General features: G+C 27.4%; 3 protein-coding genes and 2 long non-coding RNA genes across 5 annotated transcripts; 3 read left to right on the top strand and 2 right to left on the bottom strand.

The window, feature by feature from the left end:
• The first annotated feature begins 5,803 nt into the window (after nt 1-5,803).
• LOC135924237 (uncharacterized) lies at nt 5,804-6,872 on the top strand. The gene is made up of 3 exons (XM_065459289.1): nt 5,804-6,118; nt 6,184-6,588; nt 6,786-6,872. Exons 1-3 carry the CDS (start codon nt 5,804-5,806, stop codon nt 6,870-6,872), a joined length of 807 nt encoding a protein of 268 aa, XP_065315361.1.
• A 10,075-nt stretch (nt 6,873-16,947) lies between these two features.
• Nucleotides 16,948-17,553, top strand: LOC135925043 (uncharacterized). The gene is made up of 4 exons (XR_010571503.1): nt 16,948-17,032; nt 17,072-17,093; nt 17,195-17,455; nt 17,503-17,553. It is a non-coding gene; the product is annotated as an uncharacterized LOC135925043 (long non-coding RNA).
• A 10,488-nt stretch (nt 17,554-28,041) lies between these two features.
• LOC135924236 (uncharacterized) lies at nt 28,042-126,550 on the bottom strand. The gene is made up of 17 exons (XM_065459288.1): nt 126,425-126,550; nt 103,132-103,240; nt 103,024-103,070; nt 98,725-101,974; nt 94,215-94,365; nt 93,481-93,767; nt 88,476-88,887; nt 78,785-78,930; nt 78,234-78,382; nt 77,844-78,027; nt 76,962-77,254; nt 65,670-66,312; nt 63,439-63,651; nt 49,604-49,798; nt 34,900-35,072; nt 33,409-33,588; nt 28,042-28,499 (listed from the first exon to the last, which is right to left on the bottom strand). The coding sequence occupies exons 2-17, from the start codon at nt 103,160-103,162 to the stop codon at nt 28,308-28,310; spliced, it is 6,546 nt and encodes a 2,181-aa protein (XP_065315360.1). The 5' UTR covers nt 103,163-103,240; nt 126,425-126,550; the 3' UTR covers nt 28,042-28,307.
• On the top strand, nt 35,550-37,147 carry LOC135923807 (uncharacterized). Its single transcript, XR_010571274.1, has 3 exons — nt 35,550-35,931; nt 36,614-36,878; nt 36,969-37,147. It is a non-coding gene; the product is annotated as an uncharacterized LOC135923807 (long non-coding RNA).
• On the bottom strand, nt 81,987-84,861 carry LOC135923806 (zinc finger BED domain-containing protein 4-like). The gene is made up of 3 exons (XM_065458753.1): nt 84,761-84,861; nt 84,652-84,716; nt 81,987-83,989 (listed from the first exon to the last, which is right to left on the bottom strand). Exon 3 carries the CDS (start codon nt 83,497-83,499, stop codon nt 82,012-82,014), a length of 1,488 nt encoding a protein of 495 aa, XP_065314825.1. The 5' UTR covers nt 83,500-83,989; nt 84,652-84,716; nt 84,761-84,861; the 3' UTR covers nt 81,987-82,011.
• Nucleotides 126,551-142,258: the final 15,708 nt, after the last annotated feature.

Here is a 142,258-nt window from a genome sequence, read left to right as displayed (position 1 = left end):
AGATACTTGGAATTGAAGAGGTTCTCCATTCCTATCTTCAAAAATAAAGGGGATCCACACAATTGTCAAAATTACAGGGGCATAAAACTAATGTCACACTGTCTAAAACTATACGAAAAAATAATAGAAAAAAGATTAAGAGATATAATCGAAATAGGAGAGACACAGTTTGGCTTTATGCCTGGAAGATCAACAACCGATGCTATCCATGCAATTAGGCAAATGAGTGAAAAATACAGAGAAAAGAACAAAAAGCTACACATGGTCTTTCTCGATCTAGAAAAGGCCTTCGATAGAATCCCAAGAAAACTTATCTGGTGGGCGCTACGCCACAAAAAAGTTCCCAAAAAATATATAAGAATAATACAGGATATGTATATGGGACATACAACAATGGTCAGTAGCACAACAGGTACTTCAGCAGGCTTCACAATAGCCGAAGGAGTTCATCAAGGGTCGGCTCTCAGCCCACTTCTCTTCATTACAGTAATAGATGTATTAGCACAGTCTATACCTCAAACAGTCCCGTGGAATATGATATTTGCAGATGATATTGTGATACTTGCCGAATCCAAGGATGAAATGAAAGAAAGGTTAGTGAATTGGATAAATATCCTAGAAACGCACGGATTAAAACTAAATAGAGAAAAGACGGAGTATATGGTGATAGGAGGAGATGAAACGGAGAGTATTGATATAAATGATTGGCAGATATCCGCAATTAAAACTGCAAATATTTGGGCTCCACTATACAAACAAACGGCACAATAGAAAAAGAGATAAAGAATAAGATTAATCTAGGGTGGTTAAAGTGGAGATCTTTATCTGGAGTGCAATTTGACAAAAGAATCCCACACAATTTAAAGGGAAAAGTCTACAGTTCCATAGTACAACCAACTATTCGATATAGTTCGGAAACATGGCCAACCAAAGAATCAGAGGAGAGAAGTCTACAAACTATGGAGATGAGAATGCTGAGGATGATTGCTGGGGTAACAAGAAAGGATAAGGTGCGCAGTACAAGAATACTAAATAGTTTAAAGGTAGTGCCCATTAAGACTAAGTTAATGGTAAACAGACTTAGGTGGTATGGGCACACAATGAGAAGGCCTATGAACTACATAGGAAATAAAGTTGAAAGTTTGGAAGTGATGGGCAAACGTTAAAGAGGAAGGCCAAAACTTCAATGGGGTCATAAAGTTAGAGCCAATATAAATAAGTATAAAATAGATAAAAGAGATTGTATGAATAACATAAAGTGGAGAGAGATGTTGAAGGAGCTTACCACCAGAAAAGGTGAAAGCTAAAGAGAAAAAAAAAGTAATATTTTATAGAGTGTGTGATTTTTTATATGAAAGGAGTCGGGGATTTTATTAAATGAGTTGTATATTTATGAATTGGAATTTGAATTATTTGATATCGATTTTTATGATTATACTATTGGAATTTATTAGATGAAAAATAAAGTGAAATATTGAAATTTAATAAATTTAGCAATAATATGAGAAATATTTTAAGAACAATTTCCAAAATCCTTTGATGAGCCCCATAGTAATTTTTTAACATATATATTTATATTATTGATTATTATTTTATTACTATTCCAATAACACTAACATCAAATGTTAGTCTCAAAAGAATCTTATATTCCTTTGGCATAATAAATTATAGATAATCTAACTTAGTATAATAATATCGGCTGTAAGCATAAACAGTAATCCTACCTTTAATTCTATTCATGGACACTGATTGCTTCGTATAAAACTATTCAGGATTTAATATAGTTATTGAAAAGTGGTTAAAATTAAATATTCAACAATAGTTGGTGGCGTAGGCAAAATTGATCCATTGGTAGGGGGGGGTGGGGGTTTAAATATTTTTGAAGTGGGGGACTTCGCCCCAAATCGCATTTTAAAAATTCAAAATTTTGTGCTTTACTAGTATCTAACCACTATAGTAGCCAGCATAAATGAAAATAATTAGTAACAAAATTTTGGCCAAATTTATGATTAATAGGTGACTGATAATAGCATTATTCTGAAAATTTTATCAATGTTTTGTCAATTGTAAATTAATTCAATCCATTCGGTGTAGAAAGAAGAAAAAAATCGCCTCCCAAACCTCCCATTTTTTATGATCACTCAATATATCTTATTCTATTTTAAAAATAATTATTTTAATTAAATTTTTACATAATATCATAAACATTTAACTAGATGTAAAAAAACATCTTAAAAATATTTCACAATTTTTTTCCTCGTGGAGTAAAATATAACAGCAGTGCCAATTTATTCCAAGGCCCAAAGGTTTAAGAACATCTTTCTAGTATCAAAAATTTTAACTAGGCTTAAGATAAATTTTCTTAAAAATTTTCACATTTATATTTTCCTCGTGGATTAAAATATAATGGCAGTTCCTATTTATTACTAGAACCAAAAATTTTTGAACATCTTTATAATATCAAAAACAATGAACCCGGATTAAAACAAACTAGTTTAATTTTCTATATATTTTGTTGACTAACAAATCGACCCAGTAAGCTGACCCAGCAGGTCGACCCAACCAATCAACCCAGCAAGTCGACTTAGCAAGCCAATCCAGCAGGCCGTACCAAGCCAGCCCAACAGGCCTACCCCAAGTCGACCCAGCAGTCCGACCTAGTAAGTCGACCCAGCAGGCCGACCCAGTAAGCCAACCCAGCAGGCCGACCAGTAAGCCAACCCGGGTTGACTCAACAAGCCCAATGGGTCTGGGTCCAGGGTCGTGGTCGATTTTTCGACCCTGGCTCAGGGTTCGGCCAATTTTTACGCCTTCGACTCGGGTTCTTGGTCGAAAAACCAACCATTTAACGACACTAGAACCAAGTAGCCGGTTACGAGTTTCTAGAAACCATATCCTCCAATAACCTTGATTTGTTGCTCTCCGCTGACAAACTAAGATTTGCTATTAGACTACGGCTCAATTGCGAAATTGTTCTACAGTACCAATGCAAACATTGCGAAACCAGTGTCGATAGCAAGGGTAGACATTATCTCCATTGTCGCTTTTGTCGAGGCCGTTTTTCACGGCACACCAAATGCAACGACAGCATACGACGCGCCCTCAAATCAGGAGGCATTCCATTTAGATTTGAACCAACCGGAATTTTTAGAACCGATGGAAAACGTCCTGATGGAATGTCCTTGATTCTTTGGTCAAGGGGTCAGCTCATGGTTTGGGATTTCACCTGCATTGACCCAAATGTATCATCTAACCATAACGTCGATGCCCTCGCCTTCGCAGAATCTCGAAAAACCATCAAGTACAGTTCCCTTAATGCTCCTTTCTTATTCATACACATCGCCTGCTCCGTACTCACCACCTTCGGTAGCAAAGCTCAAAGTTTTTTCAAAGAATTAGGCAAACGGATTGACGAAAAAACCTATCAGCCTAAGGAATCCCTCTTCTTACGCCAAAGACTTGCTACCGCCATTATTCGCTCTAACTATCTAAGTTTTATCTCTTCCATTGAATAACCTTCCATATTCCTAGCTTCCTTTTTTTATCCCCTATCCTTTCCCGTAAATTCTATTTCTACATTTTTCACCTTCATTTATTTTACCTTTTTAAAAAAAAATTAATTATTTGCTACTACATTTTGACAACATATCATATCAGTAAATATTAATAAATAACTTAATAATTATTATTCTTTACCTATTATCTTAATAATAATAATCGTATAATTTACAACAGATTTAATATACATTGCATATAATATATTTCTATTAGCAACACAAAATTGGTTTATATACTAAATAATTAAAATTTAGTCTTTTAATTGCGAAAAATCGGATAAGTGCGAAAATATTAATTATTTTAGTACTAATCTTTCGCAATTATCCGATTTTGACTGTATATATATCTATCATAGGTAGACATGCGCGCCGCCGGTCAAATGCGCCGCCGCCGATGATTTTGACCACGCCGACGCCGCGCGCCAAAAAATTGTCGGCGCTTAACACGCCACCGCCGATGTAAAAATTCGGCGGCGTGGCGGCGTGATACATATTTTTTATTATTTATTTTATAAATTATTTATGAATATAAGAAAAATATTAAATATTTTTTGAATTATTAAAAAATGCGATTATATTTTTTAAAATTAATAAATATTATTTGCTATAAATTTGATTTGTAACAATCCTTATTCGCTCACTTTGGGCAGGTTTGTGACCAACGTGCTAGATAAAATAAGATTAGGACATTAAATTTGAAAAGGTAAATCTATATTTTATTCTTTTATTTTGATTCAAATAATTTACAACTCGTTATATAAAATTTATTTTTTTATCATAATAGAAATTTTATTTAATGATTTTTATTTTGTTACCATTATAACATATATAAAAATACCAGGACTAAAACAATTATAATTGATGCAGCATTGCAATACCCTGTAACAAAATATAGTATATCCTTGCAAGCAAAACTTTCTTTTGCATGGAAACATTTTGGATCCTTAATATTAAAAACTGACACAAATAATAAGAGAACCAGTGTTGCTACAGATAAAGTCTTTTGTAATATATGCTTGCAAATAGCACTTGATAAAGATGGTGAGGATGAAAATAATTCTTCATTTTCAGAGTAAATTTTTTGATTATTTTATAAATATTAGTAAATTTTTTAATTAGTTATCCAATCAAATCTTTTTCAAAAAATATCAGCACATCAAATATAATAAAACATTTACTTGACAAACATGATTTATCATGTAAAGAAGAAATATCTAAACAAAATTTAAAGTTATTTTTCAAACCCAATGTAAAAGATACAACTGACCCTATAAAAGATAAAAAATGGATTCTGGTAAGGAATTATGTTCTCATGTGTTGCAAGGATTTAATGCCATTCTCTTCTATAAATAATACTGGAATGCAAGATTTTCTAAAGGTTATTTGTAAAATCATTATAATTTTTTATAGGGCAATCTTAATTTTTATTTGTTAAGATATTTAATTATTTTATAACATCCCACATTTAGAATTTTTTATGGCATAATATTTTATTATTAACTTTTTATTATGTAGAAATATGGCATTATTTCAGATGCCAAAGAATTACCTGACAGAACTACACTTAGCCGGAGTGGATTAGATGATGTTTATTTATCAATGAAAGCATACATATGCCAACAAATTAATGTAGGTCTTAAATTTTGTGCTATAACTTTTGATATGTGGACAGACAAATATAGACGGCGAAATTATATCACCTTTACTTTTCACGAAATAGATAATAATTTTAATATTGTATTTTATACATTGGCGACACATCATGTCACCCAAAAACATACCGCTGAAACTATTCTTTCCGAAATAGAAAAAGTTGAAAATGAATTTGATTTAGGGTCCAAGAAAATTCAAATGGTTACGGATGCAGGACCCAATGTAAAGAAAAGTGTTCGTCTAGGAGAAAATGACCATTATTTATGTTTGGGGCATGGATTACATAATCTAGTGACAGTCGATGGAATAAAAAAAGTTAATAAAATTGAAAATCTCATTAAAAAAGTTAGAGAAGTTATAGTTGCCTTAAGATTCAAAACAGCGGATTTTGAAAATATAAACGATATAGAAAATAGAAAATGTTTTGAATCGATATCATATACATCGGATATTTTAGATTTGGATGATAATGATCCTTTTTATGAAGATCTTTGGGGTATGATGATGATAATAGTGAAAATCAAAAATCATATGAGAAAAAACATAAAACCTTAAAATTAAATGTGCCTACACGTTGGCATAGTATTTTAATAATGCTGGAAAGTGTGACTGGCAATAACAAAAATCCTATAAATATTCTATTAAATAGAATGGAGAAACCGGATCTCAAATTATTTAACTCCGATTGGGACTTGGTGTATGAACTTTTAAATTTTCTTAAAACCTTCAAACAAACTGTTGAATTTCTATCTGTCCAAAAAGGAGTTAATATAAATTTAGACTTATTATTTCGTAGTGAAATTAAAAATCATTTAATTGTAAAAGAAAATGATAGTCCACCCATAGCATCCCTTAAACAAAATATGCTTACTAAATTTGATCATAGATTTCCAATAACCGATCTTCAGGTAGTATTTTAAAATACATAAATTATTTTTTATACATTATTCTTTCTTTTATTTTTTTTACTTAGGTGTTAGGAGCACTTTTGGATCCTCGTTTTCAATCAATAAACATAGTAAATGAATATTTAAAGGAAAAAAATATTACTCCGGTTGAATTTTTATGTCAACACGCTACCTCTCTACGGTCTTACACGGACGAATTAAACGAATGTAAAACGACGGAAGTTGCTTCAAAACTCGATTATCTTAAGTCATTGGCTACGAAGCATTCATCTATTCAAAACAATAACCTGGAACAACAACACTATTTAACTAGTTTAGAAAAAGAGTGTTATTCATTATTTTCGCCTTATAATTTGGAGATAAAAGATGTCTTAGATTTTTGGAAGATAAGAGCATTGGATCTTCCTAAACTTTCAATATTAGCTAGAAAGGTCCTGTGCGTTCCAGCTACAATCACACCCAGCGAGCGTGTATTTTCTATAGCTGGGCTCACTCTGAACTCTAAAAGATCATTATTATGTCCTTTAAATCTTAATAAAATAATATTTATTCATGATAATTATAACTTAATAAAATCATTAAATTATAGTTATAAACATAATAAAGTATAAATTTTATTTTAAAAGTGTTTCCAATGAATTTATAAATTTACTTAAAAAAATTTAAGTTAGAAAAATATTTGACGCCGCCGCCAGCCGATCATTTTAAAAAAAGAAACGCCGCCGCCGAAAATGCTGTCGGCGCACATGTCTAATCATAGCTCATTTTATAGCCCTAATTAAACTCTCCCACATATTTTAAATAAAATTAATTTTCAATTCATAAATATTTTTAAAATTCCGATAAAATATTTGTAATTAATTTTTTAAAATGTTATTATAAATATTTTTTCGAAATTTCAGATATTTGTAAAAGAATTGTTCATAATATAAAAAATTTCAGAGTGGTAAAACTTTAAGTAGGAAAAATTCTTAAGATAATATTACCACTAGATGGCGTTAATAAATTTAAATAACTTAAAACTTAATTTTTAAATATAAGTCAATCTCCTATTTTTTTATATTACATAATGTAATATTTGTTGAATAAAATTGCATTTTGACACAAAAATAAAATCTAGTACAAGTAATTATGATTTAAATCCCAATAAATTTATCAATTCCAGTTGCCAATTTTTACAAAAATTTATCAATTTTTAAAATTAATTAATACTTTTTAAATTTGATTATCATGATATGAAAAAAGCATTTATCAAAGAAGAGATTACGCAAAGTAAGTCGCTGGATGACTGAATTTGCAAAAATCAAAATTGGCGATTATATTTGTTGAATGCTGCTTAACTTTATATAGATATAAAAAGGACATTCCAGTATACGAGGAAAACAACACCGCTATAACTTCAAATGAAATCTTAAATTCACCAAGAAAATGATATTCCAATTAATAACGATGACGCACAACTCCCTACATCTTTCTCCGAATCCTAAAATTCAGCGTTATTAGATATTGGACAATCTCTTAAAAAAAAAGATTAGAGAAAAAGGATATCCTAAGTAAAAGCTTGCAAAAATTTCAAAGGGTATAGGTGATATCCTTCAACCAGCGATGGAGATAAATAATAGCAACAATTTTATGTTTCAAAATATGAAAAATAGTTATCCATTCATATCTAAAATACAGAAGTCTATTATTAACGACATTACATCCCAATTGGAGCATACAAAAATTAAAAAAGAACTTACGCTATATTTTACATAATCCATAATTCCAATGTCATTTTTCGTCATAAAGGAATTCTTTCGACTCTTAATGCTAAGGCGGGTAAAATAATAGATCAAAGCACAGTAGATGTTGCAAAAAGTCTTTATTTAAACGATGAATATTGTAGGCTACTGCCCGGAAAAAAATATTACATTTAAATAATAGAAAATGAAGAAAGAATTACTGTTCAAAAAGGATTACATCTAAATAATTTTAAAAAAATTTATTTACATTTTGAGGATGCCTATCATGATCTTAAGATAGGATTTTCACATTTGCTACTTTGCTCCCTAAAATTTTATCATGCCAGATTCAAGTAGCAGTTATTGCCACACATCAGAATGTTAATTAGCAACCTTAACAAAAAATAAGGATTACGAGATCAAAACTTAAAGAAACTTTATTTTAAATATGATTTGCAATCTTCCCTTGCCAGCCTTTTACTTTGGCGATTTCCGAGAATGTTCTGGAGACCAGCCATTACGGTGCTAATTAGTATCGATTTCATTCAAAAAATATTAAAATTGGGAATATAAAAATAGGTAGATTAACTTATATTTTCAAAAATTAAGTTTAAAGCTATTTAAATTTATTAACGCCATCTAGTGGTATTTTTATTTTAAGCATTTTTCCTATTTAAATTTTTATATGAACAGTTTTTGGTACTCTTTACAAATTTATATTAACATTTTAAAAAATTAATTACAAATTTTTAACCGCAATTTAAAAAAAAAATATTATTTAAAATATATGGAAGATTTTACTTAGGGCTATAAAATGAGCTATGATAGATATATATATAGTGCATCTAATATCAAAGTTATCCCAATTTTAAAAAATCATTTTTTTTGAAAAATGACGAAGTAGAGCCATTTTGAGACTCTAGATCTCCAGTTTTAGTAGAGTTAAGGGGCTAATATTTTGGATTCATTCCACTACAACCCTACATTAACTTATACAATTTTAGCAAAATCTGAGATTGTCGGGTTATAAAGTGATGGATTTTATATGGAATGACCCGGAACTCTTCATGTACTCTATCGCTACATGCATGGTATATCGATGGAATCTTTACTGATTCCCGCTGTGAAATTGACAAAGCAGTTAACATAATTCACGAAATGGGCAGTTATCGTACTCTCGCTCAACCCGAGTAAATCCGAATTCCAATTAAATACTCATGATTTCAAATTCACAGCACTTGATGAATTAACACATCTAGGATCTACTGTAGAAGAAAATGAGGCAATTTGCAATATCATTCTTAAACTGGGAAGACATCTTTAAAAAAGTTCTTTTTTATACGAAGGATTTTTTATGCACTCCGTTCAACACTGATTTTTAAACATCCTTTTCCACTCAAAACATACGAAAATGGAACAAAAGACAACCGAATCAGATTTAACGAAACCGCTTGAGCCCCTTCACTCCCAACCAAATTCGGTGGACTTGGCATTAGATCTCCCTACGACTTAGCAATAACCTTTTTCATATCGAGTAGCCTCTTGTCAAAGCAAATAATCGACGCCCATCATTCTAAAGAACACTCTTCCTTAATTGAGGCCATAAATATTTAGAAAGGAGTTGACTCTCACCTCCCACACCACAACTCATAGACAGGACTGGTAAGCTCCGGTAGTTGCTCGCTACGTTAAAACACTTTTATCTAGCATGAAATTTACTGACTGCACCATATTCTCTTCCCTGCTCAATGGTACTAAGCAGTGGCCCCTACACTTTCTGAGCGAATGAAGCAGAATACCCCCCTGAAAATCACCCCCTTAAAAAGTACCCCCCCCCTCGAAAAAATGATAATTATTTTATGACACCCATATAAATTTCAAAAATAATTTTTAAAGCATTAATTTTTAATATATAATATAAATAAAATGCAAAAAATATATACTTTATAAATATTATTTTTAATTAATAATTTAGATAAATTAGGGGAAGAGAAAGCGAATTTATAATTTCATCAATATTTAATTGTTTAAATAAATTTTTTTCCATTGAGCAATGAATCTTTCATGGTACTACGAAGTCTTGTTTTAATTAATTTAATTTTACTCATGACTCTTTCGGCAGTACATGAGGTTGTAGGAAGTGCAGCATAAAATACACCTATTTTAAAGCTAAAAAAAATTCTATATTGATCCTTTTCGGATTGTAATGTTTGAAGTCTAGAACTTTCAAAATCAAAAGGTAGATTTCCCTCCTTCATAAAATCTTGTGCCTTTGAAAAAACATCCAAAAATTCAGTGTTATTATCTATTAGATTAAAAAATAATTAAGACAATAATTTATATTATACTTCTCAAATTAATCAAGCAATCTTTTGCCAATTGAATTTGATTTATTGCAAACCCTATATCCTTCGAAATGGTTTGCAATTTTATACAAGCCAAACTTGTTATCGACAATATTTTATCCAAAACACAAAGTGATAAGATAAAATTTTTAAATTCTAAAGACTATAGCACTAGCCATAGTGGAAGTGGCAGGATCTTCAGAATCCTTTAAATTTGTTAAAGCAGCCCTCAAGGCAACATAAAGTAGAAAAAATTTACAATAGCTTTATATGACGATCGCCAGCTTTTAAATAAAAAAACATTTTAAATCTAAATAAATAAGGTACTATTACCGAGTGGTATTCTTGATGCGTAGAAATCGTTGCGATTTTTTCAGATCATTACACTGACATTTTTTGAGTAACCTCATATCTTTTTACACCATTAAAATATATATAAATCTCATCTAGTATTCCTAGAACATTTCGAAGTCTTTAATTGATTGGCGTAATTGAACAATGATTAAATTTAATCGATGACAATAACACCAAATAAAAGCTGCCTTTGGCGCCTCGGCTCTAATCAAGGCCTGCACACCATTGATTCTTCCACTCATGTCTGAGGCGGCATCATAACTTTGCCCAACTAGAAATTCAAGAGGTAAATTCATCGAGCCAAGTTTGGATATTATATTATGCTTAATATCGAGACCTGTGGTATTTCCCGTACAATATATGTTCAATCAGTCTTTCAACAGGCTTCGGCGTCTCACTATTTTCAACATATCTTACTATCAAAGCTATTGCTTCTGATTTTGAAACATCATATGTGCCATCAACTATGATTGAAAAGCACCCTTTAAATGTAATCTCATTTTGAATTATTTTTTATAACCAAATTTTTCATGGTTTCAATGAGAATATTTATGATATTATATGATAATAGATTTGAATATAATTTCGTTTTTAATCCCTTATATTTTTTATCCCTTTTTCTTTCTTCATTTTGTTGTATATACATTTTTAGTACAGGTTCAGAATCTGCAATAAGCTTAATAAGGGTTATCACATTGTCTTCTTGTTGCCTGTTCCCCCAGAAGGCTTGGTTACGAGATATTAAATAATCTAAACATCTTATTATAATTCTTCTGATAGAAAGGTTATTATCTACACATTCTTTCTGGGGTGTTATAAATTTTAATATCGAATTTTTATTGTGAGAAAGCCTTCCATAATCGGCCATCATATGTGCCTGTGAAGATTCATGCAGAATAATATCACGATTAATATTCTGCCATTTATCTAGACCTTCACATGTCCATTTTGAATTTGTGTGTGGGCCTCCAAATGAGAGACATGTTAAGCAAAAAACTTTCATTTTAATACTATAAGTAATGCAATTTCTAGCAATTTTGCTATTGTCAATATTAGTTTTTTCATAAAAGCTTTCATTAAAGGATCTGTTTTTATTATTATTATCTTTGGGGAATAAATAATGTGTAGGTTGAAGAGCTCCTAATTCTAGATATTTATCAATTATAAATTTGTCAATTCTTTTTCCAACAATATTGATGGGATCATTTGATTCCTAAGAAAAGGGAGGAGGGAAGATAAGATATTTAAATTAAAATATGAATACTACTATCTATTCATATTATGCTTAAAAAAATAAGTAGAAAAATTTTCGTCAATATATATTAAATTAAATACTAAGTTAAGGGGGGGGGGGGGTCTTATTATTACATTTATAAACCAGAAATCACTTGATCATGATGGATGTAACAAAACAGTAAAAGAATTAAATAATAAAGAAAATTTTAAAAGAAAATTAAAAAAAATTTTTTTTTTTTAAAAAAAAGGTACCCCCACTCAAATTTACTGAAGCAGTTGCTTCGGACCCCCCCCCCCCCCCCCGTTGTAGGAACCACTGGTATTAAGCATGCTCGATGCCATTCTGTCAATCTTAAACTTTCCAACAACGAACTTACTTACGCCATCGGTATTCGTCTAAACTGCACCATCACCCACCCTCACGTCTCTTCAGGTTGTAACTCGCCCGTTGACATGAATGGAAGACATGGTTTACATTGTTGCTCCTGCAATGGTGGATTCATCAAACATACGCAATATAATTCAATCATTCAATGCCTTGAAATCAGCTCAAATACCATCCATAATAGAATCCCAGGGTCTTTTTAGATCAGACGGTAAACGTCCTGACGGGATAACTAAAATGTGAAGGAGAGGCCAATTATTGGTGGGACTATTAATTTATAGACCCCCTGGCTCCACCTAACCAAGCCCTCAACATCATTGACCAGAAGGAATAAATTAAAATCTCTAAATACACAAAAATTTCAAATGACCATTTTCAACCACACTTGCCACCTTTGTCACTTTGCCCTAACATTCTTAAAAATTCAGGATAACAAATCAGCAAACTCTCAGATGAACCTCGAAAGGGGTTTTTTCTTCGACAAAGGTTGGTCATAGCTATAAAGCAAATTACATCATCTTCAACGGTAGTCTACTAGCCAAAGAGCTAGCCTAGATCCTTTCTGCTTCATATTTTTTTTCCCTTGCTTTATATATTTAATAGTATATTAACATATTAATAAATTAATATAGTTTAATTAATCGACATTATTTCTTTAGAAAAAGCATTATTACTATTTATTTTTTAAACATTTTTCTTATCCGATATAAAAATATACAGTTTATAATGAGTATTTTCAAATATAAAATTTGGCTTCCAATTTTTTTAAAGAGAGAAAATAATATTATCAGTTGTTTTAGTCCCATTAAAAAATGACTGCCAATGTTTTTGAAGCGAGAAATGAATATTAATCGCAATAATATTCAATTAAAATCCAATTATTTTCAAAAATCAATTTTATTAGAAAAAATGGCGCCCAATCTTTTTGAAGCGAGTAATTAATATATTTGGTCGTCATATTAATTTTGATTATTCTCAAACATGGATTTTCATAGAAAACATGGCCATATTGAAGCGAGAAATTTATGACAGCTTTTACCACGGCTACAACTGTTGCAAAATGACTGAGTAGTAGAAATTTAACAAAGTTAATTTACAACGGCACACCATAAACAACACCTTCGACCTGAACGTACATTAGGTCTACTCATACATCCCAAGGGCGGACTGGAAAGTAATAATGGGAAAATCTCCCATGGGGCCTTGAGATTTTACAAATATGGGAGCCTCCTTAGTAAAGAAAAAAGATTTTTTTAAAAAAATTTGACATAAAATCTAAATATGTTTTAATACAAATTTTTTTTAAAATATTATAAATTTAAATAATTATTAAATATTAATTTAATTATCTGGTGGAATTATAAGCACTATAAAAAAATTCATTTATTAATTCATTTAAAAATAAAACCATTTATTGTCTTAAAATAAATAGCCGTAAGTAAATATTAAAATTAATTTGTGCAATATTTATAGTTTATATATAGAAAATACAAAATTATTAATATTATATACGTTGTCATACGTCATAATAAGCGCAATCGCCCTTTATCGCTATATGAAACAGCAGAGCTACACTTGGACTATCTCGTCCCATCTAATTGGGTTAAGAAATTTGGGGGTAGCCTATGAGATGAGCCCATCCACAATTTTTGGGCAGGCTGCAGTTACTTGTGCGAGCAAGAGGCAAAACCACTTGCTTAAACGCCTACGGGAGATAAGAAGAGAGAAAAAAGCCCGTACCCGATTAAGTAAAATGTATATTATAGGGAGGGGTATTGGTAAATTTTAAGTTTATGGTTTATATTGAATTTGTTTATTTAATATAAATATGATATGTTTTTTAATAGACCTGCCTTACTACTTAAGAATATTAGATTAGAAGGTGATAGTATGAGAACATTTATTAATGGACCGAAATAATAAAAAACACAAACAAAACCAAACCCCATAAAAATAAATATATTAATATTAAATATAAATGTTTATGATGATTTATATAAGATAAAATGAATTTTTAATATAAAAAATGAAGTTCCTTTCATATTCATATTTATCTATCTTAAGTTAAAATGAAATTAACTATTATAACCCATAACGAAGTATAAGTATTAAAAAAAATTTTAATACCCCCCCCCCCTTCACAAACATAATCCAATGTAAATTTTAAGGATTTTTCTGATCCAATGTAAATTTTAAGGATTTTTCTGGGCTGGAATGGAATCTATACTTAAAATTTGATTATTAATGATCTTATCATTCAAATATAACATCAACATTTTATCTGACATAGATCATTAAATATAAAGAAAAAAATATATAGATAACCTTGATAGCTATTTTATTAAATATAAATTCTAATTTTAAATTATAATCATATTTTTTATATTATGCATACCATATCTAGTTTAAAAAAAAAGAAAATACAAAAGTGGAGCAGAAAAATTTTATGATAAATCTTGTAATAACTAAAAATAGCTGGTAAATCTAAAACGGCAAAAGTTGTCTATTTTCAATATAATAACTATAAATTTATCTAAAACATTTTAATTTCTTGAAACTTCTTCATTCTACTTTATACTCCAAAAAAGGTGATAATACAACGTTGCCTGGCATTCTAATTCATACCATAAAAGTCCATGGATCACATAAACATCCTCACCCATATAAGTTTTGTTTCTTGTGCTAATATAATATCTGATTTTTCTCATACTCAAATCACAAATTTAAAAAAAATTACATATTTAACAATAGATATAACCTCTACCACAATTGCATCAACAATATGCTTAGAGATTCCAGATTAGTGACCTGCATCGGGCCTAGGCCCGGCCCGAACCCAAAATTTTTTAAAAAAGTTTTGCCACCCGAACCCGAAATTTATTTTAAAAAAATTTACCGGCCCGGCCAGGCCCGAATTTATTTAAATATAGAAATTAATTTTTATAATTACTTAAAATAAAATATGTTATATAGCGTTTAGTTTCTATAAATTAAATCAAAAATTTTTATTTTACATAAAAAATTCAATATAAAATTGATAAATTTAGATATATTTAATAAAATTTCCAAGGTCCGACCCGACCCGAAATTTTTTTTAAAATATTAGGCCCGGCCCGAACCCGATTATTTTAAATAGAATTAGGCTCGAGCCCGGCCCGAAGCCCATTCGGGCCATACACGGGCCGGGCCTAACTTTGCAGATCTCTATTCCAGATTATTCTTTATCTTTACATAATAATACAATTTCACCAAATTTTCAATATCCTTTCCTTCAAATGAAAATAGCACTCCTATTCTATGCCTAACTTTAAAGGAAACTTCATCTTTATCTACATTACAAATACCTTCCATTTACATTACAAATACCTACATCTATGATCGAACTAGCTTTTCATGCACAGAAGCAGCAAATTTAAAGAAAAAGATCTCACCTATTAAGTCAAATTTATTTCATTTAAATTTAAATGCAACAATTCCACAAAATCCTGCCTTTTTACAGAAACATCTAATCCAACTCGTGAACCTGAGACTAAATACATTGCGTTTGTATTTTAGAGTATGGAAGATAAAGTACCACGAAATTGGTTTTAGTTGCTATAATTAATCATGAAATTAAAGCTATTTACTGTTATGGAAATTCATTTTCAAAAGAGTGCACCAATTTAAAACATAAATTCTGTTGTTGAAATTCGTGAAAATTTAATGTTCATATCCAAGCAGTGGAATAGTTTCTTAAGGCATCCAGTGACAACAGCATATAAGAATCAGTTAATAATAAACTTATAGCTGTAAAAGCAGAGCAGATTTCAAATAATACTCATATAAAACATATATTTGTTGTCAAGCTATTAGGGCGTCAAAATATGTCATAAAGAGATTCTAATTGTAATGAAACCTTATTAAATTTTGAAGATATAAATTTAAATCATGAAAATTTCCTCGAGCTGATACGTCACCTATCTAATTAGGATTTACTGAATGATAATTTAAATAAGGCCATTCAAAGAAGCAAACATAGGAAGGAAAAACTTGAGGCAAGTTTCATTCCAATTACCTTATTATCGAAAACTACCGTTGGAAAAGTTATTGATACAATTCTATACACGCTTAGAAAGCAAATTGAGGAAGAATTAGGAAATAAAAGGTTCAGCATATAGAAGGAAAGCACTCAGGATATAAGCATATATGATCAAGCTACTTATTTGTAGTATATTCATAATGGAGAAATTACTGAAAAACCTTCTGTAGTATTTAAAGTGATAGGACTTTTTGATTTATTAAGTTCTTGTTTCTCTAAACAAGGGCTACAATTAAATAATATAAGTGGTGAATTTTTTGATGGTCCAGATAACATGAGAAGTGAATGTGCCAGCTTACAAGCTCAAATTAAGCAAGACGTGCCAGACAGTATACATTTGGAGCTATAGACACTTAACTTATGTTTGTGACACATGTGGTAATCTCGAACCGAAAAATCTACTGGGATTACTAAATAATTGCTCCTCACTGTCAGCGTCTACATGGCCGAGGGGGGGGGGGTAGGAGACAAATGCCTCCAAAATATATTAGCATTTTTGGGGGTAGGTATCGATTTTAAGGGGTTGATATTAATTTTTTGGGGGTAGGCATTATTTTTTTGGGGGTAGGTATTGATTTTTGGTGGGTAATTTTTGATTTGAATTATAATCTTTTTTTAATCCATTAATTGATACGATTATGATGGTTATCGTTTGATTTTCTGAAAAATGTCAATTAAAGTAAAGATATTTGTCAATTAATAAATAATATAAATTTTCTTTGTCAACGATTTTCATTTAGCATTTTATCAAGTTAATATTTACACATTTCCTATTTGGTACTTTTCTTAGAGGTTAATATATTTATATTATGTTTTTTAATAAATTTATAGATTTTAGCAGGATAAATTTTAGGTAATTTTTTGAGTCATGCATAAAAACATATATCAGCAAGCAAAGAATAATAAAAAACATAATATGTAAAAAATTATATTATAATAATTATTTCTTTCTAGATGCCAAGTAACAAAACCATATTTAAAGTTAAGTGCAATATTAAAAATTGCAAAACTTCTAAAATAAGAAGTGACAAGATACATGAACATTATAAACATAAACATCCTCATGTCAAGCCAGCTGATATGAAATTTACAAAGGTAGCCATCAAAAGAGATAATAATAATTGGGTATCTTTAAATTGTGATATTCCATATAATATCACAAATGGAGTTGAAACCCAGTTGCAAAAAAAGACAATAACATCTTACTTCCAAAAAGTAATATTTTTATTTATTATTGTAACTATAAATTTGTGAATTACTAGAAACTGATTTAAAATTTTACCAGAATAATATTAATATTAAAGTAGTCAGGGTATAGAGAAAATAAATTATATATATTATTATTTAATGTTTTTTAACTGTTTATCACACTATTTTTATATCTATATATACTTTATAAAGTTCAATTTAACAATATGTTTAATAAGTTAATAATAATAATTTAAAACCAAAGTATTAAAAAAACTTATTAAGTTAATATAATGTAGTAAAATAAGGTAATGTTAATTTCTAGGAATTTTTAAATTTAAATCTTTTCATCTTTAATTGAATTAAGACTTCAAATTCTTTTACTTTTTTTAAATATAAATCTTATAAAATATGATTTGGAATCAACTATTTTCAAAATGTTATCTGTGTGAGTTTCATCCCCTTTATTTACATTATGTGTTATATTAGGTATGTTTATTATCATTGTTTTATTTAGCTATTAGAATTTCTTTAGATAATATACTTTCATCATGAATTTCACAATTTTATTTATACTTAATATTGTTTTTATTTTTATAGTCATTATAATATTGTTTTATGATTTCTTCATGTGATCGCAGTTTTATATTAATCTGCATCTATCATGCCTATGAATCTTTCAAGTATATTTTAAAAATGTTTTTACATGATCTAACAAAGTCATATTGATGTTTATGATTATTGCGTTCAAAATATGTGAATTCCCTTTGTATTCTACATTCACTTGTGCTTTACCTATTACTTGTATCATCTTTCCATTGTAACCTGATAACTTTATGTTGGACTTCATAATATTTTTAATACCTGTTTTCTCAATCATGTATTCATGTAGAATTAAAACATTTATTAAAAACTTAATTATAATGTAGTTAAAAAAAATTATCATTTGCCTAAAAATTTATTAAAAATATAGTTATCATAAGGAAAGAAATTAAACTCCTCTTTATTTATAGAAAATCTCAGTTATTGAAGATTCACAAATTGTATTATCTCCTCATCCAATCGCCAGTTCCAGTGAGGTGTTTACTTTGTATGATGAGGTATTTAATTTAAATACGAATTATATGATAACTTTTGAAAGAAATAAATTATGATTATGAGGTTAATTAAATATTTCCAACCTTTATTAAAAACTTAATTATAATGTAGTTAAGAATAAAATGACCATTTGACTAAAATTTTATTAAAAATATAGTTTTTCATAAGTAAACAAATTATACTCTTTATAGCAAATCTCCAATATTGAAGATTCATAAATTGTATTATCTTCTCATCCAATCCCAAGTTCCAATGAGGCGCTTACTTTGCATGATGAGGTATTTAATTTAAATACGAATTATATGATAACTTTTGAAGAAAATAAATTAGGACATTTAAATATTTCCAACATTTATTGATTAACTTAATTATAATGTAGCTAAGAATAAAATGACCATTTGGCTGAAATTATATTAAAAATAGATTTTCATAAGTAAACAAATTATACTCTTTATTTATAGCAAATCTCCAATATTGAAGATTCACAAATTGTATTATCTCCTCATCCAATCCCCGGTTCTAGTGAGGCACTTACTTTGCATGAGGCATTATATTTAAATAAAATTTATATAATGACTTTTGAAGGGAATAAATTATGAGGATATTCAAAGTCCAAGTCTTATTCAGCTATACAAAAAAAAGGAACCAAATGACCCTTTTCACTTTATATTATTTAGGATGACAAATATTTTGATAAATTTCATAATTGCTGTAGGCCCTTGTCACCCATGTACAAATAAATTTCAATATCCTGTTACTAACAAGAGGTTTTAAATAATATTTATCTTCATTAATTTTTACCCATCCATTATTTCTATACCATTATATTTTTTTTTACTTTTTAAACAGGAGCATGAATATAACCTATTATAGAAAGGTTAATATAGATGGTTCCCTCAACCCCAGAAATTGGCTATCTTATAGCACTACTTTAGACAAAGTCTTTTGTCTATATTGTATTATGTTTGGTGGCCCTAAGTCCAATACTTTTTGGACTCAACATGGGGTAAATAATTGATAAAACGTAAAGCGTGACTTAGAGAGACACGAAGCATCTTCTCTTCATAAAGATTGTGAATATGCAAACATGACTTGGCTTGCAAATAAACGCATTCAAGATCATTTGCTATCAAATAAGCTTGATATAATCATGGAAAATCGTAATATAGTTCATAATATTATCAATGCCATTATGTACCTTATAAAATGTAATATAGCCTTTTGGGGTTCTAATTCGAATGAAGGTAATTTTATGTGTCTCATAAAATTAATGGCAAAAACGGTTCCAACTTTACGTGCATACATGGATAACAACGAAAAATTGCGGAGAAAAAAATCAGATAAAATTTCGAGACCTTATATAAATTTACTGTCATATGGCCACGTGAAAAAAATAACTGAAATTATTAAGATAAAAATAACAAAAAGCATTATTCAAACAATTAAAGAGAATCGTGCCTATAGCATCATATTAGATGGAACATATGATGTGTCTAAAAAAGAATGCATAGCTTTGCTTGTACGGTATATAGAAGATGATCTGCATCCACATCCTGTAGAAAGGATCATACATGTTTTTACAACATCAGAAACCACTGGGGAAAATATAAAGAAACATGTTTTTTCTAAGTTTAATGATCTTGGTCTTCCTCTTGATTATTTGGTTGGACAAAGTATGGATGGTGCAGGGAATATGAGAGGAGTATACAAAGGAATGCAGGCTTTAATATTGAAAGAGGCTCCAAAAGCCATCTATATTTGGTGCCATGCACATCGGCTAAATTTAGTAGTTGCTCATATTTGTGGATGCAAAATTGAAATGAAAAAGGCAATGGGAATATTAGATGAGTTATATAATTTTATGAATGGAGTTAGACGTCAAGGTGTGTTTGTTAAATATCAATTGAGAAAGTCCAAGAAATCTCTTAAAAGAATTAAAAACACAACAAGGTAAATAAAATATTTTTAATGAAACTTGAAACTTATATATTTTCAGAAATTGGTCATCATCCTACAAATCTGTAGAAATCTTTTTAGATGTTTATGAACATATTTTAGCATCATTAGTTGAATTAAAAGATTCTAATGACCCAAGCACCTCTTCCATTGCCGATGGGTTATTATCAAGAATTAAAGATGAAAATTTTATATTAAGTCTTTTTATTTTGAAAGAAATATTGAAATGTACACATGAGGCTTGTATTGAAATGCAGGCAGTTGGTAATGATTTGGCTTTGGTAACCAAATTAATACAAAATACAAAAAATAAATTACAAAAACTAAAAGGTTAATATTAGTTACTATTTCTATAAATAATTTTAAAATATAGCTAATGGAGACAATATATTTTTAAAATTACATTCCTTATCTAATAGTTTTTTGAAAAAGAATAATGTAATAACTGATTTGTATAATATGAAATCAATATTCAAATTGGATCAAACAGAATTCAATAATTATGTTGAACAAAAAAAAACAAGTTGAATAAATTAAAAAAATTTAAATTATTATTTATTATTATAGATATAGAACGGAAATATTTTTCCCTGTTCTAAATGCAATAATTAATCACCTAAATGATCGATTTAATTATGATTGTTTAAATTTTTTATCACAGATATCCATTTTTACTCCCGCTGGAATTATGGATAATGAAAAAATAGAAGGATGGCAAATATCCGAAATTTGTAATACTTATCAATTGGATGTCCAAAGCATTGTTGATGAATATAATGATTTTCGCTCTTTATATTTGGAGTCTCAATCAATCATTTTTTGCGAAGATCTTTTAAAAGTTAAAAAGAATGACGCGTTATATAGATGAAAGTAATTTATTGATATTTTATTTGTAATTGTATATAATTAAAGGTATTGCAAACGATCAAATTACCAAAGAAAATATCAACAGCGAAATCATGACCAAAATAAAAAAATGGATAAAATTTTCTTTTATATTACCATACCGCCAAACATAATACAATATAGACAAAAGACTTTGTCTAAAGTAGTGCTATAAGATAGCCAATTTCTGGGGTTGAGGGAACCATCTATATTAACCTTTCTATAATAGGTTATATTCATGCTCCTGTTTAAAAAGTAAAAAAAAATATAATGGTATAGAAATAATGGATGGGTAAAAATTAATGAAGATAAATATTATTTAAAACCTCTTGTTAGTAACAGGATATTGAAATTTATTTGTACATGGGTGACAAGGGCCTACAGCAATTATGAAATTTATCAAAATATTTGTCATCCTAAATAATATAAAGTGAAAAGGGTCATTTGGTTCCTTTTTTTTGTATAGCTGAATAAGACTTGGACTTTGAATATCCTCATAATTTATTCCCTTCAAAAGTCATTATATAAATTTTATTTAAATATAATGCCTCATGCAAAGTAAGTGCCTCACTAGAACCGGGGATTGGATGAGGAGATAATACAATTTGTGAATCTTCAATATTGGAGATTTGCTATAAATAAAGAGTATAATTTGTTTACTTATGAAAATCTATTTTTAATATAATTTCAGCCAAATGGTCATTTTATTCTTAGCTACATTATAATTAAGTTAATCAATAAATGTTGGAAATATTTAAATGTCATTTATTTTCTTCAAAAGTTATCATATAATTCGTATTTAGAGTTGACAGTGAGTCACTGTCAACTCATCCTTACATTATCTCCTGCACTGGCAAGCACGTTACCCTTCCCAACCTATCATCCTCACCATTATGTTCCTACACTAACAAAGACTGCCCTATAGTTCTAATACCCCTACCAAAATATAAACACTCAATCATATCAACAATATAATCCCCGCACCCAGTACATTGTATAGCAAACATACTTCTTCATTTTAAAACTCTTCATAAACTATTAATTATATAAAATATTCCAATTATAATTAGTATATTTTAAATACTTCCTATAAAAATTTATTTTCAACTTAACTAAATATAAAACGCTATTAATAAAATCAAAACTGAAATCAATAAACCAGCCTTCATTATTTTTCCATTACTATTCCCAATGACCACGGTTCAACACATGGAAATAAAGAAATTATAAATAACCTTGTTTTTGGACGGCACCACACTATTGACTGACGGGTAATTGGATAATCAATGAACATGAATTTTATTCAAATAAATTGAAGAAAAATAATGAATTAAAAAAATACAATTTTCTCCCCTTTTATAAGGGGCTCCTAATAAAAAATAATAATATATTTCTTAAAAGTAAAAAATAGGAGAATCACCGTGATCTGCTGAAAAAAATAGGATTAATAATTAAAAAGATATTTCCAAAATTTAAAAAAAGATAATCAATCACAATGATTTCGCTAAAACAAAAATAATATTAACATATTAAAAATAGATCTTCAAAAATAAAATTATAGTGATTTGTCTAAAATAAAAATAAGATTCCCGTGATCATTCACGATAGACCTGATACGTAATATACTTTTGAGTTATGATAAAAGGCATCAAGAATAATAAAACCTATGTCATTATATTAGAGACCTGCTCAGCCCGGTTCAAAATTTTACCTGGAAACCAAAGCATCATCCAGAGGCCACATTGAGTGATAGGAAAAATAAGATAGAAACATTATTAATCATGAAAAAATACTTACTTTTAAAAACTAGTTTTCATCTATTTTACTGCTAAAGTCGTAAAGGCTCAAGGCCAATTTTTTGCAATCATACAATGGTTTTAATGTTTATAAAAATAACCCGTTTTTATTTTTCTTTTCTAAAAATATAAAGTATATGCATCAATATTAAATTTTTATTATTTACAATTGTGTAGTTTCTAATAATCATTAATTAAATTAAAACCGATACTAAAAAAAGATAAATTTTTATGGTTATACCTCTGATATATTCAAAAATATAAAAGTTGTGGGCTAAAATCTTGCCTAAACACAGGTCCTAATAAGCCTTAGATTGAATATAAAATTTCGTAAAAATCGAAATGAGGCGGGTGAAACATGTTCGATTTGACGTACTCCCACCCAGCGCCTCGAAAACTGGTAGCCTTTGTATAACAAATATTATTTTTTCCAAAAATTATTCAATTATTACATTTCAGTAACTATAACTAGTTATATTTCCAATTATAATATGTAACAAATTACGTTTTGGATATAGTAGCTTATTTAATTGATTCATTTGAAGAGTAACACTAACAAAACTAATAATGCGCACAAATTGAACGTTTCAACGCAGCGTTTCAAAAGGCAAATAAAAAAATGTAAACGTAAATTGAACCGTTAATTTTTATTCTTTTAATATGAAACGTCTAAATATAAAACAAAAAAAATACTGTCCAATTTAAACGAATGCATTTAAAATGCATTATTTGCGTTTTGAAAAGCTGCCTTGAAACGTTGAATTTGTGCGCGCTATAATGCTTACTTATTTTAAAAAAAACCAATTAAGTTGAAAGCGATCTTGTCCTAGTGTGTGACCTGAGTTGTTAAAGGATCGAATCAAAAGATCGCCGATCCTGGATTCGATCCTAAATTTGTCAATTTTCTCGGATTTAGAATCCTGACCTTAAATTGAGGATCGTGATCGAGATCATTTTTTTAAATATTCGATCCCGATCCTTTTAAAAATTAATTTTTTACTTAAAAACAATAAATAAAATAAAAATTTTGAAAATTAAATTAAAATATTATTTTTAAAAAAATATCTATCTACATCATATTTTACCAACCACCTTTCCACCGGATTTTATATTTTAACAATTTCCCAAATTTTTTGTAAGAACAAGTTATATTTATTAATTATATTATAATATAATAAATTCTAGGTTTTAATAATGTCCTCCATTATAGATTTAGAAGTATACATCTACTTCCATTGATGTGACAGCAGATATAAGTGAGAATGTGAATCTTTTACCATTCCATAATTTATGTAAGTATTTTACTTTATGTGAAACGGATGAAAGTAACCATACAATGATCTATGCAAAATGCTCTTTATGCAAAAACAAAATATCTTCTTCAAAGATTAGCAGTTCAGACCTAAAAAGACATTTACAAGGAATTAATTCTTTTAAAAATACAATTTTTATTATTTATGAAGAGCATAACAATATGCATATAATATGAATTATTTACAATAATTAATAAAATATTTACAATAAATAATAAAATATTTATTGATGTGTTAATCTTAATTATAATAATCAGGAATTTTAATAGTATTATTAATATTAGCCCATTCTTATAATGGATATGAAAGAGAGACAAGTATTTTTAATGGAGTTGAAATTAATTAATATTTAAAATCTTTTAACCACATATAAATAATATTAATATATTTAACAAAAATTGTGTTGAACCCTTTATTGATAAGTTTTTAAATGCTAAAAAAACCTCATTATATTCATCATAGGTAAATATTTTCTCCATATCATCTTGGACAGCTTTTAATAGACAATTGTAAACTTGAATTTTTAAGATAACCTATATGACCCTTTTAACAACATATAAATAATATACTTTATTATGTATAACAAAATTTGTGTTGAACCATTAATTCATAAGTTCTTAAATACCTAAAAAGCCTCAGTATTATTCATATCATAGGAAAATATTTCACAGCTTTTAATAATGGTAGAAGAAAATATTGTAAACTTAGATTTTTAAGATAACTTATATGACCTTTTTAACCACATATAAATAATATACTTTATCAAATATAACAAAATTTGTTTTGAACCCTTTATCATTTTTTTGTTTATACAGGTTTAAATTCAGTCTGTACATTGTTTTTTTTAACTTATATTTTAAAAAAATTTCCATCTAAAATTTTAAAATTTGATTCAGAGGAAGTTATTTTCATCCAACTCTGTTACATAATATATTTTTCTTTTATAAAGAGAAAGCACAGTGAATTCAAAAATGGAATTGCCAAACACTTAAATGAATTCTCTACACAAACAAATAAATCTTTACAAAAGCAAAGTGGTCCTGGTTGCAGATCCAAACAAACCAAATTAAATTTTTATAATCTTAACATGCCATCAATATCGCAAAAAAAGCAGACAAAGTTATAATGGAGATTTTTATTGACACCTTTCAACCACTTTCACTGGTTGATGTTCCTTCATTCCAGAAAATGATTAAAACATTTTCTCCAAAGACAAAAGTTATATGTCGTCAAACTCTGAGCAATAAAATATCTACTGCCTTTACAGATATGACAACAAATCTTATAAGAGATTTCTCTGAAGTCTCCTATGTATGCACCACTGCTAATTGTTGAAGTGGTCATCGAAGGTATATTACATTTATATGAATTTTATAATATTTTATTTTAGGGCTTTTATTGGAGTTACTGTCCATTGGCTGGACCCATTAACCCTCAAGAGAAGATTAGCAGCTTTAGCACTGAGGCGTATAATTGGAAAGTAAACATATGATGTTTTGGCTAAGGAGATTATGGATATCCACAAGACTTATAAAATTCATAATAAGGTGATGAAGATGGTGACCGATAATGGAAACAACTTTGTAAAGGCATTCAAGTAATATTTATATTTAACAAAAAATTATTCAAAATAAATTTTTTATTTTTTTTAGAATTTTTGGAGAAAGTGAAGAAGAATGTGAGGATATGGAATTAATAATAGATGATATATTATCTGTTGATGACTCAAATAATCCTACTATAAGCCTACCAAAACATCAAAGTTGTTGTTGCCATAATCTTAACCTTATTGCAACCAAAGATGCTGAGAAGGCAAAAAATGAAATTAATTATAAGCGAATATCAAGAACATTTGCTAAATGTTTTGCTTTAATTAACAAACAAAATATGTCCCGAAAAATGGCTGATATGCAGAAATTGGGAAGATATCTAATAGCTCCCAACAAGATCAGATGGCTCCTATTTTCAGTAATTAAAATTAATGGACAAGATGCTCTCTAAAAAGTTTTCAGAAATAGAAGAAGTTTGTGATCAAATAGGATTCACAATGTTTCTTTGTCAAAGAATATGCATCAGTAATACAATGATATTTTTATAATAACTAAATTTTAATATTAAAGGTTATACCATTAAAGATCTTTGAACGGGAAGATAACATGGAGCTGGGATATCTAACCCCAGTTCTAACCATACTTATAGATAAATTAAAGAAATTTAACTGCCTGCGATATTGTCAGCCCCTTGTAGAGTGTGTACTTAGAGGTATTGATAAAAGGTAATAAATTTTTATGCAATTATTTTATATTAATAGATATCAGATAATGATCTTGCAAATTTAGTAAAATATTTTTCAGGCCTGGTCTACTAAGCCTCTGATATCTGGTAAAATTTTAATGGGCCATCATAGGCATTAAAAGTTAATAAATTTAATCAATATTATACAGATAATTGGTCAGGCCTGACCGTAAAATTTGAAAGGGCTAACTTTTGCAGATACCTGATTAATATGAATGAACACTAATAAATTAATTATCATTTATTAATATAGATTTCCTTCGCTATATGATGACAATAATTTATTGGCATCAATAATTCACCCAAAATTTAAGCTAAATTGGCCTTATATTAATTAATCTGCCACAAAATCTGATGCTAAAAGAAAGGTTAATTGCCCATTTAGAAAATATACAATGTCAACCACGTGCATATGCTTCAAATGAATGCATGGATGAAATCGATACCTTTTTTGGGGAAAATTCGTCATAAAATGCTCTTTCATTAATAATTTTTTTTATTCTAATGATGATTCAGTGAATATTTTTTTTATTCTAATGATGATTAAGTGAATATTTTTAATAATTATGTTAATTTAAAAAAAATTTTTATTACCTTTGCCATCAAGCGCTCCTGTGGAGCGCTAGTTTAGTAAAGCTAAACATGTACTTAATGAAAAACTTAGTTGTTTAAATGATGATAATTTAGAAAATTTTTTATTATTAAAGGCTAATTTTAATTATATATAAATATATTCTAATTGTTATACTTGTATTATATTATTCAATTACAATAAATTTATACCATATTTAATTAATTTTTATATTAGTTAATTTTGCATCGATCAGAAATTTAAATAAGAAAAAGGATCGTGATCGCGATCCTTTTTTAAAAAAAGGTCGATCCTTGATTTCGATCCTCTTTTTTTCAAAAGATCGTGATTCGATCTTTTTAAAAGGATCGATTAACAAGCCTGTGTGTGACATTTGGGGTAATAAATTTGCAAAAAATATAATTAAAAACAATATAGATTAATGGTAGGCATATGATTCTATTTAATTTTTTAAGATATAAGAAGGAATTTTTTTTAAATTATCAATTTTTTTGCAACTGGCGTATAAGGTTACATGTAAGCTGTTCAAATATTAAATATATGAAATCTTAGGAACCCCGAATTAAAATTTTGCGAATCCGTAAGATAAAAGACTTATTGGAGAAGATGATAAAACATAACAACCCATATATGAAATGACTGTAAAAAATATTCATTTTCTTTAAACAAAAATAATGGGTTAATTTTAACTAATAAGCGTTTCTTTTATTTTTTAAAATAATATAAATATCAAAATATAAGAGCAAAAATTTTATAAATACAAAATAAATTAAGTTTGAACGAAAGTGTGTTGAGATTTTACATTTAGCTATTGATACCAATTTTAAACATACATAGCAGGAAGGGAAGGTTATCATTTTGTGACTGGTTGTATTTAAAGGAGGTCACATATCTCTTTGACGAGAAACAAAATACATCAAGTGTTAGAATTCATCATAAAATATCTATTGATTCAATATGGAGCAAACATCTTTGATAGTGTGATATATAATATTTTTGATTTGCAATTTGTCCTCATGATTAGAATGGTTATCGGAAAGCTTCCTAAACTCATCTGTTAAATTTAAACAGCTTGTCAAATGTTCGGGTGAAACAAAATCTTCAGCTATTTTGATGCAAGAATATAAATTCCTAACCTTTATTAAAAATATGAATAAAATTATATATCATGTATTAAATCAAATGATAATTTTATGTTTCTTTATTTGAGTAAATATAACTAATATAATCTTCTTTTTAATAAACGATCTAATTTCAGTGGAAATCTTTAGGTTAAAAATTCATTTTAATCAATATAACATAAATTAATTAAAAATAATTGTGAACTCTGTATAATTCCAATTTCCAAATTTTTAAAAATATATTTAGTCCAAATTTTATAAATATATTTATTGAAACATTTCCCAACTTTTAAATTGAAAATATTTTAAGTTACACAAGTAATAGTAGAAATCAGCCCTGCACACTAAGATTTTTGAAAAGGTTTAATGACCCGGCCCAGCGTCTACATGGCAGAAAATTTTATGTAGGCAAACCTCCCTACCAGCCAGGATGTTCTCATAAAGGGGGGGGGGGTAAAAAAATTTTTGGGGGAAGGGGCTTCGCCCTCCAAATCTTTCATTTTTATGAACACTGAATTGCTTATATTAGGTTATGTTAAAATTATTTTAAATATTTGCATATAACAAAATTTTAGTTTTTTTATTATAGATTTTATTTATTAAAATTCTTTACCAGAGAGAAGAGGTATCATTTGCACGGCCCGGTTTAAAATATATTATATTTAATTTTATAGCTAATAATGGCGATTTCAAATATTTGGTCTTACCCGGAATTTATTTTAAAAAAATTTTATGCCCCCCGTGTATATTTAAAAAATTAAAATATGGCCCCGCCCGCCCTAAACCCGTGCAGTCTCTGCTTTACCATAAATAAAATCCCTTTATTTAATCATGTATTTATTTTTTAGTGTTTAAAATAAATAAAAATGTAGATATTATACAGATTATAATATTAAAAATTTTATTGTATAAAAATTATATTTATTTAAAAAAATGTAATTTAACAATTACATAAAACATAAGTAATTCTTATGCAAATAATGATATTTAAAAAAATATGACGATATTATCAAAATATAAATAATACACAGTACTTTGATTAATAATAGTAATAATTGCATGAATTTTAAGAGTTAATACAAAAATTATATAAATGTTCTAACTAAGAATTCATTTTACGAAAAAAATTGATTACAAATATTATATATTAAAACTAGTATAATCATATTGCAAATTTTTATTTAAATAGGGATGTCTACTTTTCTCTGAGATTTAGCTAATTCATCTAGAATTTTATCTAGAATAATTTTATTATTTAATAGGGTTAATCCATAAACGTTTTTAACCTTTTTAAAGTTGAAAAAAGACCTTTTATTAGTGCAGGTACTAATTAAGTTAGCTAAAATAATTAATAATGTTTTAATATTGTGTAGGAAATCTAAAGGTGGAAGGAGCCTGAATAGTATTTTTTGTTCTCAAAAATGATCTATTCTGTCAAGATTTTTATACTAAAATCCGACATCAAAAATAACTTATAATATGAGCCTACTTCATCTCTTAATATCCTCTCGCGTTTCAAGTGTAATCAACACTTTAGACTCAATAGGCAAAAGAAAATAAAAGCCTTTAAAAATAAAATTATGAAAAAAATTTCAATCCCAATAGTAATCTCTTGTAATTTCTCATTATTTCATGAAATTTTTCATCCACATTCTCTCTGATATTTGTTAATATTTCAACAAAATCCTTTGCTCTATTCATAATCTCCCTTAAATACAAATCAATTTTTTGTAGCATTTTGCTAAAATCATATGTATAATTAAATAAAAAATAAACACATTGAATTGATATTAAAAATTGTGGCTATATAATAGTCTGCAAAAGATTCTCTGCATCTGCTGAATCTTTTAACTTGCTTGATATATAAAATTCCAGTGCTGCAAATACAAAGAAATATAATTTATTTAAAAAAATATAAAAATTTACAAATACTGATATATTAAAAAATTGGAATTTTAAGATCTTTTTAATTTTTTTTATTAATTCTCTGTAATAAGTTGCGGTTTTAAAATTTTATTATATTAATTTTTAAATTAAAATTTTGATTAAATTATATTTCGTTATGATTTTATATGAATACAATTTTAATAAAATGGTAAGTTTTTAAGTTTTTTTTCAAAACTAAATTGAGTGTATAAAGATATTGTAAGTACTGGATTATGAAGTAATTAACAAATATAAATTAAATGATTTTTTTTAAGTTTACGGTTCGAAAAATATTTTTTGTCGCGGAAACATTCAAAAAAAAAATGATAACATTTTAAATGTAATTTCAAATATTTTTATATCATTGAACTCAGAATTAAATTTCTTATCCAAAAATGCTTAGATGTATTTTTTTACGTTTTCCGTTCGAAGATATTTTTTTTGTCGCGAAAACATTCAAAGGGAAAAGGCTAACATTTTAAAAGTAATTTCAAATATCTATCATTGAACTCAGAATAAAATTTCCTATCTAAAAATGCTTAAATGTATTTTTTTACGTTTTTGGTTCGAAAAATATTTTTTTTGTCGCGAAAACATGGAAAAGGTTAACATTTTAAACCTAATTTCAAATATTTTTATATCATTGAACTCAGAATTAAAGTAAAAAAACACATCTAAGCATTTTTAGATTGGAAATTTAATTCTGAGTTCAATGATATAAAAATATTAAAATTGCGTTTAAAATGTAAACCTTTTCCCTAGGAACGCAACAAAAAAATTTTTTTCTAACCTGAAAGTATACATCTATGAATAGATATTTTAATTCTGAGTACAATGATATAAATATTTGAAATTACGTTTAAAATGTTAGCCTTCCTTTTCCATAGGAAAGTTTTCGCAACAAAAAAATATTTTTCAAACCGGAAACGTAAAAATACATCTAAGCATTTTTGAATAGAGATTTTAATTCTGAGTACAATGATATAAAAAATTTGATATTACGTTTAAAATTCTTTCCCCTTTGAATGTTTTCTCGACAAAAAATATATTTTTCGAACTGAAAACGTAAAAAAATACATCTAGGCATTTTTAGATAGGAAATTTTATTCTCAGTTCAATGATAGATATTTTAAATTACTTTTAAAATGTTAGCCTTTTCCCTTTGAGTGTTTTCGCGACAAAAATATCTTCGAACCGAAAACGTAAAAACATCTAAGCATTTTTGGATTGGAAATTTAATTCTGAGTTCAATGATATATAAATATTTGAAATTACATTTAAAATGTTAGCATTTTCCCTTTGAATGTTTTCACGATAAAAAAAAATTTTTCGAACCGAAAACTTAAAAAAAATTTTATCATATAATTTATATTTGTTAATTACTTCGTAATCCAGTACTTATAATATCTTTATACTTACTATCAATTTAGTTTTGAAAAAAAAAACTTAAAAATTCAAAAATTCCATTTTTTAAAATTGTATTTAATAAAATCTTAACGAAATATAATTTAATTTATAAATTAATATAATTAAATTAAAACTGCAAATTATTACAAAAAATTAATAAAAAAATTGAAAAGATCTTAAAATTTCCAATTTTTTAATATATTATAATGTAGTAATGAATGTTATTTATATTTTTCTCGTAAAAAAGCAATAAATCAATCAAAATTCTCATTAATCATTTTCTTTGTTATTTTTTAGCCTTTCGTATCATGCAGCCTTTCTACTAATAGGCCTTGCGTAAATCAATTATTATTTATAATAAATTAATAACATGTTTTTAGAATTACAAGCATTTATAGTCAATTTAGTAAATTAAAATAAAAAAATAATTTTTTTAAAAAAAATTTTCATGGGGCATGCCTACGCCACCATGAATAAGAAAGTTAACAGTTCATTGCCGTGCTTATCAGCTTTTGTATTATTTACAGTATAGAGGATGATGTCCTTTGTCTTCTAAATTATATATCCACAAGTGTATGTGTTATAGTTTAAAATTTATATTCTATTGATTATGAAGTTATCAAATTTGTTAAAGGATCGACGATACTCGATTCAATCCTAATTTTGGCAGATAGGCCGAATCTCCTATTTTAAAATGAGGATCGTGATCAAGATCCTTTTATAAAAGAACAAGATCCTTTTATTAATGAACGATCCTTCGATCCTTTTAAACCCTAAAAAAAATTCCGCGGCCTGCGGCTTCGCCAAACCACGATGCTATAGTGATATTAATAAAAAATCTTATAATAAGCTACCATTTATAATTTCACAACAAAATCCTTTCAGGCCTATTTAAGTTAGAAAAAACAATTAAATCTCTAATTCTTGCTAATAATCAATCGACAATTGAAGAGATGTTTGGGCTACTCCATTGTGATTCATTGAATGAGAAGAAAATATAATCCGGGAATCTTCAATAACTTCGGATGTTTGCTAATTATTAAATAAAGAATATAGTTAAAATTTGTTTACCTATCGAAAATCTTATTTTTAATAATAATATTTAAAGTATATTGCTAAAATTTTAAATGATTTATTATATTCTTACTGAAATTTATTATTAAAATTAATCATATATGTTTACCCTCCATACTTTTAGATAATTAATAAATAAGAATAATATTAATATTTTAAGTGTGAAATTGTAAAATATTATGGTAAAAAAATTAATAAAAAGGCTTAAAATTTAAAAAGAAAAATTTTATAGTTTTTTTAATTATTTGTTAATAGAGAGATCCAATCGTATCAATTATTGAATTTAAAAAGGGTATAATTAAAGTCAAAAACTACCCCCCAAAAGTTAATGCCTACTCCCCCCCCCCAAAGCCAATATATTTTGGAGATATTTGTCTCCTACCCACCCCGGCCATGTAGACACTGACCCGGCCTGTAAATAAATATGTACAAATAAAAAATTTCGGATCATGCTATCCAGCCCGAATTTTTTGTCTATCCTGCGAGCTGTACAGATCTTTATTATATATTATAAAACTTGATGAGGGGCTCCAGCAGGAATAAAAATGGCATCGCCCAAACACTGAATCAACACCATTCCATGAACTCCGTATTCAAGTTTCAGCCTTTTATTGCATTCATCATTTAAATAGGCTTCTTGATCGTGTATAGGATCGTGGTGAGGCAAGAACTCGGCATTGCCATTCTCTCTTGATAACTGTTGATATATTAAATTGCTTAACAAAATCAAATAATGATCTTTATTTAAATAAATTAAAATCTTATATTAATAACGATCATTATTTCAATGTTATATTTTTCGCGAAACATACTCAAGTAACTCTAAATATTTTTAGTTATTTTGTTATATTTATCGTTTAATATAATTATCTTAACTTTATATTTTATTTATACCACTACCAATCTAAGGTGCATTTAAAAAAATATACCAAATATTTTTAACATTTTTTTTTCGGTAATTTAGATTTTATATATATCACAATTTTATAAAGTTTTTAAACGTTTATAATTTATTTATTGCTCAATTTATAGAATAAATTATTAATAAATTACAAGCACGTACGCAGCAGAAGGGGGGGGGTAGACAAACCCCCCCCCCCCCTCTAAAGCCAAAAAATGCAGACGGCGGATATATTTTAGAAAAATATTATTGTTTATATTAATTTATATTTTACAATTTCCTATTTCTTTCTTTTTAAATATATATTTAATTAAATGTCAATTCCATGTCAAATCGACCAAAAAATGAACATTTTCGGCCGACCCCTTTTAAAATTGTTAAAAATTTCTGGAATTATTTAGATAGGTATATAAATGAGAAAGCCGTTTATTTTAGCTCGCTAGCACACTTGGTTCCCGAGATATAAGGGTTTAAAAGTGCAAAAAAGAGCCACTTTGGAATCTGTAAAATTTTTAAAATGCTTATATCTCAAAAACTATTTATAGTAAAATAATGTATAATATATCATATTGTAGGTAAAAAAAATCTCTAAAGGGCTATCAAAAAATAATAAAAATTGGCGCCAATTTGAGTCTTTAATTTCCAGTCTACCTATCTTGCTTCACTTGTATTTTTTAAGCAAAAAAGGGGTTTATTTTCGAAATTATCGTTTTTTACACATTTTACTTATTATAAAAAGATTAAAACTTTAAGTATAGTCCAATTATTGGTAGAGTCAGCTCTGCATTCAAGATTTTTTTGATTGACCATTTTTACAATAACTTTTATTGGAATGTTGTATGCTGGCTTTTTGAAAATGGCCGGATTAAATTTTTTTTAAAATAATTTTAATTTAACTTCTATAGTCAGTATTACTTTCTTTTTATTTATAAAAAATACTTTACTAATTTACAAAAGCTGACAAATATTCCAGAGAAATTTCACGCTCCCCTGGCCCGTTGTAACGCCAATGCAAACCTCAATAATCACATTATTATCACTTCAAAAACTGAAAATCCCAACCAAATTAAAAATAAGAGCGGATTTAATTTAATAAATAAAATGAACCTTTTTGAGAAACTCTCTAATTCTGGGGACATCTTTTGGTTCGTAAACATGCCATATAGCACCAGGAATAAATTTTCCACTTTTTAATCTTTCAAGTGTCGCTTCATCCGTTCCAGCATCTTTGATAGCTCGCCACACAGAACGGGAAAATAATTTTTTGTTTTTCCTTTTATCTAATTAATATTTATAAATATTTGTAGCATTCGATTTATAAATGGTTTTATTTACAATGAAGCACATATAATTTGAGCATCACTATAAAAATTTTAAATAAAATGACTAGTTGTCATTTTCAAGGTTATAATAATGAAGAAAATATTTATGACTCTATATTGAGTTATAATAAGAAAAATTCAACTTTATCATAATTTAAACGAACGAAAATAATAAAGCCTAGAGTTTTAATATTTACATGCAAGATTCATTACCACATAATATAAAGAATTATATCCAAGCATAATGTACATTAGAGGTCATCAATCAACGAGGTTTTAACCCTTATCTTGCCTGCCCATTGTTAAAAAATTTTTTAACCTGCCACATTATAGTTTTTTTTTCAATTTTTTAGCCTTTCTATCCATGGTTTTGGAAAAACATTATCAGTCAACCTAAAATGTTTTTGAAAAAAAAATCACTCCCACCCTATAAAATACATTTTTGCCTAACAGTTAAGTATTTTATTCAATGAAAGATATAAGTGATGGATTTAAATTTATTTCATCAAATCAATATTGGTTTCATGTCAATTCAGTGAAACTTTTATCGCGAATTCATTATGACACAACTCAAATCACGGATATAGCGAAACGATTTCGCGACATATATCGCGAAGATATTATAGCGCAATATCGCGCTAATTGCTAATAGTTACTATTTTATTTTGAAACATTTATCTATATGATCCTATTAATTGAATCAATGATTAATGAACTTAGATTTAGTTTATAAAAAATTTTATTGGAATAAAATTTTCCTGATATCCTGTCCTATTTTTCTTCGAAGTTTTATTAAGAAGAGCGACAAGGAGTCCAGGTTTTATTAATATATTATTGATCATTGAGTTCATTAATTAAATATTACTGGCGAAATTGTTATCTGGTTTGCGCCAATATTTATTGTCTGATGAGTACTTAATATTTTTAACATCAATTTGATGGTCAGAAATAAATAAGAGTTATAAGCTAAATAAAAAATATAACATTACTCATTAGTCTTCATCGATTTTGCATGGCGATTCAAAAATAAATTACATATAAGTGAAATAAAGGATTTCCCCAATTTCAAATATTTTTGAATCTTATGATTTTACGATCTTTATAGAGATTTTTTTATCTTTTCTGTTTACTTAGAATATAATATATTAGATATATTTTCAAAAAATTTAGAAGGAATCTGAATCAAATATTAAGAGGTAACATTAAGCACAAAGTTTGTAAAACTTTGGCAAGCATTAATTTTGACGCATGTAATGCTAAATTACAGTATTTTTTCCCCCTTAATTACTGAGAATTAAAACTACTAATAATTTTCACTAAATTCCCAAATGATGATTTTGCTAAATAAAAATTTTAATTCTTTCCAGAATTGAATTTCTTAGAAAATATAATATATTGCTCAAAAAATTTTACTATTTATTTTTATTTTTAAGTGTACAAGCAAGCATAATTTTTTAAAATTAATCATTAATCTATGTTTTCTGGTTTATATCATGAAGGGGTGGAGGTTAAACATTATTCCAAAAAAATATCTAGACAAGAGTATCAAATGAAGACAATAAAATGATTTTGAGTATTTCAAAATTATACATCCCTCTATCTTGGCCTCGCATCAAGGGTTGGAGAGATTTAATTCTTTTACAAGAAATATCTAACAAGGACATATGAAAGCGAATAAAAATATCTTTTCAATGCTATTATCCCTCTGGGTTCTAATGACAAAATATTTAAATTTTAAAGTAACGAAATATAGGAAGATTCTAGGTAATTTAGTTTAGTTTACAATTTATAAACATTTAATTTAAATTTTAAATTAATTTTTTTTATTTAAATGGTTTCATTATTTATTTAAAGATTTCACTTGAGGAATAGAATATACATCAAACCGATATCCTACTTTAGTGGAACAACAAGAAAAAAGTCTTCCAATTTAGCTAGAAAAATATTGGCCAGCAACAAGTGCTCTTATGAACGAGGATTTAGTATTGCTGAAATTAGAAAAAGAAGATTGTGTTTGAATCCAAAAAATGAAGATGCATTATTATTTTTGCATTATAATTACATAATATCAATAAATATGATCAAAATTCTTAATCCTTAATTTAAATCGAATATGTTTTATCCTTAATATAATAATTTCATAATTTTTTAATAATATTTATACATTTTTTTTTAAAATAATTTATTTAAAAAACAGTTTCAATTATTTTATAAAATTAAATTTATGACATATTTTAAATAAAAATACAAACAATATTAAATTAAAAATAAATTAAAAAAAAAAGAAATAAGATTATATTAAAAATTATATACAAAAAAATATATATTTTTTAAAGACATTAAAAAGATTTTAAAATAGGTACAAATCACCCTAAAGAGTGATAAAATTGGACAGGCAAATTTCAAGAGAAATCTGCTGATGAAGGTAAAATCCTTCATTGGGGTCACAGAGATTATTTTATTTTTTCCCTATGTTTCTAATGAAATTGAGTGTCTCACTTCCGAACATGCCTAAGGTATTGGTAACGTTTGGTATAAACACAGTCAGAGTTGGGCAGGTCCTCCGGAAAAAGAATCTAGATAAAGATTCATTGTGAAAGAATGAATCTTAGATACAGATGCTAGTATCTTTTACAAAATAAGATAAAAGATACTTGTATCGTTTGCCTAATTAGAGTATCTTAAATATAAGATACTTTTAAATTCAAATTACAATAGTTTATAAAATACAGTTTTTATTCTTTATTTTTGAAGAACATAACACACACATATAATAAGAATGAATATTAACAATAATTAATAAAATATTTAATGATGAGTTATTTATAATAATCAGATATTTTATTATTAGTAATAGCCCATTCTTAGCATAGATAGGGAAGGTAGACTAGTATTTTTAATAAGAGTTGATATATTAATTTGCAAAAGAGTATTTAAGATTCATTATTTTATAAAATAATCAAATTTTTCAAATAATCTATCATCAGTCCTTTTTGCCGTTTCGGCGTACTTAATATTGTGCCAAAACTAAATAACCTTTCAATTGAAGCTGATATAGGTATTATTTATAAAATATTTCCTAAATGGAAGGATAATAATTAAGCATTTATAATGTATTTCGAACTTCCTATAATATAATTTGAACTTCCAGTTCAATGTTATTTGTATTATTGAACTCAGCAACATTTGTTTCACAAAAGAAAAATAATCATCATTTTTTATTAGATGTTAAATCTATTGGTGTTATAGGAGCTTGTTTATAACCTGGTACTATATTTAGGGCTTCTTTTATTAATATATTTTGAAAGTATTTTTTTTTATCATCTGACTCAATCCATAAGTTTTTAATATTGATGTCAAAAAAGCCTCATTATATTCATATCACAGGAAAATTCTTTCTTTCACATCTTGGGCAGCTTTTAATAAAGGTAGAAAATATTTTAAAATTGAATTTTTAAGATAACTCATGCTACTTTAAACCACACATTAATAATATACATTAATATGTTAAACAAAATTTGGTTTAAACCTTTATCATTTTTTTGTATATAAAGGTTTATACATTTAGCCTGTACATTGTCTTTTTTAACTTTTATTTTTAAAAAATTTCCATATAAAATTTTAATATTGGGATTTGATTCACGGGAACTTAATTTCTTAATTTTTTCACTACTTGCTTCTTCACTACCATGAGTGTTAATCATCCTACAAATTAAAAAATATTACATAAAATAGTAATGATATCTATCGAGTAACATTTATATATATATATATAAAATATAATCTTAGCTTTTGATAATACTTTTATTTTACATAAAAAATTTAACATAAAATTGATAATTTTAGACATATTTAAAAAAATTTCTAAGGCCCGACCCGACCCAGCAGGAATTTTCTTAAAAAATATTAAGCCCGACCCAGCACCTGATTTATTTTTTAAAATAGGCACGGCCGAAGCCCGTTCGGACCAAGCCGGTTTCGGGGCGGGCCTACTTTTGCAGATCTCTAATATGAGTCGTAAATTTTCCAGCTATTTTTGATTGTCATATTTAAAATATGGTGAAAAAAAATAAAATTAATACAAAATTCTCGAGGAAAATAAAATATAAACTGTGATGTGTAAAGTTTTTCTTTTCAGAATAAAAGATCTTAGATACAGATACTAGTATCTTATTAAAAATGTCAAAAAGATACTGAGTTTTTCTTCTTCTCCGTTTTATGGCGATTTCCAGGTTTACCCGGGTAGGCCAGTTTTCCCTCTGATTTTTCTTTTCCATTTTTGACGGTCCTGAGCATCAATACTTGTAAGATTCAAGCTTCTCATATCCGCCGCTATCACATTTGTCCACGTCATCTTGGGTCTTCCTCTAGGTCTTGATCCTCCTACTTCCATCATTGTGCATCTCTTTACCCAGTCATCTCTTGTCATACGTTCCACATGCCCAAACCATCTTAGTCTATTTCGTCGCATTACCATACCAATCATTTCTATACCTAATCTTGCTCGCAATTCCTTGCTAGTTTTTCTCTCTCTCAGAGATACCCCACACATCCATCTAACCATCCTCATCTCTGTTCTTTCTAATTTGGCTTCGTGAATTGCTTTCATTGCCCATGTTTCACCGCCATAAACTAAACAACTCCTCACGCAGCTTACGTAAACTTTCCCCTTTAACTTCAGAGAAACTTTTTTATTTGTAAGAATAGATGACATCTCTCTGAACTTCTTCCAAGCTTGTCTGATCCTTGCAACAACAGCAGAATCTACACCACCATCTGCGTTTAGCATATCACCTAAATAACAAAACTTATCCACTTTTTCTAGGGTTAACCCATTGCCAATATCCAGACCACCATTTTTTAGGTTATCATTATTATGTATCCCTTTCATGCATGTTTTACAAATAAAGGTCATTCTTTCTAACATCAAACTGCCTTTTTTCCCACTACATCTTTTATGTACCCATTTCTGGCATCTGGTGCATTGGATAGAATTTCTAGCAACTCCTTTCCCACATACACCACAAGGCCACTTACCTGATTCTTCTATCTTTAGATTTTCTCCACCAATCATCACCTTTGTTTTTGATGCATTCATTTTCAGGCCCTTTGCTTCCATAGTCATCTTCCATTTACTAACTTTATCCCTCAATTCTCCCTCACTGTTTGCCATTAATACAAGGTCATCTGCATATAATATCTCCCAGGGAAGTCCTTCACGCATTTCTCTAGCCACCACATCCATTACTAAGATAAATAATAATGGACTCAGCACGGATCCTTGATGAAGTCCTACCTTCACCTCAAAGCTGTCACTATCACCATGATCCGTCCGTGCTGCTGTTTGTGCTCCAACATACATTGCCATCACTGCGGTAACTAACCATTCCTCCACACCGGATTTTCTCAAGGCCCATCTTGTAATCTCACGCGGCACCCTATCAAATGCTTTCTCCAAATCAACAAAAGCATAATAGAGTTTCTTTTCCTTCGCAAGATACTTCTCCTGAATTTGTCTCACCACAAAAATTGCATCTGTCGTGCCTTTTCCCGATGTAAAACCAAACTGCATTTCATCAATTTTGATTTGTTCCCTTATCCGCTTTTCTAACACTCTCTCAAATACTTTCATTGCATGTTCCAAGAGTTTAATAGCTCTGTAAGACCCACAATCTAAAGGATCACCTTTCCCCTTGTATACTGGGATAATTATACTTCTTCGCCAGTCCTCGGGAATAGTACCTTCTGTGACAATCTGATTTGCTAAATTCATTAACCATTGAGTACAAGATACAAAAGAATCTTGTATCTTAGATACAAGTATTTGCGGTACTGTCCAACTCTGAACACAGTGTTGATGACATCAGCATTTGTTTTTTTTAAGACTTTGCTGCAAAATCGAAAACAAGTATAGTCCCAAGTCAGCGGGAGCCGTTAGTGTAGAGGGATATACCATCAGGACGAATGGCGTTTTCATTTGAAAGGCCCACTGGTTCGAGGGTGGATGGGATATTAACTTTTTTGAGGGCAGCTATGAGAATGTTGTTGATGGATATATGACGGGGTTGTCGTCACGGGATAAATTGCAGTGCAAGGGATGGCGGGCTTTCGATTCGATTGGCCACAATAGAAGCAAATGGAGGTTACTACAGCATTACAGGCAAAGCGAAGGGCTATTGATATGTGTAGCTGTTCACCAATCATGAAGCAGGCCAATATAGGAAATGGGGATGGCGTCTAGCCATTCATAGCCTGAGTTAGCATTTAGAATTTTGATATTGGGATTTTCCATAAAGGGCCTGTTCAAAATAAGATATTCAGGTGAAAGGGCGATCAAAGGAGCATCCCAGTCTTTTTGAATGCTGGAGGCAGGACGATAGAGGGTAGATAAGCTGTTGCCTTCCTAAAAGGTAAGAACCTGGGATAGGTCAGGATCAATAGGAGTGGATACATTATTGATAACAATTTGAGAAGCTAGGCGAGGGAGGTAATTAAATAATATGTTTAATTTAGACAAATTGTTAAGGGATTTGTTTAAAAAAGTTTCGATGGCCTTTTCACCCCTTATCGGTGATCCGTCATCTCATCTCTGTTAATGACATGTATGTGTTGTCTGAATGGATGTAGGATTTAGGGAGTAAATCTCACATTTGAGGAGATTAAGTGATACTGTAATAATATGTGAGAGATCCACGATGATGGGTGGGATGGACAGGATAAAACTTTTTGGAGGGTGCAGCGCTGAAACAAAATTATTTTTTTAGATACTTAAAAAAATTAAAAGTTGGGCATATTTAAATTTTTTATGGGTAGGTCTGGGTAAAAATTTTTAGACTACTAGGCGGGCGGAAATAATTTTAGATTAAGGGGAGGGCGGGTATATATTTATTTAAAGATTGGGCGAGTGGAATGGGCTAAAAATCCGTCCATTGCCAACTTCTAGGTTGTATTGTATTTAATAAATAAAAATTTTAATTGAGGAAATTTATAAAATAAATATTTAAAGAATGATCTTTATTTTCAAAAATACTTATTTGATCATCCTCACAAGAATATTCATTCATACCTCATTAATCATTTTTATTATGATTTTATTATTTTTACCTTCATGTTTTTTTTTGGATTTGAGCTGCTAAACATTGATGTTAAAATAAAATTAAGGCACAATCCACATTTACAAAGTTTAGACTTCGTACCCTTGATTTTCTTTATTAGTTTAAAAAATGCTTCATACTGGGGGCAGGGCAGAGTTAAATCATCTTCATATGAAGAAATAACCACTATTGACAAATATTTTTTATAAAATAAATTAAAATATTAGATAATATCAACATACCATGATTGATTCAATATTGATTATATTAACAATCTCAGCTCATTAGTGTCTATTTTTAATCGTAAATGTCTTTAAATTTCAAATTTTAACATATTTTCTTCTTCGTCCTTCTTCTCAAGCAACAATTTCATAACTAAAATTCAGGATAAATTCAAAATATAGATAAAATTTTAAATATTGAATTATCCATTCAACTGGTCACTCACCTAATTACCTGCTAAATCAAGGTGGTTTAGACTTTGTTTCACTTAACTTTCTAGCTTTATAATCATTTATCATTCAGATAAACAACTCTATGATCTCAGGCTTAATTACACCCATTCTACTATTTCTTGGATGACCGATGACGCAATAAATAAATGGGAGGACAACACACCCTCAAACACTTCTTTCCCGATAATTATCACCCATAAAAAGCTTTTTACTTCGTTAATACACAACTTCCAATCAATGATATCAGAACTGTATTCAATTTAGTGTTGTTAAATGGCTCGTTTTAAGCCTATTTTTAAAAACGGCCACTCAATATTTCATCCAGAAAGATCTTATGCAAGCCTGAAGATTTTGCTCATAGAAGGAACTATGGTCTAGGCACACATTAACGAAATCTCGAGGCTTGGGCAATATTTTTCTGGTTAAAATATCGAGTTAGCCGTTTTAAAAAATCGGCTGAAAATGAACCGTTTAACAACACTAATCCAACTTCTCCAATCAGAACATATTGGTGGTCACGAATAGTTAGAAGCGCTTAGTTGTAACCTTGGTTATATTTTATCAGATAAACAATTGAGTCCCGAATTGATTATGCCTAGGTTTAATATCGTCCCGCCTCACACACTATCAAATTTAATACTCCAGTGGATTCGAAGGGCATACACAGCCTGAATTGTTTGTATAGACAAGGTAGGCATCAACGCCATACTTCAATAAATGTTAAACAGCTGCTATATACCTAACTATCTTGAGCTCACCAGCCTATCCCCAGGTGGCGAAATAAGATCTGACGGAATGACTGCAATTCCTCGAGTCCTGGGTAAATTTTCAATATGGAATTTTACTTATACTCATCATTTCCTTCCAACACAAATTTATTAACCAATGCCAAATCAAAAAAAATTAAAAAATACAAGATTTCAACAATTGCATATTTACCCCAATAGCCAACAAATGGTTATTTTTCCTAAAACTCTAAGAATCCTAGGTAAATCAAGGCATTTCACAAACGAGGATAGGGAATTTCTTTTTATTTGAGAAAAAATTTAACTTGAAATATTTTGACATAACTACGACTCGGGGAACGCAAATAGTCAAAATTTTTAATTAATTATATATTTTTATTTTTATAACTTTTTAAATAATTTTAGATTTGCCTAACTATGATCGTAAAGTCACTTGTTCGTAAATTCGTCCACTTTTCTGATTGGTCCATTTAATAGTTATAAATTAAGATTATATCTTAAATATTGTTAAAATATAACTTATCTGATATATTAAATAAAAGCATTAATACAATAATTACCGGCATAAAAATTCGTATTAATAATGATGTCGATTTTGACCTAAATGGACGAAAATACGATCAAAGTAGAACCTCTAATTTTTTTATAAATAAAGATAGATTATAAAAAAAATAAAATAGTAATATGGAAAAAAAACAACAACAAAAATGTAATAAATAAAATAAAGATACAATTGATGGGGTAAAAAAAATATAATATATGATAAAACATATTTTCCATCTTTTTTAAGAAAAAATTTGAAGTAACGAGTAACGTTTTTGCGTTACCGTTACTTAAAAAAGAACGCGTTATTCGTTACCTTTAAAAACAATGAATAGCGTTTCTTTTCCTCAAAAGGTAATGCTGTTACTTTACAGCACTAGTTTTTTCACATTTTTCTTTTTCGTTTTTTCCTATTTTTCTTGATGTTTTTTAAAATATTTTTTTCTTGCTTTTTGTTGAAAAAAAAACATGCCTTTTTAATATTATTTTTTTCCATCCCTATGCATGACAGGCTAGATTAATAAACCCTTTAAAATCGCCGTCCTATCAATTGTCTCTCAAAATACCCTGTATCTTGTCTTCCGAAAGCAATATCCAGCATGCCATTGGGTTTCTCCTTACGGCAGCCAGAGTCGTTGTTTCCACGTGATTTTCCTCAATCGTATGGTTTCCCTTGGATTTCAATTACTTTCAACTAACAGATGCGTATCCATGTTCTGCACATAGTCTCATAGGGGCTACATATTATTCCATACATGTTGAAAGGCATTCTGAACTACCTTAATTGCGGGAACAACCTGTGAACTCTGAAAAAATGAGAAAACCCGATAAGAACGTGTTATTTATGTCAGCCGATGAATCATTTGCAGAATTGGTCCCAATGTGGGTCGAGAGAACAATTGGTGAATAGTGTAGCCCATATAGACAGCACAAGGAGGGAACCCAATAACATGCCAGATATCGGTTTCACAGACGACGAGATAGAGGGCATTTTGTGAAACGATTGTAAATGTTTAGTAAATAGGGGCAGGGGTTGCATTCATGATAGATGATCTTCCCCTTCCCCCCAGGTTGTATTTTTCAAGTTTACGGATCTATATTTTTTGTCATTAATTAACTGTTAATTTGCATTTTTTTTAAAGTTATTTTGAGAACGCTTATCTTTTTATTGTCTTTTATATCTTCTTTTCAAGGACGATCATCTATTGTAAATAATGTTGAAATAAAAAGTATCTCGATAAGCTTTCTTAAAATAAATAAAGATAAACTTGTATATAGATTGGAGTTCAACTTTTTGATAAACTTTTACACAAATATAATAAAAAGTAAGAGATTAAAAGAATATATATTGAATGAAATTTAAGGGTTCAATAAGGGTTATGAAACATCTATTCTGGTAATTTATGTTGGGCCACATTTCATAATATTGCAAATTTACAATCATCATTCAATGTAAGATATAAAGAAGACTTAAAAACTGAATCAACCAGGGGCATCGCTAGCCTTTACTATCGCACCCCACATACCCCCTAATTTGCGGGTCTTCGGCCGGGTTTTATATTAATATATTATACTTTTTAAAAATTTGCTAACTCTAAACAATTATTCTGAATTTCATATTTTGTCATTTATTATAATATGCATACAAAATAAACTAGTATATAAATAATTAAAACAATACAAGACATTTCTAAAAATAATATATTTTAATACAAAATCTATTTATTATAGTATAAAATATTATTGCTTGCTGATATTAAAAATTTTGCTTCTAAAGAATTACAAGTGATAAAAAAGGTTAAATAATTCATACATATGCCTTAATTTATAATGGTATTTAAAAACCAAATGATAAAATCTTATTCTTATCAACTTACATTGACAAAAGGTCATGAAACTAATATAAGTACTCTCTGTTACCTTTTTAGACAATGTTTTATAGAATGGACTAATAAGGAAAAATTTATAGGCCTAACCAAATCAACAATTCTTGAAGAAGAGATTATAAACGACGAATCCAAATCATAAAACTATATGGTGGTTAGAGCTTCCTCTTAGATGATATGATGGTAGATAAGTAATCGAGAAAATTATTGTGAGATATTAAATTTCTAAAAGATTATCCATTTTTAATTATATATAAACGACTACACAGTTGACCATTATTGCTTATCTAAATGCAATCATATGCTCTCAGAGTAGTAATAATCTTAACTTACATTGCCACACAAATTAGATGCTGGTTAATTTGCAATCATAGCTATTACACTCATGATGTTAACTCATATCAAAATTTATTATGTTAGATAAATTGATAAAACAAAAACACTAAAAATCTTTAGAAGATATTATGTAAATATATTGAAGCCTTAAGTTATTTACACAAAAAGGATGCCATATTAGAAATGAAACATTTTAACCATGATATGATGAAAGCAATTAAGATTTTATATATTATTGTGGCACCACCTCGAGTTTGTATATTATATATATATAATAGTAGTTTATAATAAGATCAAAAATATATTCGTATTAAAAAATTAACTCGAAACTGTTTTTCAAATAATAAAAAAATAGCTTTGCTAGAAACATGTAAAAAAAAGAGAAGAAAAGATATCTAATTTATTACACACATTGTGAGATAAATAATAAGATGTTTAATTTTAATAATATTTTTAAATAAATAGATAGCGTTAAAGATTTGAATGCAAATTGTTACTTATATTTATTAACATTATTAATAAAATTTATTAAAATATTAACTGTAATATATTATATAACTGTCAAATATGTCTATAAAAGTGGTATTTTACTCAATATTTTATAACCTATTATATATAATAAGGGATTATAAACTATATGTCTACTTATTTATAAAGAAATTTCCTATACTTAATTGGACCTTGAATATATTTTTAGGAACAGGCATGGTAATTAAATTTTAAAATGAATAATATAGTTGATTAGTGATTTTAAACTTGGCTTACAATATTAAATTTGTTAATTTTAAATTAATAAATGATTGTATTTATTTAAGGGTTATATAATGCTAAATTAATATTTAGTGAGTGATATTGATATTCAAATTTTAACGCAGAATTTGATTGCAAGCTGACATAGTGAAATAATTTATATATATTATAATAATTAAAATAGTAATCATTTAATAAAAATTGATAGTCTTATTAATTTTTAAATAATAAAATTAAATCTATATATTACGCAACAGAATTAAAAAAGAAATCCTTAAGGGGGCAATCAAAACAATTTAATTTTAGTTCAAGGGGATATTAAGGAGCCATTTAAAAAAATTATGCTTCAGGGGGCTATTAAAATTTTTTTAGGGGGCTAGAGCCCCTGCGCGCCCTTCCCTAGTGACGCCACTGAAATCAACTAATAAAGAATATATTTAAATTCTATGCATTTAAGGAACACAAATGGTAATAATCATTCTCACTTTAATAAAATTTTTTAATTAATCTACTCAGCCAATTTTTCATTATCAATTCGAAATATTCAAACAAAGTCGAAAACATCTCTTTGTATAATAAAAATTCCATCCAATTATTATTATTTTTCACAAATGCTGATTTAAAAATAAGCAACTATATTTTAAAAAAAAATAACAATCCAAAAAGATGACTATTTTTTATAACAAAAATACACTAAAAATCCATATTATATTCACTGCCTACAGCCGCTCCATCCTTCAAAAATAATTTTCTTTCTCCTGCTCCGCCTCCGACAGAATACAATCCAAGAAATCTCCAAATGTTCCTGGCCACTCTGCGCCGTTTGCCGCGTCATCCAGTGTTCCAAGTTCCTCGGAACCAATTGTCCAGTCTTCATCCAATACATTCCATCCCTCCTGTCCTTTTAGACACTCCTCCGGTAGTAGCCCTCCCTCCGCCAATTCCCTTAATGCCTCTGTCTCACTTATTTCCTCTTGTTCTCGCTCCAATGGTCCCCCAGGCTCGCTCCTCTCTGGATCGATTTCCGCCACTTCCCCCGCTTCTACGCTGCATTCCACCATCGCTTGAGATCCGGATTCCCCCAATTCAGCCGCATTCCAATCCTCCCCTCCTTGCTCCGAACGACAGGCTTCGGGTACTCCCATCATCATTCGCTCCATCATTCCAATATCTGTCTGCCTCCGCCTTGGATACGACCGACAAATATGCCCCCACTCCCCACATCCGTATCACTGACGCACATCCCTGCAAGCCTCCCTAGGATCATCTAATATAATTCTCCGCACATTTCTTAATTCTCCCGGCCGGTGAGAATCCAAGCAACGTCGTCTGCCGAGGCGTTACTATGAAATGGACTTCAAAATCTTTGAAAACCCAATTTCTCCGCATGTTGGTTAGCTATGTTTACCAGAAATCTCTTACTGACCCCTTATATTCCGCAACATGCCCCTTAATTTTTCCTGCTCTATTCGTCTGCATAGCTATCCCGGTGCCTCACGCCTTCCCTCCCGTTAGCCAGTTCCACCTTAGCGACCATACTTCCCATATTTTCCACAACCACCCTAGGCTGCTGAATCTCAAGCGATAGTGGAATGCAGCGTAGGGGCAGGGGAAGTGGAAATTGATCCCGAAAGGAGCGAGAACAAGAGGAAATAAGTGAGACAGAGGCATTAAGGGAATTGGCGGAGGGAGGGTTACTACCGGAGGAGCGCCTAAGAGAACAGGAGGGATGGAATGTATTGGATGAAGACTGGACAATTGATTCCGAGGAACTTGGAACACTGGATGACGCGGCAAACGGCGCAGAGTGGCCAGGAACATTTGGAGATTTCTTGGATTATATTCTGTCGGAGGCGGAGAGGGAGGAAGAGAATTACTTTTGAAGGGTGAAGCTGCTGTAGGCAGTGAATATAATATGGATTTTTAGTGTATTTTTGTTATAAAAAATAGTCATCTTTTTGGATTGTTTTTTTTTTAAATAGAGTTGTTTATTTTTAAATCAGCATTTGTGAAAAATAATAAATAATAATAATTTACATTGTAATAATTGGAATATATATAGCATTATAAAAAATAAATTATTATTATTTTTATTCGTTTTATTTTTTTTAATATATTGAAAATTATTCGGCTTTTGTAAAAAAAAAGAAATATATTTAATCAATTTTGTTTGTGTTCTCAAAAATAGAAATAAAGAAATTTAGTTTTAAAAAAATGTAATATTGCGTAATATTTAAGGTATAAGAAATAAATTAAGAAAGAATCGATTAAAAAAAACCTCTTAACAAAGTTATAAAAAAAAGGGAAAATAAAAACTTTGAACTGATTTCATTAAAACTACCGATCCCTCATCTACTCTTTACGTTAAATTTGTCAGACTGTCATATCCCAATAAATGATAAAATAAAAAAATTAATTCTATGAAGACTACTCTTGAATAGGAATAATAAACAATGAATCCCCACTTTCAGTTTTCCAGCTGACTAGATCAGCTCACAAATAGAGGAACTGACTAAACAGCTCAAAAATGGAATTTATCAAATAATAATAAAATAATCTATTTATATATAATTGGGAATAAATTTTAAAAAATTAATATTATTTTATAGTTTTTTAAATCCTGATTAAATCATAATGAGATTGATGCTATAGTGGAAAATTTGTGAAAATATAACATACCAATAACTCTGCCATAATCGGGGTCGGAATCGGAAATTTCATTTGAAAAATCGAAAAAATAGTCATTCAATTCAGATTCCGGAATTTGATTATTTAAGGAATCATTTGGGACCCCAACGTAAGCCATGACGTTAGTGGCATCGCTAATATCCATGTGTAGATTGGTGGTGCCCTCTTTAGGATACTTTGTTGTACCTACATATTTAAAAAAAAATTATTTTTTTTATATCAACAAAATATTCAATTGGCCAATATTATAAAATGATTTAGATAGTATTTAATATATTTAATTATTTTGGTGTTAAATTTTTTTAATTGGTATAAAAAAAATCATGCAATAAATTTAGCAAATATTTCTTTATTAACGAGGGATTACCTGGGCCAGCAAATTTCCCTTTTGCTCTTCTATTAACATATATATTTTTTTAATTTTTCTAAGTTTTAATATTATTTTTTAAATATATATTTTTAAATTAGGCAATAAAGCAACTTACGAATAAAAAATGCATTATATTATATCAGGTAATTTTAAAATTAACTAATTTCAGATATAAATTCAAGCAATTGAGTTTATCTATAATGAAAAATTTTTAGAGCTATTGTTCAGATTTATTGATGACTTTAAAGAACAAGGATGAGAATTAAAAAAACATTTAAAAATATTATAAAATCGAACAATATTTAACAACGCTCCTGGTCCTGATGCTAAATTTTATAACGACGGTGCAGTTACCACCCAGTTGCTAATCATGACGGTTCGGTTTTATTCAAACAATTTATGATCAAAGTCAACTGAATTTAAATTAGAGCGAGCAAATATTAAAATATTATAAAATTAAAAAAAGGTATTGTATTTAGCTTTGATTTTCGTAATTCGTTGATTATTTCTTTTATAGTATAAGGAGTTTTATTTTATCTTGAGTAATCACAATCGGTCAATATATAATTGATTCTTTGTTTGTGAAAAAAAATAATAACAATTTGATTTTTTTTACTGTTAATTATTGTGGGAATAATTTGTAAATTTAAGGAAAATCATAAAAAGTAGTAACAGGGATGAGAACCCAAACCCTCGATATTTCGCTGAACCCAAACCCTTTTTTAAAATTTAGGGTTGTTCAGGGTTGAAGCTTTTTTTTTCATTTTAAACTTTCATTTAATTTATTTTAAATTATATATTTAAAAATAATATAATATAATATAAAAAAACGTAATGATTTTCATTTATAAAAGATTTCCTATTTGAAACAATTGTTTTTTTATTCAAAAACAATAATAATTTAAAATAAACATTTTTTGATCGTGGACTCATTTTTGTTATATTTAAGAGTAGGCAATTTTTCGTGATAAATTTTACCTAGCAAAGCAATTTAAAATTTTCTTTATAAATGATGATAATATATAATAATATCTATTTTTGAATATTTTTGTTGTGGATTATTAAATTATAGTAAGACAAAGGAAAGTACAAAATCACGTGGTAAAACATTTTTAAAAAAGGTAAGTTGCAAATTATCAAATATAATTTAGATTAAATAAGTGAAATTAAAAAATATATTGGCGTCAATGTGTCCAGCAATATTATTTTTTCAACTTTAAACCATTTTTTGACGGCGTTTTAAAAAATTTAATCAGATTTTACAGGAAATGTATTCCATCATGTTCGGAGTACCTACCCTATGAATTTCAGACAATTTTTTCTTAAACTTTTAAACTAAATATAATTTTATATTCATTTTCTCATAGATTTTTTACATATAAGTTATAAATGACTCAAAGGATAACGGCAAAATTTTCTATAATTCATAAGATAGGTATTCCAAACATGATAAATATATTTCTGGTAAAATCCGATTTTTAAATTTATTAAAATGAGCTCAAAAATGATTTAAAGTTGTAAAAATAATACATTGTCGGATAAAAATGGTGATTATTTATTAATAAAGAAAATTTAATAATCAAATATTTTACTTTCTAGAATATGTCATATGTAAATTAATATCAGGCAACATCTGAGTTATTTTGTAATTGCAAACTTAGTTTAGTTTTATTTAAATATTCTTTAAGAAATATTTAAAAAATTATTCTATAAAAACGGAGGTGGGACCACAAGTTCTCAAAAAACATGAATCATTATATTCTAAATAGTAATTTAAATTAAATTTGAATATTTCAAATTTAATGATAAGGGAGGTTCTGAATGTAGAATATGTGATGTAGTGTTGGCAGGGAGTCATGATAGCAATTTAGAGAGACATATTAAGAGGAATCACTTATTATCAATAATTGAAGACTCAGGGTTTAAAAAATTATTGACCCTATTACTAAAGCCCTGGGTATGTCCACTAATCGTTATAAAATTAGAGACTAAATAAATTAGTTAGTTTAACAATTGATTCTGCTAAACGATTAGATAGAAGCATTCTGGGAATAAATATTCAATATGTTCGAGGTAATATTATCGTATTAAGAAATTTGGCGATAAAAGAAATATCTAAAGGAGATAATATTAAAAAAAAGATTATGGGACCCTAAAATAAATTTGGCATTCCATTAAACAACATAATGGTGCAAATTTAATCAAGTCTATAAGATAATTATATGAATCTGTGGAAGGATAAAATTGGGATGAAGATGATATAATAAATGAAGAAATAGCAGATCTGGACCAGATGTTGAAAGATTCAACCCCAAAGGGTTATAGCATTAGATGTGCGGCACACAAATTACAGTTAGCCATTAATGATTTTTTAAAGACAAGTTATGTGTCGATTAATGACCGAGCAAGGCAAGTGGTAAAATTTTTTAAAACTCCAACGATCGTTAGAATCATGAAAAAACCTATAGCAATAATTGATTTTAACAAGATGGGGATCGATTGTTAAAATTGAAAAATTTTTGTATGGACATTGTTACAACATCGGAAGTTATTCTAGACGAAACAGAATGGGTTTCAATAGCTAACATAAGTGTAGTTTTGAAACCCTTAAGGCGATAACCTTGAGGCTACAATCGGAGCTAATGTGCCTCTCCGATTTTTATGGCATTTGGATAAAATGCCGTTTAGAATTGGATAAGACAATAATGTTTCCAATGAGATATTAGGGCATATGAGATTTAGAAAGGATACTTATTTAAATAATAATATTATTTATGCATCACAATATTTAGACCCCAGATATCAAATCCTATTAACCATTGATCAGGAAGAGGTTGCTAGAGCATTTAACGGAATTATGGGAAAAACATAAATCATTCAATTTTATCATCAAAGTGAATGGATTCCAATTAGTTCATTATTATAATTTTTTTACACATTAAAAGAATTAATAAGGATGCAAATATTTTAGACTTCTGGAAAGAAATATAAAAATAATCAAATGTAGATCAATTATTATTTATAATAAATTAAAAATAGTTGTTTTTTAAATTTCAAGCATTTATTATCATTAGTGAATTAAAATAAAAAATAATTATTAAAAAAAATTGGAAGGGGAGGGGGGTTAGGAATAGTTTGCATTTGAGGGGAGTAGAGTTATAGGCTCCTTTAAGGAGAGTAGGATAAATTTATTGGGGGGTTATCTATTAATTTTTAGATAAAATGGGAGAAAATATATTATTGTAAAAATTAATACTTTAATATTAACCTTATTATAATACATTGATAACCAAAACGATATATTGCATACAATCATAAACATTATTTTTCAAATAAAATTTTCTGCTATTAAAAAGGGTTAGATTCTCAGCAAACTCATATTCATGCCAAACAATATACTATAATAGTGCATTCATTGTAAATGTGTGGGTTTTTAATGGAATTCATGTTCCAAAAAATAACTTTTATATTCATAAATATTTTGATAAGAGTTAAAATAGTTTTAGTTATTCTTTTTAAAATTATGAAGGGAGTACGATTGTAATAAAAAAAGGTGTAATTAATAATGTGGTAATAAAAAATTTTTAGGGGGGTAGGCATAGGTTTTTGAGGGATGTTTGCATCCAGTGAAAATCCTGTCATGTAGATGCGTTATTAGAATAAAGAGATAGTGAATATCGATAAAAAAATATTACTTGCTTGATTCATTCTTTATGCAGTTGATCGTCCCGTACCCTCCCCCTAGATTAATTACAAATGAAAGCTGCACTAATTCGGCGGTGCGGAGCAATCAGTTCCTTCGTTTTTATTTAATTTCGTGAATTTCGTTCCCTTATTTTTTACTTACTTATTGAATAAAATCCGCTCGAATCCTCGGAGTAATTCGCTCATTCACCATGTTAAATTAGGATGAAATCCACACTAAAACTGCGGGGCGGCGTTTGCCGCCACGGTTATAAAAACATATGGGACTTTGGCTGCCATATAAAGAATTACGGATAGTTCTTTGCTTTTTTTTTGTTTTTGTAGATTCTAGTACGATAACCAAAATCCACTGATTTTTGATATAAATTTTAAAGAAAACATTTAGATTCGATGAATGCTAAAAACGAATTCGAAATATCGCTTGTCAGCATAAAAATAATCTTTAATTAATAGCTGTCGCAACCGTACGAATAATTTTAAGAAAATTTTTATTAAAATAATCAAGATTTTTAACATTTATATAAATAATATATTTTTCTTCAAGCTTCCAAATAAATTAACTAGACTAAAGGTATATTTATTTTTTATGAATGTAAAGGTAATAAAATTAGGGGTGTACCGACACCACTTTTTGGAGGCCGATTACCGATCCGATATCATATCTAATTTTGTATTCTAAAGATACCAATGGTTTTAATTTTTAATATACTTTTTATTAGTATAACATCTATAATTTAACTATACCATAACATATGTCATTTAAATATATTATAATGATCGGTCATGGTTTATATTCAACTCAATTGCAATTCTAAAAGTATATAAAATATTTTTATTGATAAATCATTTATGTATATAATAAGTAATAACATAATTATTTACATAATAAGTGATAACATAATTATTTACATAATAAGTAATAAACAAATATATTATGAAATTTGAAATAAATATTTAAATAAATATATCGAAGATTTCTTTTTAGAAATACCAAAATTTCCAATTTATCAGAGGTCAGCCTGCGTTGATAGGTCAATTAGTGATCGGCATCTGGCCTAATTTCTCAAGCTCGGCCCGAAATTTTTTTAAAAAGTTTTGCCCGTCCCGAATTTATTAAAATATAGAAATTAATTTTTATAATTATTCAAAAATGATATATGTTATATGGCGTCTAGTTTATATAAATAAAATAAAATATTTTTATTTTACATTAAAATTGATAAATTTAAATATTTTTAAAAAATTTCCAAAGCTCGACCGGCACGAATTTTGTAAAAAAAATATCAGGCCAGGCCCAGGCCGAACCTGTTTTCTTGTTAAAAAAATAGGGTCTACTTTTGCAGATCTCTACTGTCAAAATCACCAGCCTCACTAAAAGATTAAGATTATCGTACACTTTTATAAACAAAATGCGCAAAAAAAATAACAATGGCTGAATGTTTATTAATTAATTATTATTAAAAAATAAACAAAAATTTCGATTTTATTAATAAAAAATAAATGGTTTTTTAGATATAACTTTTAAAAAAAATTATAACATTATATTTTTGTTAAAAAAGCCATTTTTTATAGGATCGGAAAATTTTATAATATTGGCCCATAACCGATATTTTAAAATGTGTGAAATATCGGCCCGATCCGATAAAAAATAGAGTGCAATGTTGACCCCTGCATCGGACCTATATTTTTAGTATGCCCCAATTCAAAAAAGAATTTTGTCCATCGATCCAAGATTTTAATTTATCGGATATGATTTGATTTTTTTTATAAAGTACTGTAGAAAAGATAAAAAAAATGAGGTCCGAATCTAATCCGGTCTATTTAAAAATCGGGGTCATAATCTGACCGAGTCAGAAAAATGCCAGTCCAAATCCAATCCACTCAAATTCGATCGGATCGGTTCATGCAGTGCTCTATTTATTCTTATTACATAAATTATTTTTGATTTCAAACTCCGCCATGGCAGGTTCAATGCCCGGTTGAGAAAGGAAAAAAGTTTGCGTCAGGCTATTAGCTGGCAGTAAAAATCGTCACCGCCAAAAATGGCAAGTCCTATATATTTTTCAAACAAGAAAGTTAGGGCGTCCCCCATGAAAGACGCACAGTGTATTCGCCCATGCAAAGTAAATAATTTTCTTAGGGCTGGAGAGTAAACTGTAGGAAAATGCGAAAAATTATGAGTTTAGTTGGAACAATGATGGGTAAGAAAATTGAGTTGGTGAACCTGAACGCAATAAAGAAAACGTTTGATGTCGTAAGCTTGCAAGATACGAAATGGTCGGGAGCCAAGATGAAAGAGCTCGGAGAAGGGTATAAGATGTAGGACGGTGGTAAAAAGGAATAGGGTGGGTAATATCTAGAATAAAAAGCTCAAAAAAAAAAGTTCTCAGATCGTTAATGTGGTGAAGCTCGTTGATGATGGAGGCCCGGTTTACTTCCTAAGGGCCCTGGAGTGTGATGACCGGAAATTTAGAAGGGCGCTTTTAAATCGGCATCGCAGCGGTTTGGTAGACAAACTACAGGGTCTAAAATAAGGAAGGGTGGAAACTGTTGCAACTAGTCTAAGTGTAAGAAATGGCAGGGATCAACACGTTTGTCAAAAAAAGACGAAACACTTGATAACATATAAAAAGGGCCTCCACTGATAGAAAATATGGGGAGATAAAAGCTGTATATGGGGTTCATTGTTTTGGAAAAGGAATGATACCATACCCAGAAATCTGATATGATGGTGTATGCATTTAAGCTAGAAGTGAGACAAGCCTTGGAAAATAATCATTCATAAACTTATACCAAACCATTAGGTGTGCTTAATTAGTACATTTTATTGCTTTAATCAGTGAGATTAAAAGGGGGGAAATTGCCAAAATTAGACTCATACCAAAAAGAAGAAATCAGAAATCCTAAAAATCTGGATTCCGTTAATATTTAATACCTTATTTATTAATTAAGTAATATTATAAGCTAAATAAAAACTATGATATCACGCTTTAAGCGTTAAGTCAGCCAAACTTCCAAAAACATGAACTCTAAAATTAGTATCAATAATTAGAGCGTATATTGTGCATTTAAATGCTTCAACCCGTGGTAGACAATTAGAAAAAAGAATTATTGATAAAATAAAAAAAATTGCCAAGATAGGAATGGTGCTATAACGAAAATTACAGAAGCACTGAATATCTGGGTGCATCAATAATATCTAATTAGCACCTTCTAATTCATTAAACAGTTTTCCCAGTCAATAACAGAAATTGATAGAAGAAAATAGATAATATGGATTTTAAATTGCGATTAAAAAATCAATCAAGTCTAAATTACATAGAAATATATTTTTCCCAGATTCAACATATTTTTAAATCATATGATTTTACGATCTTTATAAATCCTATTTGTTCTTTCTGATTTAATTAATAAATATAAAAAAAAATAATTAAAATCTCATTATATTAATCGAGTTATATTTTCAAAATTTTGATATGAATACGAATCTCATATTAAGGTGCAGTTCTAAGGGTAAGTTTGCCAGAATTTTGAAGGACTAATTCCAAAATACGTGTCGACTTCGGGGGCAGTGGAGTCTTGCCCCAAAAATGAAACAAAGAGAAAGAAACTTATTATTTATTTTATTTCTACGTTGCGATGCACTTTCGCCTTACTTTCTTACTGGGCTCACATAAAAAATAAATCAATTATTATGTCTCATCTAGAAATGAATCAGAGAAAAACTTATCAATTATTATATTACTTTTATATCCTATTCTCTATGTCTCTCCTCAAAAATAGATGAATTTTTTCTCAAAAAGAATTATGCCAGTGTATGCGAGTAATACGCCAAAATCAAAGAACGTAATTATGAAATAATAAAACTATTTGAAATTATAAATTCATTTCGCAATGAGGTTGCTACAAGAGCAGCCAAATAGAAAAAATTTAAAATTTTGCATTTCTTAAAATGAAGATAACAATATTTGAGGAACATAAATTTTAAGTGCTTAAATCCAAAGTTCTTCATTACATTTCCAAAATGCCTAATAAGATTCGAAGAAGGCTCGAATTTATCATGCATCATTTCGGGTGAGATAATCAACATTACAGAAAAACTTATTAAGAAGACAAACCAGTAATGGATCCTTTAGTTAATATGGAACAATTTGCGATTCAAAAACTTAATTAAAATTATGTTTGAGTATTCCATTTAGATGATTTTAATATGGATCGTCTAATTCTTTATATAGATTTATTTTTGGACTACTCAAAGTTGGAAAAGTATACATAAATATATTAAAAAAATAAAATGAGAAATAAGTTATTTCGATTTTTTCAAAGTATGGAAAATTTATTCAAATGATATTAATAATTCCCATAAGTGCTTGTTCTGGAGAATGATTGTTTTCAAGACTAGCTGTCTTAAATCTTATTCACGTTCTACATGAAACAGCAACGACTAAAACATATCCCAATTAAATGTTAATATAGAAGAAACAAAAGAACTTGATTTAAATGTGATCATTAATAATTTTATAAATAAAAATGAAATAAGAAAAATCACATTTGGCAAGATTATAATTTGTGAGCCATAATTACCATTGGCTATCTTGTTTTTATTTATCTGTCATTAAAATTTTCTTAATAGTGAGAATAGGTATTTAAAATATTTATTTGAAAATAATATTTTTTTGTCTCAAAATAAAATAAAGATTTTTTTACCTAATTTGCCCTTCCAATTTTATCCTGTCCATTTCATTTTTATTTATCTTTTTACAAAAAAATGGCTAAATAATTTTCTATAATAATAAATATCATTTAAAAAAAATAAATAAAATTCAACCAATCATATGACAGATAAATAAATAAAAGATAACCAATGGTAATTATGGTTCACAATCTTACCTCAAAATATATAAACATTTATTTATAATATCATTCACAAAATAAAAACATAATAAATATTATTTGGCCATTTATATTATAAAAAACTTTAAGGGAAATTAAAAATAAAATTTTCCATATAAAATTAAATTACAAGCTATTTTTAAAAATAAATGAAAATTTGATTAAGTATTTTTTTCAAGTTTTGAACATATCTTTAAAAAAATTTCCACTCCCATGGACATTTTTATAAGTCACGCCTCTGTTTATAAGGCTTAATTAATATACATTTAGTTTAACTTTTCGATCAGTTTATTGGTATCAAGAGCAAGATAGAACGCATAGATGCACTAAAACAATTATACAAATAAAACAAAAATCAATATATGAAAAAAATTATTATCTATAATAAATATTCAATTTTTAGTATCTAAAATATGAGACTCAATGTCCCTAACTGCAGCTTTGATATTATTCACATTTATAATTGTAGCAGTAGCATAAAAAAAAGTAGTCAAATGGACTTGTGATATCTTTAGAAAATGTGATATCAAAATAAGATGGATGAATTGGTTACCGTAAAATTAAAAACGATTACTATAGATGCTTTACCCTAAAGATCCAGGGAACTTTAACACTTGGAAATAAAGAGGGTCAGATGTCGATTTCATACAGGGAAGCATCCCGTTTTCAAATTTTTAAATATAATTTATAGTAGTGTTGTAAATAAACGCGTTCATTTTGAACGCGTTCGTGAACGAAGTTTGTTTTTTTTTGAAATAAATGATGAATGGCGTTCCTTTTATTTTTGACGAACTTTGGTGAACGCGTTTTTATGAAGAACGCGTTCGAATATAACGTTCGTTCAATTTTAAAAACACTGTTTATTTTTATTTATTTGAAGAATTTAATATTAATCCGAATTTTTAAAGAAAAAAGTCTTATATTTTATAATCAACTGTTTTTCCTTTTCATATTTCAATTTTTTTTAAGATACCATTATTATATTTTACTTATTAGAATATTATTGTTTATATTTTAATAGATTAGCATAAACATGGATATTATTATTTCATAATCATTATCTGATTCTGAAAATTCAAGATAAATTAACATTACCATGGCCCAAATTTATAAATATTTTACAGTGACATACTATATTGACTAATTCAATACTTATCAAATGTAAAATGTGGGCAAAACAAAAGTATTATATCAGTTTCAAAATCTTTAAGTTACAATTTAAAACGACATTTGATTGTAATATTAATTATTTTATATAATATAAACTAAAAAAATCATTTAATTTGAAGAAAAAATGCATTTGGGCCATTTTACTCCAACAATAACGATAGTTATTAAAAAATTTAAAAAAATAGTGACCTAAAATATGGTCAACGATTGATAGACACAGTATTAAATAGAATTAATAAAAGGTATCTATCACTATCAAATTACTTACATATATTTTATTTTTTTTGAAGATTTGAACATATATAAGAGATCAATATATTCTTTTTACAATTATACATCTAGAACAAGAACTGTTAATTTTCTAGATATCCTTTTTTTTGGAAGATGAAGTAGAGGATGGATTGGAGGAGGATAACTTATCTCAGTAAAAGACAAAACAATAAATCATTTTAATAAATTCTCCACGTTAAAAGAGTTGTTTATTAAGTATAATACAGCAAATCCCACCATCTGCCCCTGTACGTTTTAAGTATAGCTAATGCCGTATTAACTGTCAAGCGTTCCTGTCTATCAGATGAAAATTTTGAAAAACAATTGTTATTTAAAATTAATAAGAAAAATTTTTTATAAATAAAAATATTATTTGCTATATTATATTGTATTTATAATTATATTATCAAAATAAAACTATATTATTTTTTAACATGGCTAATATATTGTGTTAAATTTATTTATATTAAATTAAATTTAAAAAAAAAATTTATTATAAAATTTTGAACGAAGGTGAACGCGTCATGAACTTGAACGCGTTCCTTTTTTTGAAAGTGAACGTGTTGGATTTTTGTCAATGAACGTTAAACGCGTTCGATTTTTTTAGAGATGTTTACAGCACTCATTTATAGTAATTTTTTATATGTAAATGTGATTATAAAATTAAAATTCGTAAATTTTTAGTGAGGAAATTTTTGAGAAGATTTTATATAACTAAAAAAGGATATCAATTTAAACTAAATGATAATACTAGCGCAAAATCTTTAGTCTAGAGAATTATATTTGTTTCATTTCTAGATATTCTAAGAGAGTGTATTTGCCTATAAACTTTGCAGGTCGGTGTCAAGAAACTATTCAAGTTGCTTTATCTCGAAAATTAAAAAATTTAGCTAACTTGGGTCTATAATACATCAAGACGGAGGTTATCAGGAAAAGGTCAACGCTAGGATATAGAAGGGTTGGATGAAATGGAGAACTATCATAGATGCTTTGTAAAGATGTTGTGGATTAAAGGTAAGGTTTATTGAGCTATCGTCAGATCATGGGGCGAAACTTAGGCATTGCGAGTTGCCAAGATGTTGGATGTAACTGAAATGCGAATGATCTAATGGAGCCTAGGTTATACCAAGTTAGATCGTATAATGATAGATTAAGAAAGAAGATGGGTGTAGCTCCCTTGTCTGAAAATATAAAGGAGAGCATATTGAGATGGTATGAACATGTACAAAGAACTGACTCAACTAACGTGAATCGGAAATTTCTCGATCTTGGCCATCGAACTGGAGGCACCTCACAGCTAGCTTGGATTTCTCACATCCACAAGGACACGTTTAATAAGAAAATTGTTGTTGATATGGCCCAAATCAGAACCATATGGAAGGATAGGATGCGTTTTATCGTATTTTATATTTCTTATAGAGTTTGCATTACCTTTTATAAGAAAATATAAAACAGCATCACAATTGACAAATTAATATGTTGAAAGCACACGAGGAACAAATGAACGTAATTCCACACACATAAATAAATTTACACATAAATTTAACATCCAGAACATTACTTCTAGTCAATAATATAGAGGTCATATTATTTCTTATATGTTGTGAGATATGTTTTCATAATTCGTATTATTCAAATCCGTGCATTTCATTTCATTTTACCTTTATATTTTATATTCTTTTACATGACGGCCTGAATTGCATTTCTAAAAAGACTACTCGATACATTTTACTATTTTTAGTTTATATTATATTATTCAAATGATTATCTTAGGACCAGACCTTCTCTTTTGAGATGTCTAAAAATATTTACGGCAAAATTTTACTTAAATAGGTCTTTTGTTTTTGAAAATTTCATGTTTTTAAAAATTTATCCTACCAAAATTATATTAATATAATATTATCAAAAATAATTCGACTGTTAAAAATATAAGTTGATACCTTTGAAGGAAAATAATTATGTATTGAAATGTTAAATCATCTAAAATCATTGAAACAATAGTTAACAGGAATAAGAATAATAATATGTTTCGCTTATAGTAAAAGCAATATTCGAACTAAAAATTAGAATATGATATAGAATTCAACAGTTGCAATAAAAGATAACTTATAAATGTCTTATTGGAATATTTAATTCATGAAAATTTTAAATTTGAAAAATCCGCCGATTTGACCGGAAATGTATTCCAACATGCATAAAGTACTAAACAACCCTATGAGTATTAAACAATTTCTTAGTAAATCTTTGTGTATATTTTAGTCTTACAAAATTTACTATAAGTTTTTGTAATTTATAAGATAACGGTGATTTTCTGTGAATACTCTCCATGCTGGAATATATATTTCTGGTAAAATTTCATAGTCCTAAATGATTTATATTTGAGAAATTCTAAATATCTAAAAATTCCAAATTCCATATCCCAAAGAGACATGTTACATTGATTATTTTGATCAAAAACGCTCCTAAATTGTTAGACATAGAATAATCTATAAAATTCTATGATTTTTTAATTTTATTTATTCGTGACCTACTAAAATACATAAAAATTGTCTTCTTTTCTATTAGTAAAATCGGGTTTCCCAACTTAACTAAATTTAACATGATTTTTATTCATAATAGACTCATGTTTTATAAATTATATAAAGAGAAAAAAAATTTAAGCTTGTATTATATTAAATGTTTTCATAAGAATTATATAATTTTAAATCAATGTAAATATTGATTATATATTTAAGAATAAGAATAATTTGGATATTAATGAATTATATGAATAACTAATTTATTTGACAAATTATTCAAATAATTCATTTAATTTAAATAGAATTATTCAAATAATTTTATCAAATATTCGAAATATTCGGAATATTTTAAAGTTTTTTTAATTAAAATTTAATCATTTGGGTGGAGAAAAAATTTTGCCAATCTATTTTCGTATATTATTTAATAATATTTATTAAATGAATTATTCTAATAATTCAAATTTAATGCAAGCAGTAAATATTCGTACGAATAGGAATAATAAATTATTCTATTCATTTAAATAAGTCAAATGTGGATAATGCATTATTCGGTTCATATTGGTTTTTATGAGACACATGACTTCAAAAATGGCCAAAACGTAAAAGAAGTTAAACCGATTAAGATCTATATCTTAAACTGCATTTAAATCCTTTGATCTAAACCAGATTATTCAACTTAAATATTGTTATTTCTCTCCTTATTTTTTTGTTAGCTAAATTATGTTTTCTTTTTATGAGCTTTTTGTAAAAGTTGTCGTTATCATTTTTATATGTATATTTTTAGATAGTAAATATTTAATTCCTTTTTAAACTTTAAATATATAACAAGATATTACTTTTAAAATAAAGATAATTTGTATAATGTATGAGAAAATGTATATTTATAAATATTTCTATACCGTAAGCAGTGTACATTTTAGGACCCAAGTCGGGTTTGACAAAAACCTTGGGCAAGCAAGCAGCCATATTAAAAATGGCATCACGAGTGGTATATTCCGGTAATGGAAGGGAAGATGTCAGATCAGCATAATGGCGTGGAAGGATTTCAGCAAAATCATCTGTCCCAGGCCAATCCTTCAATTTTAGCATGATATCATCATCAGGTAAGCGTTCTTAATGTAGCAAAATGAATGATAGAATAGAATGTTTAAAATTTTTTTATTATTTCTTAATTAATAAAATGTAACGAGGAGTCGGGTAAAAAAAAGGTATTGTTAATTAAGCATTAGATTAAATAAATGTATAAAAAAATAAAATATCAATATTTGAATGGAGTCTATCAAAATAAAATTAAATAAAAATTTTGATAAGTATATTTGACTAAGCAATCATAGTCAAAACTTTATGTCCTGTCCATTTATAAAATTTAAAGTTATTGGTCACCAGTAACGTGGAACAAAACTTGGAGAAAAAGACAGAATACGAGATCCTAAAATTTCATGGAATGTTCCAAAAAATAATTATGTGAGATAGGACAAAATCAAATAATAATTTTATAAAATTAAAAATCATATCATATTCACCTTTTTATATTTTAGTAATGTACAGACCTTTTTTATAAATGAATCGTCAGTCTATATTAGTTTTAATGTAATTGCTTTAACCTTTAATATTTGATATTCAAATTATTTTAATGAAAAGTATATATAAATTATAAAAAAGCGTAAGTTTGACAAATATAGAGTAGATTGATAAATCAATTACAGAGATTTTCAGATAAAACAAGTCGTTGATAGATATATTGCATGATTAGTGTTAATTAAAAATAATATTATATGTATATATATGAGTTTATGTTATGGAACCTGTTGCTACGGCTCTTTCTATTTTAGACATTTGGGATATCTCACTCTTACGATAACTAATTTAAATAATTTCAGATTTAGTAAACCACTTATTTACAATCCTGCAAGACATAGATAAAAGGTATACACTTTGAAATATTGTTTACAATTTATATTTTGATTATATTTATCTTCATTAGATTCAAACACATCTATAAAGATGAATATATATTATCAGCAATAATTCACCTGCTAATTAAATTGGATTTGTCCTGAAAAAATTATAGGTAAAAGTTGATAAAAGGCTTGAATTTATTTCCAGTTTGAGGAATAATCTTGACAAAGAAAAAGCATTTTTCCTTCAAAAAACAACACACAAACCAAATTATTTTCTGATAAATATAATTTTCTTGAAGATCTGAATGAAGATTCATTTGAAGATGATCTATTAAAACTTTTTATAAGGATTATTCTTTATTTTTAATAAATTCCCCCCAATTAAAATTTTTATTTATTAAATATAATATAACCCTACCATCCTCTGCGCCAGTGATGGTGTGTTTAGCACGGTGATAGATGTGTTGAGCACTCCCTTTTTTATCTGATCAAAATTTTAAAAATCAATTTTTGTTAAAATTAAATAAAAATTTATTATAAAAATATCTTATCTCATGATATATTATCTTTGTATAATTTTATTATTATTATAAAATAGGAAAATAAAATTGTTACATCTTATAATATATTATTTTTGTATAATTTTATTTTTATTATATATAGGAAATTTTTGTATAATATTTAATTTTTCAAGCAACGAATAACGCGTTACTTTCTGAATAGCCAGTAACGCGCGTCACTTTTTTCACAAGGTAAGGAATAACGGCAACGTGTTCCTTTTTTTTGACGTAAAGAGTTTCTTTTTTGAAGTAACGTTAACAGCACTAATGTTTATTCATCTATTATTGTTAATGTGATTAAGATTATTAAAACTTTTATAAATCTTTAAAATGCTTTGTTTAAAATAAATTATAAAGTATTAAATTTCTAAGAACAATTTTGTTACTGAGTTCGAGTTAGTGATAAAAGACGTTAATGCTTTGATGAAAATATATAGATTTATAAATATTTTTAATTGAAAAGTAAAATATTTATAAGGAAAGGAAATGTCATTGTTCCGGGTCCGTTTTAAAAATGAAGTATGTCATACAGAAGGGAAGAGTTTAAAAATTGGAAAGCTAGGCCCACATGAAGGGTAGTAAATTTTTAAATAAAGCAATAACCGCCAAAACATATTTAGACATTGAAACACTTTTAATATAAATTTAATTTTCAAAAATTAAATAAACTTAGCGGATTGATGAATCCTTCCCAAAAGACTCGCGCGGGCAAATTCTTGATAAGGCTATTCTTTCTGCAATCCACGATATCGTTGTAGCAATGACCAAATGCCGAAAGAAACCATTTAGGATTCCATAAGGATGGGTCTAATGAAGTGTGTATACCAGAAACTAATACAGGCTTATTGGCCTTCCAAGCTATCCTAAACAGCTCTAGCAATCTATATCTATTGCAATGATCACTTTTAAGCTTGTCTTCACCTTTTATAGAGTTATTTGAACTATCCATGTTGTGTTCTTTATTTTCACGGAATTTAGTTGTGTCTATCAACCTTGTTGATTTAGATGTAGTAAGATCAGTCCTCTTATCGTTTTTATTAAAACAAGAAACGATTAACTGATAATCGTTTATTTCGTGAATTTGGTCCTTTTCATTTTTGTCATTGTCGAAATTCAATCTAGCTGGCTTTATGAGAGTATTATAATCACTGCATCTATTTTGGTGTTTCTCGTTATTTTTAGTTTTGACGCGTGTATTGGTGTTGATAGGGGAGTGCCTATGTTTCAAGTGCAGGACGGATCCATGGCAAAGCCAAGAGTGGGAGACATCAGGGTAAAATATATGCGAGGATTTTACAAAATTAGGGAATTCCTATATTATTTCGAATAAAAATTACTTTCTTTGCACATTATAATAAATATTTGTACTATTTAATAATTAATTTATTTGAAATTAAATATAATATAATCTAAAGCTATAAAGATCTAAGAAATTTAAGATTATATGTCAATATTAAGAATTAGGGATGGCATGATTAAATCAAATTAATTTAATAGGTGATTAAAATAGATGATTTTTTAAAATAAAATTATGATATTTTCAAATAAAAACATTTTATAACGTAAATTTACTTTTTGCAAATAAGATTTAATTCATTGCTAAATTTTATTATTTTAAATGATTTTATGTGATACGATGTTAATCGTGAAAATATTATTTTTAGTATAATAAATTTTTATAATCATTTTAGTTGTTAAAATTAAAGGAGATATTAAGAATATCGAAGGCATTTCTGTTCCTGTATATTATATCTATTTAGTTAATACTAAGATTAATTGAGATGCAATACATAAAAATATATATAATTAAAATAATCTAGCATTGTTAACATTACAATTTAATAGTTTGCTCAACATAATACAGGATCATAGCCAGGAATTTTCAGCTAGGGGGGCAAGCTGCTTATTTGAGGGGGGCCACTATTTTTTTAAAATAAAACAATTAGGCATTCATAGAAATTTTTTGCTATTTTTATTTAAAATTTATTAATGTAATATGAATACAAAATAATACTATAATATAATACGACGATTTTTATTTTTAAATTTTAACATAAATGAATTAAAGGATAAATTTTTTTTTTCATAAGCCATCAATACTAAATTTTCCTTACGTTGATCTTTCATCGACTTTCTAGTGCTCGATAGAATTCTCTTTATTGTAGAAAAAGAGGTCCAAGAAGCCGTTTGTACCCTTATGATGATGGCTGCTGAGTAGCATTTATACAATTCTTTAAATGCATGATGATATTTATTTTATACATAATATTTAGGATATTTTCAAAATTATGTGTTTCTTTAACTTCTGCAGCTAATAATCCTTTAACTATTTTCATCTCATGATGTAACGTTTCCATATTTAAGTTTAATAATGATTCTAATAGGGCCATTTTATCCGATATAAAATAATCAGGGTCAAAGGGGGAAAATGTATTAAAACATGATAGAAGATTATAATCATCTTGTGTAAATCTATCTAAAAACGATCAACACAAAGTAATCAATGATTTCTTAATAATTCCTCTTTGAAGAACTTCAATTGTAGTCTTTTTCACATTCAAATTGTAATTTGGTCTAGACTAAAAAATATTGAAAATTTATATTCATTTTACGTACCCTTGATGAATTGTGGGGAGTGAGATTAAGTTTTGCTAAAAGTTTTTCAGCCTTAATATTAATCAAATCAAAAGAATTATAGCTTCTTTTATTTTTAATATATTGATAGTAGAATCAATATAATTTTTAGCATCCACTAGATTAGTACCTACTGACTGTAGCTATTCAGTGGATCTATTAATTATAATGGCTAATATAACGTAATTTATATAAAAGACCAGAGGCTTGGAGTGTATCATGAGTGGAAACCTTCGAATTAAAAGTTGTATTAGAAAAAAAAAATAATACTTCACCAATAGCGTCAAAATTTTCATAAACGATGCAAGATGCTTCTAAATGACCAGCCCACCTCTGGTCTAAAAGTCTCTTAAGAGTATGGCCTGCATATTTATAGGATACGTTAAAGCTCCTAAAAAAATTATACAACACATTGTATAAATTTAAAAAATTAGAAATGATACCAATATTATCATACCAATTTTGAACCAAAATGCAACACGTGGTTGTAGATGTATAAAAGAAACAATTTTATTAATTTTTTTTGAGTTAGGATTTGCTCTCCTTCATTTCGGCCAGACATAACGTTCACCACATCATATGCCTGGTTCATTATATTCGTTGAATTAATATTTAACTCATTAATTTGGTTTAAAATGTAATTAGTAATGCTTTCAGAAGATAGACACTGTAAATTAATAATTCCTATCAAATTTTCTGGGACTTCAGGTTTTCCCGACCTTATGTATCTTTTATCTCATCAGTCTGAAGACAAATAAAAGGCATCTCTTTTGTTATATTTATCTGAAATATATTCAAGCAACATATGTACCATAATAGATATTACATCGTTTTGAATATGGGGTGATGTATATTGGGCATTTTTGGGTATAAATTTCATAATTTTATTTAATTCAGGATCTTTTTGGATGGTGCATGAAAACATTGCCATAAATAATCCAGAAGAATAAATTATGTTTTCATCAGTTGTATCATCCATAATTTCTGTTGACCAATCGCACGAAAGGCAGCTCATGTGTGCTAGGAAATAGCATCATATCTCAAATATTGATTTAAGATAGTAAAGATTACGGTTAATTTGTTGGCTTGCCAAAATTGTTGTTTTCTCAGTATTTCACCGCTGTTTTAAATAACTAATTATATTATAATAATAATATTGTGATTGAACCATAATAAATAAAATAATTATCATTGAAATAAATACAATTTAAACGTGATTAAGAGCCTATATAATGTAATACACAAACACACATGAAAATGATAAAATATGAATGATGATTTATTATTGGATAAAAATAAAACAGGATCGAAAGAAATTTACAAACTATACATATTTTTTGAATAAATATTTAAATTTTATTTTAAAAATATAAAAAGAATATATTACAAAAAAAATTTTTAAATTTGGGAGACCGGAAAAATTTATGGAGGCGATTTTTTGTGGCTAAAGATTTTTTCTAGGGGCCAGGTTTAGGAGTCAGAAAATCCCCCTCCCCCGTGGCTACGGCCCTGACGTAATAAATATCATACTTGGACAAATATTAAATAGATAACATTATGCTAAAATACGTTTAGTCAATCTAATATTGCTACTTTAACAATGATATGAAAAAGAAGTAATGTAATAAATGGAATGAATGTTCCATTAATAACTTCGCTCCAGGCAAGGGATATTTTTCAAATTAGCTTTATTATAAAATTTAATTTAAATCAAAAAAAAACAATTTCATTAAATAAATTGATATCTTAGATTTTTTTTAAAAAATACACGATTTTTATATTTAAAAATCACGAATTTTCCCAAACCCACTAAGAGTGCATTACCGTGAATGCATTTCTGCCAACATATTACAGCAAATCCATACTCAAAATTCATTTCCGCCGATACATTTAGTTATTTAGGAAAAGTCGCGTCCCAAAGACGTTCCGAAATGAGCCCTAAGGAAGTTATACACTAGACAAGACGCGTCCGCGTACAATGTTTCGATCCCAAAAATTATTTTAAATTATAGATAATTTCTTATATATGGATTCGAAAAAAAAATCGACATATTAATAAATCACAATGTTATATTTCAAACATAATTTCAACTAAATATAAGAATTATTTTCAAACATAATATCAGCTAAATATAAGAATAAATTTGTATTAATTATTTTCCACATTAATTGTTGTTAATAGCAAATTAAATATTTTGGTATAAAAACATATTTTGTCTAGAAATCCATAAAGTATTTCATATTTTAATACCCTCTTTTTTGAAAAACAAAGGACAGTCTACTTGAGTAAAACGAGTACCAAAAAAATTCTACTTGGAAATTTGCCACATTCAGACTGCGTCCATCCCATGGGCATTTGTACTTTAATAGATATATCACCCTAAAAATATTATCATCAATGTCTTACAGCGAAAACATAATCACAAATTAGACTGCATGGGACACATTTCTTGAGGGCCCTGAGAAAAAAATATTGTCATGACCCGAAATTTTTTATTACAAATTGTAGTCCAATCAAAAATATATTATATAGATCAGAGTCCAATCGGAATTATTTTTTGGACTGTTGAAAAAGCACAATAAACAAAATCGGGAAAAATTATTATCACTGAAAGATAATTAACAATTTTGTGATCATTTTGGAAACCGAGGTCCAAGTCCGATCCAAAATAAATGATAAAATTAAGATCCGAATTCGACCAAGTCCAATAAAATCTTTCTCAGTCCGATCTACCCGAGTTCAGTATAAGACTAAATTTGGTAGGAGTTAGCTCTACCGAGAACATAATTTAGCTAATATATTTTAGCAGACATATCGCCGGGGTGGCCTAATGGGTTACGATGTATGCTTGGAAACAGAAGGACGAAGAAGATGCAGGTTCAATCCTGGTAAGAAGCATAAAAATTTTCAGGTTTTTCTTCAATGACTGATGTGTAAAGACATATGGTAAGATGAATTTCGGAGCTTAAAGATGACACCCCGGTCACCGACAGGCCTGGACAGCCGGGTGCTAAGGATACTTGTCCAAAAAACAAAATGAAGGAAACAAATGAAAATATGAAAATGAAAGCTAGGGTGTTCCCTCCAAGCGACGCGAAGGGTGTAGACCTCCATCCTGTGAAAAGTAAAATAAATGTCAAAGCAAAGAAGACAAGATTAGCAAGTTTGAATATTGGTACACTCAAAGGTAAGACGAGAGAATTGGCATCAATGTTGGACAAGAGAAAAGTTGATATAGCGTGCTGAGACGAAATGGAAAGGACAAAAGACTTTAATGATTGGAGATGTGTAAAAATTGTACTATAATGGAATTGTTAGCAATAGGAACGGTATCGGCATCATCCTCAGTCAAGATCTAACCTCGTCAATAGATTCTCTGATAGACTAATGAAGATAAAACTCTGCATTGGTCAATCAATACTACACATCCTTTAAATATATGCTCCTCAAATGGGTTGCAAGGAAAAAGAGAAATATGACTTTAGAGCTATCCTTGAGAAAGTTGTAATGGAAATCCCTAAGGATGACTTAGTCATAATTGGTGACTTAAATGCGCATGTGGGAAAAGCAAGAGATAGCTACAAAAGGCATCATGGTGGTTTTGGATATGGAGAAAGAAATGATGTTAGAGAGCATTTACTGAAATTTGTGCAAGCCTTCGGCCTTGCCTTAACCAACATCTACTATAGGAAAAAAGCAGTCATTTATAACATATGAAAGTGGTACAAGGAAAACACTGATAGATTACATGCTAATCTCTCGCAAAAGATTAAAAGATGTAATAGACTGCAAAGTCATCCCAGGAGAAGATATCGCCGCGCAACACAAGCTACTAGTGATGGATTTACACATCTTAAATATATCCACTCAAAATAAGATAAAACTTGAACCATGCATCAAATGGGGTAAATTAAAAACAATGACAAATGCCTTTGCAATCAATGCAAACATTGATACAATAGATTCCTCACAAGTCAGTGAAAAAATGTGGACCGACCTTTCAGTTAGATTATTAGACACTGCCAAGTCGACACTAGGCTTGACAAGGGGATGTAACAAATCATACAAAGAACTATGGTGGTGGAATGAAGAGGTAAAAACCACTATACATGAGAAACAATCCCTTTGTAAAATATGGTACAAATCCAAAAACCCAAGATGACAAGACAAATTACAAAATCCAAGAGATTAGCTACAAAGGCGGTGGCTAGGGCCAAATCTATGGCATACGATGACATGTATGAAGAACTACATACCAAAGAAGGGCAAAATAAAATATATAGATTAGCCAAACAGCGAGAAAAGAATTCTAGGGATATAAACGGAGCTCCGAAAGTAATCAAAAATAAAGATGGGAAATTGATAATAAAGGAAAAAGAAATAATGAATTTCAGGAGCTCAATTTTAATCCCCACATACTACATCTAGGCGAACATTCCCCATGTCAAAACTTGTACAACCTATAACAGAACAAGAAATAATCACATGCCTCAAGCATATGAAAAACAACAAAGCTAGGGGTCCAGACGATATTCCAATAGAAAGCATTAAAGCACTAGGAGATGATGGAATACATTTCCTCACAAATCTGTACAAAAAAATATTTGGAAATGAAGAGGTTCCCCAAAAATGGAGGCAGAGCTATCTAGTTCCTATCTTCAAAAATAAAGGGGATCCACACAATTATCAAAATTACAGGGGCATAAAACTAATGTCACACTGTCTAAAACATACGAAAAAATAATAGAAATGACATAATCGAAATAGGAGAGACTCAGTTTTACTTTATGCCTGGAAGATCAACAACTGATGCTATCCACGCAATTAGGCAAATGAGTGAAAAATACAGGGAAAAGAACAAAAAGCTACACATAGTCTTTCTCGATCTAGAAAAGGCCTTCGATAGAATCCCAAGAAAACTTATCTGGTGGGCGCTACGCCACAAATAGGTTCCCGAAAAATATATAAGAATAATATAGGATATGTATATGGGCTATACAACAATGGTCCGTAGCACAACAGGTACTTCAGCAGGCTTCACAATAGCCGAAGGAGTTCATCAAGGGTCGGATCTCAGCCCACTTCTCTTCATTACAGTAATAGATGTATTAGCACAGTATACCTCCCGTGGAATATGATATTTGCAGATGATAGTGATACTTGCCGAATTTAAGGATGAAATGAAAGAAAGATTAGTGATCTGGATAAATATCCTTGGAAAGCACGGACTAAAAGTACATAGAGAAAAGACGAAGTATATGGTGATAGGAGGAGATGAAACAGAGAGTATTGATATAAATGAATGGCAGATATCCGGCAATTGAAAGCTGCAAATATTTTGGCTCCACTATACAAACCAGGGTTGGCATGTCGGTCAATTGACTGGTCAATTGACCGGAGGAATATTTGACCGGTCAAATACAGTCAAATACTCTAAAATATTAATGGCGAATAAATATTTTGATATAATTAACTAGTATGCATTAAAAGCATGTTTATCAATCTTATGAGGTTACAATTATTTAAAAAATTATTTGTATCATGAATTGTTAAAAACAAAAGAATTTTTTTATTGTTAAAATATAAATATGTAATTTTCCTAAATATAGTAATATTTTTAGTTATTTTTTTGCCTAATCATTGCCGTTTCTCGCCTTCTTCATTTTTTTCAATTCATTTTTCTTAAAAAAAATAAAAATACCCGATTTATTATAATCATAATATAATTTTTTCATTCTTATTTTTTAATAAATTTAAATTTTATTTAATATTTAGCCGAGTATAAATTATATTAATTCTCATTGGTTTTACTTACACTTGCTATATTTGGTTTTTAAAATTAATTTTCATTTTAATTGTTCTGGTCAGATTTACGGAATATTATTCAATTCTGGTAAAAAGTTATATATATTATATTATATTTATAATATTAAGAAATTATTGGAATAATTGGTCGATAATTATAAAATAGTTAAGATTGATTAACTTTACAATAATCAAAATCATTTTTTGTTAAATTTTAATATATTAGGGATTATGGTCAAACCAAAGCATCATGTTTGGAAACATTTTCAAGAAGTACGCGATGGTAAATCAGTTAAAGCGGTGTGCAAGTTTTGCAAGATGTCCTATATCACCCACGTTGATAGAATGGTCAAACATTTATTAGGCAGCTGTACTATGTGCCCTGTTATAATTAAGGAAAAATTTTATTCAAATTCCAAAATATCAACCTCTACAAAAAATATCACAAATGTAATTTGTAATACTTCTAAGTCTAACTCTAATGAAGAATTGGGTGAAATTAGTGAGAATGATTATCAAATGAACAATATTTTGTCTTGTGACTCAGGAGAATTTGATTCCATTATTTCTAATCAATCTACAAGCAAGGCGATTAAATATAAATCTCAATCTTGTATAACCGGTTTCATAGATAGAATTAATCCCAAAGAAAAAAATGAGCTGGATCAATTGTTTGCAAAGGCTGTATATGCGAGCAATTTACCTTTCCACATCACTGAAAATCCCTACATCCAAGAATTTTTTAAAAAAATACGTCCTATTTACACATTACCCAGGAGAAGGCAGCTGGCTGGATATCTTTTAGACAAAGCGTCAGGTGATATGGAGGTGAGAGTTGCAGATATAATAGATAAAGCTCCTTACTTATCAATTGTATCAGATGGCTGGAGCAACATTAGAAACGAGAGTATTATTAATTTTATGGTGATGACGCCTGTTCCAGTGTTCTACAAATTTCTAAATACTGAGGAAAATCGCCATACGGCAGATTATATTGCCCAGGAATTTAAAAATGTAATTCATGAATTGAATCCGGTAAAAGTATATTCTTTAGTTACTGATAATGCCGCTAACATGAAAGCAGCCTGGAGAATTCTAAAATCTGAATCTATTTATAATCATATAAAATGTTATGGTTGTGCAGCGCATACATTGCAGTTATTCTTTCACGATTTTGAACGATTGAACGCCTTCAGTGACCATATTTTAATAATTAAAAAAATTGTTAAATTTTTCAAGAATAAACACATACCAGCTGCAGTATTTTCCCGTAATAAGAATCTTCATGGCATACCATCTACATTAAGTACAATTAGCCAAACAAGATGGGCATCGTCAATAAAATGTATGGAACAAATTCAAATATGCAAGAAAGCTCTAAAAGCATCAGTTGTTGAAGAAGCTGTTTGTGATATTTGTCCCATAGAAATTACCAATAATATATTAAACGAAGAATTTTGGACGCCTTTAGCTACCTCATTGTTGAAAGTGCAAGGGGATAAATGTACTTTGGCCCAAGTAAAAAACGAGATGCTTAATTTGGAAAAACACATAATACAATCATGCTATGATTCTATATTTTCTCCATCTCAAGAAAAAAAAATTAAGGTTATGTTTGAAAAGAGAAAAACTGATCTAAATACATGTGCTCACAATGCTGCTTATTTATTGGACCCCCAATATCAAGGGGAGCATCTTACTATTACTGAATTTGATGAAGCATGTAATATAATACAAGAATTGGGTATTTTACAAGGTGGTGATAATCAAAATATTTTGAGTAATATAGTAAATTTCAGAAGCAAAAGCGGTATATTTAATAGCCATAATATGTGGAAAGTTGTAACTTCCATAAGAAACAATCAAATTTCGGCCTCAAGTTGGTGGAATGCATTTTGCCCACCTTGCCCATTAAGAGAAGTCGCTAATATTTTACTAACATTTCCTAGTTCGACTTCTTCTTCTGAAAGAAATTGGTCGGTTTAGGGCAATATTCACACGAAAAACAGAAATAGATTAAAGGCTTCTACAGCAGGAAAATTAGTAAGAGTGTATCATATAAGATTGATTAAAAATATTAAAGAAAATAATGATATTGAATATGAATCGGAACAAGACTCTGCCACGGAGGGTGAAACATTGACTATAGAATGAATTAAAAAATATTATATTTATTATTATACATAGATTTATTATAATATTATATAAATGCAAAATAAAGTTAATATTGGTGTAAAAAACATTTATTTGAATTTGACCATATTTGACCGGTCAAATATCGGTCAATTGACCGAATTGTATTTGACCGGTCAAATGCACAACCCTGATACAAACAAATGGCACAATAGAAAAAGAGATAAAGAGTAAAATTAATCAAGGGTGGTTAAAATGGAGATCTTTATCTGGAGTGCTATTTGACAAAAGAATCCCACACAAATTAAAGGGAAAAATTTACAGTTCCATAGTACAACCAACTATTCTATATAGTTCGGAAACATGGCCAACCAAGGAATCAGAAGAGAGAAGTCTAACAAACTATGGAGATGAGAATGCTGAGGATAATGCTGGGGTAACAAGATAGGATAAAGTGTGCAGTACAAGAATACTAAGTAGTTTAAAGGTAGTGCCCATTAAGACTAAATTAATGGTAAACAGACTTAGGTGGTATGGGCACACATTGAGAAGGCCTATGAACTACATAGGAAATAAGGTTGAGAGTTTGGAAGTGATGGGCAAACGTAAAAGAGGAAGGCTAAAACATCAATGGGACCATAATGTTAGAGTCAATATAAAGAAGTATAAATTAGATAAAAGAGATTGTATAAATAACATAAAGTGGAGAGATGTTGAAGTACCACCAGAAAAGGTGAAAGCTAAAGAGAAAAAAAATATATTTTAGCAGACATATTAAAAAGTAGCCTAAAGTATGAAGAGTTTGGCGTGGGAATTTTCGAAAGTTTTTTTGTCCATGAGTTTTTTGTGGAGTCTAGTCCGAAAAATAATTTACTACAAGTTAGTTTAGGTGCAATTGTGCAAAATATTTATATTTATTAAATTAGTCTCTAATTATACTAGCCCCAGTAAGAAACTCAGGCTCCCACAAATAATTTTGGTAAAATTAAAAGACAAACACTTTCCTATATTAATTAATTAAAATTTTTCTAATTCTAGCCCAGCTTTGAATGAATTCGCTGATTTATTGTCAAGCATTAACGATAATATATTCAGGCGTAAGCAGTAATGTTTTCGCTATAATATATACGCGTTAAAGCATTTGTGGCAATGATTTTATGGTAATACATTCGCTGTAATATTTTCGCGGTAATTCATTTGCAATGTTTTAGTGGGAATACATTTGCATAAATATCTTTTAAGCAGTAATGAAAAGGTATTGCCGTAATGACGTGATACGGGAATTTATGCATCGTAGTATAAATTATAACGAATTAACATAATAATTTTCTCGCATTTCTTAATCCTGTCTAGGCCCTCACTAAATTTATAAAATAAACATAACAAACTGTATCTCTATCACTCCCAACATCTACAAGATTTGAGGAAATGGAAAATTCTTTTGATCCATTATGAGTAATATCCTTATTCTTTTCTAATTTCGTGATATTTTTATGGCCTTCAGTCTGTTCTAGGATATAGTGTTGAGTTTGCATTTCGAAAGGATCATGAGAAATATTGTGTTCGATGACAGCCGTTATTACGTCATCCAAGGTATTACTAGGGCTCAAATGTTGAAAATAATTTACAGCGCTTTTCTTTTTGCTATCAATATTCGAGTCGCTAAAATCAATATGTTCATCTTAAATTTTATATTTTTATAAAAAAAAACTTTTAAATTTCTTATGTTTTCAATAAAGTTAAAATGATTTCGATGATTTGCGGTCCTAACTATGTGAATTTGGGTTAATGATAGGTATTCCTTTATATTTGTTTATTTTTCATTTGAATAGATACTGCCAAATTTATTTATGAAAAATGAAAAGCGCCTAGACCTAACCGGCAAGAGCGTCGCTTGGAAATCCGAAGGTTCTGGGTTCGAATCTTAGCAAAGATCATGTGTTTTTCTAAAAACAAGTTGGTAGTTCAGTATGATATATAAGAGATCCGATTCAACCAAGTGATTCCATTAATGTATATTAAATAATAAGAGGACCTTATTAAAATTTAATAAATTTTGGTCGGTATTTAGCAAATTAGGTTGTTATTTAGAGAATTGCTATAAGTTGAGTTGGCAGTATCCATCGTTAACCGTGAATTTAAAGGTTATATTAAAGTGAATTTGCTCATTGTTAAATACCTTCATAATAGGACCATTTTTTAAAAAATAACCCATTAAGCCCGAAAGTAATGTGAACTAAAATATATCAAAATTTTAGTCTCTATAAGACCTGAAGGTATTTTTTCAGAAATATCGTAAGAAGTGTTTTTCAACGCTACATCGGCCAAAACTCTGAGTGAAGAATTGCTATTGGTTGAATTATTTTTAGCATAATCGATATTGGTATCATTTTTCTCCGTGGTATTGTGGAAGTTTTGTTGAAAAAATAACTTGGAAAAATCGAAAAATGATTTCTAAACAAATTAACAAATTAAATATCCTTAATCGTATTATTTAGTATAAATATTCTATATGAAATCCATAAATGTTTGGTTTGAACAACTTCACATATTTGAATTATTCATATGAAATAAAATTACATTGTATTTTATTGAGGAAAGGACTAATTCTAATAAAAGGCATATTTTAAGTCATCATCTTATTGTATAAAAAATTAAACCTTGCAAAACCCGTTAATAAATTTGGATTGCGGTTGTGAAATTTTACCATTGATGGAAGTTTTTCTAAAGCAATTTTCATCACTAAGTGACCGTTTTAAATTATATTTGACTGATAGCTTTTCACAAGTTTGGATTATTTCGGTTAACGCTTTAAAAAAAATTTAATTTTTGGCATAATGTAGTTGTGCTTTATCTTTAAATTTTGCATTCTGGTATAATTAAGTTAATTCAAACTTATTAGAATAAAATAATAATATAGCGAAGGCGAGAGATTTAGAGGGGGCAAAAGTTAACAAGAATATATTCAAAGCTTGATAAAGGATTATAAAATAATATTATAAAGATGGCCTGACTTGTAGGAAAAGAAGGGTATGAAATAAGGAAATGCAAACAGAGAGTTTTAATGAAAGTTGCAAGATCGTAAAAGATAAAGAAACATTGCTATAATTTTTTATACCAACAAGCAACAAGCATCGATTTTATGGATAATTCAAAATAAATTCTGACCAAAAAATTAATATAAGAGTTAAGTATTATAAATAAATTAAACCTATGTTAGGTATAATATGTGTTGGCATTAATTTCCAAGTTTCGTGGCTTTGCTTATTGGTACATGCGGGCCAAGGAAATATTTCGTGCATCTTATCAACACTCATTATATCCGGTTTAAAATCGATTGACGTTATATCTTTATCTCTGTATATGATAGTTTTGTAAATCAATTTTCAAATGAAAATCATTTTATTTACCAAAACCTTTCCAACGCATTTAAATAAAAAATATTGTAAGATAAGTCGATATTTTATTTATGCTCAGAGGTATATCATAGTATTTCTATTTATGTATTTTTAAAGATTAAGCCATTTAGCTAGAGTATTTAAATAATAGTATATATTAATTTTTAATTCTATAATTATTATATTCTCTTAATGAATCTGGCATACATAATGGGAAGGGGGGGGGGGTAAAAACGAATTTTTTTAAACATAAAAATGAAACAGAGAAAGCAAGTCTAAATATATTTATAACATTTATAAACAAATGCATTCAAAATGAAATTCGTGGGTAATATTCTTTTTGAAAAAATTATGGTGAACGGCGTTCTTTTTATTTTAGACAAATTTAGAACGTAAACGTATTTATTTTTTTATCTTTTACGTTCATTAAATTTTTATTTTTAAAAATAATCTTGTATAGGGTTTTATTTTCTTAATCACCTGCCTCCTTCAAATTAGCACGTTTTCCTTTCTGATACCTTGTCCTAGCTTGAGTAAATTAGTTACGGATTTAGTCAACAAATTTTATATTAATGTTATTTAGCATAAGTCTCCAGGTTGCATAACTAAAATTATTATAACTAATTTTCATGAACTAAATTTCTAAATCAAGTCAACTATTTTAAATGAATAAGAATTTATTAATGATATCAAAGTACCAAATTTATCATGAAGCCCAAAAAAATGCACTGTAATAATATTAAGAACAGATTTTTTTTAATATATTCATGAATAATAATAATTTTTCAATTAAAACTTTTATTTTCTATAATTATATTAATAAGTATTCATATTAGAGGTCTGCAGTTCGGTCCGCTTCAGCCTTTTAAGTAGGGATGATTCGATATTTTATATCGGATCGGGCTTATATTTCACCCATTTTGAAATATCGGTTATAGGCAAATTTTATGAAATTTGATCCGATATAAAATGGCGTCGTTAACAAAAATAAAATGTTATAAAATTTTTTAAAAAGTTATATTTAAAATCATATATTTTTATAAATAAAATCGAAATCCATTTTTATGTATATTTTATTTTTTTTAATAATAATAAATTAATAAACATTCTGCCATATTGTTATTTTTTTGTGCATTCTGTTTAAAAAAGTGTGAGATAATCCCTTCAGAATATGTTTTTAGTGATGCTGGTGATATTGATAGTTACCATCGCTGCAGGCTGACTTCTGATAAATTTGAAATTTTGATATTTATAAAAAGAAATCTTCGAGGTTCGGGTGCGCTCTATATACTCTTAAAAATATCAAAAAGGCAAATAAGCTAAAATGGCTGTCAAAATGGCCCCTATTAGTTTGAAGTGAAAGATTTAAAAAAATATTAAAAATATAACTTTTACAGATTCGATAGATTTTACTATTTAAGTATTTAATATTAAATTAATATTATATAAAGAAAAATTTATTAATTGTATTAATATAAATTTTAGTAAATACCTTTATTTAATATAATTACATAATTAAAATTAAAATCAAATTCAATATAAATGGTATTAATATAAATTTTAATAAATATATAATTGTAATATTTAACATAATATAATTTTAATATAATATTTAAATTAATTAATATATTTAATTTAAATTAATAAAGAAAAATATATAAATTGTATTAATATAAATTTTAGTAATTTATAATTGTAATGTTAAATATTTTTTAAATTTTTATTTAAAATTTCATAATATATTTGTTTATTACTTATTATGTATATAGATTAATGTTATATAAAAGTGATTTAACAATAAAATATTTTATATACTTTTAGAATTGCAATTAAATTGAATATAAAATATAACTGATTATTATAATATATTTAAATGACATAAGTTATGGTATAGTTAAATATAGATGTTATACAAATAAAAAGTATATTAGAAATTAAAACCATTGGTATACAGGATACAAAATTAGTAGGATCGGATCGGTTGTACTTGATATCTGTATAATTTGAAATTGGAACATGTTATAAATAATTTGTTTAATTTTTGTGTATTTAATATTATCTATATATTTATTATTTTATTTAGACAGCTCCTGAAATACAAAAAAATAAGCATATTGTAATATATTTTCAAGTAGTTTCATTCAAAATATTAGCTTGATATTCAATAAAATACATAAGTATTTATGCCGAGCTAGCCTATTAAAATTTTACTGAAAATCAGAGATTTGCGAGACGCCTGCATTTATATATAATTGTCCGGCCCAGTCAGAAAAATTTTTATACATGGATTGCCTGGACCATTATAATTTTCTGTTTAATTTCCCTGCGGGCTTTCCAGATCTGCACAAGTCATTACAATATTTTACAATAATAACTATGTATATATATTTATTATGTAAAATATTTTAAAATTTTATAAACAGATAAAAAAAAAATAGTAATTGTATTTACACTGTATATTATGGCAAAATAACTTTCCAAAATTTCAAATTAAAAATGATATAGTTAATTAATTCTTAAAGTTCAGCCTATATGATATAACATCTTTTAATAAATTATGCAAAACTATTATTTCCTCCCAAAATTAAAATTTTTATTTATTAATTATAATACAACCATCCCATCCTCTGGGCCAGTTGAACGCAGGGTTTCGAACCGTTTAGTATAACGGTTCGGTTCGTTCCGGTTTTTAGTTTAAAATTTTATAAAGGTTTTGTTCCATTTCGGTTTTTAAAAAAAAAAATCATATCGGTTCGGTTCGGTTTATAATTTATAACGGTTCTTTTCGGTTTGTTCCGGTTTTTATAAATTTAATTTTAAAAAAAATTAATCATTAACCATGTATATATTAATTTTAGAGAAAAATCTTTTTATAATTTCTTATTTAAAACCATGAATGATAATCTAATAGATATTTTTATTAAACTTAGTAAATATAAATTAGACAAATCAATTCTTTTTATTTCATAAATAAGATAAACACAAACATGCGCAAATACAATCAGGAATAAAATAACACATAAATATAATGAAATTTATATTATTTATTTTTAAAAAGAGAATTGGAACGGATAACTAAAATATTTTCTAATATTTCAGGATTTAATTTAGTTCTTTGGGCAGAGAGTATAAACTTAAGGCTAGAAAATGCTCTTTCTACGGATACCTGCGTAGCTGGAACTGCTAGCACAACCATAGCTAACTTATAAAGTTCTGGCATACTATTCTTTACATTTCCCCAATAATTCAAAAGATTTGCATCTTTTTCTAATCTCTCTATATTATCAAATGACCGAATTATATACTCTATTTCTACACATTTATTATAATTTTCTATGCCCTGAGAACTATTCTTATTAAGGCTTTCATGAGACATTAATAAATCTTCAAAATCATCATCTAAGTTATCTTTCGAATGTGAACACGTAGGAATAGTATCTAGATTTTCAATATTCTGATTATTTAAATTTTGGATTAAGTTCCAAGTTTTATAGAGATGTTTTTTGGCGATATCTTTTTCTTCAAATGATAAAAATACATTATATCTTGGGTCGAGATATATAGCTGAGCAAAAAACTTCATTTTTCAAATTAATCTCTCGTGCTTTGATTGTACAAACTAAAAGTTTGGCAAATGAAGTGTCTATTTTGCTAGTTTGCATGATACATTTGATCCATGCTGCATAAAAATCGCCCATGGTCATTTGTTCACTTTGTATATATTTTGTCAAAATATAAGATGGATATAAAGCTTTTAATATATCACTAATTATTTTCCATTCATTCTCTGACAAACATTTTTCACGATCATTACTTTGGGCCGATATTTCTTGGCAAAAGTTTTTTAACTCTAATAATCTTTCCAACATTAAATAGATTGAATTCCATCTTGTGCAACAATCTATTAGTGGCTTTTTTAAATTTAATTTGGACAAAATAGACATTGTAGTCTGATTTCTTATTTTTTTGCAAATGTTTCTTGCTTTATTAATAATAACAATTTCATTTGAATTTTTTATGCAATCATTAATTGCTAATTGAAATGTGTGGGAGGCACATCTAATGCCCATTAACATGGATCTCGTATGAGGTACAAGATTAATATTTTCAATATTAAAAAAAGGTTCTTCATTTTCATTAACAATTATATCATCATTGTTATTTAAATTATCATTATCTAAATAATCATTAAGGATATCATCTTCATCATCTTCTTCATCATGATGTATTAACAGCTTAATTAATTTAATCATGTTAGCTGCATTGTCTGTGGTTATCGTATAAATTTGATCAATTCTTATTTCATGTTCGTTTAGAACATCTAGAATAATTTTTTTTAGATATTCTGATGTATGTCTTTCTTTTATCTCTTTCATGCATAACGTTCTTAATTTTATTTCTCCATTATCTATAAATTGAATATTGATCCCCAGTATGGACCTATCATATCGAGTTGCAATATCTAATTTTAACGATATAAGTTTTTGGTATATTTCTTTTTTTAAATTTTGCGAAAAATCAAATGCCATTTTTTTAATATTATTGCGTATATTTTCAGAATTGATGGTTAAATTACCACCCAATCCTACAATTATCGGATCTATAATATTTCTAAATGCTTTGTCATCAATTGATTTTATTGGTCTCCCATGAACTGTGATTAACTCAGTGCAGGAGCGGATTAAAGTGTCTTTATTAATATTAATTTGTATTGTATTAGTTTTGGTAAAAGCATTTTGAATTGTATTATGATTATTTGCATTTTTTGTTATTGTTTTTTTAATAGTCAAATTATCTTTTTTTTTTTTAATAATTTTAATTCCTTATCGTGGAATCTTTCTATATGTCGTTCAAGATTTGCTGCATGGTCCCCGGTTAAAACTTTACCACAGTTTTCTAGTTTACAAGTAGATTGATTTTTTACAATATCTAATTTAAAATATGATCGCACAGGATTTGACTTTTCCCGAACCATTTAATAGATACTAATATGCTATATGATGATGAATAGATCAGAATCTTTTATTATAAAAATAGAATAAATAAATTTCTTAATAGAATCAGTATAATTTTTATTTATCTTATCTGACAAGATCTCCCTCAAAAATGTGAATTATATGCAGGCCTACCCTTCATATAATTATGCCGATTTTTTCCTCAAAAATACTAACAAAACAAACTTGTACACAGATGAAACTAAATAAGTGAATGGAGCTTACTAATACCATTTTAATAAATAATTTGATTTAATAGAGAAAAGAAAGAAGCAAAAAGATAAGATATAAAATAAGAAGAAAAGAAATAGAAAAGCTGTTTAAAATTCCAAAAACAACTGTCTTTTATTAAAAAATTAAAGTTAATTAAATTAAAACTTTAATGGATACTTTATATTTTATAATTATCCAATTGAATTTCATGTGTTTAAATTTTATTTGGTACTATAAGATTTAGAAGGTTAATCAGTAAGTAGTTATTATTTCAAGAAATTATCCACTAAAGTGTAAATGGAAATAAATAAATAAATTAACCATAAAATATAGGAATATTAATTAACAATCATATGTTTTTTTTTAATTTCAGAATTCTAATATTCATTTAAGTAATTATAAATCATTCATTATGAAAATATTAATTAATAAGAAATTAATATAAAACGGTATTTTATTAAAAGTAATCAGTACCTGATTTTCTTTATATGTTAGTTAGAATTATGATTTTTCCCAAATTATTAGCAAGTATTAATAAGCTAATTAATAACTAATATACATATATATATATATAAGAATAAACTTGTTAATTTAAAGAATAGTCTTGTTTGATTTTAAGATTCTTATCTAATTAACTGGTAATTCGCTTAATCTCTATTAAATTGAGTATTTATTAAAGTGAAAAGAAAAAACAATAAACATGGTGGTATTAATTGACATGTAAAAAAAATTCAATTTGAAAAGAAATAAAGAGTTTAAAAATTTCCCCAAGGAAAATTCAAATTTCAAATTTAGGTTAATAATGTTTAAATTTAATTATTTTTAAAAACCGTTTTGAACCGGTTTAAAATATTTATAACGGTTCGGTTCGCTCTTTTTATAGTTTCTTTATAACGGTTCGGTTACGGTTACGGTTCAGAAAATTATAACGGTTCATTCCGGTTTGGCGGTTCGGTTCGGTTCGAAACCCTGGTTGAACGTGTGTTTAGTACGGCGAAAGCTGCGTTGAGCACTAAGCGCTCTTGTTTATCTGATCAAACATTTAAAATTAATTGTTATTAATAAACTAAAAAATGATACAAAAATATATCTTATAATATATTATATTATTTTTGTATTATTTCATTTAATAATTATATATTGAAAAAAAATTATTATAGGATTTTATCTTATAATATATTATTTTTGTATTATTTCATTTAATAATTATATATTGAAAAAAAATTATAAGATTTTATCATATAATATATTATTTTTCGCATAATTTTTATACTATATATAAGGGGGAAAAAAATTTCTTGTATATAATATTTAATTTTTTAACAAGTTACTTTTTGAAAAGCCAGTAAAGCGCGTTTCCTTTTACACAAGGTAAGGAGTAAGTAACGCGTTCCTTTTTTTATACATAACGAATAACGCGTTTCTTTTTTGAAGTATCGTTTACAACTTTAGTTCAAAATTTGTTTTATTGGAATCTGCTTATTTCATAAAAAAATAATATTCCTCAAAATTTTAATATCAATTCCAAACAGGAATTACTTCAGGAACTAATATAGTAAAATTAGAACGAGTATTACTAGTTTCCATTTTACTATAATTTGGCATATATATATTTTATTATATCTAAGTTTATATATTATTTTAAAAATATATCTAAAAGTTTGTCCTCAGGTTATATATATCTAGTGATAGAAGCCTACGCGGGATGTCTGAAGCTCAACCTGAGGGATAGGTTCTAAATCGCTAAAACAAAAATCGCTAAAAATTGGGAACCTGGCTTATATCTCCTAGAAAATTTTTAAAGTAAATTTGAAATTAATATTAATGGATACTAGGGGACTAAACACTTGTATTTAAATTGAAAATTTAAAAAAAAATCGCTAAAATGGAAGAAATAAAAAATCGCTAAAATGGAAGAAATATCGATATTTCTTCCATTTTAGCGATTTTTTTTAAATTTTCAATTTAAATACAAGTGTTTAGTCCCCTAGTATCCATTAATATTAATTTCAAATTTACTTTAAAAAATTTCTAGGAGATATAAGCCAGGTTCCCAATATTTAGCGATTTAGAACGGTAACCCAAACTGAGGCTCGGGTTCGGACATAGGATATTATTCCTCGTGCTTGGGTCGTAAGAGGTGTTCGACCCGAAGCCCGACCAGATAAATAAATATTAAAAATACAAATATTCTCAATACATATTTATTTTGTTTCATAAAAATGTCAATAATAATAATAACATATTGATTCTTTTTAATATGTACCTTATTATATTTTTTTAGATATTATTTTCTCTATAAAAACAATTAAATCATATTTTTTCGATATCAATCATGTAAATTATTTTATATAACCACAATAATTTTTAATTTGATTGTATTTTAATTACTTTTTTTATTAGACTGAATAAAATTTATATTGTACATATTAAATAAAATACAAATTTATATGAATATTGCAAGGACTCGGAATGAACCGGAATAAACCTGTAAATATTAGAACCGTAACCGAAACCGATATAATAATTTTTTTGAAGGAATTAAAATAAGCTTTACAAATGAAATTAAACCTAGTTCAAACCAAAATATGATAAATAATTTTACATTTCTTTCGTTTACATTCTTTTCCTTGTTTACTATATTCGCATCGTTATAAGGTATCAATCCATTTTACAATTATCAAAATGATTGTTTAATATCCATAAGAAGTATGTATTAATTTTTCCAATATGACTTAAATCGATACACAATCTTTACTGCTTCTTATAATATTAGAGCCATATTCCTATTTTCTCTATTTTAGTATGCAAAATATCTAAATACCCAAATTATTGGGAGTGTACCGATATTACTTTTTAGAGAACGATACGATTCGATATTAAATTGATATCGGCCAATTACCGATCCTGTATCATATCTGATTTTGTATTCAAACATACTAATCGTTTTAATTTTTAATGCATATAAATCTAATCATCTCATATACTTTTTAATAGTATAACAACTAGAATTAAACTATACCATATAAGTCATTTAAATTTATTATAATGATCAGTTATGGTTTATATTCATGAACAACAAGTATATAAAATATTTTTATTGATAAATCACTTATTTATATAATAACATTTATCTATTTAAATAGATATATTTTAATAAATTTGAAATTTTTTTAAATTTAGACGCCATTTTATTGGATCGGATAGGTAAATTTTAGGTTAATGATGCTTGGTACCTTAAGGTACCATCTATCAAATTTGAATTTTGTTCATTTTTCATTTGGATAGGCACTACCAAATATATTTATAGTATATATTTGAAAAATCGTGATTCTTAGAAAGCTTCTATGGCCTAGTAGGCAAGAGCTTGGTTTACTTATCCCATACTCCCGGGTTCGAATCCCGGGAATGATCATGTTTTTTTTCTTATTCTAACTTGGTGGTTCCATCCTTGGGGGGATAATATATAGGAGGCCGGACTCGACCACGTGGTATTAATATATTAAATAATAAGGATCTTATTACATTTTAATAAATTTTGGTCGGTAGCAAATTAGGTTGGTATTTAGAATATTTCCATACATTCACTTGGTAGTAAGCATCATTAACCTAAATTTTATAATGCCGATAACAGATATCTTAAAAAAGAAGAAATATCAGCTCGATCCTATCTGATAAAAAATATCAGTGCATCTCATTATAGATTTTTGATTAAGTTGAATTTATTTAATTAATGAAATTATATCACCATCTACCCATGAGTAGAAATATTTAATTTTTAAAAAATAGTCTTAAAATTTACCAGAGAAATTCAAGCTATAATAATGACGGCTAGAAAAAAGGTAGCGTTTGAAATGATTAAATTCTTAGAAGTAAAGAATGTAGATATAAAAAAAATATTTAGCAACTTTAGGTAAATTAATGAGAATTTAATAATATCAAATTAAATTATTATTCAGAAATAAGGCAAATTTTGTTTTTGTTTTTATGTTCTAAAATATTTTTTGTTTTTGAATGTGATCTTTAGGTTTTGAAATATTCAAAAAAATAATTATTTTTGCTTTTTAAAATTTTCGTAATTTAATTATATGGTGTTATTTATATTGTCTCAATGCTATTGTTTAAAAGAAATAAGTTCTTCGGGTACATCTTTGCAACCTTAATTATATAATTTTGCAATATCCAAATATTTCTATAAGGCTGACGCATTATATAATTTTAAAAAATTATATAAAATATTCCAGTAAAATATATTCGCCAAGAATTATAATTAAAAGTATAATAATAAATTAAGCTACCTTTCAATGCTGGTCCCATTATCAAAGTTGAGTATTTTATCATCCCTCAGTAAATTTTCATCGTTAATAGAGCAAGTATAATCAATGGTAACATTATCAACACTAAATATATTATTATAATTATTGATATCGGTAAGACTAGAGCTAGGACTTGACAAATTTTGACGATGATTATTTTCGTAAGTTTTTTTGGCTAAGAAACAATCCAAACAAGCCGAAAAGCCGCACCTAGGGCACACTAAATGCCTGTTAAACAAGGTGGTCTGGCATACATCGCACATTTCTCTCACAAATTCAACGGGGTTTTTCCACGCACTCTTAATGGCCCCTGATCCTTTAGGATTGAGCGGCAAATCGTAAACAAGATTGTTCAATAAGGGTACAGGACATGGAGTAAGGGTTGATGGAAGAACTACAATAAAAGAAATCGTGATTATAATTATGTAAAAAATAGGGATTGTATTGATAATTTAATATATCGGCCGATTTATTAATTTTTTTTTAATTAAGTAATGGGTTGATCGTTATACATCTATCAATCCGAAATAATGTGGATAAAAGAATTCGCGTACCTTATTAAAAGATTGAATTAATTTTTTTCAATTGCAAATCAAACTGTATCTAGAAACCTAATAAAATATCATTTGAAAACTTACTGCAAATTGATGTTTAGAATTAGTAACTGTAATTAAATACAATTTAAAAAAAAGGAATTCATCATTTCAATTACATTTATGATTATAATTTTCTTGAAATTAATTACATTTTATGAAAAATTAATAATTGCAATCATAGTTTATTTTATAATATTTGGCCTAATTTACTGAGATTTAAACAAAATGATATAGGATCATTAATAATATCTAAAGCTGCTATTATAAACAATCCTAAATGCAAAAATTTGTCTAAAACAATCATTATTTTTTTAAATGTGAGAGTTTGAGATCTTCCACAAATCTAATTAATGATATTTAACTTGAGCTTACCTATAAAAGATGAATGAGATATTAATATGCTAGAAAATTTTCCAATTAAAAGTGGCTTTGAAATATAACATATTGTTGATTTCATCACTCTGTAACCATACTTAATAAGTATAATAATAACACGTTTAAATAAATACCTATATAAAAAATTGATACTTTAAAAAAATATTCAATATCAATTCAAAAAAATTAATATCAGTTGTTGATTATGGTGGAAATACAGTTTAAAATATCAATGTCTAATATTAATGATGTTCCATTTTGTAACACAGAATTTGATAACATATCTAATGTGTAAATATAATCTTTATAATTTATATGAAAATTCTTATCTTGGTATTACATATTTAACGAGTTTTATATATTTTTTTTAAACATAAAAATACAAATTATATGGTTATTATATTATGACATTCGTTACTTTGAATTCATAGTGGCAGCCGCGATAAATACAAAATACAGTAAATATCATATCGTTTATAGTTACCGATCGTGCGACTTGAGTCGCTAAAACTAATCTCAGCGATTTTTTTTAAATACATATCAATTTGTGTTTGATTTTGAAATATTGATTCGTTATATACTGCCTTTAGTGAATGTAGCAAATTATTCTACCTTTAGCGGTAATGAATTTAATGACTACCTTTTTTGAAGATATCAAACCTATGAATCAAGATAAAATGATCATTTAAATTATAATATTTTTTGAGAAAATAGATAAAACAGCATTTATATATTTGTGCAAGAGCATAAATGATTATATAATAAATAAAATATTTAACTGACCTCATTGATAGTGTCAAAAAGTTTGATGAGAGTGATAATACATTTGAAGATGTAATTATTCTCAATAGTCTTGCATTCATTAAACTTGGCATTCAGAATGGTGATTTATAATATCTAAAAAAGTATATTATTTACATGTAAGATATCCTCTGTTGAATCTCGTAGTTCTTATAAATATCCTAAGAGAAAAGGAATGCCATTGGTAATTTAAATTTATTATTTGCTTTATAAAAAAAATTAAAAATAGATGTTTAAAAATCTACAAGAAAAAATTAAAATGGAGAGAATTAAAAATCAAAACAATGAATATGATGGCATATGTATTATGCTGAAGGAAGAATTGTATAAATATTTAACTAATCAAAGTTTTAATGTTATTTACAATTAACTCATTAATTTCATTAATTATATATAAATTAAATTATTTTGCATATATATATATTATTTGTAATATAATTATTTTGTATATATTTTTATGATTTCTATCTAATAAAATTCTTAAATTTATATACCTTATTTTCTATATTTTTATGATTTCTAATAAAATTCATAAATTTAAATACCTTATTTGCTATATTTTTATATAAAATTATATACTATAGCTTTTTTAGTGACATATTCCTACATATATATTTTTTAATGAGTTTAGACTATATTAAAGGTGAATTTATTTAAAATATCACTACATATAACAATTTAACAAATGTATACATATGAAATCCAAATAAGGTAAAATTATAATGAATATATATTTTTAAAATAATATAGAAAAATCTTTATATTATAGGTTTGTAATGTCAAAAAATATTTTGAAATATTTAATAAAAAATATCACTATAAAATGTAAAAACAATTTTGAAAAAATATATAAAATACAAAATAAGGTAAAATTTTATTTGTAGAAAATATAATATATTTTTATAATATAGGATGTATAAATAAAGGGCTACCCACACAGTTAGGTAAATTTTATTTCTTTTCAAAATTATTTGTTATCCTCTCAAGAGTGAGAGTAGTTGCATATGAATGCTTACTAATTGCTATATAGCTAAGCATGTGGTCCTAATAAATTTTTGGATTGTTGAAATCTCCATTTGAAGAAATAGACCAAGCTAAGATGGTTACATCCAGTGGCTAAATAACAAGATAAAAAATTTATTTAATTATTACCTAAGACAAACCATGCGTTTTTTTTTATGGTTATAGGATATTTAATAAAATTAGGCTGCGGTGTAAACTGATTTTATATGTTTTAGTATGTGATAAAAAAGTTTCCTATATAAGATCGAATAAATAAATATTTTTGCCATTCTCATATAATTGTAAAATTTAGCCTGATTTTTTAAAGAGTTTAGGAAAGAGGAGGTAAAATTTACCATCCTTCCTTTTATTAACATTGAGATTGTTTAATGTTCTCTTTTTCATCATCATTTTGTATAAAATATATAATTTGATGGAAACCATTATAATGAAATATTGTTAAAATCGCTTACAATTACCAGATGTTAAATTTGCACTATGTATGAAAATGCTGGTATTGATCCAGCTGATATGCTGCTGCGATATCGCGGCTAAGCAATAGCGCTTCACTATGAATTCAAGGTTAAGATGAAAAGGATTGTAGTATAATTATAATTATTTTATATAATCATAATTACATGTAATTTTAATTTTTTATAATCATAATTACATGTGATTAATTTGAGGAAAAATTGGATCGGATTGACTTTTTCCCAAACATGATAGAACACATTTCTGGTACAATCAGATTTTAAAATTTAAAAAAAACGCGCTCAAAAAATGTTAAATTTGAAAAAATAACCTATTACGTAAAAAAACATTCCCACGAACATATATATCGATATATAAAATTTATATTAAAAATTTATTTTTAAAATAAATATAAGAAGTTAATTAATTTTTTCATAAATTTCAAAATATATATTTATATATTTTTTCAAAACATTTACAAATATATTTTTAATAAATTTTAAAAAAATAATTTTTATAAAGTAAATATTATATATCGATTATAACATTTAAATTGCATGAGGATTCTAAATGTAAATATATATTTATTTATTAAAAATGTTCAATTATTTAATTTCATTCAATCTTTGCCCAGAAACTGGAAGTTATCAATATTATTTTTTTTTTATTTTCTAGATTTTGTCTAAATATTTTTATGAAAAAATTATATTTTTAAAATTTCTATAATTTTTTTAGCTAGAAAACGTTTCCTCTATTTTCTAGATTTTGGGATAAAATTAAATTGGGGAATGCCGAGGCTTCTAAGTTAAAATATATCATGGCAACATTTTTGTCATTATTCATTTGACCGACTTTTCGTTGTTTTGAAGAAATTTTATTTTAGCATGATTAAACTCTAAATTAACTCGTAATTGAAAAAATCTGGGTAGGAATACTATAAAACATTTTATACATAATCTTTAAATTAAAATTTTCTGTGTATAATCTTTAATAGTGTTATTTCTTCTATACTTAGAATATTTGCCACTTTTATAGGCTATTGGAATATTTGAAATATTATTTATCTTTTTTTGAAGAAATATGAAATTGTTTGATGAAGATATATTTAAAGTTAGCAGAAATTTTTTTTTAGTTAGAATAATACAAAACAAAATTTTTGCAAGGAAATATCAAATTAACCCTAACTCTACTTTTTACAATGCGATTTAAAAAAATTATTTAAAAAATTGTTAGTATGTAATATTAACATTATATTTTTAGAACAATATTTAAATTGTGTTGAAGACTGTCAATTAATTGATGAAGTCCATAAAATTAATATTATGTATAAAATATCATATTTAGAAAATTTTCTAAATTTTGTTTGCTTTAAAAAGGATTAATACATTTTTAAATTATTGTTGTGCCCGGATTTAGAAAAAATTGTCATTTTAAATTTATATCTTGAGAACTACATTACAATGGAACATTGTTTATTCTCTTTATTCGACTTATGAACTTAAACTTTTTAAAAAAATTCTTTGAATCTTGCCGAACCCGGGATCAAAATGTCTAAACCCGCATGAACCGAAACCCATCTTTAAAAAATTTCCGAACAATAACCCATATCGAGCTCGACAAAAAAAAGCATGATTCATACATTTTCTTTTTTAAACTTCTTTTCTTTATATAGTAGGTTTTTTAAATTCAAGACTTTTTAAAGGGGGGGGGGGGTACTTAACCCAATAAATATAAATAAAAACCATTAGAATGATTGGAAAGACAACTTGATAGGCAGCGATTCGAAGTACATAGGTCGTAAAAGGTTTGAAGAGCTAGCGCCTCCGCCTCGATAATGTTATAAAAATGGGGTATCACGTTTTTAAACAAATACAGGGCGTCAGACTCGGAGTTTTTGAGATGATTATCATTATCCATATTTAAAGATGATGATGGGAAGGGCAACCACACACGTAGATCGTCCGAGTTAGCTTCGTGGGTTTCGGAAAACCCAGCGACGCTTAAGCCACCCTTGCCGTTTGTTTTGAGTCTTGAAGAGATAAAAATTTATTAGATATAAATTTAATGAAATTTATGATTATTGTATAAATATTTTAAAAATAAATGATCACATTTTAATTTAGGTATCTAAATTACTATATCCCTAATTATTTTATTAATCTTATAACCGTCAAAGTTTTTTTTAATAATAAAAATAATTTTTTTGAAATAAGAGTTAAATAGGAATTCAATTTGCCATTGTCTGTAATCCTACGAATTTCTAGATTAATCAAATATATGAAACGAACTTTGTTATAAAACGAATATATTAATTGAATCAAAATATTATTAAAGTATTTTAATATGGTTCTTAATCTTACATTTAGCAATCACTATAAATGAACAAAAGTATTGGTTTAGAGAAATTCATAAATTATTAAATCCATATGAAATTAATAATGATCCAGAGGTTTTAAAATGTTTTAATTAAAATAACTTTCTAAATGCATAAAAACGGCAAAAAATGTTCGGGCGCTCGAGTTTTTGAGAAGACGATAATTTACATTCCCAGCATTTAGGAAGTTTGGGGATTATATTGTTACAAATTTCTTTTTGGAGAAATGTTTCATATGTGTTATCATTGACACCTTATAGTTAAAAAAAAATATTATGTGTATAAATTTAATGAAGGATATGAATAAACGAATAACATTTATAAATTGTCAAGGTTTATATTAGGGCTGCATTGATATCAGAAATAGATCGGTATTGAATCGGCGCCTATATTATTTTTCAAGAAAATATTGGATTGGTTACTATTTTGATAAAACCAAACTGAAATATTTAAACATTAATTTACATTATATGTGCTAATTTAGTGTTGTTAATGTAATTAGCCATTTTTTGCGGAACTTTAACTACAACTTATTAGAATTTGAAAAATATAACTTAAGCTTGTAATTAAGTTATATTTAAAATTTTGTTTAATTAAAAGTGTTAGATGCTTTTTAAAAATGTGTTTTAATTTATTTATTTAAGATTTAAAATTGTTAAGAATTTTACTATTACTTTTATATATAAAACTATATTATACTCTTCCCCGTAAAATAACATTTTTTCGTAACCAATTATTTTATATTATTTATGATTGAATGATTTAGTAATTAGGGAACGAAAACGTAATTAATCAGTGAATAGGGGTTAAGGAAGCCAGGCCTTGCAATTATTTAGTTACACACAGAAATGAAAGCCCAAGCGATGGGAAATGAGGTTATAAGGCACGAAAAAATAAATTGGAAAAATGTAACCATTTAGGTCTCAATAACTAACACTTTTTTTATTAGATAGGACTTTTTCTGGGATAGTAGCAATTGTGTTGGAAAAGATTATTAAAGTGAAGGCCAGAAAATAGGTTACGAAATAAGATCTTTAGTTAAGAAAAATAATGGTGACTATTTTAATCCCACATGACCCAGTAAAACTTCTTTCTTACCTTATTCTTTGATACTCCCAAGCCGAATGTTTTAAGGATAATTCTCGTGGTTAAAAGTTTATCTGATTGCATCTATGTCCTCTTTCAAAATTTCAACTTAGGAAAGGAATGGCTCAGATATTTTATAGCTTCAATACTTTCAAAGTACCTGATAGAACCCTTGCTTAAATCTCTAACACAGCATATTAAAGATGCTGCTCTTAATACTGATCCACACCTTCTTGTTAACTTTTCATCTACCAATTATTGCACAGAGAAAAAAACATCCCTTATTAAGCAAGGTCAAACTTATCTCCAAAAAATGATAACTTAAATATCAAAGGTACAGTTCGATTAGCATCCACCTATGATTCACGCTGAACCTTCTTACATTCCCCCACCATCATTCCAAATGATTTTCAACCTTATTTCATTCGCGTGACTGAAGTCGCATAGGAAGAAGTCAAAAAAGCCATTTGATTCTGCCCAATGTCCTGATGTAATTCATTCTATATTTTTACAGAACATTTCCTCTCCATTATATGCGCACAGGCTTCAATTTTAGTTGCTAACTAACCTTTACAGTTAAGGCTGGGATGTTCCAAGTTTTACCTCTCATTCTTTTTGGTGCATGACTCATTGCCTTATAAAAATCCAACAATTATATCATGCCAATAGCTATAGGTTCAACCTTTCGGCGTCTTGTTGCCAAAATGATTTCTGCAAGAATAAAGCATGATTTTTGAGTTCGTTTCAACTTGGTGTTTAGTGAGTGGTTGTGAGACCGTGGTTTACTTGACCCAAATTCATACCTCAAATAAAATCGAATAAGGTCGACATAATACCCTGTTTTGACATCTTTCTTAAATCCTCGAGCACTCTTTTCCCAGATATAGCAGATTTTTCCATTCTTGCTATCAATATCCTGCCACAATACAATTTGATTATTCAAAAATTCCCTCCATAGAGGGGTTGAACTGGGTAATCCTCTCGGATCATTGCTATTTTGTCTCGTAATAAACGATATGATCAAGGAAATCAATACCTTATGCTCCCTTTCTCTCCTTATCTGGTACATCCACGATGGTACAATCTGTGGCTCATTCAAAGAGGTCAATAAAGCGATTGATATAATCTTGGAGATTAATTTATCTTTAGGGCCTATTCTCAATCAGAACAAATCTGAATTCATCCATCTAAACTGCTCCTAGCCAAATACCCACAATTTTAATATCATTAATCAAAATCAATTAGCAATACTTATTGGAAGGAACTTGGTCGTTTGCACCTTTCTTCATTCAACTCTTGAAACTCCTTGCAAGTTGGGTGATATCTTACTCCTATTTTCCTATCATAAATCGTTTTTCCATCTAAATTTTTTTAATATACTGCACATTCTTTATGCTCTTAGGATTACCCCTGTTTTTAAATATCCCACTCCCTTAAATGTATATGAAACTGAAAATCAAGATAATTACCGAAGAAATATTAAATCTTAAGTTTGGGAAAATAGTTTAGGCCCATGGCTCTCTCCTAACAAAATTTGGAGTTCTTAACATCAGATCTCCTTATGATTTAGCATTAATTACATTTATCTCAAGCTGCTTATTACCAAAACCTTGTAAACGCTCATACTACCGTGAATGATTCCTCCTACACCGATGCATTAGCTTAATTGAGATCTTGGATTCATGATAATACTTTACCAGTCACTTGTAAACAAAAGGAATGGTGCCTCCCAGTCTTAAGCTTTAAGAAAAACACATAATCAACTGGTGCAAAAGAATTTATTGGGGAAATTTATTAATAAATATTTAATGAAAGATCTTTATTTTCAAAGCAACTTATTAGAACGTCTTTACTTGAATCTATATTTCGATCCTCATCAATTTCTTTCTATCATTATAAGAATTTAATCTTAATTCATATTTTTATCTTCATATATTTTTTTTTAGAATTGAGGTTGAAATATTTCAATTAAGGTACAATTTACACTTACAAAGTGTAGACTTAGTGCCTTTGATTGATTCAATATTAAATAGATTATCAATCTTGATTTTGTAAAATTCAACAAAAATTCTATTGATTTAAAAAAAGAACTTTGGTGGTTGATCTGAATTAAAAAATTATTTGTAAAATTTAAAAAATAAGAATATAGATAAAAAAAAATATATTTTTCCAAAAAATTTTAGGTAAAAAGAAACGCTTTGCTTTTAGGTTACTCAAAAAAAAGAAACGCGTTACTAGTTACCCTTTAAAACAAGTAATAAATGGCGTTCCACAACGTTACTTTCATCAATATTAATTTATAGCAATATATTTGTGGAATAAAATCAGAAAAGATAAGATTTTTTTCATTAAATCGTCTTGTACTGATTTTGTAATTAAAAGATTATATTTCAACATAAATTTCTATTCAATTTATGCCAATTTTCGTAGTGTAAACTTATTTGGTTAGTAAGAGTCATATGGATTATATAAAAATAATTATAGAGAAACTAAAATGTAGAACACCAAATAAGGGTATAATATGTATATTTACAAAAATAGCTAAAATCTTAGTAAAGGTTTAGCATAAAAAGCTGGTCAATTTATACAGATATTAATTTCTAAGAACAGTATTATTATTTTTGTTAATGGAGCATATAATAAAAATGGACAATTTTAGTAAGTCAAATTACGGAACTCAATTTATTATTATTACAAAAAAGGGTAAAAACCTTAAATGATCGCTTATTAAAAATGGTCAATTTGGAATCAACAAAAATCGTCAAGAAACCAACTAAGCTATAGACTAGATTACAAAAAAAATATACTTTTAAAAAGGACCAAATTTATCAAAAATACTAAAAATTTCCCCTATTCCAAAAAAACTAAACTAGGACGATTAGGACTCTATTTAACTAAAGTGCCACTCTTATTTTGTTAAAAATCATTTCCATTTTCAAAAAAAGATACAATGTTTTTAAAATGCACTAAAAAAGTAGAAAGATCGATTCGATACTCAGGGTATCAGCTGATCCGAGTAGCCGATAGTGTGGCTAAATGGGATTTAAGCCGATTTTAAAAACGGCTCATTTTATCACGAAAAAATATTACGTTAGTCTGAAGATTTTGATCATGATAAAAGGTTTAGAAATCTATTATCGAAATTTCGAGGCTTAGGGAATATTTTTCTCTAAAATATTGATAGTTGTTTTTTAAAATCGGCTTGCCGTTTAACAACACTAGCCTACATTAAGTTTGCTATGAATTTGTAAAAACAATATATCTACGGTGTTAAGAAGGAAGGTGCTATTAATTTTTTTTCCTTCCCTATCTTTTTACTGTTAATTTTATATGATTTTATAAATACATAAATATATATGATCATTAGTATTTTTGTATTGGTATCGTAATCTCGATTGATACCATTTTGATATGGGCTTAAAAAAGTCATAGTCACTATGATATTGCAAAAATCACTAATTATTGAAAGTGACATGATGTGATTAAAAAAACTAATACATAAATAAATTAATTAATGTTTTTTTACTTTTTATGGTGAGCAAATTATTAGAATCGTTATGAATATGTTTGTTGACAAAACTTTTTTGATTAAAGCTGTTGGGGAATAATTCAACATTTTTATAACTACAAGTTGTAAGACTTATCAAATCAGAACTAGCATATGAAAAAGTACCATGAGGCTTGTTTACTCTAAGTTCAGATACTTTTGCTGACAGTTCATTATCACCGCCACGAATTTGCGTATTAAAAGTCTGCATATTGTATTCGTGATTTGAGGTGGTCATATCTAAATATCCACCAGGGTTAAAATTAGTGAAAGATATCGAGCCAAGGTCCTTGCGTGGCCTGCCGCGACCTCTTTTTTCATTGGAGTTATTTAAATTATTGTTATTATTAGAGTTTTTAGTAGTTTTATTCTTGATAAGAATTTCTCCCTTTCCAAATGGAGTGGTGCTAGAATATAAAGTCGGTATTAAACACGTTTTATCCGGGGACGCGAAATTATATTCCGATGCGTTATACGTTTTATTATGAATGTGACCTATATTTCGGTCACAATATTCATCTATTAATTCAATTTTATCTAAGATTTTAGTTTGATTTGCGTTAGTGTTAATAAAATCTTCTTCAGCCTGATTGGAGTACCTATGAAACCATGTGTGTTTCAACTTTAACTTCTTGTGAATTATAAGCGAATCATTTTGATCGCTAGTTTCTTCCATGCTTTCAAGTTTTGTTTTGCTAGCCTCACTATTGTTACATGGTATTTCTGAAATAGTGGGGTCGCTATTTTTATCATAAGAAATTTGGTGAGTATAAGATTTTGGATATGTGTTTTTTCTATCGTCATTCAAAATTTTGGTAGTTGAAGGTTTGAAACTTTCTTTTTTAATTTTTTTCCCAACGAGCTTATAGCCTTCCTTAACATCCTTATAACCATGTTCGTGATCGTCGTTACAAAGAAACGCAGAATGAACAGCTTTTTCTATGAAGCTCTGGAAAGAGTTGTTAATTTTCGAGAGATCATCCGTCATTAAAAGCGGGCTATGCAGGGTTGTTATCAGGCTTTTTGCACTACTAGGAGATGCGTCTTTGGGAATTTCCTTTGATGGTGTTTTATTAAGACGATGAGTTCCGATACTGTAATTAGTGTGACTGAGATTTAATGGCTGGTCTATTTTATTAGATATATGATTACGTTCATTTTTATTATCCATTATAAATTGTTTTTGATCCTTATCAATACCATTACATTTAGGTTGTTGAAGTCTATTATTCTGTGCATGATTCGTGATACCATTCAACATGTAAAAAGGTGGAACATGGTGAGGCGTGAGTGTGGGTAGATAAGGAAATGAAAGCGGAAAATTGTGAGTTAGTAAGTGTGGAGCCATAAGGGAGGATGGCATGAAAGGCAGGGCTTCATTTTGATTGATGCTTAAATTTGGGATGTTGTTGGAGTGAACAAAAAAGTTACGGAAAATATTGTTATTAACAATGTCCGTGTTATTATAACAGCTGATATATGGATTATTAAAAGATGAGAGATTATTGGAATAATTATTCAGTTTGTGAATTATTTTATTATTCTCGGGATTGTTATAAAGATATGGCGTATTGAAATTGTCGGATTTGGAAAAATTGTTGTTGGCAAACAGGCTAGTATTGAAATTGGGGACATTATTATTGTTAGGACATATCAAGGTGGTGTTCGAGAGTAATAAATTATTGATATATTTCATCATGTACCCAGAGTCCAGCAATTTATCGCAATTATTTGATTTAGAGACATTTTCATTGCATTTATTATCTATTACATCATTTTCGTGCAGATAATTGCTCTTTCCATTACAAAAATTGGGCAGCAATAAATTCATGTATGTCTCTTGCAATTTATCGGCGTTATTAGTAAAGGAATTCACGCCTTTATTGCCATTCTGGTAATTGCGCACGTGATGAGACGTGATACTTAATTTAGGGTTGTCATTTGAAAATGTGTAAGTGGGGTTACTATTGGATATTTTAAATAAGGATTCCTTGAAGTGATCATCTACGGCTTCTAAATGAGATTCGCTATAATTTTGAAATATCTTGGGTCGATTGTTATCTCTATGTATCAAATATTTATCTTCCACATTATTATTGTTGGGATTATTATATGTGCTATTATCTAAATTAATATTAAATAATATATTGTTGTCTGTGGGATTTGAGCCATCGAGCGTAGTCTTAAAATTTTGTGAAGTTGTGGCTGTTGTGTTGTAGATATCTGAACTATTTAGGCTATTAATATTGTAAAAACTATTCGTGTTATTGAAAGGTAGAGAGGGAAAGAAAAAATTGAGAGGCTTTGATGTGTTTTTAAGGGGAATAAAGTTATAGTGTGAGGTGCCTAAACCAGTTGCGAAGGCGGAAAATTCCTCGTTATATTTATAATTAAATCCCGATAATACTTGATTGGGATTGTTGGAAAAACTTATAAAGTTTATGTTGTCATTCCTGTCAGCTAGACTATAGTATGTTTTTTCTTTTTCATTGTGTGAGAGATTGAAGTTATGAGTTCCGTTATCTATAGTTAGATTATTAGGGCTATAATTAACTATGTTAGGAGTTCTGCAAAAGAATGGAAACGAATTGGGATAAGTAAGATCTAAAAAAGGATTATCATCTAGTTCTTTGGCAGTGGATAAGGTTTTTGCATTTCCATTAGATGTTAGACCTTTAACATTAGATTCATGGCCATCATAATTGCAATCGGTAATAGGGATCCTCTTATCGTGGTAAACAGTAATATTGCTACTCGGATATTTATAAATATGTTCAAAACCTACGGAAGATATGGTAGGTTTCGACTTTTTTTTCTTGAGATTTAATATCTCGTTACCAGACTCTTGTTGCTGGTGTTGCACGAGCAAATCGCTGTTTTGGATGTTTGAACTAAAATATTTCAGGCTTTCTCCTCGATTAACGCTCTCAAGTGTATCTTGCTGACCAAGGCATTTGTGAATAGCTCTTTCAATAGATTCACCCACAGAAATTTCTCTGGACTCATCGATATTCTCACTTTCGCAATTAGTCATATCTTTTCCCGATTTTATATCACTATGGGACATTGTGTTGTGATGCGTATTAAGTTGTGAGAGATTATTCAGGTTGTATAGTTTAAGGGCGGCCGCATATAAATCGTTCGAGTTTTTGAAATCGTTAAAAAAGGTTAAGCGATGGGCAAATATGTCTTTAGTCCCCATTTCGGTTCTGTTACTAAGGTATGGTGTCTGTATAATGTTTTTTGTATATAGTTATATCATATTATTTGTGCGTTTTTTTTTAAATTTTGATCGAGGAAAGCTTTAAATTATATTTAATATTGTATCAGAGATTCTTAAACATTTTCCAAATAGGCTTGGATTTTTTTTGACCCAGTTTGGGTTTTTAGTTCTTGTCATGATGTTTTTAACATTATTTATGAGGCCGTCCTACCTTTTTTTCATATTTAGGCCCGGTCTGATTTTAATAATTTTACCCGTCCCAGATTTTTGAAATTTGGCTATTCTAAATAATTTGTTGTCATTATAGTTAATTGCTGTAATTTAAATCAAAGATACGTCGATAAAGATCCTGCGTATTGGCTGATATTTTCCATTTATACCAATAACACTAGCCGATACCCAAAAATGATAATAAAATTTATAAATTTTAACTTTCCCCCACCACGTTAACCTGATTATAATTGCTAGCGAAGGTAAACGATCCGGTTCTGTCGGTCCTTACCGAGACCGGGCGGGATCAACGGATGGACCGGTGTTTTTCGAGGACCGCAATCTAAAGCGGTTTTATTAATATTTTAGTTTGCCTTATTATTCAATTTTTATTATTATTTAGTAACTTTTTATTTTATATTACTTTTATAGGGAAGTTATTTAAATTTTGTGATTCTTTTTCTATTTTAGTTCATTTTTAATTTAGAAAGAAAATAAAATGTTTGTCAAAAAAGTATTTTACTTTTAAATTAAATAATTTCATTATTTATTATATTATTCACAATGAAAAAAAAACAAGAATTAACTTAGGTAAAAACAAAAATATTTTTTAAATAACAAATAAACTGAAAGACCTGTCCTAGAATTTTTTTATTTTGAACAACGGTCTGAACCGGTCTTTAATTTGGGGATCGTGGTCTAATCATCCGAAGACCAGATCGTGACCTTCATTATGCATTGAAAAAACTTTAATTTTATAATTATAGACAAAAATGTAGATGTAAAATAAAAAAGATCTTTAAGTTACATTATTTCTAAAAAAATTATATAATGTAATAATGTACGTGTTGATTCATTTCGCCCAAATTTTTTTCGTTATTGCTATGCAAATCTAAAAAAAAAATTATAATGTAGAAAAAAAGAACACATTACAATAAAGTATTAAAACTTGCCTAGTGGATTGTTCCTTTTTGCATCATTCATAATGATAATGAAGCTATGTTGACATACTTGCAAAGGAAAAAGGATTACGAGATCCACTAATGAGTCGCAGCGAATCAGCTTTAAAGTTTTTGACAATAAAAATTACTAATTAAAAATTCAGCATATGGGAATGTAAGATAAGGTTAAAATTAAATAAAAATTAAGTCCTTATTTTTAAAGTTTACATTCAAACTAATCTTTGCAAAACAAATTAAATCTAGTCCCAGCACATCACGCTGCGGAGTGGCCCGAATTTTAAAAGCTTATAAAGAAAGAATCTTAAACTCAAAATATTTATTTTTACTATTATCCAATAATATTAAATATTAAACAATAACTGATAATTTAATGATGATTATGTATTTTATTTTATTTATTACAAAATAATTTCCAATTTTTTCTTCATATTTTTTAAATTAATTTTATAAATGTGATATTCAATAGCTAGTGTTGCTAATGGCTCGTTTTGAGCTGATTTTTAAAAACTGGGCTAAGAAAATATAAACTTGAAAACATTTTATGATTTTACTGTTGTTATTAGAGGTCTGCATTGGGTGGGTTTTTGAACCATAAGACCTCCCACCCAATGTTTAAAAAAAATTTAACCCGCCCGCCCATAGTTTTAAAAAAAAATATACCTGCCCGCCCATACTTTAAAAAAAAATATATCCATCCGCCCGCCCATCAGCCTAAAATTCCTTACCCGCCTGCCCATAAGTCTAAAAAATTTTACCCACCCGCCCATTAGTCTAAAATTTTTTGCCAGTCCACCCATTATTTATAAAAAAAATTTAACCCAAGCCCGCTATTATAAAATTTAATTATGACTATTCTTTCAATTTTTAAAGCATCTAATAAAAATTATTTAGCATTACACTTCTATAAAAAGTTTAAGCATAAAAAAATACTCAATTTAAATTATGGATAATTTATTTGATCAAATAAAATATTTATGAAGAAATATAAATATAAAATTGATATTATATGTAATTATAATGCAAAATTAAATCGACATTTCCTGGATTCAAACACGTTCTTCTTTGTTCTAAAAACTTACAACAATACTAAATCCTCGTTCAGAAGAAGGACTAATTGCAGGAATTGCCAATTTCTTGCTAATCTTAATAGCTTTGGAAAATCTCTTTCTTGTCGTTTCCACCAAAGAAGTTATAAATATACAAAAAAGTTTATTTATTTTAAGAAAAATGATCTTATGATACCAAAAATGGGCATTTTAATTTTTAATATGCAAAAAATTCAAAAAAACAATTTTTTTTAATATTTACTTAAATGATTTTATATTTTTTAACCCGCCCACCCATAGTTTAAAAAAAAATTTCAAACCGCCCGTCCAACTGCCCTCTTAAAAAATTTTTTGCCCGCTCACTTCGAAATTTCGCCCAATTTAGACCTTTAGTTGCTATATCAGGGGAAGCCTATCCTACCCTTAATTGGTCATCCCATCTTATATTTAATTAAATGAGCACTTAAGTCTCTTTGATTAATAAACGCAATTAGTGCTCAATAAAAAATAGAATTTCATTATATTTTAACGAATTTGGAAACTTTTATATCTGGTACATTAGAGTCCAGACTTAAATTGGAATATTTTGAATACCTACCTCAATCTTATAATATCAACTTTACACGTCAGTAGCGTCTCGAGCCTCTTTAAAAATTATAGCCCCCTGAACGAATTTTTTTTAATAGATCCCTAATATTGATAGCTCCCTGAACAATATTTTTTTAGAATTCTATTATGAATTATATATAGATTTCTTATTATTTTTAAAAAATTAATAAAACTATATAATTTTTTACAAAATGAGTGCTATTTTAATTATTAGATTAATAATACTATAATTTATATTTTCATTAAGTTAACAATTGCAATCAAATTCTGTGTTAAAAATGGGGTATCAATATATCACTCATCGTTAGTGTTGTTAATTAGTCGAATTCCTCGACTACGACTTTAACGATTAAATTAGTCGATAAGTCGGATAATTTAGTATATTTCCTTTTATTTATTTTAATGAATTTATTAATTTTTAGAGCCTGGCTACCACCAAATCTAATATTTTTTTAAATTATTATTTTATTAATGGAAAATTAGGTAGATTTATTTTGTTTTCAAATAATTTAATAAAATAAATATATTAAAAATAAATAAAATTAAACATTTTATTCTCTGTCGACTAATCGACTAATTAAGCGGCTTAAGTTTTTAGTCGAATTTTTTGAGTATAACTATTATTTAGTCACTAATCATAGTTATAATAATTTTATATTATTTAAATGTATATTATTATTTTAGAATCATACATTTTATTTTCATATTATATAATTATTAATTTTTGAAATTTGATTAAATATGTCATATTATATGACAACAAAAAATATTTATATATGCAATAATAATATCTTAATATCAATCAAGTATTAACAGTTGAAGCTTAATTGATTTTAATTATTGAAATGTTATAACTCTAATTAAATAAATATAAACATTGATTAATTGATAAAAAAATCCAAATTAATATTGTGATTTGTGTTAGCCGAGTTCATAATCCCTAATCGACTATATTACTCATTTTTAAATTTACTTTGCTATACCACTTCCTAAGAAAATTTCTAAAATCTAAACCAGTATACAAAAATACTTTGTGAAAACTCTAAGTATATTTATAAAACATCTTTTACTCATTTATTTTATATTAGATAATAAAGTGAAAACGAGTGTTAAAAATCAACTAACAATAAAAGGGGATAAATATAATAAAGTTTTATTTTAATTTAAAACATATTGAAATTAAATATGGACAAGTAATTAATTAACAAGATTAATCGTTGTGTTGGAAATTTAATTAAAAATAAAAAAATGTGTTAGACTTTTATTAATTTTTTCTTAAATAAGTAAAAAAATATTTATTAATTTTTTAAATTTTACTTAAATATTAAAAAAAAATGTTTAATATAGAATCTTTATTATCCAATAGTAATATTAATTTTTCCAATTTAATTGAAAACTCCCAATCTTCGTCGAGAATTCAAAGACCAAAAAGAATACACAAATATTGGAATAAAGAAAAAATAGATATAGTTACTAAAATGTTATCAATGCCAGAAAGAGAACAGATGAAAATTAAAGACATTGCAAAATGCGTCGAAATGTCTACAGCATCAGTTCATAAATTTAGACGTGACACATTCCCAGATATAAATGGAGAACCTTTAAAAGAATATAATATTCAAAAAAGAGGAAGTAAAAAAAAAGATACTTCCATAATTGAAAGACTCATCATAAATTTATTGATGGATAATAATACTCTTACTATCCAGCAGATAATAGAAAATTTACCTCCTGGTAGTCCAAGAACAACAATTAGCAAATATATAAAAAATATAGGTTGGTCGAAAAAAAGAGCTGGCAAGGAGCCTGATAGAAGAAATACTCCTGGGGCAATCAATATTCGTCAAATCTATTGTGTAAAGATCTTAAATACCCCAAGAGAAAAATTATATTTCTTAGATGAAACTGGAATAAACTTGCACGTTGTACCAATCTACGCCTGGGCACCATACAATGTCCGTCCAGTAATAAAAATTCCATCCTCTAAGGGTAAAAATGTAAGCATACTTTGTACAATTGGAATTGGAGGGGTAATCCATTATAAAATAATCGAAGGAGCTTATAATGGGTTGTTATTCCGTGATTTTATGACAGAGCTTATCAGTGTCTTACCACGATGCAATTATTGTAATGGATAATGCATCTATCCATAGAAGCCATCTTATCGATGCATATAAAGATAGGATTGAATATCTACCACCATATTCACCTCAGCTAAATCCCATCGAAAATTTTTTTGGAGTCTTGAAAAATAAATATCGAGCAATAAACCCCCGCCCTACTTCAAGAGATGAAATTATTGGGAATATTATTCAGCTCTTACACGGATTTATTCCTTATGATTTTACTAACTTTTACAATCACATGCAAAACTATTTGGAGTTGGGTTATCGCGGGCAACTGATTAATTAGGTAATCCTTTTAATTGATTTGTATTAATAATTATAATATTAACTCTTTTAATTTCTAAATAGGTACCATCATCAAATTCGTGGAACAAAAGAATATTTTGATAAATTATAATTATATTTTTTATGTATTAATTATTTTATCGAAGTTATTACAAAAATTTATAGCATTATCATATTTTTATCGAAATAAATTGGTGCAAAATTTCAAAATAGATTACATTTAAGAAATTCTAAAATATTTTCAAATATCAAAAAGACTTTTTACAAAAAATGATTTAGAATTTTAGATAAAATTTAAACAAAAATCTTACTTGAACATTCTCAAAGAAGATCAAATTTTTTATTACAAATTTATATTTACAACATAATTTCTTTGTATTAATTTAAAAACGATTAATGTTAATTAATTGCTTGTCCATATTTAATTCCAATATGTATTAAATTAAAATAAAACTTTATTATATTTATCCCCTTTTATTGTTAGTTGATTTTTAACACTCGTTTCACTGTAAAGAAAGAAGAGATTGATTTCGATGAATGCTTTAAATAATGGAAATGGAAGCAATTTCTATATTATTATTATTAAGATAAATAGATATAAAATAACGATACCAAAACTAAATAAGTATAGATTATCTATAATATATAAAAGCCGTGAACACTCACAGTGTCACAATTTATAATATATATTTAAATCGTGAATTTTTAAAAGCCTCTGTAGCCAAATCGGCAAGAGCGTCGCGTAAAAATTTGATGACATTGGGTTCGATCCCAGCAAAGATCATTTTTTTTCTTAACCCAATTTAGTGTTTTTTTTTCTTAATCCAACTTGGTGGTTCCGTCTTTTGGGATGGACATTAACTAAATTCCCATTGGACCTGAAAATGTTGTCATTTGCAAACCTCTGGTGGTAAATGCATGGGAAAATAAAAGTGGTAGACGCATATTATTTATAAATGAATTCTTTGGCAGAGGTAAAATGCATTATGAACTGTTGTTTCCGATGTCATCCTAGAGGTCTGCAATGGGCAAGTTTTGGTGTACTGCTCATTTATTTAAAAATTTTGTTCAACTTTCCTGTCCAATGTTTAAAAATTATTATATTGGTTGATTTGGCTCGTTATGTATTATTTTAATGTTTTTTACTTAGATTTATGATAATATCTAATAATGAATAGAAGTCAGTTGCTCATTTTGACTGAAATAACAAGAATAAATTTTTCAGGTTTTAAACTGCAAATGAATGTATAAAAATTTATTTAGGAATATTTTTTTATTGAGCACAAATATAATTTTTACTAGGGCTGTGCCAATCTACATATTTTTCACCGTGATATTGGTTCAAAACCGATCCGACATTTATACTACACCACACCCCTTTGAACCAAATGTAATTTAAATATCAATATTTTTTATGCAAAAAATCGAATTAATGAATCTTTCATTATTCCTCCTGGTAAAGTTAGAATTCCTCAGATAACGCATTTTGCAAAATTATCTTTTGTAAAATATTTCCATAATTCAGGTACCATATTTAAAAAAATTCTTTGATTTAAAGTATAAATAATAAAATTGGCTCTTTAAGATTTAAAATAAATAAAACTTTGGATGTTCCGTTCCTTTCTATTTTTATAAAAAAACTTTTAAAATACCATAAATCTATTTTTCAAAATATATAAAATTTAGGGGGTTTTGTGCATTTGCATTGTTTAAAAAAATATTTAGAAAATATTATAATAATGTAATAACATACATAACATAAAATAACAAAAAATAAGAAAAAAGATCGGATCGGTTTTTACAGGTATCGGACCGATCCGATATTTTTGGAAAACGCTAAATATCGGTGCCGATTCCGATATTTAATATCCGCACAGCCCTAATTTTTACAGAATTGAAATTAATAAAATGAAAATATTGAAGGTAATAAAAATATCAGAGACCTGTATGTACCATTTGCACAGCCTGTCCTTTATTTTTTTTTTAAATTTTTGGCATGGCCCAGTTTGGATTTTTTTTAAATATATTATATTTATTTCAATTTTTATAGATAATAATGGCTATTTAAGATATACAACCCGACCTGGATATCTTTAAAAATTTTTGGCCCAGTCCGGGTATATTTAAAAAATTAAAATATGCCCTAACCCGTACCTGTATCAAAATATATAGGGATGTACCGATATTTTTATCGGATCGGGTGGATATTTCACCCATTTTAAAATATCGGTTATGGGGCAATAATATAATTTCTGGTCCGATAAAAAAAAGCCTTTTTAGCAAAAATAAAATGTTCTAAAATTTTTAAAAAAAAGATCATTAATTTTTATAAATAAAATCAAAATCCATTTTTATATTTATTTTTTTTAATAATAATTAATTAATAAACAATCTGCTATATTGTTATTTTTTTGCGCATTCTGTTTAAAAAGTGTGCGATAACTTCAGAATCTGTTTTTAGTGAAGCTGGTGATATTGACAGTTACCATCGCCGCAGGCTGACCTCTGATAAATTGAAAATTTGGGTATTTCTAAAAAGAAATCTTCGATATATTAATGTTAAATATTATTTCAAATTTTTTAATATATTTGTTTATTACTTTATGTATATAGATTAATGGTTCCCGTTCTAAATCGCTAAAACAAAAATCGCTAAAAATTGGGAACATGGCTTATATCTCCTAGAAAATTTTTAAAATAAATTTGAAATTAATATTAATAGATACTAGGGGATTAAAATCGCTAAAACAAAAATCGCTAAAAATTGGGAACATGGCTTATATCTCCTAGAAAATTTTTAAAGTAAATTTGAAATTAATATTAATAGATACTAGGGGATTAAATACTTAATGTTATTACTTATTATATAAAAGTGATTTAACAATAAAATTTTTTATATACTTTTAGAAGTGCAATTGAATTAAATATAAACTATAACTGATCATTATAATATATTTAAATAACATAAGTTATGGTATGTTAAATTATAGATGTTATACTAATAAAAAGTATATTAAAAATTAAAACCATTAGTATCTTTGTTATAGGATCGGTAATCGGCCTATATCAATTTAATATCAGGAATATCGGATCGGATCGATCTCCGAGATATTACCAAAAATATATTTTATTATAATAAAGATCATCTTGAAGAATGGATCCATATCATGAGAAGATGCAAACTTATTCAAAACTCTGTGAATAACAATTTACTAATGAGTGCTTTGCTGCTCCCATTGTTAATATAAAAACCCTTAAGGAAGGAGCCATTCCCACAATCTAATAAATATTTGCATTACTAGCTCATGTTCCCCAAGAATGACAAGGAATTAGTATTCTCCTTAATTTGTTGATGGATAAATCAGAAATAAGCCTATATGAGGTGTCAACCAGAAATTTACCTTATTTTGATGAGAGTTAATTCGAAAATTTTCATTAATCTTATAATATGTTAAAGAAGTATATATATATATATACTTATTGCATTCAATATGAACAAATATTTATAGACTTTTTTTTAATTATATTAATTCCGTTATTTTTTTTAATTTGTATTATTTATGTACTCTATAAAAAATTTATCTTTCTAGATGAGGGTTTTGTATATTTTTATCATGGAAACACATTTTAGATTTGGACGCTTCAAGAAATTATATTATTTAAGAAAGAGCATCACATATTGTTATATCATCAAGATACCAAAAATTTATATCCAAATCAAATTTAATTTAAGATAATGGATAAGACACTAAATACGAAGGTAAAATAAACGAGGACGTGTGATCCCTGCTGGATCCTTTCGTCAGAATCTATGTCAAGTGGGCTGAATTGAGTTTAAATGTTACAGTATGTCTCTAAGAATTTTGAATAAACAGGAAATTTGGGATAAAAACATTGCTATTGAAAGCATTTTTAAAGTCTACTTTGATAAGCCATGTTAGGAGGAGGATTTTAGATATAATACAAATGGCATGTAAAGTTACAAAAGCCTTCTCCCTGAAAACCAAATCCTAATTGATACGTATACTTAATAAGTTAAGACGGGTTTTGACCCGTGGCAATTATTTTTGCTAATAATCTTCTAAATAGCATTGTTATGGGGTGGATACCACCACAGTGTTTGTGAGTAATCAGGTTTGCCTCTCATTGGCAAGTATTTTTTTTAAAAAAATATTCAGAAAGGTTTTAAAATCATTTAAATAATTCTATTGGATGAATGTAGATTTTATACGAGGTGAGAGGGCAAAAACCATTGCGTCGAATGTGGAAAATTTGTTAAAAGAATTGAATCATAATTCACAAATCATATTTTTTTATTCTATATTTTCCATAATATATTTGGCCTTTTATCTAAAAAATTTTTAAAATCTTAGAAGAATGAATACGTATAATCTATTCCTCACATTTGACTATTCTGATTCATCCATCGTCAAATAAGATTTATTATTTTCCATAAGGAGAAAATTCTGAATCCGTCATTCTTGACGGTTTATCAGCTAGTATTTTATATATAAATGTAACTCGATAGAATATCATTACCAATTTTATATAATGTTTTAATTTGTAGGATGATTCACACTATTGGTAGTGAAATTCAAATTATGGAAATAAGTTCCCCTGAATCAAATCCCAATCTTAAAATTTTAGATGGAATTTTTTAAAATAAAAGTTAAAAAAGACAATGTACAGGCTGAATGTAAAACCTGTATAAACAAAAAATGATAAAGGGTTCAACATAAATTTTGTTAAACATATTAAGATATATTATTTAGACATAGGTTATCTTAAAAATTCAAGTTTACCTTTTTTAAAAGCTGCCTAAGATGGTATGGAAGAAAATATTTTCCCATGATATAAATATAATGAGGCTTTTTTGGCATCAATATCACATCCATATTTTAAGAACTTAAGGATTGAGTCGGATGATAAAAAAAATATTTTCAAAATTAGAACCAACTGAAAATGATGATTATTTTTCTTTTGTTAAACAAATTTTGCTGAGTTTACAAATAACATAGAACGGGAGGTTTTAAATTATAATAAAGTCTAAATACATTATAAATGCTTAATTATTATCCTTCCATTAAGAAATTTTTTTTAAAATCTACTACTGCAATGCCTTCGTCAACTTTAATTGAAAGGTTATTTAGTTTTGGCACAATATTAAATACGCCGAAAAGGCAATATTTTTAATTTTTAAAAGGAAACTATGAAAGGTCTAAATAAATTATTTGAAAAATTTGATTATCCTATAAAAGAATAAATCTATTTTAAATATTCTTTTCCAGATTAATATCTAACCCCATTTAGTCTCCTTTTCCTATCAATGCTAAGAATGGGTTAATATTAAAATACCTGATTATTATTAACTCATCATTAAATATTATTCTTATTATATGCGTATGCTACATTCTTCACAAATAGATAATAAAAACTAGGGATGTACCTACATCACTTTTTTGGAGGCCGATCCGATCCGATTCCCGATATCATATTTAATTTTGTATTTTGTAAAGATACCAATGGTTTTAATTTTTAATATACTTTTTATTAGTATAATATCTTAACTATACCATAACTTATGTCATTTAAATATATTTTAATAATCAGTTATATTTTATATTCAATTTAATTGAATTCTAAAAGTATATAAAATATTTTTATTGTTAAATCACTTTTATATAACATTAATTAGTAATAAACAAATATATTATGGAATTTGAAATAAATATTTAAAATAATATTTAACATTAATATATCGAAGATTTCTTTTTACAAATACCAAAATTTCAAATTTATGTCAGCCTGCGGCGATGGTAACTGTAGATTCTGAAGAGATTATCGCATACTTTTATAAACAGAACAAAAAAAATAACAATATGGTAGAATGTTTATTAATTAATTATTATTATTAAAAAAATATACATAAAAATGGATTTCGATTTTATTTATAAAATAAATGATTTTAAATATAACTTTTTTTAAAAATTTTATAACATTTTATTTTTGTTAAAGACGCCATTTTATATGGGATCGGATCGAAAAATTTATAATATTGGCCGATAAACTATATTTTAAATTGCGTAAAATATCGGCCCGATCCGATATAAAATATCGGTGCATCTTAATAAAAACTGTATTTTATTAACTATTTTTATTTACTTGGTAATGATAATTTTAAAGTATTTTATATTTAAGGTACTTTAATTTAGCAAAAGATACAATTATATTTTATCTTGTGTCTATTTGATATTTTGAAAAAGATCAGTATCTGTATTTAAGATTATATATAATTATAAAGAATCTGTATTTATATCTAAATTCATTTACCTGAGGTCCTGCCCCAACTCTAAATGACATGATATGAAATTTGAAAATTAGTTCAGAGTTGCAAATTTAAATTAAAAAGTATAATATAATTTTTTAAAAACCCTGACGGCCGGGAAAATAAGCAGAAGCCCCGTAAATAAGAGATATGAGGGGCGAAGCCCCACACAAAAATTTCTTAGTTGAGCCCCCCCCCCCACTGGGATTTGAATGACATATGAAATTTGATTAGTTCAGAGTTTGCAAATTTAAATTAAAAAGTATAATATAATTTTTAAAAACCTTAAGGCCAGGAAAAATTAGCCGAAGACCCGGAAATAGGAGATATAAGGGGCGAAGCCCCACATAGAAATTTCTTAATTGAGCCCCCTGGGATTGTAAATATATTATATTGATTTTTCTATATTATATAGAAATATACTAAATATTTATGCTTCTATTTTATCTTATTAATAAAATTTGTTTGTCTTTTATCCGAAGTTAAAATTTACAAAATAAATTTAATAATCTATCTTTCTTGAATTATGGAAAAATAAAATTTTCGACTCAAATCGATTAATCATTTTATTATTTATATGAATAATGAATTATTCGACTTAAACGAATACGAATAATATCATCTTCCAACCATTTGTTAACACTTGTACAATCAGCATTAATTATAATATTGAATATATTCCAAATGAGAGTTCGATGAGAGTATTAAAAACAATTCGTATTTTTGTAGGTATAGCAAAAAAAAAATCAATTTAATTTATTTTAAAAAAGTAATGTTTTAATATATATTATATATAAATATATTATATTTATTCAAATTAGTTTAATTAGTTTAATTAATAGTATTTAACTTATTCAGGTTTGAACAGAAAGTGCCCCAACCCACCCCATCTCTCTTATATATTTAAATAAATGTTTGGCTCATTTGAAAATATGATGCAAACTTAATTTATATTATATACCAGGCCAATGATTACGAATTGGAGATAAAAAAAAGAGTTAATTATGATATTTAAACATAATTTATAAATAAAATAAATGTGAGTTTTGCCAATCATTAAAATTGAAATTTGAATTTTTGTTTTACTTCGAAACCTCTTTTAAATACATCATTGTATGTACTATGATTTCAAGGCTATTTTTTTATTATCAAAATAGCCCTCGATGTTGTTGTTTTAGGGCTATTTTGGTTAATGAGTTTAATTAGGGCGTGGCCTCTTTTTGAAATGAATAGCTTATAACCATGTTGGGTATAAATATATTGTTTTCAGCTAAATGCAAGCATTTATGAGATTTTCGTTTCTCTGCAATCCCTAATGGATCATAATTACCAGTTTTGAAATGCTGTTAATAAAGTTGGTCAATAAAAATCAATCATCCCGTTTTTTTGAAAAAAATCAGTAATTTATTACTTATTAGATAAAAAATACTTGATTTATTTTCTAATTAATTGTTTCAATTTTTGACATAATTAATTGTTAATTATATAATTCCAATTTCAAAGTAGTGAGAACATATTTAATATTCTAAAAAAATTAATTTGTTTAATAAATTCAAGACTATGAACTCTCCTAAAAAAGGCTTCTGGTCCAGTAAAATATCTGAACCAGGTTGGGGTTCAGGGTTTGGTGCCCAGAAAAATAAAGACTTATAAAATTTAGAAAAAATAATAGAAACATCAGTTTGAAAATCTAATTTACTATATTTAGCATTTACCATAAAAATAATTTTATTATTTTAATTATAATAATACAATAGAATTCAAAAAATAATATTCTATTTGTATTTGTAAATTTTACAAGATAATTAACATGATTTCCAAAATCTGTTAAAATTAAAAGATCGATAATTTATGCCTAACTTTAACAGTACATTGCAACTCATATAAAGAAAATACTCTACAGAAGATGTTGATAGTTTTACATAGAATTAAATGGTCTTGCTAACCCATTCATTTTTTTATTATTTCATCTGAAAACATACATTTATTAAACGGGTATCAGCTTGGAATTTTACCATGGATAAGAAATTGTTTGAAGATATAAAATTAGCCATGTTCTATTGTTCGATTTGATTGTTTGTTAAATAAAATATATTTGGGGGGGGGGGGGGGGTTATAATCATGTTGATTTTCAGGATAGTGGGTTATAAAAACAACCATATAATAATAAAATAATAAACTAATTTGATTTATAATAATCTTTTTTCTAATTTTGTCAAATACCAAAAATTTTAAAAATGAATTAGATTGCTTATTTGATTTGTTTCATAAACAATTGATTTATCCTCAGAAAAAGGGTTAATTAAACTATATTTATCATAATATAATTTAAAAACTCTCTAAAGGGAGGAGAGGGAGTTTTATAAATGTTATTTGGGACATAATAAACAATTGCCAAATAACTAATAATGAAGATTATTTTAAATTAAGGTCATTGAATTTAAATTTGGCTAATGCATCAGGACTTCCAAATGTCAAAAAATAAAATTAAAATTTTGATTAACAGTTTTATTTGAGGGTATTCATCAGGGATTCGAACCGAACCCTGAGAAGTGAACCCGGGTTTTTAGAAAAATACTCTGAACCCGAACCTAACCTCAACCCCCTTTATAAAATTTTCAAAACCCCGAACCGAACCCAAGAATTTTATTTGAACCCGGGTTCAACCGGGTTCAGTGTTTTATTTAAAATCATATATTAATATATGTAAATACAAATATTATATTTTCAAATTTCCAATTAAATGAAGTGTTAATAAATTTTAAACAACTTAATTCATTTATGCCATTTTTAAATTTATTCTCGATTCCTATTGGAGTGTTAAAAAATTTTAAACAATTGAATTAATTTACGCCATTTATTTTTAAATTTTTATCTTATTATTCTTAAAGATTATTAATTAGAAGAAAATGGTTAACAAATCAAAATAAAATTTATTATATTGTTAATTTAAAAAATTCTAAACATCTAACTTAAAAATTGTTAAATGTAGGGCAGTTTTTGTGAACTTATTAAAATGATTTTAAAATTTATATATGCTAATCATTTATTTTTGGTTCAGATTAATTTTTACAAGATATTAATGAAGTGCATATTATAAATGAAATTAAATTTATAAATATCTCTTTTTTAATTCTGAAATCATTGCTATTTAAAAAAATTGTTCTCTTTTTATAGATTTTAAAGATTATGTCATATTTGATAAGCATTTTAAATACAATAGAAAAAAAAATCAATATGTTCATATTGCAAAGTAAAAATGTCTGGTAATCACTTGTCAAATTTAGAAAGATACCTGGAAAAAAATCACAACAATGAATATTTAAATTATTTAAATGAAAAAACCAAATATCAGGAATTGTTATTGGCAAAAAACCTCAAATTAATATAGAAACCTTTTTTCCAAAAAAGTATATAAGTATAAATATATCATCTAATGATTTGATGAGTTCTATACTAGAACTTGTTACTGTAAATGGCCGGCCTTTATCAATTATTGAAGATTCGGGATTTCAAAGAATTATAAATCCACTCTGGGCTCAATTTAGTTATAAACAAAGAAAATTTATCCAGAACTATTAATAAAACAGCCCAATCAATTAGAGACAAAATATCGAGAGAGGTAGAAAGAAAATTAATAAGTTTAAAAGTTGATGCAGTTCAACGACTAGATAGGTCAATTCTTGGTGTAAATATTCAATTTATATCAAAGTCCATTATAAATTTGAGGACTCTTGGAATTGTAGAGCTGAAAGAGAGATGTACAGGAGAATATATAAAAGATAATATATTAAAAACTTTACTAAAATTTAAAATTAATATTGAACAAATATACACAATTACTTCTGATAATGGTTGTATTTTTTTAAGAGCTATAAAGCTCCTGCAACCTTAAACTGATTATGATATAAGGAGTGAATCAGCAGATGAGGAAAATATGGATGTAAATGTATATAAATATGATATTGATGATATACAGAATACTTTTTTATCAACTATTATATCCTATCCGATTTATAGTGTACGGTGTGCAGCTCACACACTTCAGCTGGCACTTCAAGATGCTATAAAATTATCACCTATTGTGGAAACCATTGCAAAAGCTAGGAGCCTAAATTTAAAATTAAGACATCTCACTTACCAAAAGTTATTAAAAAATATGAAACTCCCTAAGCCTGTGTTAGATTGCCACAGATGGCATTCAACCCATGATATGTTAGAAAGGCTGATTTTACTAAAACTTAATATCGAAGTTTTTTTTCAGAGAAATCTGATTATTTATTGACTGAAGATTGGAAAGAGATAATAACGATTGTTGAAATTTTAAAATCGCTAAAAATCGCTAAAAATCGCAACCAAACAATTCCAATCTGAACAGTTAACACTGACAGATTTTTATGCAGCATGGTTAAGATGCTGCATCGAACTGGAAAAAAATCCAAACCATTTTGCTCAATTACTATATTCTTGTCTTAAGAACAGAGAAGAAAGGTTTATAAAGAACGAAATTCTCTTAGCTGCCATATACCTGGACCCAAGATACAAGGTTAATTAAAAGCTTAGTAAATTAATTATTTTCGATTTATATTAAAATTGTTATTTTATGGAATATTTAAATATAAACAATATAAATCCTTAAATATTACAGGTATTACTTAGTGATGATGATAAGATTTGTGCGAAAAGGCATCTTGTCATGGAGACGAATTAAAAGCTTAACAACACCGATTTTATCTGATGATATTAGTTCCGATGAAGTTATTGAACAAGAAGATGATTTAGAGAAATTGATACAACTTAAAGAAAGGCAGGAGAAAATACTTAAAAGAGGGCCAACGATTGCTGAGAAAAGTATTGGAACAATAATTACTGGATTTAGCGATTATAAAAGATTAGATAAGAAGGAAAATATTTTGCATTTTTGGGAGTCTGCTAAGCTGGAACACCCTGAATTATATATTTTATCTAAAATCTTATTTGGTGTTCCTGCAATCCAAGTTAATTTATCATATTTTCACATATAAATACATTTAACATAGGTTAGCGTTGAAAGATCTTTTTCACATTTGAAATTCATTCTTTCACCACATAGATCGAGGATGAGTGAACAACTCTTGGAAGATATTATGCTAATACGTCTAAATAAAATTTTTAAAATTGATACATGACTATATGCTTTGTATTTTTAACTATATTTGCCTATAAATAAAATAAAAAATTTATTTTTTATATCAAATTTATGTCTAGTTTTTTATTATGATTTAAATATAGAATTTTTTTTATCAACTCAAATTCTTGAACCCGAACCGAACCCGAACCAAACCCGGGTTCAAAAATATTTCCCTGAACCGAACCCGAACCCACCTTTTTTTATACCCCGAACCGAACCCGGGCAAAAATTTTGTCGGGTTCGCATCCCTGGTATTCATAATAGTATTCGTTTTCGGAAATGAATGATTTTCTTTTCGACTCACGGATATGAACTAGTTAAAAAAAATTAAACAGTTTGTACACAATCATATTTTTGATTGACAGTCTACTTTTCATTGACAAATATCAAATTAGCTCATGACTTATCAATATATATTTTTCAATAATTTCCTGAAGAATTATGATGTATAATATTTTTCAATCTAATCGTGATTTAAATCAAAAAATCGAAAAAAATCACAAATTTTACAAACCCTACTGATTCATAAATCTTAATAATTTTAAAATGGCATTAAAAAATTGTTAATTAATTACACTTCTTTACAAGCAAATCTTCTGTATTCTATTTTTTTTTCAATTTGATTTTATTATCAACTTATATCAATTGATGTAATATTTAAAAATGATTAATATGAAGTATAAATATATTTATATATAAATAACCTAATTGCCCCAAATTTATATTAACATTTATTCCATACCTAAATTAAATATTTCGTGTTAGTAAAAATCACGGATCTGCAAGTCCGACCCTAAACTGGGTTCGGGTACATAGGCGAGTCATATTTTTTAATTTATATTTGAACTGGGCCTGGCCCCCGAAATTTTTAATTCGTCATTAGTATCTATAAAATTAAAAAATAAATAAGATATATTTAAAAATTATCATAGAACAAAGTATCATCACATTTATTCTAGGGCTGTGCCGATATTAAATATCGGATCGGTATCGATATTTAGCGTTTTCCAAAAATATTGGATCGGGCCGATACCAGTAAAAAACCGATCCGATCTTTTTAATTTTCTTTTTTTTGTTATTTTATTTTATGTTATGTATATTTATTAAATTTTATTTCTTTTTTAAAATAGATTTATAGTATTTTAAAAGTTTTTTTTATAAAAATAGAAAGGACACCCAAAGTTTTATTTATTTTAAATCTTTTTAAATAACGCCAATTTTTTTATTTATACTTTAAAAGAATTTTTTTAAATATGGTATTTGAATTATGGAAATATTTTACAAAAGACAAAGATAATTTTGCAAAATGCGTTATCTACGGAATCATCTGAGTCTGCTTTCAGTACGGCAGGAGATAGATAGTCCATATCGTTGAAGCTTATTCCCAGAAAATCTAGAGGCTCTCATATTTATTAAAAAAATCTAATATATTATAATTTTATATATTAAATATAACAATTTTATAATTCCAACATAAAATGGACATATAATATATTTTTTTATTATAGTCTTAATTGTAGAAATAAAAAAATTAAATTATTCATAATTCGATTTTTTGCATAAAAAATATTGATTTCTTAATTACATTTGGTTCAAACGGGGGGTGATTAAAAATCAGTAAAAATATCGAATCGGTATCGGATCGGGTTTGAAGCAATATCGGAAAATATCGGATCGGATCGGTGAAAAATATATGGATCGGCACAGCCCTAATTTATTCATTTTCCATTTTTTCGATTCTTAGAAAATATTTATAGTAAAATATTATCCAAATTAATTATTAAACTAATCATTATTTTATGTGGCATTCAATCAAATTAGGGACAACAAAGATGAACTCAATATTCAAAATATAATATACTTTTTAAAAGAAAAATTTATTTTATATCATTTTATCTCATTTTCTGTCCCAAATTCAGACAATTAAGTGTGGGGAGCAAAATGAGTTATACTTATAAATGACGATATTAAATTACAAGAGGAACAGGAAATTAGTGAATTACCCTTGACCAGTCGAATTGGTGTGGTGATTAAAACTCACTCTTGTTACGTACGACAAAGTGGGGATAAGATAATTTGAAATGGGCGGGCCTAATATAAAACGTGACCCGGTTTTTACAAATCAAGGCCAGGCCGTGCAAATGGTATTTCTGCAGATCTCTGGTATACTCCTTACCCCCCCCCCCATGATCTAAACCAACTCACTTAGAGTGATATTATAGAAATATTTTTTAATTACCTTTTATTTGATATCCAGATCAAATTTTTATTATTTACCTCTCCTTCTCCAGACCAAGTCCAACCCATTAAGACCAAGAGTAAATGCAATTATTTCATTTAAAATGTAATTTATCTTTTATTTGATACCAATATCGATATTTTGGTTTAGTAAAATATTCCTGCCCCCCTAAGGCCTAGACTCGTTTAGGGGAAGAAGCTGACTACCAGATTGACATTTTTTGATTTCAAAACGACAAGACTCCAGGTTAAACATAATACCCTATTATAATTCCTTAACTTAAAATCCTAAATTTAGGTTATCCTTTTAAAATTCTGATCCTGTATAGTTCTGATCCCTTTATATGATAGATAAAATCAACTTAAAATATTGTGAATATTATAGAATAATTTTATTTGAAAGCGTCTAAATTTTGTTTGCCCATATCCGATTCCCTAATAAATCAATTGTCAGAGTATTATAAGAGCTAGAGGTCTGTAAACGGAAAAATTTTCAGGCCCGGCCTGATTAGAATTTTTGCGAGCCCGGCTAAATTTGTACCCAGCCCATTTATAATTTTTAATAAGGTTGCCGGGCTCGACCCGGTTTTTTAAATACAAGGCCTAACTGGAAATATATGTATTTAAACCAAAATAAACAACTATTTCAATATTGGAGATTTGCTAAATTAAAGGCTACACTATGGATTATCACTTTTATCAGATTTTTAAACGGGCAGGGTCATTACATACTTATAATTAGAGCTATTTAAGTTTGTTTTGCATCAAAATGGTTGAAATATGAAATAAAGAATTCCTAGGTACTTCACAAGGAACACCAAATATTTATTAATAATTCCAAATAAAATATAATATTTTTATTATTCAATATTTACGTTTGTAATAGAATAATTTTATACAATAGTTTTGAGTAATTGATGTATGATCTTGATAGGTGTTTTCCTTTCAGTTTATTTAAGATGTGGAATAAATTAGTTTAAATCTCATTAAATTTTAAATCATATATTTTCAACAATTTGATATAAATCTGATATTAAGAGTTAAGACACTATCCTAAGCATGAGGTTTATCAAACTTTTGAAAACATTAATTCTAACTGCTTAGGCTAATATGCAATACCTAAAGTGTATACATTTTCTGAAAATAAAAAGGTTAGGAAGATAAATATTTAAATTTCAACTTTAGTTTTTAATATATATGATTATGTTAGCGGCAATGTGTTATTTTTTCAACTTTAAAATCATTTTTTGAACGCGTTTCTTTAAATTTAAAAATCTGATTTTACTGAGAATGTTTTTCATATAAATTATAAATGACTTAAAAGTTAAGGGTAAAATTATCTATAATTCATAAGATAGGTATCCTAAACAGGGTTGCCATGCCTCCCCCCATCAGTGGGAGTCTCCCACAATTTTTTAGTTTACCCACATACATCTCACTCCCACAAAACTCCCACAATTCGAAATCTCCCACAATCTCCCACAAAAATCTCCCACAAATTTTTTTTTAGCATTTTAATGTTTTTAATATATAAATAATAATTTTGAGAAACAGTATTTGATTATTTTTATATTTTTAAAATAAATTTTAAATATTTATTCGAAAAATATGTCTAGTTCTTTTATTTTATTTTTCCGCTAATTTTAAATTCTCCATCCAATCCAATCCATTCGACATTTTCAAAATTTGAAGTTAGAATAGTATGTATAATTATTATAAATATATTTTAAATTTCTAGATTCTATAATTGCAGTGCTCCACTCAACATTTTCATAGAAGAATAGAACTTTTAGAAGTGGATTACTTTGGTATTTCTGCAGAATAATTTAGTGAGCCTTTATTAAATTATATTCTTCTGATTGCAACTGCATATTAACAGCATATAGTAGATTTCCTATATGTAAAATTCCTAAATATACTTCTGCCATTTATTTTTGAAATTTTTTTTCAAATAGGACAGCTTTTATAATCTATTTATTTTTTAAAGGTTTGTAAAATTTTAAAATTCTACGATGGCGCGTATTAGGAGGAACCTGTCAACCAACATTATGCTGACTCAATTCTGTAAATACACTATGGTTTTTGCCAAATTCACTGAGGAATTATCAGATCAGAAAGCTGCCATGCAATTCATTGGTAATGCCAAATCTGCCATATTTACCATTATATATGGTTAGCTATGTCTTTGGATATTTCATATCTGGAGAAATTTTTTTTAATAGTTTTATTGAAATGACATTAATTTTGTTGAAATAGGGGAGGATCAAGGGAAAGGTTTTGATATCTCCTTATTAGATGCATCTGTTATAATTGCATATGTTTGCACATCTTTCAAATCGTCAAGAATTGACCTTCTGGATTTATATCCTAAAACATTGTTGATAGCCTTGCTCATTTTGTGTTCTACAAAGTATACTTTTCATTTATATTAGTCGTTAAATATTATGGGGAAAGATTCTACCAACATTGAGATGTTGAGTAACTCTCTGAATGTTGTACTGCATGATAGGTATTTACCATTTCCGCAACTGTAGTTGCATCTATATTAATTCTAATTTTTGAAGAATATTTTTGTTTTGCAATAGATGTTGATAGAATGCCCTGTACTGATTTATGCTTTGAAGATTTTTGATACCTCAAAATATCATATTCCCTTCCCCCATTGTATTAACTAAATACTGTAGAACAACTTCCCCGCACTGATTATAAATATTTTTTACATTGTAAATTTAAAATTGTTTGTTTTTTTATAAAATCTTATTTATACATTTATTTTTTTACATTGTAAAATTACAATTTTTTTATAAAATTTTATCTTGTTTACATTCTTTTGTAATTAAAAAAGATCTTTGGTTATTATTTGTAAACAAAATTAATATATTATAATAAATCAATATGTTATTTTAATAATAAAGATAGTACTCTAAGAAATTTTGTGTCGTACAGTAATTACCTATTTTGAAAAATAGTTGCGTATTTTATTTTGGAAAAAGTTGGCTATTTTATTTTAAAGAGTTACCTATTTTATTTTGAAAAAGAGTTGGATATTTTATTTTGAAAAATAGTTGGCTATTTTATTTTGAAAAATAGTTGGCTATTTTATTTTAAAGAGTTACCTATTTTATTTTGAAAAAGAGTTGGAAATTTTATTTTGAAAAATAGTTGGCTATTTTATTTTGAAAAATAGTTGGCTCTTTTATTTTGAAAAATAGTTGGCTATTTTATTTTGGAAAAAGTTAGTTATTTTATTTTAAATAGTTGGCTATTTTATTTTGAAAAATAATTACCTATTTTATTTTAGATTAGATTTTATATTTATAAAAAATAATAAGCGGATAACTAAGTCAATTCTAAATCCCGGGCCTTTGCGGGCCTTCGGCCCGCAAAAAAATTTTTTTTAGCAATTTCTCCCACAATTTTTATATTTCTCCCACAAAATACCTAATTTCTCCCACAATTTGAAAATTTTGACCTGGCAACCCTGATCCTAAACAAACAATGAACACATTTACGGTAAAATAAGGTTTAATAACACATTGCCGGAAAAAACAGATTGACGATAACATATACCATCACTATATTAATTCTAAAAGTTAATCAATTTGTGATTATAATTCAAAAAATTTTACCAAATTATATAGTTTCCGTTAATTGTCAGAATGAAAAAATAATTTTAAAAAATTAAGTAAATTGGGCTTTAAAGGGCCGCCGAATTCTTTTCTGCCCTGGATAGTAAAAAGTCTAAGCTGGCTCATATTTTCAATTTTCTGAAGAAATTTGCAAATATTGCCAGGTATCGCTAAAAAATCTTCAGGGCGTCATTCGCTTGAAAAAATATTTAAACTATCAGAATTGCAGAGGTACCATTTGCAGCCCGGCCCGTATTTAAAAGAATTCTTGTCCAAGCACTGGTTTTATATTTTTAGGCCAGGCATGGAGGGGATTTTTTTAAAAGAATTTTTAGCCCAGATTGTTTTTAAAAAATTGGTCGGAGTATATAAATTTTTTCGCTATTTTACGGATGGTTTTACAGCAAATATCATCCATATATTTTTTCGTAAAAGGAGTGAGTTTGAATCACCACACAAATTCAACTGGTCGATGGTAATTCACTTACTTCTTGTTCCTCTGGTAATTTAATATCGTCATTTAAGTATAACCAATTTTGTGCTCTCTCCCTTACAACATACGAATTGCCTGAATATGGGATAGAGAAAAAGAGATAAAATAATGCTTATCTAGAATAAAAATTTTCACTTAAAAAGTATATGAATATGATATTTTGAATATTGAGTGTTGTTGCTATTAATTTGATTGAGTATCATTTAAAATAATGATTAGTTAAATAATTAATTTGAAAAACATTATACAGGAAATATTTTTGAAGAATACATAAAATGGATAATGATAAATCAATGTGATACCAGCCCAGGTATATTTAAAAAAATTAAAATATGGGCTGGCCCTTGATCCTTTTTCTTTTCATATTGATCTACCTTTTCTTTCATTTAAAGTTATTTTCAAAAGAACATAAATAATTTCAAATATACTCATAAATTATTTTATAGGTTCTAGCATAAGTTAGTTACAAATATGATTTTTAAAAACGGCTAACCAACCCAATATTTTAGCCAAAAAATATTGAAGTATGATTTAAATTTTAATCAATTATTTTCAGATTTTAATACTTTCCAAAAAATATAACTGTTAAAAACAGCTCTTTATATTTTTATAATTGAATTTGCCTGGAAAATATCAGGTTTTTTTTCAAATAAATTAATTAAATTTTTAGAAAAATATCGTTTTAAAATGGACTTTGTTCGAAGGAACGGTATTGACATATTTTTATCCATGTTGTTCGATTTGGATAAAAAAATGTAGTTTACATAATTTGTTCTCCCATAATGGAATTTCTGTCCAGTATATTTAATAACAGATAAAGAAAATATTATTTCAAAAAACCGCATTTTATAAATAAGTAAATAAATATATAATAAATAAACAAGAATTTTAAAAAAAAAGAAATAAGAAAACGTCACGACACATTTTTACCTCCTTAACCCTCATAATTTTATTTTCATTGTTAATTTATCTGGCTTACATTTTTTTTTTGGTTGTTTATTTTTTTAAGTAAATAAAAATATTCATTTTTTTATAAATAAGCTTATTTTTTTATTTATTTTGTAATAATTTTTTTAAAAAAAAGTTTTGTATAAAAAATCAATAAAGCGAGTACAATCAAATTTGAGCTTTTTAAAATCTAAATGAGCAAATATAATTTGAGAATATTTTGTTGTTTACTAGAAATGTTATAATTTTCCTTGTCTATTTTGATAAATATTTCATATCCCTTTATTTAATATTTAAATCTAGAGGCAAAATCTTTACTATATGAAAAATTACGATTAACGAGAAACCGAATCAATCTAATGATTTAAAACTAAATTAACTTAGTTTTACACAAAAAAACAAAAAGCTTCATTACTTTAATTGGTCAAGATGTCTTTTTTGAGAGAACTGATTTCATGATTGATATTTGATAATATATAATTTTATTAGAATATATGCTAAATAAATTGATATATTATATTTTGGAAAACTATGAAAATATATATAAAAATAAATTAATTAAGGCTATATTTTATTTATTTAAATCCTTTTTATTTTTGTTATTGTTTATAGAACCACAATTTTTATAAGAAAATAAAATTTTTGTTTATTTTTTGAATTACGAAATTTAATATATAGAAAAATAAAGGTTGATCATATAATGTAAAATATTTTGCTTGATGATAAAATAAACAAACATTTTTCATAAACATCCTTGTTACCAGTATAAATCATATTTAAAACCTTTCTAATTTGAGCTTTACACCATTTTATTAACATCAAATTGCAACTACCTTATTTGAGTAAATTAAATCCAGGATTTAAAATATATCATAAATTTAACGATGCAACTGCCCATTTTGAGTAAAAATATTTCTATTTAAATGGTCAATGTTATACTCTAATTATCAAATATAAACAATAAATAAAATAATAAAACAAGAAAGAATGTGGATTTAAAATACCATGGTTATGCAATAATAAACAAAAGGTAACTACAGTTTCATTATATTGTAACTGTATATTGTATTATTGTTAGTTTATTAGTCCTTTTTTAAAAAACCTAGATAAATTTATTTATTATTGCGTATTTTTTTATTTATTAAAAGATAATTCATTATTTAAAAATAAATTTGTATATTGGCTTGGAAAATGACTTAATTGGCTACCGTATGGAGGCGGACATTTTATGGAAGTTTTTACACAAAGTATACATATTTTTAAATTATACAAATTTGTGTGGTTTTTTTTTGTTTATATTTTTTTAATATCGATTTCTTAAAAATTTTATTTTGTATTTTTTTCTAAAATCATTTATTCAAAAATAAATAAGTATAAATCGCGGATTATTTTAGTTCCTTTTTTGATATTATAATTTTTCCATCTGTTAATAAAAATCTTTTTAAGAACTCTAAATAACTGGGTAGAGTACGGGACGAGGGTACTCATGAAATTTAGTGCACCGATTAACTCTTGATCACTGATAAGGTAGTTGACCCAAAATATAAATACACGCAGCGTTCGTTATATGTCAATGTGGATCTATCAGGGGTCCAGTTACATTTGAGTTATAAGGATTGGTAAGGAGGACCTAAAATATAAATGTACTAACCGTTCGTCACATGTCAATTTTGATCTAATCTTAATTTTAGAATGTTGAACAAAATTATGGCCAAATTTAATTCAACTTACACATTTTAAAAGACTAAAAAATAGTTATATTAATAATTAAAGTTTGCGTAAAATAAGGGAGTCTATATTCACAAACAATCACCTTATTTTGAAGTTTTTTTATCGATTATGTGTGCAAATAATCATAATTATGATGAAAGCCTCTAGGATTCATTATGTTTTCTTTTTAATCAACCAATCCGATGTCTTAGAATTGGTGCAAACCCATTATCCACCTCCAAATATCAGCAGTATGGTAGAAAATGAGATTATTACAATGAAAGGGGAGATATCTTTTGCCAGATCTTTTAAAACAAATCTAATTATTATTGTTTTCTTTTTGTCAAACTTAAATATTTAATTATGTTACACAAATGCTTTATTTCTTCTTTTTTTTCGCCGGGGTGGCCTAATGGGTTAGATGTATGCTTTGAAACAGAAGGACGCTGGTTCAATCCTGGTAAGGAGCATAAAAATTTTCAAGTTTTTCTTCGATGAGTGATGAGTAAAGACATATGGTAAGATAAATTTCGGAGCTTAGAGATGACAGCCCGGTCACCGACAGGCCTGGTCAGCCGGGTGTTAAGGATATCTGTCCAATAAACAATGAAGGAAACAAATGGAAATATGAATATGAAAGCTAGGGCGTTTCCTCCAAGCGATGCGCAAGGTGTAGACCTCCACCCTGTGAAAAGTAAAGTAAAGGTCAAAGCAAAGAAGACAAGATTAGCAAGTTTGAATATTGGGACGCTTAAAGGTAAGACGAGAGAGTTGGCATCAATGTTGAACAAGTGAAAAATTGATATAGCGTGCATACAAGAGACGAAATAAAAAAGTCAGAAGACTTTAATGATTGGAGATGGGTATAAATTGTACTATAATGGAATTGTTAGCAATAGGAACGGTGTCGGCATCATCCTCAGTCAAGATCTAACCTCCTCAATAGTAGAAGTCAACAGGATCTCTGATAGACTAATGAAGATAAAACTCTGCATTGGTCAATTAATACTACACATCCTTTCAGTATATGCTCCTCAAACGGGTTGCAAGGAAGAAGAGAAAGATGACTTAAGAGCTATCCTTGATGAAGCTGTAATGGAAATCCCTGAGGATGACCTAGTCATAATTGGTGGTGACTTAAATGCGCATGTGGGGAAAGCAAGAGATAGCTACAAAAGGCATCATGGTGGTTTTGGATATGGAGAAAGAAATGATGAAGGAGAGCACGTACTGAAATTTGCGCAAGCCTTCAACCTTGCCTTAACCAACACCTACTATAGGAAAAAAGACAGTTATTTAATAACATACAAAAGTGGTACAAGGAAAACACATATAGATTAAATGCTAATCTCTCGCAGAAAATTAAAAGATGTAATAGACTTCAAAGTCATCCCAGGAGAAGATATCGCCGCGCAACACAAGCTACTAGTCATGGATTTACACATCTCAAATAAATCCAAAATAAGATAAAATTGGAACCATGAATCAAATGGGGCAAATTAAAAACAATGACAGATGCCTTTACAATCAAGGCAAACATTGAAATAATAGATTCTTCACAAGTCATTGAAAAAATGTGGACAGACCTTTCATCCAGAATAATAGACACTGCCAAATCGACACTAGGCTTGACAAATGGAGGCAACAAATCATACAAAGAACTATGGTGGTGGAATGAAGAGGTACAAACCACTATAAAGGAGAAAAAACGCTTTATAAAATATGGTACAAATCCAAAAACTCAAATGACAAGACAAATTACAACATATCCAAGAGAATAGCTACAAAGGCGGTGGCTAGGGCCAAATCTATGGCATACGATGACATGTATGAAGAACTACATGCCAAAGAAGGGCAAAATAATATATACAGATTAGCCAAACAGCTAGAAAAGAACTCTAGGGATATAAACGGAGCTCCGAAAGTAATTAAAAATAAAGATGGGAAATTGATAATAAAGGAAAAAGAAATAATGAATTTCAGGAGCTCAATTTTAATCTCCACATACTACATCTAGACGAGCACTCCCCATGTCAAAACCTTGTACAACCTATAACATAATAAGAAATAATCACATGCCTCAAGCATATGAAAAACAACAAAGCTAGGGGTCCACGATATTCCAATAGAAAGCCTTAAAGCACTAGGAGATGGTGGAATACATCTCCTCACAAATCTATACAATAAAATACTTGGAAATGAAGAGATTTCCCAAAAATAGAGGCAGAGCTATCTAGTTCCTATCTTCAAAAATAAAGGGGATCCACACAATTGTCAAAATTACAGGGGCATAAAACTAATGTCACACTGTCTAAAACTATAAGAAAAAATAATAGAAAAAAGATTAAGAGATATAATCGAAATAGGAGAGACTCAGTTTGGATTTATGCCTGGAAGTTCAACAACTGATGCTATCCACGCAATTAGGCAAATGAATGAAAAATACAAGAAAAAGAACAAAAAGCTACACATTGTCTTTCTCGATCTAGAAAAGGCCTTCGATAGAATCCCAAGAAAACTTATCTGGTGGGCGCTACGCCACAAAAAGATTCCCGAAAAATATATAAGAATAATACAGGATATGTATATGGGCCATACAACAATGGTCCGTAGCACAACAGGTACTTCGGCAGGCTTCAATATAGCCGAAGAAGTTCATCAAGGTTCGGCTCTAAGCCCACTTCTCTTCATTACAGTAATAGATGTATTAGCACAGTCTACACCTCAAACAGTCCCGTGGAATATGATATTTGCAGATGATATTGTGATACTTGCCGAATCCAAGGATGAAATAAAAGAAAGATTAGTGAGTTGGATAAATATCCTAGAAAAGCATGGAGTAAAAGTAAATAGAGAAAAGACGGAGTATATGGTGATAGGAGGAGATGAAACAGATAGTTTTGTTATAAATGAATGGCAGACATCGGCAATTGAAAGCTGCAAATATTTGAGCTCCACTAAACAGGGCCCGGACCTAGCCTCCAGGTTTCTGATTTAAATCATCAATATTATAAATTTCTACATAAAATATAATAATTATTATGGCAATAAACAAAGACGGGTTTGTTTACTCCAGGCCCTGAAAAGATATAAAATTTCTGGTAGCCATCAATTTACTAATCAAAAGATTAAAATTGCTGGCATATGTTTTCTAAAAATTATAAGTATTTACTTGCTTATCAATACATATTATTGAAAAATTGTCAACATCTTCTGAGAGAGATAGTAGTGATTACATGATTAATAATATATTTCCCAAAAGGTTAATTATCATCACGTGATGTGAGAATAAAATAATCCTTAACAGAACACTTTTTAGAGTTTGAGTTATGGAGACTGTGAGCACTGTTTTGGTTAATTAAATAAATTCTTGGCATATTTTTTGGGCTCCCGGTAGGCCATCAAAGAAATCTATTTAGATACTCTCTCAACGTTATCCAAATAATCAATTATGATCTTTTTTGTTTTTTTTCTCAGTTCCTGGTAAGGAGACCTTTAATTTTAAGGCTTCACAATAGCCTAGATAGTTTATCAAGGGTCGGCTCTCAGCCCACTTATCTTCATAACAGTAATAAATGTATTAGCACAATCTATACCACAAACTGTCCCGTGGAATATGATATTTGCAGATGATATTGTGATACTTGCCGAATCCAAGGATGAAATGAAAGAAAGATTAGTGAGTTGATTAAATATCCTAGAAAATCACAGACTAAAGAGAAAAGAAGGAGTATATGGTGTTAGGAGGAGATGAAACAGAGAACATTCATATAAATGAATGGCGTATTTCGGCAATTAAAAGCTGAAAATATTTGGGCTCCACTATACAAACAAACGGTACAATAGAGGAAGTAAACAAGGGTGGTTAAAGTGGAGATCTTTATCTGGAGTGCTCTTTGGCAAAAGAATCCCACACTAATTGAAGGGAAAATTTACAGTTCCATAGTACAACCAACTATTCAATATAGTTCAGAAACATGGCCAACTAGAGAATCAGACAAGAGAAGTCTGCAAACTATGGAGATGAGAATGCTGAGGATGATTGCTGGACAAGAATACTAGGAAGTTTAAAGGTAGTGAATATTAAGACGATAATGGTGAAAAGACTTAGGTGGCATGGGCACACAATGAGATGGCCTATGAACTACATAGGAAATAAGGTTGAGAGTTTGGAAGTGATGGGCAAACTTAAAAGTCAATAGGGCCATAAAGTTAGAGCCAATATAAAGAAGTATAAATTAGATAAAAGAGATTGTATGAATAACATAAAGTGGAGAGGGATGTTGAAGGAGCTAACCACCAGAAAAGGTGAAAGCTAAAGAGAAAAAAAAACACAAATGCTTTTTTTTTAAAGAAGCCACACTTAAATGTACAGTTTTAAAAAATAATATCTAGCTCTAATTTTTACAGAATAAAATATAAAATGTTTTGTCATTATATCTCTGGCTTGGAGATATTTTATGTAGAGTAGTTTTTATAAAATAATCCTAAATTAAATCTTCGTCAAAATCTTTTATTTTTCAACGATTGCTTTCTTTTTAAAATTTGTTTTTTTTCTCCCTCTTTATTATATTTGAACCTTTTAAATGATATAAATTGAATAATATAACATATATATTATATAAAGAAATCTGAAAGTAATTACAATATTTAAATAATGTATATATTTGAAGGTGCTTGAGAATATGTATTTTCAAGGTCTGACTAGCCAATAAGCCTAGTGGGAAAATCTCCCACGGGGCCTCGAGATTTTACAAATTTGGGGGCCTCTCCTTAGTAAATTACAAATTTGGGGGCCTCTTTAGTAAAGAAAAAAGAATTTTTTTAAAATTAAATTGGCATAAAATCTAAATATTGCTTTAATACATTTTTTTTTCTAAATATTAGAAATTTAAAAAATTATTAAATATTAATTAAATTATCTGGTGGATTTATCACTATAAAAAAATTCATACACTCATACATTTTATTTAAAATTCATGTTTATATATAGTAAACACATTATTATTATTGAAAATGGACCAAAATGAAAATAATAAACAACACAAGTAATACCAAACCCCATAAAAATAATTTATGATTTTTTCATATTCATATCATTTTATTTATTTATCTTGAGTTAAATTAACTATTCTAACCCAGAACTAAGTATATGTATTAATCCCCCTCCCAACTAAAATGAGCCATATTTGTTTCATAAACATAATCCAATGTAAATGTTTAAGAATTTTTCTGAATTAGAGTAGAATCTTTACTTAAAATATTTTGATTATCAATGATTTTAGCATTTAAACATAACAAAATATATAGATAATCTTGATAGCTATTTTATTAAATATAAATTCTAATTTTATATTAAAATCTATATTTTTTTATATTATCATGCATAAAAATATATAGTAAAAAAAGAAAATACAAAAGTGGAGCAGGAAAACTTCATGAGAAATCTTGTAAAGAATTTAAGATTGCTGGTGAAAATCCAGAACAGCAAAATTGTCTTTTTTCAATATAGCAACTATAAATTTATCAAAAACATCTTCATATCTTGAAACTCCTTCAGACTCCCCTTTATTCTCCAAAAAAAGTGATAATACAACGTTGCCTGACGTTCTAGTTCATACCATAAAGAATCCACATAAATCATATCTAAAAAAATCATCCATCTTTATGTTTACAAGTATCTTCACCCATTATATATTTTGGTTCATGTTTTAATAACATCTGATTTTCTCATGCTAAAACCACAAAAATAGCATATTTAACATGCTCAGATACTCCAGCTTCTTCTTTACTATATCTACTAGTGTTGTTATAAAACGGCTAACTTATAATTTTTATCAAAAATTTTTATGCAAAATTTTAAACATATATATTCTGTTGTTGAAAAGTCAAATGCTATCGATTTTGAACCCTGCGCAATTTATTTTTTTAAAAATATATTACATTTTTATATTATTTAGATTTCGTTTATTATAAAATTAATCGAGAGTTTTTATTTAATTCTTATTAATATTTTATTTTTTTGTTCTATAAATATTTGGTAACTGATTTTTTTTTCTCAGCCTTACATATAGATAAAAAAAATATATAAAACAATTAAGATTTAGTAAATAAAATATATTACAAGAAATAATAAGAATTATGATATAAAATTATTCCTAATATATAAAAAATATGGGAAGATTATTTTAAATCATTTATTTATTACGGATAGGCTTGTTGCTAGCTATTAACTGAATGAAATAATATAAGTAATAATTTTTATATTTAACACTACTTTTATTTTTATATTTAACAATATACTTTCTTTATTTTTCAATAATTCCTTAAAAAAATATCCCCAAGTAAAATTTTCGTTTTACAATATATATATAAAAATCAATTAATTCCATCTCCATTTTATAAAATCACCGACTGAATCAAATTATTAACATCAAATTCAAATAATTTCCATCTCATAAAAGTTTTTCTTTTCATTTCAATAAAAAAAGAACATTCAATTTATCTCGTATAATATATTTTTCAAAAGTCAAAAGTAAAAAAGTAAAAAAGTAAAAAAGTAAACAAAAAAATACCAAGTGTTTGAATATCAATTCTCGATAAAATAACTAATAAATAAAATATATTCCTTTTGATTGACATTTTATAATATATATGTACAAATATATATCATAATAATACAAAACTACAACACGCCCACCCTTCATAGGCCACGTGTTCCATTATAATTATCGTTCTTTAAGGACATTGATTATTTCCTCGTCAATTATCGAATCTTATCTTTGAACATCACCGACTTTTAACTCTTAATTGTCTTCTTTCGACATGCGGATTATAATAATTAATATATTTTGTTTGTTTTATAATACATCTAAATTTGAATTCAACAATCCTTTATTATTTTCTTTTTCTTAATGTTCAATTACAAAACAAATAATTGACCACAAACAAAATAAAAGAATACGAATAGGGATAAAAAAAAATAATTTATAATTATCACTATTAAAATTACATATATATATATTTTCGTTATATCCATAAAGAAAATAATATGAACCACAAAAAAAAATATTAAGACATATCATATAGCGAAAATACTAAACTATAATATATATATAATTCCACCATAATCATATTTTTTATGTTACTAAAAAAAATATGAAGATATGCCGGATATATAAAAAAATTTTTAATTTATAATTATAACTATTAAAACTATAAACAATATCATCACATCACATTCCATCCTTTTTTAAAACTCTTTTATTTTACATAATTCTTCACTAGGTCAAAGTTTAAAATCCTTTATGGTCCACCGACTTTTATTTAAGAGTTTTTTCTTTATCACATAATATTAAAAAATTTTTTAACTGTTTCACAACAATGTCTCTTTAAATTTAAAAAAAAATACATTTTTTTTTTAAAATTAATCTACACAAAAGTTTGTATTTCATTGAACTTTCTAATACCATACCACATGGTATTATTCACATGAATATATTAAAGTCAATGTTTTTTTATTTTATTGATAACAATTTAATTCTTATAATATATTCTTCTCTACTGCTTAAGATAAATAATACTTTTCTTCCCAGATGTTATTTTTATTAAAACTTTTATTAACTTTTTATTATGCTTTACAATTTTATATTGACACTAAAAAAACGAACACTGATTACTTTCATTTTCAATCATTAAAATTTTATTCATTATATTTGAATCACCATTAATATCATTAGGACAATATTTATAAAAATTTTCATAAGACATGATTGACATACTTGCCCCGGTATCAAATAACAATTCAACCATTTGTCCACCAAATTTTAGATTAATATGATGACATGAACTCTGTTTCTTTGCTCTCTCAGTTATTAAATTTTTAGGCAATTTAATCGGTTGAATGATATTTATTTTAATCTCTTTTTCAATACAATTATTATTCATACCTAAATTCTTCAGAATTTAAAGATCTCTGAATCTCATTTATGTTTTTATTAAAAATCTCTCCTGGATATTCTCACTTGTTAGATTACAATAATCCTTTTTATTCAGATTATTGGTTAATTTAAAATTTAATATTTCATCAAAATGACAATAAAAATTTCTTACATTAAAACTCCTTTTATTCAATTTAAATTTCAATGTATAATCATCATTCCCATGATGATTATCAATTTTATTATATATATCCACAAAATTTTTAATAAAACTATATATATCAAAATATTTATTATTCTCTAAATATGATTTTTCTATTTTTATATGATTCTCTTCAAATCATATAGTCACTGTAACCCACTTACACTTTGAATACAATGTAGGGCAATGTGTCCCATTTCTTCACATTTGAAACACATTCTATCATGGTCTGTATTGTAATTTTCAGTTTTACCCACATTTTTAATAATAGGATTTTGTATACTTCGAACCACTGGATTTATCACTACCTATGTTCGTTGCGGAAATCCACTTTTGAAATTGGCTTCTTTCACCATACAATTTCTTTTTATATGTCCTACAAAACCACATCTATGACACACTATGTCATTTTTTTCACTTGGTTTTGCAGTCACATTTTCATTAGTTTTTCGGTCTCTTGAATAACAATTTTTACCAATATGTCCTCTTCTTCCACAAAGTTCACAACTTTCAATTATATTATTATTATTTTTAATTTTTAAATTGGAAACATCTCTGGACAAATTTTTCATATTTTCTTTCATTTCTCTAATTTCACGTAAAATTAGAGATTCCTCAGTACTTTGTCTCAAAGTATTATCTGTTTTATTATTTTTCAAAATTTCTTCTGGTTTTTTACTTAAAACCTCAAAAATTTTCTCTTTAAATTCAATCACAATTGAATTTAATTTTTTATTGATATCCTCCGATATGTCAATATTTTGAGGAACATTAAATACTTCACCAGTATCTAAATATTTCTCATATTTATCTTCAACATTTTTTTTACTATTTAAAATTTTTAATTCTAACAAAATTAAATGTAAACTATTTCTAATATCTTCAGTAATATCTGGAGATTTCACCAAAACCTTAGGAATTGAATTTTCGGTATTTGTATTTTTTATATCATTTTCTCTATTTTTAAGAGATCTTCTTTTTATTTTCCTTATTACTTGTTTTATTATAATTAAGATTACATAAAACACAAAAAAAATTACTGCAATAATGACATTATTGGTCATATCCACTTTATTAAAGTTTGAATTAAAAATTTTATTAAAATTACTCTTAAAATTTGACATTTTATTAATATTATGCTTATTATAATTATCATTAAAATAAAAAGCCATTTTTTCATTAATTACCCAAAATTTAAAATTTTATCTTATATATTACTAATTTTAATCCAAAAATTCTTACTATTGCGTTGTGTAATTTATAACACAAAAAAAAATTTCTTACTTTTATATTTCCGGAATCCACTATTAATTTGAGGAACCCGGTCCTAGAAAATCTTTTAAGAAAGAAAGAAAGAAAGTTGATTAATATCTAAAATTCTCTTTACAAAATATTTACTATTTTTTAAATTTTCTTATTTTTCCCTAATAAGTGTTCACGAATCTTGGTCAGTCGGTACCATTTTTATATTTAACACTATTTTCTTTTCTCTAATTTTTATATTTAACACTATTTTTCTTTATTTTTCAATAATTCCATAAAAAAATATCCCCAAGTAAAATTTTCGTTTTACAATATATATATAAAAATCAATTAATTCCATCTCCATTTTATAAAATCACCGACTGAATCAAATTATTAACATCAAATTCAAATAATTTCCATCTCATAAAAGTTTTTCTTTTCATTTCAATAAAAAAAAGAACATTCAATTTATCTCGTATAATATATTTTTCAAAAGTCAAAAGTAAAAAAGTAAAAAGTAAACAAAAAAATACCAAGTGTTTGAATATCAATTCTCGATAAAATAACTAATAAATAAAATATATTCTTTTTGATTGACATTTTATAATATATATGTACAAATTAGTGTTGTTAAATGGCTCGTTTTGAGCCGATTTTTAAAAACGGCTAACTCAATACTTCATCCAGAAAAATATTACGCAAGCCTGAAGATTTTGCTCATTGAAGGAACAAAGGTCTATACATGTATTATCGAAATCTAAGGGTTTAGGCATTATTTTTCTGGCTAAAATTTTGAGTAAGTCGTTTTTAAAAATCGGCTCAAAACGAGCCGTTTAACAACACTAGTACAAATATATATCATAATAATACAAAACTACAACAATAATCACAAAAGTTCATAAATTAAGTAAAAATAATGCATTCAACTCAAAGGAAGGGTAATTTTTTTAAAATGATCATATACATAAATATTAAAAAGATAAAATTTATTTTTAAATTTTAATATAGTATATTAGATTTCAAATAAACTCTTATAATTCCAAGCGGGCCATTCACCCGCAAATGGGGGTTCGGGGGCGAAGCCCCCTAATTATGCGGCCTTTCTTCGAAATTTCCCACGGAGCCTTTCTCCCACTCTGCCCCTGTGTATTTTCATATGTTAACTAAATAATAATTATTTATTGAAATAATTGAAGATCATTGCTAATTTAGAATCCCATTTTTTATTTAAAATAGGCAAATAATAGTTTACATTTATTGGAATAATTGAAAATGAATAAAAGCTATCATTAGTGTTATGTGAAAGTGTCTATATTAAACACTTTAAAATAAAATTATATCGAAAAAGAAATTATGAAGTTAAGCTAATTTCCAAATAAGGCTCTTTTTTATGTAAATTATTAATTTATAAATATGGGTTTTTTTTAAAAAAAAATTCAATGTAAACTTTAAGTATGGCATTTAAAAAAAAAATTTCAGTATTTGTATAACATAATTTAATGTTTAAATACGATTAAAAGCAAAATAAGATCATTTTATCTGTTTTCAACATCTAATAAAAAATACCCCCTTTCCTTTCACTCTAAAATAATAGCCTTTATTTGATAAAATGAAAGTGATTACTTGTTAATCTCAAATTTTTGTGGCTTGTTAATTGCGATTCCAAAAGAGGAGTTCAATTTTATTTATTAATATGTTGCAAACAATACTCCTCCCTCGCTAAAATGAACTACGTGGGAAGAGAAAAAAGTAGGCCAGGAGTGACACGGGAATCCCTGATGCTTAACATTTACACTCATGGGTGTTGAAGAACGATAGAAATAAAGAGTATGCAAAATTTAAATAAGAATGCGGTGGAGCTCTATACAATTCTTTTTCCCGTATAGTATATGTTTGTATAAGGGTCAAAAAAAATTGATAAGAAAAAATAACTCCACTACTGTTTATATATCATAATTACTAAAGAGAAAATAAAAGTATTGGTGTATTTTAAAAAAATTAATGTTTTATTTTTTTAATTATTGGTGTGTGTGGCTCTTCAGATTTTTACAGTCTAATGAGTCCACGATTTCTAATTGAATTAACATGCATTACTCGTGGGATTTTGAAGAACGACAAAAATAAATGCATTACGCGAAATTTAAATAAGAATGAGGTAGAGTTATATACAATTCTTCCTCCCCCACTAGTATATGTTTGTGTAAGGGCCGGCTTTTCAGCTTTCATTATGAATAACTAAATAGACATCATATTTGGTTTTTATTTGAATTAATTGAACAAAGTGCACAGTTTATATTTTTATAATGATTTAAAAAACTCATATTAAAAATTTAGACAAAAGAGATTAGTATAGATAGTACCTAATATAAATTTAATTAAATCAATTATATATTAGAATAATCATATTAATAGATATAATTAGTTTAATCATGATTTTCCTATAGGGGGGGATTTTTTGGGGGGCTTCGCCCTCCAAACTCCACTTAACTAGCCCGGCGAGCTTTTCCCCGGCCTTCGGCCAGGTCATATCTTTGAGCTATTCTATTAAATTATTCAAAATTCAAAATTATATTAATATTTTTAGCTTTTATTTACTAATTTGCGCTTATGGATATTTAAAGTAAAAATAAAGGTTATAACCCATTTTTTTATTATTTTAAGTTAGATATATTATATTTAATATACATTTCCATCAAATTGAAAAAGTTTAGTGTCATTTTTTTATATATAGCTTTAGAAACTATCAGCTTAAATTCTCATACAATATAAATAGAATAAAAATTTATATTGAATATACTAATTGTAGTTTGTATAAAATATTGACTAGAAAATAATTAAAAAAACAAGTTTTTATAACTTCTTATCAAATACAATATTATACAAAAAATTTATTTAATACTATAATTATATTGTCATTTTAAATTTCTTGGGAAATTTGCCAATTCATCAAGAATTTCGTTTATCGTTGGAACCAAATCTCTATGGATATTTAACAGAGCTAACCCATTTAGCCGAGATTCGGAAGTAGTATTTCGTAAATAAGTTTTCAACCTTCACAAGTTGGAAATGTTGTAATAGGCAAATATGCAAGAATATAAAACAACTTCAAAATATTTGGAAATTGAACCAAGGTTTCCTTAGACCGATTGAGCGAATCAATAGCATGCTTAGGTAAAATAACCAAAAGTAGTAAATATTTATACAACAATTCGAATTCACTGATTAAATTGATTTCAGTATCAATATCATAGGAATAAAATCTTGCTAAATTTTTAATTTTACCAATAGTAGCATCAGAAAATGAAGGGTTTTTAGTTAATAAAATTTGAAGATTCAAGACGTGTTTTTTATCTAAAAACCTACTTTAATTTGCGATAATAAAGTATCTAAGAATGGGATGAAAATGGATATTTCATAATATTTTTCAGTTAAGTCAACATTTATATTAGATCAATTGCCTGGGTGCTAGACGAGGCTTAATTAGTGTTATACCTTAAGATTTAGCTTTCGATTCAATGTCTAGATAAATATTGTGCAAAAATTCATTTACATTGATTCTTATTTACCTGTTCATATACATTTTCCGCCAAATCAATAACATGAACCAATTCTAAATTTGGTTTTTATAAATTTCTACAAAGTAGTCAGCTATAGGAAAATAATTTATTAATTCAACTAGCAGCAAAGATAAACTCTGATTAATATTGTAAAATTTTGAAGGTGTGTGGGGGTAAAATTTTTATTAGCTTAAAATGATATTTATGAAAACAATCAAATTTGAGATGGGAAATAGGGTAATAGTGACAAGTCGTAGTTTAAATTTATTGGAAAATTTGAGATCAATATAAGTTTTTTTTATGTTAAATTAATTGTGTAAAATTTAGTGATAATACTAAAATAGACATTATAATATTTAAAAAAAAAATGAGGTGTAAAAATCTTAAATTACAAGATATAATGTTGTATGCCATGATGACACCAGGTACAGCGCTCGCCCAAATCTCTATTTTTTCCTCCAAAACACTTTGACCAACTTAGATTTTATAGTTTTGTTGGTTCTCTCCATAATTTCATTAGCTTGTGGGTGGTACGCTGATCAATATTGCACTTCTTAAAAAATTATTATTAGTCTTAGTTATTGACCTGAATCTAAATTAATAAAATATATAGATTATATAATATATAACACAAATATCCTATTTTATAGCATCCATATCTAACCAAAAACACTAATAGAACTCTACAACATTTCTTACACTTTTCTTTTTTAACATTTAAACCTCCATATATTTAACAATTCCTTTTTAATAGGTACAAATCGACTATCTGATTTCTGATATCCCTCACATATCCTAATTTAGTCTCTTATATCTTCATGAATATTGTTTCAATAATATCTAAATTTTAATATAATAAATTTTACAATATGATCTTTAAAATTCAAGCACACACAATAAGATAGATAAAGAATTATAGCCAACCACTAACAAGTTGAATAATTTAAAATTCTTCTAAATATAAAATTTTTAACAAATTGTAAAAGATTGAAGTATTTTTTTATTTTTATACACCATTTATTTTATTTATATACAAATATCTAAATTTATAAAATATTAAAAATATGTAAAAATAAGGTGCTCTTTGAACACAGATATTTGCGGCTGATTTAAACCTGTGCGCCGCTGAAACTATCGACGGTTAGTGCGATTTTCAAAAATATAATCGATCGGCGGCATGCCGATTTTTATTTGCCGTCAATATAGGCAGAGTAAATCAGCCAACCATTTAAATTTTTCATACCATATATATTTTTTTAATTGCTAATTATTTTTTTAAAAAAAATTAAAATATACAATATGTTACAGTTATCTCGATATATTTTTAGATTTTTATTGAAGAGAAAACTAGTGTAAACTTGAACGCGTTAGTCAAGTTCATTTTTTTTTTGAAAAAACGTTTCTTTATTTTTGACGAACTTTGAACGTGAACGCGTTCCTTTTTCTTGATGAATGCGTTCGAATGTTCGTTGAATTTTAAAAACACTTTATACTTTTATTTATTTGAAAAATTTAATATCGAATTTTTCAAGAAAAAAGTCTTATATTTTTTAATTAGCTGTTTTTCACTTTTCAATTTTTTTAACATGCCTTTA

The sequence above is a fragment of the Gordionus sp. m RMFG-2023 genome, chromosome 2 (genome assembly GCF_954871325.1).
Source record: "Gordionus sp. m RMFG-2023 chromosome 2, tfGorSpeb1-WG-v2, whole genome shotgun sequence".
Lineage (NCBI taxonomy): Eukaryota > Metazoa > Nematomorpha > Gordioida > Chordodea > Parachordodidae > Gordionus > Gordionus sp. m RMFG-2023.
The sequence above is the reverse complement of the archived record's forward strand: the minus strand, read 5'-3'. Positions and strand labels throughout refer to the sequence as shown.

Bases quoted from the DNA above. Each gene is read 5' to 3' on its own strand.
- LOC135924237 (XM_065459289.1), top strand. From the start codon at position 5,804: ATGCTGGAAAGTGTGACTGGCAATAACAAAAATCCTATAAATATTCTA. The intron at 6,119-6,183 runs GTAGTATTTTAA...TTTTTTACTTAG, and splicing joins TTCCAATAACCGATCTTCAG to GTGTTAGGAGCACTTTTGGA. The intron at 6,589-6,785 runs GTATTTTCTATA...AAAAAATTTAAG, and splicing joins CAATCACACCCAGCGAGCGT to TTAGAAAAATATTTGACGCC.
- LOC135924236 (XM_065459288.1), bottom strand. From the start codon at position 103,162: ATGAATGATGCAAAAAGGAACAATCCACTAG. The intron at 101,975-103,023 runs GTACATTATTAC...AACATTATACAG, and splicing joins TGGGCGAAATGAATCAACAC to ACACCATACCTTAGTAACAG. The intron at 28,500-33,408 runs GTTTTATAATAT...TTTTTAATAAAG, and splicing joins CTGCTGGAGCCCCTCATCAA to GTTAGGAATTTATATTCTTG.
- LOC135923806 (XM_065458753.1), bottom strand. From the start codon at position 83,499: ATGGCATTTGATTTTTCGCAAAATTTAAAAAAAGAAATATACCAAAAA.